This window comes from Leptinotarsa decemlineata, unplaced genomic scaffold (genome assembly GCF_025532065.1).
Source record: "Leptinotarsa decemlineata unplaced genomic scaffold, Ldec_3_MD MMD2_tig00000035_RagTag_RagTag, whole genome shotgun sequence".
NCBI lineage: Eukaryota > Metazoa > Arthropoda > Insecta > Coleoptera > Chrysomelidae > Leptinotarsa > Leptinotarsa decemlineata.
In genome coordinates this window covers 8,591,027-8,735,205 of record NW_027412540.1, presented here as the reverse complement: position 1 = coordinate 8,735,205, position 144,179 = coordinate 8,591,027, and the positions used below count along the sequence as shown (strand labels likewise).

Sequence of the window (144,179 nt, the reverse complement as noted above, 5' to 3'; positions counted from 1 at the left end):
ACACTTGATCCACCGTAGTCGTGTAATGGGTATTGAGGTCTACCGCGAGATTCCAGGAAGGCTAATGCACGTTGTTGTTTGCATGTCCAGCATATGCGGTCTCAGGCTACATCCATCGACATATAACGCGGTCCTTCTACCCACGGCCCTTCTATGGTATTAAAGAGACACTGGTGTTTCCTTATGCTCCAGGAATTTTGAATCCGTGATGGGAATGAGAAGTGTCGAATTTATTAAAACTATTCATTCTCCATCCTCAGACCGATTCAAGTGAATATGCCTGATATAGTCCTCTTCAACTATTGGTGTAGGACGATATTTGTCGTGGAGTTTTCAACTCCGAATGTTGAAAAGTGAACGGATGAAGTATCAAGATTTTCTCTTTGAATTCCACAGACTATCCAAACCACACTATTATTATGCTTATGCTAACTATTAGATTCCTTGGTGGAATGATGCCCTCTCTAATGTGGTATCTCAAGTCCATTCTGGCTTGTTGCACCTCAAAATCATACTGGATTGTCACAAAAGTCCTCACCGGACAAATGATTCATTGAGTCTACTCAAGGCATATGATTCTCTGAAACAATGATGAGTTACCACATGGAAAAATCTACGCTTAACAGTAGGACAACAAGGAAACACCTCTTCAATATGGGGCTAGTGGACACATCTCTATGCAGGATGTGTTAACAGGAAGATGAAACTGACAGGCATGTCCTATGCAAGTGTCCGGAGTTATCGTCAATAAGAGAGTGTATGTTCGGTGAGTTTTGGCCTACACCTACCTATATAAAGAAGATGTCTCCCAGTAACCTGTTCACCTTCCTGGAAAGGACAGGATGGACGATGAACTAGGAGGACAATTCCTCGAGAGGAAGTACAATGGGTCACATGTGGCCTAAGTGCTGCTGTCTTACACTCACCCTCCCTACTCTACAGATACAGATATACGCAGAAAAGTAGAGTTTCTGATTTATTTTTTTGTATAAAGAAAAGAGAAATGAAACGTTCTATGTTTTTTACCACTTTTATTTGTAACTAAGGTTACTGCAGTTTCGTCCTATATGGACATTTTCAATTCACTTACAGATCAATATACCCTCAGGTCAAACAACCAGAAATCAAGAAATGGATAACGCTAACATATTTTGGCAAAATAACAGAGATAACTGCGGGTTTCTTCAGAAAAAACAATGTGGAAGTGGCATTCAGACCACATGCTAGGTTATCTCATTTCCTTTTCAATGCCAAAGATAAGGTGGACAAGTTGGAGAAATCTAGAGTTTATAAGCTTAATTGTCCGGAGTGTAATAGTGTTTATGTGGGACAATGTGGCCGAAATTTCCGAAAACGGTATGCTGAACATGAAAGGTCCTTCAGACCAGAAAAAAATGATTCGACGTTTTCAAATCATTCCGTGGCATGCAACCACAAGTTTCCGAATCTAAACGATACAGAAATTTTGCATTATGCAAGGAAGGATTCCAAACTCAATTATTTAGAATCCTTGGAAATTCACAAGCATAAACATCGCGGGTGCAACCTGTTAAATGATCAAATCGATTTAGTTTACTCGCCGATTTTTGAATTGGCAGATCCGCATTGTAACTGTAAATTAAGGTACTCAATCAAGCAATTACCTCTATTAGTACCTACAGGGCTGGTATATAATGGCCAATGTAATGAATCATTGTTAGTTTATTGTATAAGTTTGAAAATCTCCATACCCATAGGACGAAACTGCAGTAACGTTAGTTACAGATAAAAGTGGTAAAAAACATTTAAAGTTTCATTTTTCTTTTCTTCATTATGATTTCCTACCACGTAGTAACGGCTACATCCATCAATTTATTTTATTTGTATATTTTCTTATATATGTATCTTTAGTGTCTCCACCCAAACTCCAGAACGGGAAGAAACAAAACTATTATTACAATTATCGATATACTTTGAAAATCATATTATCTGTCTGGAGAAGAGGATGCCCTATTTTGAAAAACGTACAGTATAATTCATATTTCGATAACAAAATTCGGTAGCTTCGCAAAGAATATTATCTCACTCTGTATGTAGTAGATAAATTTCAGAGCAGGACCCATCAGGCGCACTTGACCTCAGCCATTTATTCCGGAAAATATTGATTGATATAGTGTCGAGCGTTGACAGTTTCGGAATCAAACGTCACAATATATTAATGGCGAACAATAACTGTCAAGCCAACGTTAGTGCCATTGTAGCCCTATTATCGAGGGGAAACTTGGTTGAATAGTTGATCAATTACGTAACATGATTGAATTGATCATTCGACGATTGTAACATGAAGCACTCTCGCTGCTCGAGTTGTTGGAGATACTAAACAATGATAACCAAAAAAATTGAATTTATTCTTATTTGATACGGATTCAATTGAGGAAGTATAGGGTTGAAGTTCTGCGAGATAATGGTGTCAATTTGTATTAATTACATTTTTATTACATTATTCCTTTTATTTCGTCTCTGACTTATCGTTTATTCAAATCAATCATTCGTTTATTATTAACAATAGGTAAACTGGGCATATGCCTATCTAGAGATATTCAACGTACGTGGAGATTTCATGATACATTTTTGTCTCAAAACATGTCTTAAATTTACTATCATATTCCGTTCCCCACAAATTTTCTCTGCCATAGCCCTATTACATTCTTTATCATATCATATCCATAATCTCAATCACCCAATTACACTTTCAATAAGGTCAGCCATTCAAATATTAGCCGCACCCTCGCTCAGCGCCAATTCAATAAATATTTGAAGAACCAAGAAAGTTTCAACTGATAAATTAACATTTCATTCCGTTATTATATTATCAGCCGAATTTTTGAAATTTACCACCAATCTAGGCAATGACGATTTTTCCGTATAATTTCGTCAAACAACACAGATATTCATAGAAATATGGATTGAAGTTGTATTGAGTCGGAAAATGTGTAGACTGAATATTTCTAAGTAACTTTTTCGATCAATTTTTTCCTGAAAGTGGATACTTCTCGAATTATTTGCCAGTGAAAGTGTCAATTTTCCAACCAATAAACTCACGTTTTTCGTTTTTCACGTATACCTAAAATAGTAAATATTTTATCGAGTAAATCAGTCTTACCTTATCAAAAAATATAGGATCAACATATCTTGTTCGTCATAACTCGTTTTCATGGTGGTGACTTTTTTCAAAAGTGATTTTTTTTCTGGCTTCAAGAAATGTTCAATAAATTTCCCTTGGAAAATGCATTATTTTCTATTACGCTGAAACATTTAATTTCGGTGTTTGACGAATAGAAATCAACTATTACTCCGTTTGAATAAGGTCTACGAATACCATAAACACATCATTGTTTTCTGGATTTTTTATAACCTACATTTTTACTGCAAACCATTTTTCAATAAAATGCTTATTTTTTCAGTTATTAGCCTAAAACCGTCTGAAAAAGTGAAAATTGATACTTTCACTCGCGATGTGTTAATTTTCAGAAAAAAACTAGATAAAAAATATTTGTTTTGGTTGGTTTTCGGGTTTTGCCATGGCCTTCTCTGGTTACAATCTTCAAACGATTAAACTTCAACTGCGGCAGTCATCTTCAGTGACGTAAGTTCACCGAAATCAAAATAAACGCTACTCAAAAACAGAGGCATTTCACGTTTTCCCACTATTTTCTTCATTGAGGTGTTGAGTGTCAAGGTATCTGTCAGCTTTGATTTCGTATATATACAAGAAGTCATAAAATAAATTACTGAGGTTGGAATAGACATAAATCATAGATAATGACGAAGGCGAAGGTTGTAAAAATGATCTATTGACATCAAATATATTCAATGAATCATTGCCATGTTTGTTCAAATACGCTGAATTATTTCCCAGCAATGGATATTCACCATGGAGTATCATTCTTTCACTAATTCCTTAACGAATCTCAAACATATTGCAACAAATTATCCACAGTTAAATTACAGATCTGATTCATTCCTTCCAAAAAACTCGATACGGTTGATTCTTGTGGACTAATATCATATTGCTTCTGAAGTTGCCGATAGATTGTACCATCAGTCAATATTTCTATCTAATTTTGTTATCAATTGACCCTTGATCCCTTGATGAATGATTTTGGCAATTATGATATATTTTTCTCAGAAAAATATACCAATACTGCAAAAATATATGAACGATTCGGCTGGTACTTGATGGAAATCCATAAATTGATGGATGTAGCCGTTACTACGTGGTAGGAAATCATAATGAAAAAAAGAGAAATTGAAATTTCTATGTTTTAACCACTTTTATTTGTAACTAACGTTACTGCAGTTTCGTCCTATACAGACATTTTCAAACTTATACAATAAGCTTATTACGGACCTATACGGACATTTTCAAACTTATACAATACACAATAAATTTATTGTTTAAGTTTGGAAATTGCCTTATAGGACGAAACTGCAGTGACGTTAGTTACAAATAAAAGTGGTAGAAAACATAGAAAGAAAATCCATAACGTATTCAAAAATAATTCATTGTGAGAGTTTCACTAAACAGTTCACAAAAACGCAACACGTGTTTCGGCTCACAACACAATAATGAAGTTTTTCATCGATCTTTTTTGGGTATTTGTTAACTTCCACAATCTGAAAAATATAAAAATTATAATAACTCCTTTGACATCTGTCGAAGAAGTTAAGAAATAAATAATCAAAAGGAATAACTGCAAATATCTTAGAATTTTTTCGGCCTCCGAAACGTAAAGATAAGTATTGACTTATTTCTTACCAATTTTTTTCGTAGGCGAAATCGTTAAATTCGACAAGTTACAAATAAATAGAACATTTTTCTTTGTGAAAAATACTTTGATTTTACGCAGTAACTTATCGGGGTAAACTGAAAATTTTGCCTTATCTTATCTCGAAACACGATATTACCAGTATGACGCAATTGAAAAAACTTATCGTCAAATGAAATGATTTTATCCACATCAGCCACAGTAGTTATGCACTTCACCCCACATAAGTATAATTATTCGGGGTTCAGAAACATCAAAATATATCTAAGGAGCAGTTGTACCTAGTAGCTAGAAAGTAAATGAAAAACTAATACTGCACGAATATTAGATTGTGAAAAATCCGATTTCGCTGAAGCAAGTATTCATAAAACATAACGTAGTCTCTAGAATAATTTGATTTCATGCAGAAAATATCCGAAATCACAAATATCCTTGACTACAGCTGGTGCCCATCGCTTTATTGTTCAACTCAATATTCATTTTTTCAGGAATTCTTTCCCATTTTAACTTGTTCGATTGATGACCTATTTATTTCTTAGAAATTCATATTGGATATAGGATAATGAAAATAACTTTCTTTTTTATTACGACCGGTTTGTTGAACCATTCTCAAGTGAACTTGACTTCAATTGAGGATGGTTTAACAAATTGAAACCGGTCGTAAGAAACAAAAAACTTAGTAGAAATCAGTCAAAAGTTATTTTCTTCATCTTATATTCAATTCTTTTCCATAATGAATTGAAGTGAAGCACCACTTTAAATACCACTCTCGAACCATTTTCGTGTAAAAAATACTTCCACTGAGATCACAGAAAAATTAAGATTTGTTAGGAAAAACATAAAAATTAACAGTTTTCAGTGGTTCTAACTATGAAATTGAAGGGTGAGTGAGGAGGCATATGCCCTCTTTTATGAACATTAGGGAACAAAGTAGCACTTTTGAGGTGTTTTTCTCTTTTTCTCATTCAATAAGCTGAATTCTATTAATTGATTTGTATTTTATGGTTCTTCTAAACGAGGTGACCACAATTCTGTTACCGAGTTGAAACCCGTTCAGCAAAAAGCTCATATAAAAGACGCAGAGATCACCTCACTACTGCGGAAACACAATGATAAGCCAATGCATGAGGTCTTCTTCAATAACATAAGACCTTGGCTTATCAAAGCGCCTGACTTTCGCTTTCTTCAGGTCGAGTGGGCTGAAGTCGGAAACTGAGGGGTTCATCATAGCTGGCCAGGATGGTTTCAACACCTTAGTCTACCGCAGTTGCGTGATGGGTATAGAGGTTCCTGACACAAGGTGCAGGGCCTGCCGCGAGGCGCCCGAGACCCTAATGCACTCGCTATCAGCATGTCCAGCATATGCAGTCTCGGCCTATATTCATCGACACAACGCGGCCCTAAGAGTGATATATTACCATCTACGGCACTCTTACGGTATTGACGGGACACCGGTGTTGCCCTACCCTCCAAGGGATATTGAATCCGTTGTGGGGAACAAGAAGTGCCGAATTTATTGGAACTATTCGTTTCCCACCCCCAGGCTTATACAATCTAATAAGCCTGATGTAGTCCTTTTCATCCACCAAGAGCAAGACGATATTTGTCGTGGAGTTTTCAGTTCCTGGCGAGACGAATTTCGTCAGAAAAGAGGAGGAAAAACGGATATCATATCGAGATTTTATCTTCGAACTCCGCAGACTCTAACCAGACCACTTTATCAAGATGGTTGTTCTGATCATTGGTGGAATGATGCCCTCTCTGCTCTCGAATCTTAAAATCATTCCAGCTCTACCAGCTCCGTCACGCTGGAACCCGCTTTGAAAAAATCTACCTTTTTTTAGCTACTTCACCTACAAACGATACAAATAAATGTAGTAATGTTCATTTTTTTTGTAGTCTTATCGGTTACTGAGAAAGCAGTTTTGATATTATCTAACTACGAAGGACGAGTAATAATGTGCCAAAAAGTTTTTAAATAGGTTCTGAATTGATTGTAGTTTATTGTAGTAACCACACAATATAGAATATAAAATATAGTAATATTTTGTTGTTACTACAATAAACCACAATACATTTAGAACCTATTACAGAACTTTTTGGCACATTATTATTCGTCCTTTGTAATAGAATAATATCAATAGTGCTTCCTCAGTAACCGATAAGACTACAAAAAAATGAACATTACTACATTTATTAGTATCGTTTGTAGGTGAAGTAGGCTAAAAAAAAGTTGATTATTTTCAAAGCGGGTTCTAGCGTGATGGAGCTCGGCCAGCTGCACTAAGGCAGAAATCTTAGCCGGACAGATGCAGAAGGCTGTCATTCTTGGCTCACTGCGCTTGCTCATGGCACATGATTCTCGGACCCAATGATAACTTAGCCCATGGTGTGGTGAGTGGTCGTTGGTTGATAATGCTGGCGCACCCTCCCGAATGTATCGGGGCTTCGGAGGATAGGGCCTGACCAGCGCATACTTCGGCAAAAAAAATATTTATTCAGTTGGATTATCTATGGATGACATTGAGTATGTCAAAACGTGAACAAATACAAAATTAAAAATACAAACTCCGTACACTTAGAGGCACAATATGCAATTTACATATTATATAATATATCATAGTCAAAACCTAAAATAATCTGCTATTTATGGAACAGTATCGTTATTAAAATCGGCCTAAAGTGTTGGACATGTACATAATATATAATAGTTAAAACCAAAAATAATCTGCTAATAATGTAACAACATCGTTATTAAAATCTTCCTGAAATGTTACACATGTACAGGGTCATAGGTTATGACCCTGTACATGTTACACATGTACAGTTATCATCCATATATTCTTTGAGATAATAATACGATTTATCCAGGAGCAACTCTTTGATTTGATAGTTATACTGGACCAGAGCCAGATTTTTTATTGTACTTGGAAATTTATTGTACATTTTGATGGTCATTTGCCTGGAACATGATTCAGATACAACTAATCTGTGTGTTGGCACTTCCAACTGTAGGGAATTTCTAGTATTATAATTTTTATTACCATTAAGAGTAGAAAAACTGGTTATGTGCGATTTTATATATTTTAATATATCATAAATGTATATACTTGTAAGAGTCAATATTCTGAGATTTTGAAAGATTTGTCCTTCTAGTAACTCCTACTATATACCTGAGATACCAAAAATGAAATCCACTCTGACATTGCTTTCTACAGTATTTTCATTTCCGTAGAGAAATAAGAAATATCAAAGTTGAAGAGACATATTTTGATATAGCTCACAGTCAATCCCGAATATCTCAAAATTCCAAAGAAGAACGTCGCGCTCCATATGTAACACATATCAATTTTCACCTCGCAGAAGATATCTTCAACGGAGAACTGTAAATCTCATCTGATCAAGTGTAGACTGAAGGCGGCGAATCCCTGTTAAATTATGCAAATTCCAAAATTGAATTCGACTTTCAAATTGCTTACAGGAATTGAATTTACTCATATAAATTCAGACCCCTTTGCAACGGAAATAAAAATGAGGGCCGTAATATTTCATTGATAATTTTGAAAGTTTCTCACGAGTAAATAAATTGAAGGAAATCGATATCATCATAACAAACTCACAATTAGGAATCTTCGGGAAAATTGTAATCTATGTCATTCATTTGATCGCATAAATGAAATGTTAGATAAATAAAAAAGTATTGTATTAAACATTAATTGGTGATAAAACACCACTAACATTCGATCAATCCATATATTGAATATTTGGTAAATTTTATCCACATACTTTAGCATTATCATTGGCGCATTTCTTCAAAATTTCTTCATTTGTACAATATCAAAGAGAAAGATAAACGACTGTGATTTTTTCTCATATAAAAACCAGTATATCTGTACTATCTTAAGCTATTAGAGCAGTTCTCGATTTGAATAACGTACTATAATATTTCTCGCTACAGCGAATTAAAAAGCGTGCGAAAGCTTACTGTACTCTTAACTAAATTATGAGGAATGTACTGAACTTCAATAAGTTTATTAAAAACCCTTTTCCTCACAAGAACAAAAATGCTGTGTCTCTAGGAGCGTTTCGCTAACTGAATTAGCATCATCAGGAAATCATTGAAACTACTTACAGTTATAATAATGTTTTAATATACATCTAGAGTCTAGATCAAGGGTGCTCAACCCCAGGCCCGCGGATCACAATGTGGCCACGAAAGAAATTCAAATGGCCCGCGCAAGTGAGTTTTGAAATACGCACAAAATTGAAAAATCCCGCCAAATTGCCTGCCGCAGTTGGAACTCGTTGAACTGCAAAATCACGATACGTTAAAAAACCTTTTTGCCAACAAATCGTCTTCGAAAGCACAAAATTCTTTAGAAGATTTTGCAGATTTCTGAAAATTGGTACCAAAAGCAGAATTTCCAGCAATAACTGACCTGGCGTTATAGTTTTTTAAGTAGTTTTGGATCAATATATGTGTGTGAAAAGGTATTTTCAAACCTTAATTATGTAAAAAATAAATACCGCACGTCCTCAACTGAGCAACATGTTTGTGAGTTGTTACTTTCAACATCGGATTTGACACCTAACATAAGTAAATTATTAAAAGATAAACAATGGCAGAAATCACATTGGTTATAACAACGACCTTCCCTAGATTTAAATTTGAGAAGATACATAATTAAGTTCAACTTTCTTTTTTTATTTAGCTACTAAAGTTTAGCATAAAATAATCTCCGTTTGTTCATAATATTACATAATAAACAAAAATTTTATTTTATTTTATAATATTGGGTTTTTATTAAGCATTTCTTGAGAGTAACTGAAATAAGAATTGTCAGTGGCCCGTCGTGAAGTCTGAATCCACCGTTTAGCCCGACTGTTAAAAAGGTTGATCAGCCTTGGTCTAGACGAATCATTATTTAGCATAATGAGGACATAATATGTCAAATTGAAAAACTTCAAAATTCATAGAAAATTCAACAATTTATTTTATTGATTTCTCATGAAATGAAACTATTCTCATCATACCAATAGTTTCTCAATGTTCTCGTTTTACTTTATACTCTATCCAACTAAGCAACAGAGTGCTCCAAAACACTATCATGCCTAGTGCACGTGACCTCCCAGACAAGGCTGCTAAGGAACTAAGGAACGACCGTTGGGGTACAAATTAGCAGTTTCTTCAGTTTTATCAGTACTTGAAATTTCAAAAATTTTAAACTCTAAAATGCCGTATATGTGCACACCACAAGCGTTAAAAAGTAACTGACCACTCGGATACTGTAACAATAAATTCTGCCAGCCGATTGCAGTTCAATCTGATTATCCAGGGTAAAAAAGCTTGTTATATATTTTACACTTGTTTTGATCATGTTTTTTTGTTGGATGGTTATAGTTTGAGTCAAATATGTGTTGAACAAAAGCTCCTAACATTATTTGGCTTCGTGTATTCTTCATAACAGCACAGTCAAAAAAAGCTTCACATTTGTATTCATTAGGAGCCCTATTCTTCAAAGACTTTTGTCCACTTTTTTTCATCTGGTTTCTAGTACATCACACTACTGAAAATATAGTTAAATTCTGAATCCAATGAAGTGTATAATTCAATTTTGAGTTTTACTTTTCATATATATGAAAGAAGTTCATCAACGTGAAGAAATGATGTGATATGAACAGGAAATCGGTGGTTCAAATGCATTTTCATTTTACCTTGTATAAAAAATAATCAATCTCAATTTCAATTCAATTCTGGACCATTTCGTATTATACGATCTAGGATGTATAACTATATACTCATTATATCTCTCCTGTATATCACCATCACTATAAGAGGAACTTTTGAGGTGTTAGACATCTGCTGCAAAATATTCATAATATATCCGATCGATATAGACTCGGATTCAATTTTTTTAATTATCTGATCCCAAAAATATACCATTGTAACAGAATCACTTTTGTATTCGGGTAATGTATTGGCTTGAGCTGTTCATAGTCCTTTCGTTAGTATTATAATTAAGTCAATAAACTGACCCGTTGACATTGAATTACATTTGACATTTGTCGAAGTATTGAGTCTCAATTAGAGTTGGGATTTTATTGAACTAACTATAACCAACATACTATATGTTGCTTGGGGAACCTAGGGGAATGAGTTCCAATTTTAAGATGTAATTATGAATGTTGCTGAGGTTGTTAAGCTCAGTATTTTTGTTCATGTTATTGGTATTCTTTTTGATAAAGAACATTTCTTCAAACAACCGTTTTTGTAAGTTGTTTTCAGTACACAAAACTCTAACTTCGGTGTAGTTCATTGTGTGCTTTGTGTTGATGACATGCTCTGCAAGTGCACAGGTGGTTTTATTTGTATTACAATCACTTTTATGTGAGGTTATGCATTCTGATAAAATTCTAGATGTTTGACCAACATATGTCTTGTCACATGTATGACAAGGAATTTCATATACTACATTTGACTTTTCTAAAATTTTCAACGGAGTTTTAATTTTGGAAAAAAGACTATTCGTAGTGGTGACAATGCATTGAGCAAATTTAATATATTCACTCTTTTATATTTTATAATTTAAGTGTACATTTATCTGTGCAATTATATAGCCTGCGTATATTTGTTATGTCTCAAGGGTCAGTAAATGTAAAATCTACTCTCTTGGTAGATTAAAATTTACACAATTTTCATAGCATATTTTTAAAATAATAATAAATAATTTCAATTCCATTCTTATGAAAAATAACTCTCTGAAACAATTGCTTGAAGAATACATTCCATAAAGACTGACCAAATTGTATTTCAAAATCAGGTGATAACGAGTAGCGCGCGAATGTTTTTTTATTTGTTATCAACAGAAATATCAAAGAATTAATGAATTAATCAATTTTCCAATGATGGTGTAATTTATATTGAAACATTTACCACTGACACTAACAATTTAAGATCTTTAGTAATATATTGCAATAACTAGCTCGCTAAGATTCTTGAGTTCACTACTGTATTAAAGCCACATTAAATTTTTTTTTTCATATATCCTTCAATTACATATTTTTTTAAATATTTCAGAACAGGGATCACAAAATATTATTATTGATGTTTCACATCTGCCAGGTGTTCCATGACGTCTCTTGTTTTTTTCGATTCTTCTTCAAATCCTAAATAACTTTCGTTAAGCTTGTCTGTTCCGGAAAGTCGTATGTGAGTTTCATTTTCCTAGCTATGAAAACTGTCGAAAAAAATTGCAGGGATCGACGCAAAGAATAAAATCACTTCAGTGAATCATACCGCCGAGAATCCCGACTCGCAATATTCATGCTCTTTTACCAGCAATCGATTATGCTGGATCATTATTTCCCTTGTGTCGGCTACATATATTTTTTCACACAAACTTCTATGCGTGTTATCAGTGAAAAGACTCATAACTCTGGGATATATCATTTTGATGGTTTCTTCCTTCTTGGATGAGCTGAAAAAACCCTCACCGTTCAAGAGAAAAAGCCCTTGTCGGCGTTGAAGTTGAACCAGTGGTATTTTGTTCCTGCAAGTGTTGTAACGATCCTAACATATACGTATACATTTAGCAATCCTATAACAACAATGTTCTATACCTATTTGTCACTGTTTTTCAGATATTAATAATTTGATGAAGTTGAAGGTTCTCATTTCCGAGAAAACTATGATGTCATTCTATATAGACTATTCTAAAAATACGTCTCCGTTCATATTACACAGAGTTAATTGTATCTTTGTAGAGATTGATATACGAAAAGCCGTAGATCCACGGATAATCATATCGATCTATCAATGTTTACATGTGAATAATAATAATATAATTAGAAAGTTTTCACACAAAATAATAATAATAGTTGAACAAAGAAAAATGCTTCGTATAACAGTAACAATACAATTTCAAGAATTTATTAAAACACAGATATAATATATACATATAATATTAAACCTATAGCATCAAGGATAGTAAAAACGATATATGAGAGTTCAAGATATAACTATCGTTAGTGGCAATTTCAGTAACACAACGTAAAATACAATGTTAATAAAATGATGTAGTGTGTAGTTTCCTAATTGAAATGATAGTACATTATGTACATTGAATTCAAGTGAGTATAAGAGTGTTGGATGATTGATTTTTGTGTCTGGGGAATAACAGGATCATTTTTTCAGCGGGTGTTGTGCAAGTGAGTCGGTAGAGCGAAATTTCTGTTCTTATGGTAATGGATAATGATTTTATAATAAAAGAGCTGGCGAATATCAAAAACTTTTGCTTCGTTAAACAGAGTTTCAGTTGAATAATAAGACGGTTTGGACAATATTAATTTCAGAAACCTGTTTTAGAGCAGCTCAAGAGGGCGAAGGTGCGTATGGTAGGTTCCACCCCAACAAGCAATTCTGTAGCTCAGGTGACTCTCTACAAGTGCATGGTACGAAATTTTGGGGTTAGAGTTCGTTAATATTTTTACCAAAAATGTTTATTCAAAAAGTATGCAACGCAATTTATTACAAATATACTGAATATGAGCATCCCATTTAAGATGTGAATCTATTATTACTCCTCAGTATTTCACGTTAGCTTCATGAAGTATTACAAATTGATCAATTTTCAGTTGTGAAAAACAAGGTTTACTGAAATTATTGCAACTGAAAGGTATATACTGAGTTTTCTCTAGATGTTGGCCAACATTTCAAGTATTTCATCTATTGAACAAAATTAAATATAATATAATTGTGAAATAAATATGATAATGCATAAAAAATGCATTAAAACTCAGTATCCACCTGCCAATAGTAAGTAAACATGCATCCCCCCAACCCATAGGTCACATACGAATATGAAAACGGGGGCAGAGCTTTTTTGTGTCATGTGAAAGACAGTTATAACATAACAAACCCTTCTAGTCTATCAGGTATATTTATCCAATAATCTTGTAAAAAGTTCATTATACATTTCACAAAAACCATACAGTCTAAAGTCCACATATTAACCAACATTTGACCCACCGAACCAATGTGAAAAGAACCCATCAGTGGTTAAATTGAACTTTGATCGAGAAAGAAAACAATAAATTTGACAAGTTGTACAGTGGGTTACCGCAGCCGAGAACGCAAGATTTAGCACAGGTCACTCTATAATTTAACTGGGCCATTGAATTGAACAAATCAGAAGGGTGAGCTTTTTATTCAAAGGTGGATGTGAGTGGGTCTATTCGACCCTCCACCGCAACCCTTAAGGGTTTATTGTAGCTCACACCTATTCCCACTCGACCAAATAAACCCAGCTTCTCAACTAAGCTGATCAGTTTGTTGGGTGAGTGGTCTTTCAGGTCAGATGGTAAGACTACGGCTCTGCCGAACTCTAAAAACCTAATTCGGTTTCCAGCAGGCAGGCACAGAGTATGTGATCTGCTGCTTCATCATTTTCCAAATCAAAGTGACACACACTGTCTTCCAATAGTCTCTGCACATGATGATTCAAATGACAGTGACCTGTAAGAAGACATCGTAGTTCAACAACTCCAACAACTGTTTGGTATCAAGTTTCAAAGGGTGAATAAACGTCTTGGACTGAGCCATTCCGGGAAGATTCTGCCAGAAGTCCATGAATCTTCTTGCCATCCAGGTGTTCAATTTTTATTCTGATTAAGCTGCTTGCAACACCCTTCTTTGCAAGGAAGTCAGCAGCCTCATTGCCTTCCAGGCCAGTATGGCCATAAATCTAGACCAGAGAGAACCTGTTAAGTCTTCCTCTCGAGAAGAGTCGTTTTTGGCAATTTGCTCGGTAGGAGCCAAGAGCTTCCAACGCCGCTTGACTGTCCGAGAATATTTTTATTGACTTGTATATGAGTTTGGATTCTTCCAATCTCTCCGCACACAATTCAGTAGCGTAACTTTCCGCTTGAAATACAGTCGCATAGGTTCCTAGGCAGGTTGATATTTTTGTCCTGGGTCTGCGACTGAAAGCACCTGCACCAGAAGCGAAAGGTGTTTTTTAATATTTCCTTCTCCCCGAGGATCCAGTCTTCTCTACTTGGGAATAGTATTTTATAAGGCAGTTAGTAATTGACAGTTGAAGGCATAAAATCAGAGGTCATTTTCAGAATGCTGTGAGTTCCACTGAGTCAGGAGATGACTAAGAACTAGAAATATTTTCGAATCAGGGCAAGTATTTGATGTATTAGGAGTGGACTACGGTGATGGCTTTTGAATAAAAGATAAAACAGGTAGGGGATATAGACTGTCGAAACGTTATTTGAAAGTATGTGTTTTCAACTTTCAAAGCCCGCTCTAAAGGCGTCTTAAGGATTTTTCTGTAGTGCTTGTGTTTTGCCCTCAAAAAAAATAATTGCACATAGAGGTTCGCCTCGATATTCGGACAATGGTACATGTTTCGTAGGAGCCATTAGAAAGTTAAGGAGTTAGGTAATTATTTATCACAAAATAAATATGTTCATATAACAAAAATATTGAAAAATATTGGTTAAAAAAATTATCTGAGAAAATCTAATGCTTCACCCTTGAAGAAACGTTTCAGCGAAATGAGCTCACCGTCACCAGTTATACAAAATGCGGAGCCGGCTAGAAATCCCCGTTAGTTTCGAACGTTCCTGTATTATAGGTGTAAAAGTTCAAAAAAGTATTGTATATATACTACATAGATGTACCACGTCTATAACATGGATGTACGCGAAATGAAAATAGATTGTTTGTAACTATTACCAACAATTAAAAAGTTAACGAAGCCTCGCAAATGACTATGCAAAAAAGAAGGTATTTCAATGAACTCATTTTTAATGCGAGCATCATTTTAATGTAAATAGCTGACATTCATTCCATATTCATAATAAAATGAATGCATTTTCCCTTATTAATGAACAGTGTGGAACACACTCAAATATTTGGGAAAGACAGTTTTTGGCTTTCTACTACTCCATCAACACTCAAATATGTTAGTGAACTTTCATTTCTTATTGCTCCACCTGAGGTAAATGACGTGTGTCTGCGATAATAACTAATTCTCCATGTATTGTGTTTGCTGGTGATAAAAGTACTAATTGAATCTGGAATCACAGCCTCTTACGCATGTGTCAGGAGAGCCTTGATGATGATAGCACGACTAGTTGTCGAAAGCGCTCGCATAGAATTAAATCTGTTTGAAATCTGTTTCTCAGAAGTAGAGAAACTTGTGATAGCTAGGGACTAACAAGGTCTTACCTTTTAACGTGTGATTCCTAACACGGTTTCAGAATCATCCCAGCTGCAACCAGATAAATTCTCTTGAGAAAAATATCTGGTATATATATTGGTATATATATATATATATATATATATATATATATATATATATATATATATATATATATATATATATATATATATATATATATATATATATATATGATGAGCTGTTTTCTCGGGTTTCGCTCTGTGTTCTGTGTATTTTCTCCCCATAAGGATTATTTTCACAACGTTTCGGCAAAGTCTCATTTGCCATCTTCTGGTGATGTCTGGTTTTTTTTCAACTACTACTAGTTATATATATATTCGCTTTCGACAGCTGGTCGTGCTGTCATCATCAAGCTCTACTAAAACTGAACCTGTTGTTTGTCCTTTTATGCGGTCCGAATGCCTCAGTGCAGGTATTTCAGGTAAATTTGCTGTATTTGGATCTTCTCTAGGTTTACTGTTTCTAGGAGTGTGTATTGTTTTCTGTAATATATTGAATGTTAGGTCTTGCTGTGTTTTAATTTGTATTTGTTTCTTGATAGGTGAATTATGACTATTAAATTTATGGCTGTTTAAGTTTTCTCAGATGTCCATACGGTTGATATTGCATTCCTCCACGACTCTATTCTAAATATGACTCAAGTAAGCAACTATTCAATTTTTTTTAAATTCAAATGACTTTCTGTAATATAATTACATTTTCTGTAGGGACTTCACTTTTATTCGGAAAGTTCACTATTCTGGTAATGATCGTTATATTTTCAGATTTACTTCCATACTGTTATTCACAAAAACACGAAAAGTTCTTAGAGTCAGTCTGAGAAGATTTGTTTTGCTCCCTGAAAATAAAAACCCCCGGATTAAAAAGAAACATGTTTATGCGTTGACTGAAGTTTCAAAAAAAACTCATCTCAATAAAATTACAACGCAAAGGTCCCAGATGTTCGATGAGATTACTTTGATTTCAAGATAAATTGGAAAGAATGCCACGATATTGAGAAACTTCCGAAACAAGATGGTGTCTTCTAAAGTTCGAATGTTAAGGATCGTACCCAGGAATGATCTTATTTCATTAAAATACTCGCAGACATATTTTTTACCTCCGTAAGACGTTTGGGAATAATGCAGAAAGGTTTTTGTTTTTACTACTGATGAAAAATTGATTTGAAAAACGAGAAACACTAATTCGTATTTCTCACTGATATGGAATCGAAAGGTTAAGAGGAATGAAAACAATATATTTTTAGAGCGGTCTTAGGGTTTAAATTATGTATATATGGAATGCACATAAGACATATTGCCCGATTTAGGCTAAACGAGTTGCTTCAAAAAAAGAATTTCAAAGAAACTGCATGATCTTGTCTAAAATAAATATTTGTGCACATCCCGTTGTTGAAAAGTATTTAAATGAAAAATGGTGAGCAAGAAAGTATCTCAGAATACGTGGACTATTCAAAAAATGAGATGAATGAGCAAATTTCGCAACAACTGAATCTAAAAAAAAAGTTTGGTGGTGCAGCCAGGAAATGACTTGAGTCATCTCCTCAAGAGCGAGGTACCTTATGAAACCGCCTTGCACCAAATTCTTGAGCGGCGTACGCAGAAACGAACTCCTCATGAGCAGGTTAGCAAACGTTTGCGCTCAAGTGATGATTCACCAAAACCAGAGGCTAAAAAGCCCTACACAGTTGAATCTAAGGCTTCGTCAGGTCTAGCTGACGTGCAAAAACCCTCATATAGGAAGGTTGTCATCGCGCGCAGCAGAGCATATACTTTATGCCTGCCCCGCTGGGGAACAAATCAGGTTTTCAGTGTTCGGCAGAGACGTACTCTTACCTAACCTAACCTAAGCAACTGTTGTTGAGTTCGCAGTCCGCAAATTAAGAAAAGAAAGTACTGAAATAATTAGAGTTTTCAGTTTTTCGATTTAGATAATTTATAAAAAATTAGGTGAAATTAAACAAAACTGTGATTGAATTATAAAAATATTTCTACAAAAGTGAATATTATGGGCAGTTGAAGTTGCGCCTGCAAAAATAATTTCGTCCTGTGCGTGACGTCATCTGACCCAGACAACGATCTTCATATTCGCTTAGTTTTTTTTTCGAGGACGAAACACAAGCACTGCAGAAAAATTCTTAAGGCGCTCTAAGAACGGTGCCTGTGCGAAAGTAGCGATTCACGTTGGATTTGAATCGCTGGAGATTAAATGCATTTGAAAAAACGTTCTCGGGAAATGTATTCCACATAAACACAGTTCTCCAAATGAAAGAGTTCATAAACAGTTACTTGCTTCGCTCGTGTCGTATTTCATTCATTACGATGGCTGAAACTAAAAAAATATTTTCTAGCGACGATCACGGCTAGGTCGGATGATGTCTGCTGCCAGTCGTTCTTAACTAAAACAGTATATGAATATTGAACTTGAAATATAGAACAGTGAATGAATTTCCAAAACTATTTCATTGTTTCATATTTCAAATTCAGTTGGAATAATCAGACAATAACAATATTGTTACGTTTTTTCCCGTGGCTTCACCAATAATTGACTACACTGAATATTAACTTTGTTGTATTTGAAGTGAAATAAACACTTCAACTATTATTTGAATGTATGTCGCCTTACTAGATCACTTCGCGTACCGCTTTGTAACGTCCACCTGACTGTTCTGATATCCTCGTGGCTAGCCTTTGAATATCGGAATCGAATGTAGTCGAAATTCTCCGAAATTCTGCCGAAGTTGGTAGCATTTTTCTCGCTGCTTCTCGATTGGCGGGGAATCATCATGAACTCGCGCGTTCTTAGCCACGTCTCGCCTGGTTTATGACTACCAGCGGCGGCCCGCGTTATTTTCTTTCGGGCATAATTTACAACAATATCATAAAACTTCTCCATTGTTTTGTGTTCAAATGAAGTAATAATAAAAAATAACTCCTCAGGTCGCTAGTGATATCGTTGAGATAAGTAAGCGAACGCAACCTGTAAAGTGATTAAATCAGTTGAATCCAAAGTCTGATACAATCATTGTAAGGATCAAAAATGAGAAGGAAGGAAAGACTCATCGATTCCGTCTGAATTTTCTACCGATCAGATTATTGTTTGAGGAAAAATTGTTTGACTTTGATTGAATTTGAAAAGATTGTTCGTTCGCCAAACAATATCAAGCGATCTGAAAACTGTTATATTGTCATCTGTTTTAAAATCTGTTCTTTCGTTAATCAGCTGTCGTCCCCATACGAACGACAACTCTCAGGAGTTAAGAAACTTTTGCGAGCTAAGGACTAACGAGGTCTTACCTTTTAACGTGTGATTCCTAACACGGTCATTTTCTATAATAATGGATGTATTCTTCAGTACCAATATTTTTATTGATTTTTTTTATTTCACTGATTGCATGACTCAATGTCTACAGCCTATATATGCCCGAAAGATTATTTGGGCTGTATAAATTAGCAGTTTGTTCAGTGAATGGTAATTTATGACTCTTTGTAATGTTTCTGAAATAATTTAGAAAAGCTCATACCCAAAAAGAAATTGAATAATATTATTCCACAAAAGTACCTGATTAGAAATATGTGATCTACAAATACTTTATCGAAATACCGACTCTATAAAATATATCAGTGACAAATACTTCAGTCAAAACCTTTGGGTTAAATGGTTTAAAAAATATTGGTAACACCTGTTTCATGAACAGCGTAATTCAATTCAATTCAAAATACGAGATGGTTATTGGAATATTTGAAAAAGGATGAATTCATGAAAGATATCAATACTAGTATCTCTAGCATGAAGGGTGCTTTGATAAAATCGTTTGCAGAAGTCATCAAGGAGTTGTGGTCAGAAGATTCATTTGATAAAGTAGTAAATACAGCCTCCTTAAAAAATCAGATTCAAAGTTTGGCTCCTCGATTTATGGGTAATTCCCATCAAGACGCCCAGGAATTTCTCCGTTATCTTTTAGAAGGATTACATGAAGAGGTTAATATAATTAATGAGAAACCTAAACCAATCTTAACGGAGATTGACGAAAAATTGAGCGAGAGCGGAAATGCACAAGAGTCATGGCTCACATATTTGAGGATGCATAACTCTAAGATTGTAGATAATTTTGTTGGCCAATTGAAATCCACGATGAAATGCACACACTGTGGATACTCTTCAGTAACATTTGATCCTTCCTGGGATTTGTCTCTCTCCATATCACAAAGAACCGACCAATTGAGTTTGTGGCAATGCTTAGATCATTTTACAAGAGAAGAAACTTTAGATGGAATTGAAAAACCGACGTGTTCGAAATGCAAGGAAAGGAGAAAATGCATAAAGTCCCTATTAATCCACAAGTTTCCCTATATTTTAGTAATACATTTAAAAAGATTCTCTCCAACGGAAAGTAGAGGCAAATTGAATGATGTCATCGAATTTCCTCTAGAAGGATTGGATATGGACAATTTTGCAGGAGAAAATGTGGCTACTTGTTATAATCTATATGCACTTTTAAATCACAGTGGGACTACTAACAGAGGACATTATACAGCATACTGCAGACACCCGTATACTAGCGCGTGGCACAAATACAACGATTCACAAAACAAAATCGCGCCTTTAAGATAACCGAGGGAAAGTTTTACTCTTAGTTTCTTCAATTTTGTAATTTTTTTCAACTTCTCATTTTTGTAATTTCTTATTCAATAAATAATTTACTCACATCAAGGAGACTTTTTTTAACTTGATCATCAGATCTTTATCGATAAGTTTTTGATCTTGCCTATTCAATCACAGCTATATCATATGTTGATAGATTCATATCTTTTCTAGTTTGTGTTATGAATATATAAGAAAATAATCCAAAATTCATTGTCAATTGTTTTGGAGTCGTTATACACTGATGCAATATTTTCGGCATATAATCAAAATACTTTTATTCCTGATCATAAACACTGAAGACACATAAATCAAAAATCGAACTGACGATCACGTTCATGAATTTGTGAAATCATTGCCACCTTCATCATTTCAGAAAAAATCTGATTTGAATGACCTGTCAAGCAAATAACTCAAAAATGGAATAATTTGAGGCTCGATTTCTTTGGCAACTCCGAGCATAATATGCGCTGGATTTTCTTGAATTTAGTTCATGAATCATATAGTCTATTTCTAGAACAATTGGGTGTTTTAGAAACTACAAAAATTGATCGATATATTTTATAGTTTCTTCTAGACATTTCCTGAATTTCTACGCTGGTTCAGGTCCAGCAGTTACGGAATTTTCGTCTCATAATAGTGAACTTTTGATAAACAATACAAAAGCACTGAGATTACATGAGAATTATATTCATCTTGGTATTAATATTTTTCAAGTAAAAATATGAAAAAGAGAGACCCAAAACTTTAGGTATAAGTTTTGTGAAATATTTAAGTTTCACATACAAATAATGCATAAAAGATATCAAGAATGTATTACCGCATTCTATAATGCACATTAAATAATTTCGAAACTGGAAAAAGGAATATTTTTAGTTATTGATCCGCCTACTTTCTTTCTTCCATTTATTGTTTCATATTTTTATTTGACTGTACAACTTGTATCCACATATGCATTATCGGAAATCTCTCATTCATGTCATCATCAAGCCAAAACAATGACGCAGTTTCCAATTGTCAGGAACATCATCACTACAACCCCTTCACTCAGACCTCCGTTCAACATTACGTGGTCCGTTTAAAAAACCGAGCACGACATCTCATAAACACAATCAGACTGCGTTCAACGAGAGGGGATCAGGAATAATTCCAATTGTATATTACCGTTGAACACTGAAGAGATCATTATTTATTGAGGGTTGAGAAACAACTGAGGTGGAAGCGACATCTGGAAATTATTTGAATTGAAATGATAGCAAACAATAGGTTGACGGGATTCTAGTAGGATGAAAAGTTTTTATTATGCTTCAGGATACTAATACTTTCAGAGTTGATGAGATTTTCAATAATTAAAATCGGAGTTCTCAAGATGAAAGATTCATGACAGAAATCCTAATTAGCCAATCAGCAAAAAAAATATTAACGCGACAAAAACCATCACAACGAAATCAATCTGGATTAGAAAGAGCCGATCTATAACAGTACTCCTGAAGTAGTTTGTCATTGGCGTTGAAAAAACCTACTTTAATACTTGAAGACCAATAATTCCGAAGGAATCAATAATATATTGATGGATGTAGACTACGAGGTAGAAGATCATCATGAAAAATGATAAATGGAAATTTCTTATGTTTTTATCATTTTTATTTGTAACTAAAGTTACTGCAGTTTCGTCCTATAAGGATATTTTCAAACGTATACATTAATGTTTAATGTATAATGTATAATCATGTGGTTAGCAAAATTCCATGAAGTATACTCAAAAACTTTAATGTAATGCAAAACGTAATGAACAGTAGAATACGAAAAAGAACTATGGATGTTAACGAAGTAGATGTTCAAAATATCCACCGCGAACGTCTTGGCAACATCCTAATCTCAAATAAAACTGATCGACCTAATCGCGAGCGTTATTCGTTTTTTTATGCCATTCAGATCTGAAGATTTAGTTTTGTATACAATGCTCTTCACATATCTCCATAAAAAGAGATCTAATTATGAAAGACCAGGTGATCGCGCTGGCCATATTCACTGGAACTTGAGGTTTCCTGGATCAGGACATAAATTTGCTAAACTTGGAATGACATCATTTTGAAGTAGTGCCAAATAATTATCGCCATTCCAGTTGCCCTCAATGAAAAAGAGACAAATGATATGGTTTCCTACAATCCCTGCCCAAACATTAACCTTTTGAGGGTACTGCGTGTGTTCTTCTCTTCCGTTGACCAGTAGCGGCAATTTTGCCGATTAGCATGACCATTAAAAGACAAAGTACACTCATCAGAAAACATAACGTCTTCTAATTGGATGATATTGTTATCCAACATGTCCATCATTTGCTCACAAAAATAAGTTCTTCTATCAAAATCGTCTTTCATGAGCTCCTGAGTAGGTATTAATTTATAGGGATGCATTTTATTCTCTTTTAATATTTTTACTATCGACGTATGGCTAACATTGAATGTAATGGATGCCTGTCTACTCGATGTATGTGGGTTTTTCTCAAACTCAAGCATCACATCTAATTTGAGTTCATCACTCATTGCATCTAACCATTTGTCAGACTTGAAGTTAACGAAATTTAAATCCAAATCAAAATACTGACAACATGCAAAACAAGTTGACAAGGCGTTGCAAACTAACGTTGTCACGGAAATGATTTACAGTTTTTACCATATAAAAAGAACATTGCTATGGTTTTTGCTTACTTTCTTATTATCAATACCTCAACATGAAAAAAGTCTTAAGCATATTTCAGTAAATTTTGGGTGTATTTTATCAAATTTTGGGAACCACATGATGTTAATTTATTTCATCCCAATTGTTGCAATAAACTTGAAAGCGATAACATTTTTGAATGAAAAGATCTTTCAAACGATATATCACAAGCCTATACATCCTATTTAAAAAATTGGGGATTCTACCTGTCATTCGACGGGGGTTGAAGATAGGGGTAGTATTTTTCCGTTGAAGTATGTCAATTATAATTTAAATTTGTTTCGGGATTTTGTTAAAACATGTACCGTAATCGAAATAATGAATTTATTCCATTTGGCTTTTACACACTGCATACATTATGTAAATATAAACATTAAATATTTGTAACTTAAGTTACTGCAGTTCCGCCCAATAAAGAGATTTTCAAACTTATGCAATAATGTTCAATATACCTATTCATTATACATTAATGTTTAATGTATACATTAATGTTTAATGTACCTACAAGTTTGAAAATGTCCTTCTAGAACGAAACTGCAGTAACTTCAGTTACAAATAAGAGTGGTAAAAAACATAGAAATTTTCATTTCTCATTTTTTATAATCAATAATACAATGGCCCATCATCGCGAAAATCTTGATAACTCAGATATTTAAAACAAGAATAACGGCGAAATAAAGTTTTGCAGATAAGTAGGGAAGAAAAATCTGAATAATACCACCCTCACTACATATTCGTAAAACAAAGTTTTATGTACGTTGCTTGGAATTTGACGATGTTTTCTTGCGAAGCCTGGGAGTTATTTTGCGAAAATATACAATATATGATGACAAAATCCGGTATACTAAATATTTTCTCACTGAAGAAGTGAATAATTTGTAGTACACACTTCTTGTATGTGATTGTCCATTTTTTACAATCAGTAATTTAATACGCCGAGGTTATTGCCATGTCCAGGTTGAGTCATATTTAGCAAGTAGTAACATTCCAAATATAATCTAATAGTAGTCTAGAAATTTATTTACATTTCTAACTTATTATTTGATATTTATTATTCACATTATTTCTTTTTTTATGATTTTGCAGAAGATATTTTTATCCGTTTTGTATAACAGCTTTTTCATTCACATATGATTTCAATAATTCTTGTAGATTTTGAGGAAAACTATTATTGCACTTCTAGTGAACATATAATTGTTTTTTGAGTATATCTGGATGACTTGTGATATACTGTTTGGAACCTTTGGTGTAGTAATGAATATTACCGGAGTTTTTTCCCAACACCAAATCGTGAGATATAAGGAACACATAGCACACTTAAAATATGGAAGACCTGAAAAATCAGCAGTCGCCCATCATATTTTGCAACAAAACCATTCCATAGACTTCAGTTCTTTAAGATTAGTTAGACAAATTAATAACAACAGGCAACTAGATGCCTATGAGAGTGTTGAAATAAGTAAACATAATAATATTATGAATAACGATAACGGACCAATACCAAATAGCATACTATATAGCTTGTTGAAATAATATTGTTGGGTTTACTGATTACTACAAAAAGACACATTGTAAATATATTTAGATAGGCAATATTGTGAAACTAATTTTATATAGCCGAAAATTGTTCTATATATAGCGGTAACATTTAAACATACATAAGGACATATTGTAAATAATAGAAAGGCCAATTGTAAAATTAATTTAGGGTGGTACACTTGTATGGGTGGTATTACTGATTACCTACCTGTATGATGTACCTGATTAGTATAAGTAGCTTTAGTTTTGAGTAGTTATTAGTTTTATCTTCATCTTGAAGATGATCACTTGGTGATCGAAACACGTGTCGAGGTGTAAAAATAACGATTTGGTGTTGGGAAAAAACTCCGGTAATATTTATATCTAGATGAGTCGTTTTCATTTATATAACTGACTTATATAATAAACGTGACTTATCTCGTGAAGTTCATCAGTAGATATTTTTCATTCATATTCCTTATATCTACTTTCGTGAAAAATTGAGTTTCTCTAAATGTGATTTTTTACTCCTCCCCATCCAAGAATACCATACGTTAGGAGAGATTGGACTCAATTTGTTCGAATATACTTATAAATGCGAAAGTCATTCAGTTAACACTCAATCATCTCTGTTCCTCCGTATAGATATATAGGTGCTTCTTAGGTCTTAGATGCGGAATAAGAAAGGATTTTCAAATATTCCAACTGTGGCGCCACCTGTGGGGGTAAAAGGGGCGCATTTACATGAAAATTGTTTTTCATCACTGTTTCTCCGTACCGTTATATTTACGGATGTTGAAATTTTGTATGTAAGTTTGTTTTGTGTTGGAGATGTGCGATAAGAAAATATTTTTTTAATATTCGAAATGAAGCGTCCCCCTAGGGATGGAAGGGACGCATATGAAAATTACATTTTTTTCACTGTTCCTCTGCACCAGGCTGAAATGTTGTATTTAGGTTCGTTTTATGTTACGAATTTTGGAATATTCCAACTGGTGCGCCGAAAAGTTTTGGATACATGGAATATTAATAATAATTTTAATTTCAGTAGCATACAACATATTTGCAAAATCATCATTCTTATCTAAAGATGCCAATCACGACAAATATATTGTTTTCTATATAATACAATATTGAGTTAAGAAAATGGTTATTAACCAATATAACAGTCCTTTTAGCTACACTCAATGAAAAAATATACAACATAATTTCAACATTCATAATTAAATCTGAAATATCAATATAAAACGTTGTAACTCAATTGATTTGGAAATTCTATGGAAAAATAAACTCCGATTTGATGCCAGGGGGAGGGGTTAAAATGGCATGTGTGGGTGATTTACATATTTAACTATGTTGAAACTGACATTTTGAAAGATGTTTTTTTTTCAATTCGGTAAGATATAGAAATATTAATCTATTTCATCAACTCTTTTATACCCCCACATATTTTATTTTATTTTATGGTGTTTTTGAAGTACTATACTTCCATTCAGGAAAGAAACTAATACAGCACAAAAATATTAAGATCTTGTAATTAAATTAGTATATGATGATATCAAACTGATATGATATGAATTTGAAGGGCAAAGAAAGTAGTTCCTTAATAATTTCATTAGATTTTTGAATGAATATATGTTTGTACCATTTCTATTCACCATTTATGCATGCTGAGAAAAATATGCATAAATGGTGGCATTTTTTGATATAGTTATGATTCACAAACACCTACTTGAAAACAGTAAATAAACTACAAATTGAAACGCCAGTTTATTGAAAACATGCAGAAGGACTACTTTCTATTAGATCAACAAGAGTTGGTAAACTCAATTTTGAAAAGCTGACCAACTAAAAGTTTACACAGTTTCGCAGTTGATTCCAGAAGTCTTTGTAATCTTCAGCCAACATAATATGAGAAACACAACAAATATATGTATATTTTTGCCGTTAATTTTTTTTTATTTCAACAACTTCAATATCTATAGAAGTATCGTTTCTGTACATGGGGATCTCGTAAACGATAAGAGATAGAGTGTGTATTCAATGATGTAAAAAAATCGAATAAAGCTCTTTTGGTTCTGGAGATGTACAGGAAAAACAAAAAAATCCCAAATAATTTGTTTGCCTATATCTTCTTTATTCGCAGACATATTGAAAATCTGTCCGCATGTTGGTATTGGCACTTGATGTGGGCTATCAGAATATGTCATGGAATCTTTTATACAGGGTGTCATCTGACTTGGGCCACCCCCATCTTTGAATTTTTAAATACCTGTATTTTTTTTGTAGTTTTTGTATTGCCGACATTCACTTCATACTGAGAAATTAAATTTAATTTTATATTTTAGGATGTTTCGGTAATATTTGATTATAATTGTGTGAATTATTTCTTTTTAAATTAAGGCCCTGGAAATTGGTTGGCCTGGTTGAATAAAAACACAATAGCAACTTTTACGTCTCCCTATGTACCGTAGAGTTTTTCAAGAGTTTTTTTTTCAATCTTAGGTACTTATTCATATTTTTTCCATTGCTCCTTGCTTTTTCTACAATGAACTTAGAATAAGAAAACCTTTTATTATTATCTGAAACATATCTATGACAAAAATATATTATATGTGTTTTGATGAGCATAAAAAGAAATGATAGCAATAATAACATCTGAAACGAACACTATAATTGTGATGAAAATTGAAATGAAGCAATTTATACACACAAAAAAATCAATGTCGTAATAAATGTTTGAATTGGAGTCCTTCCATTTCGAAACAAATAATGGGCCAATAAGATGGCCTGCAAGATCACCAGATCTTACTATTTTGGACTATTTCCTATGGGGGATAGTGAAAAATAGGATTTACGCTGGCAGAAAGATAGAAAATGTGGAAGACTCGAAATTGTGGATTTTGAATGATTTCGCAACAATGCATCAAATAAGTGTATTAACGACAATAAATAATATGAAAAACCAAGTTCAAAAATTAGCTCCAATTCGAACATTTATTGCGCCATTAATGTTTTTGTATATATAAATTACTTTATTTCAATTTTCATTACAATTATAGTGTTCGTTTCAGATGTTATTATTGCTATCATTTTTTTTTCTGCTCATCAAAACACATGTAATATATTTTTGTTATAGATATGTTTCAGATATTCATAAAAGGTTTTCTTATTCGAAGTTCATTGTAGAAAACGCTCAGAGCAATGGAAAACATATGAATAGGTACCTAAAAATGACAAAAAAACTGTTGGAAAACTTTACGGTACATAGGGAGACGTGAAAGTTGCTATTTTGTTTTTATTCAACTTAGTCAACCAATTTCCAGGGCCGTAATTTAAAAGGGAATAATTCACACAATTATAATCGAATATTACCTAAAAATCAGTGAATATAAAATTGAATTTCATTTCTTAGTATGAAGTGAACGTCTACGATCCAAAAACTACAATAAAAATACAGGTCCGTATTTAAAAATTCAAAGACGGGGGTGGCCCAAGTCAGATGACACCCTGTATAAAAGATTCCATGACATATTCTGATAACCCACATCAAGTGCCAATAGCAATATGCGGGCAGATTTTCAATATGTCTGCGAATAAAGAAGATATAGGCAAAAAAATTATTTGAGATTTTTTTGTTTTTCCTGTATATCTCCAAAACCAAAAGAGCTTTATTCGATTATTTCACATCATTGAATAGGTCTCTAAAATACGCACCTTTGCCACAATTTAACCGACACTCTATCTCTTATCGTTTACGAGTTGCCATGTACAGAAACGACGAGCATTATCGTGCATTAGGTGGAAGTTTTCACCAACAGCACCAGCAAACGGACGGACGATAGGTAGAAGAATGGTGTCGAGGTACTGTCGAGCTGTGAGGAAGCGATTTGGAAAAACGAGATCGGTTCTGCCGCCGATCATGATTCCGCCCCATAGCATTACTGTACCACCTCTGTATGTGTGGACTTCCTGGACGTGTATCAAACGTTCATTATTTCCAGGTTGTCTCCACAGTCTTACTCGACGAGAATCTGGATGAAATCCAAATCTGGATTCGTCTGTAAACAAAACTGTGGCCCAATCATTTGCATCCCAGTTTTGATGTTCTTGACACCACTCTAATCTTCTACCGCGATTGCCTCTCGACAAAGGTGGACATCTAAGTGGCCTTCTGTTGTGGAGATCTACTTCATGCAGTCGATTTCTGACAGTATCACGACCAATGGTTACCTGGTGCGTCTACTGCAACACGTTAACCAACTCAGGTGCTGTGATTGTCGGTTGTCTTCTTGCGGTTAAGACCAAAAATCGGTCTTGAACTGCAGTTGTAGCGCGTCCTCGCCCTGGATGTTGTTTGGCTGGACTGCCAGTTTCACGGAAACGCCGCCACAGTCGACTGATAACACTTTGGGAGACCCCCAAACGAAGAGCTACATCATTTTGTTGCATGCCACCTTGAAGAAGCCCTACAGCTCTATTCATCTCAGCCAATAGTAAGTGATGGCGTTCCATGTTAAAGCACAATATTTCCAGTTTAATTGCTGAGCAAGAATTGCATAGAATGTATAAACTCGACACTTTCAGATTATTCATTTTAGCCGAAAACCTACAGTTTGTAAAAAACTTGATAAAAGATTGGTTACCGTTTTTGCAGGCTTTGTTCAACTCATAGAAATCTACAGGGTGGTCGAGTGTACCAATTTAATCGAAATTAAACGACCTCATGCATTTATTTTTATGATATTTAGTATGTTATAAAAATATCCCTAGACTTTTCCGATGTGTGTATATGATAAATAAATGTAGAAATAGGAAACAAGAATATTCTCCATGTAATGGCAGGTCATTAATTCACAATGGTAAATGATATTGGAAAAAAGAAAACGTAAAATGACCCTTTCAGTCCATCAAGAGGTAAAACATTAAATTTCAATTTGGGGTATTATTTTATCAGAGGAAAACTTGGTTCTTAGGGTACGTCAAACGTCGAACATTCTTCTCAAGTTCATTGTAGTGTATGTACTTACTAAATCATTGCGAGGCTGACTTTCGATTCTCGTTCAGGAACACAAGTTTACTGCCCCGATAAAATCTCACAACAAAGGGTTAATTCGAGCAGATATTCAAACTCCACTCCACGGATGACGAGTCTTATTATATTACTCTCTCACTCCACTTCATGAAAGTTAATAAGCTGGGGGGTTTGAGTAATTCAATCAGCAAGAAAATAATGCACGTTATAATACCGGTTACATTTTTCGAGTTTTCTTCGATTGTGCCAAGTCCCGTCGAATCAACTATGGCAAATGCACTGTTCAGTGGTTCATAATAATTGAACGTTTGTTGTTACATTGTAATGGTGTACATATTGGTCTAGTGATTTCCATTTATAAATAAAAACTTTCAATAAATAGAAGAGTTTCATGTAAAAAATTGAAGGTTTTGGGTCTGCAGCTACGTACATCAGCAACGAATGAATAATAAATGTTTATATATTCGCGCAACTAATTCAATTGAGCGCATTGAAATTGCACTGAATAATATCAAAAAAATATCTAGAATATTATCCACTAGTTTAATTATTACAACATCTAATTTTGTATACATCTGATTCGTTTTATTTCAATTAGGAGTGATACGATTTCTACAATATAAGAAAATAAACTTTCACGGCTTTCAGGCCATGGTCGAATGGAACCTGTAATATCAAACGTTTCGACTGCTACTGTGGCGGATATCATCAGTGGTATTTACGTAGACTTCGAGATATCATTAATGATGGCTGGTAAAGTAGCAGACGAAACGTTTGGATTTTGTTAACTTGTCAACGACTCAATTCAGTCAACTTTTTTAAACTTGTATAATTTCCAAGGCATGAGAATAAAATATACAAAAACTATTTCTATATGTTCTACGAAATAGATGTCTTTGGCCCAAGTAAATCAGTTGCTGATTTTCTTTGGAGAACACAAAAAACAATCCTTTGAAATCTATAAGACAGAGGTAGTGCAACTGACAAAAAAAGTCAAACTCTTTTTTTTCAAGGAACACATATCCCAAACCATGAAACTTTGGTTTACTATATCTGTTTAAAATCTGTTTTTCCATTAACCAGCTGTCGCACCTCTACGAACGACAACCCTCGGAAGTCGAAACTTGTGCGAGCTAAGGATGAACGAGGTCTTACCGTTTAACGTGTGATTCCTAACACGGGTTGGACGATAGCAAGTAAAAACCGATCGTTCAGACTGGGGCTTGAACCAACGACCAACACGGCAGTCAATTCGAGTGAGTGAACAAAGCACCCACGTCGAACCGACCGGCCACCAACCGACTTATATGAATATTAAAAAAAATATTTTGAGTGAAAAATATTTGAGAACTTTCTACTGTTAGAAAATTGGAGAGAACCCAAAAACTGAAGTCAACCTGAATAAAGTCGCTGGCAACAGTTAGTATCTAGATATATCAATAATCCTCGTTATAGGTTTCCCCCAACAATAAATAAACTTTATCTGATCGAGGTTTCGATTCTCATCGATAAATCCGTCTAAGTAGATAAATAAAAATAGGCAAAATTTTAAAAAATCAGTAATTCTTTCATTGGATGTAAGGATGACGGTGTTCCATCTAAGTGAAATTTTACCTCTTTCATTTACTATATTGCGTAGCAATCCTGTGAAAGATATCTGATTCAATTCAATAATAAATGTTTGAAATACAAACTGAATAGAGAAAAGTGTTTTTCGGATATTTCATTTTTATATAAAATTAGTTGTTTCTTTCGTGTAATTCAATGTTCACATAAAGGCTTTTCGAAAGGGCTGTTTCGAGAGACCTTTTTTTCCAGTTTGTGTCTAAAACTTACTCCTCTGCATGATCTACACTTCTTCGTTTGGAGTTTTTGAAATTGATTGCTTTCTTCCTTTCTTTGGAAGTTCTTCACATTTTTTTGTATAAAGATGAAGAAGTATGACGCTAATATCTTTCTTTCCCAAAAATAAATCTCTCCTAAACCTTTTCAATTTAAATTTTCACAAACAATAATTGAAACATATTATTTTTTGGAGAATTAGTTATTGATTTTTTACTAGAAAATATTCATTCAATATGAACCAAAACGTTACTTGGAAATCGAAAACAAATTCCTCAGTTGATTGTCTAGAATGATTGAAGCACAAAAAGAATCCTTAGTAAGAGAGTATCGATATCCTTTAATCCAATAAACACAATTTGTCTCAACTGGTAATCTGAAAACTAATTATATTAACAGTGTGTCCCTTAATAACCGACCAAAACTGAACAGAGAAGTTCACTAATTCCGTTTGATATAGGAACTTTCTGTTCCGTGTTACGAAAGTTTCCAACGAAGATTCCAAAACAATGAAATAAAGAATATTGCAACTAGAATAAAAAACCAACTATATCTTACGCTGCTCTTTTCACAATTCGTATATTTTCTCCTGATTTATTCGATAGATGTCGAAATGAATTTAAAATTCAAATGTGTAATATATCAAAGTTTTTGTGAAAACGAATTTTTCATTTCCTACTTCCCCATCTTAAAACATTCGATGCAGTGGAAATTTATATTAATTTGTTGCCATTCCGCCATTCCGTCAGATAGGCAGATTTTGGTGTTTTTTGTTAAAAGCTTTTATTTAACTTGACTTTTATGTATGTTAACAAATCTTGTAAGTTTAACCTTAAATTTTTCATGTTGGTCCAGAAACGATGACAATGCATGTTGAACGTGACCTGATGCTGCTGCCAGGATCGACTCCGTACGAGATCTCCTCAGCGGTAAATTGCAGGGACACGAAATTTTGTATACGCATTGGTTCATAATAGGCAGTTGGTAGGCCCACCATGAAATAGATGCCACATCCAGGGTTGGCTTCAATGAAAAAATATATTTCTAGAAAAAAATTAAATCAAGCTTTTACCTTTAAATACCTACTTCACGACTCTAAAAAAAAGACAATAAATGGTGTAGTAGGTTGCAAGAACCCATATTTATTTGCATTGTGAAAAAATATTTATTATCTACCACCCTCTAAGTTCCCAGAGTAAGAGGGTCCATCACGCAATGTGAGCAACAGGCACAAGAGGCATACCATGACTTGTGTAATTTGGTGAGATGGGCGTCATTAGCCTTGGTCTGCAACCGGTCTAGGAGAAGGAAAACTCTAAAATCAAACCCGTAACGGTGTTTCGTCAGGCACGAGTAAGCTCTAAGCTGAAAAAAGTGGCGCATCTTTCACCAAATTACCACCCAAGTCAAGGTGAGGCCGTGCCGAGGGCTGAGTGGCATCAGGGTGTAAAATGATGTCGTGAACGTACCACCTCAGGGCACCGAAACGCACCCTGTTGTATATTACCTCTTACCCTGCTAAACGAAGCTCTGGGAGGGTTGTCAAATATTTCTTCGGTACTCGTGGGAAAACTATGGGAAATAAATAAATATCAACACAAAGGAAAAGAAGGTTAGAGAAAGAGAAATTGAATCGAAATGAAAAACTTGCCAATGAAAGAATTAACTTGAAACGCCAAAGGCCTCCTGATAGAAGAATTAGACTGTTCGAAATATAACTGGGAATCGGCCATGTAAAAATGACGCCATCAATGAAATGAATAGACTAAGAAATATAACAAGCTAATTCTTCTATAAGGTATGCTGGAAGATGAGGTACCTACCTACTTCTATAGAATATAGTTTATCCTAATAATAGTTTTCCCCCTTCCTTAAGTTGTTCTGTTGAAAGACTCTCCGTTTTATAGATGGACTTTCGTATTGATCGATAACTATCGATTGAAACTAAAAAATATAAAATAAAATAATGATAAAAAAACATTAAAACAAGATTTTATTTGAGTGCCCTAAAAAGATCAAAATAAAATTTTAAATCACTTTAACAACCTTCATTTATGACTTTACAGAATTGAAATTATAATAAAAGCTTGTCGCGATAATTTCAATTTGTAAATGAAATTTTGTAATTAGGTAGGCAACTACTAAACTTGTAAGCAATTCATAATATTTGTAATTAAATAAAAGTGCCGTGAATGTTTAAAATGTGGAACTAAAGTTCCACAACAACCTTGAATAACTTTTTTGCACACATAGGATTTATCGGGTTTGAAATTTATTGCAGTACCTAGCTGATCTGTCAGAATGTTTCTTAATTTAAATTTCTTCTGACTGAATATGTAGAGATTTCTTCTAGGCATCGCGACGAGCTTTCATTATAATTTCAATTCTGTAAAGTCATAAATGAATATGGTTAATGTGATTTAAAATTTTATTTTGATCTTTTTAGGGCACTTAAATAAAAGCTTGCTTTAAAAGTTTTTTATCATTATTTTTATTTATTTATAAATATCGTTGCATCCACCACAAGGGTTACTAGCAACATAGAAAAATATATATAAACATATATTCACATACATAACATTATCATTTACAATAGTATTTTTACAAATTTAAATAACATTGGAATAAGGGAGGTTGTCTGGTATTTGGGATTTCACAATTTGTTGAGTAAATCAATTTCAGAAAGGAATCAGAGGATATTTATATATATATATATATATATATATATATATATATATATATATATATATATGTTAAAATGTAAAACCTCAATGATCTTCAGCTCGCATGAGTTTGTACTTTTTATGGTTGTCATTTGTAGGGGGTGACGGCTGGTTATTGAGAAAACAGATTTTATTATATTTTTTACAACTGTTGTTTGTGGAAAAAATCATAAAAAGCAATGAAAATTCTGATTGTTCTGTTTGCTTCATTATTTCAGAAGCTTTGGCGACTTATGGTTGACCAGTGCTTGGAGCCATCATTATTTTTGGAATATTTCAACAGATTTGTTATTTTTCAAGTTTTTAAAACTTCCTGAAAATTGACACATTTATCACAAGGTAAACTGCTTTGATTTTCAAAAAAAAGGAACTCCACACATGAATAATGATGTTGCCACGTAGTCATAGATCCAGTAAATTGATGGCAATCTAGATTACAAGAAGAAAAATGGCGTAATAATTGTGGCTCGCAGGTCACATTACTACTGCCTTCACCATCGCAAATTGTAATTGATGATTGTGGTCTAACGAGCACACGCGTTCAAATTGGGTAAATTATGAAATCCTTTGAACTAATTGAGTTTCAGATGCTCCATGAGCCATATGTTTCCGGTGAACTCTGCCATCGAATGCATTGCATTTTGATAAATTAACATCAGCCGGTGAACTGACCCATATATTTGAAAATGACAAACGAGCAGTAGGTTGAGAGAAGAGTTATACCTAGTAACATAATCTTTTCAACAATGTTTTTGAGCTAAGTGATAATTTTCAAATGTATTGTTATACCTCCTAAAACATGTTCTTACACACGTCTACTGTTTCTATATAGCAGTAGAACAAGTAGAATTTGAAATAATTTTTTTCATTTTTCCCAAAATTATATCTGTTTACCGGATGACAACGAAATCATTGTAGACGGAGTCATTCAATTCGATATTTTTATTGATAAAACAGTTGGAAATTTATACATAGTTACCAGAAGATACCCAAGTCAACAATCCACTAATCCACGTACTTTTTCCTATTTTCAAATGATATTTTTTACTTCATTCATCTCGAAAATCTTGATAGGAAATTATATTTCTTGAACATTGACATCGAAGAGTACTTCTCTTCCTAGAAAAAAATGTCTGAGAAACAGCTTGTCGAAACTAGGAAGATAATTCTATCTTTCTCTCTACCTCCCTCCCTCACACAGTCTCCTAACCGGGCATCTTAGAGGAGGTCCTAAGCCGAGACTTTGAAGTCACTTCCTAGAAATAACAATTTGTACTATGCTTCATCTTTTCTGCGCTAGTAGAAGTGTTGAAGCTGCTCTATATCAATGTGAGTTGATAAGTACAACTTGTCAAATCTAGGAAGCGACTTCAAAGTCTCGGCTCAGGACCTCCCTTAAGATGCGCTTTCGTTAGGAGACTGTGTGAGAGAGAGAGGGATAGAATTCTCAAGTGTCTTCCTAGTTTTGACAAGCTGTACTTACTCACAAGATGCTGTACAATCAAAGAGGAATTTTTGCAGAAGATGGTTCTCAGGGGCTTGAGATGTGGTGAACATACCACAAGTTAGTATAATCAGGGGATAACAAGACTAATTTCTACGCTATGTAAATATTTTTGCATGTATTTAGATTCTTGACAAATCATTACCTTACACTGTATCAATTCTTAGTATTTTGTTATTGTTATTCTATTATTGACCTGTTTTCTACCTGTAATTACTTAGGAATGTGACGAAAGGGCTTTCAGAAATACTAGGAATTGATTTATTGTCCCTCTTTATATGAGGTTATGATTTGTTTAGATGTCAATAAGAGCAAAAGCATAGCATAGAAATTAGTATTAGTCATATCCAAATGATGCTAACTTGGTTAGCGAAACGCGAATCATCGACGAACAGTATTTTTGTTCTAGTGTTAAAAATGTAATATCGTGGTTAATAATTTTCTGGAAGATCAAAGAATATTAGAATATACATTGAAAATTTCAAAACTGTGTTTCTAGAGAAGCCAGAAGTGACCAGTAGGTGAAAAATGTGCGAAAACTCTCCTCTCCACATACTATTCATGTTTACCAGATCTCATTTTGATATGCTTATAGACTCGTTGATACTTGATACATTGAATTTTAATATTAATATAAGTTACAAAAAGAATTTGAAGCTTTATAACTTCTATTTAATAATATGCGAGCGCTTTCGACAGCTGGTCGTGCTGTCATCATCAAGGCTCTACTCAATCTGAACGTGTCAACCTCTTGTTTGTCCTTTTATGCGGTCCGAACGCCTTAGTGCAGGTACTTCAGGTACTTTCGGTAAATTTGCCTGTACTTGGGTTATACCAGGTAATATTCTTTGTGTTGGATCTTCTCTAGGTTTACTGTTCCTAGGATTGTGTATTGTTTTATGCAATATACAGGGTGTAACTGAATAAGTGTAAAACATTTTAGGAGGTGATTCCTCATCGAAAAAAAGATAGGATCTTTCATATAAAGAAACTTCATTGGAGCGTCCCTTGTTGAGATACAGCCCCTTAAAGGAGGTACATAAAATTTGTATAACAATTTTTTTCACTGAAAAGCACTGAAAAAATTACAATATTGAAATTAACCTGGCGTTTTGTACTACCAAAAAGACAATTAGCCAGATATTTATTTGGTTTACCCCATGGTTGTAAGGGGTGGAAAACGCAACCCCTAAAATGTATTACCAATGTAACTTTTTGTCTTATTATTTGCTTACCATTTAAAAATTTATTTCCGATAGCCTGTTTCATTCTAAACAATACAGTAAAAAATAATTTCACGAACAACTACAGAGATACATCGTCATAAATGCGAACTGGATTTATTGTTATTTGGTAGTTAGTACCTGCATTAAACGACTAAAGGATGGATGTTTAAGTTTTCCCAGATGTCCATTCGGTTTCCCTTATTGACTTGTTTTATGAATTTTATGTTCTCTGGTGGGGGGGAAATTATGTTTGTTTTGTATGGCCCCACCAGAGAATATAAAACTCATAAAACAAGTCAATAAGGGAAACCGTATGGACATCTGGGAAAACTTAAACATCCACAAATTTAACAGTCATAATTCACTCATCGAGGAACAAATACAAATCAAAACACAACAAGACCTAACATTCAATATATTACACAATCCTAGGAACAGTAAACCTAGAGAAGATCCAACAGAAAGAATACTACCTGGTGTAACCCAAATACAGGCAAATTTACCTGAATCACCTGCACTGAGGCGTTCGGACCGCATAAAAGGACAAACAAGAGGTTGACACGTTCCGTTTGAGTAGAGCCTTGATGATGACAGCACGACCAGCTGTCGAAAACGCTCGCATATAATCAATTAGGAGTTATAAAGCTTCAAATCCTTTTTGTAACTTATATTAATATTAAAATACTGAAAATAAAGGAAAATTAGTTGCATCATTCAAAATGAAATATTGAAGTAAAAAAAAATATAACTTGAGAAAACAACTCAGTCGTTGCTAAGGCTTTGAGATATAACCTTCAACCTCGCAGTCAACGCACATACTGATGATGCCTACCGCAGTAACCGACGAAACGTTTTGTATTCACCATACCACGGCCTGGTAGCCCGGATTTTGTTCCCTATAATCGCGACTTCGGTCATGAATCTTATTAAAAAATCCAAATTCAAAATATTTTTCCGTTGTATTTTGTGCACGGGTATAACTTCACACCCATAATTTTCATTTGTGATATAACAAAATCCTCTGAAATAAAAAAAGGCTTCCTCACAAGTGAAGAAGTGTATTTTCTCTAAGAGTCGCTACATCGCCAAGGGATTCCAGCAGCCCCTAGCGTGGGCTTATTCAATCAGAAATTCTTTTGGAATTCGAAAGAATTAACAACATGTGCCCCACGGTCACTTGCCTCTGGTCTGACACACATTTTATTTCAGGATATGAAACGAAGCTACGTGAATTACCGAATCTAAAATTAAATGTCTAATTTTAACTCAGATTTTTGAAGAACAAACAACACACTGGCGTCTTATTTATTAAATGAATATTTGATCCGTTATGATTATTAGTTTATTCCTGCACTTCTTAAAATAGGTTTGCACAATTGTTTCAAAATAAATTTCTCATAATTATAGTTAATTTTGTTGATTCCCAACACCTCTAAAAGTTGAACGGAAGGTACCTACAATCATAGATGATTTTTAATCTGAGTGAAAAAACTGTCTGCAATACTCTTTCAAACATGAGTGATGTACGGGTTCATGAACGAATCTATGACCATGAGTTTGTTTTTTGATTGTTGTAGCACATATTGTGTCAATATAGTTGATGAAATGTACATCAAACATCAGATATGGTCATTCATTATCAATTAGAATACACAGCAAATATTGCCAAAAATACATATTCATTTAACATCCATTGATTCTCAGAAGTGCGTTTTTAACTTGTCAATCAAAAATTGAAATGAAGTTTGCTCTGCTTTTCGGGTTGTTCCAAAAAAACTAATGATTCGATGTCTTTCATCCAAGCAATATATTTTATGGAGACTACATTCCAAGCAAAAATCGTTAGGTTAACACCTGGTCGACCTGATAATGAAAAATTGTTTCCCTTTGATTTGGATGGAGATCGTTGAATCCAAAAGACATGTAGATGACATAAAAATACTAACGTCTCAGTGCAGCTATTGACTCTATGTTGGCGCCAATTTTTAAGGAAATATCACCATCAATGATTATGCAATCTCAGATTTAGACCAAGGCACCTATGAAAAGTTAATACTTCGAAACCATTTGTCGAAGATCCTTGCTTCCTATCAATAACCATTCACTAAATATATGACGTAGCAAATCTGTGTTTCTCGGATGATTGTAAGTGGAATTCTAAGCATCTCTCCGTATATGCATTTGGAAAATTTGGTGGGTTGTTCTAGGTTTCACTAACAGAAAGTATCTAACATATCAAATCCCATATTTAATTATTCAAAGGAAACTATTTTGTCGAGTCATAGTTCATGATTGTATGACGACTATACTTTTAAATATATAAGGTAGTTTTTGGAAAAAAAAATTGCCTTTTTACATCGAATAGGCTTTTTCTTCTACTTTGTATCTTAAATAAACTTCTGTAGAGAGTTTATTTTGAACTTAAGTGCTTTCTTCTCTCCATCGGAAGACTCCCACATTTTTCATAAATATAGAGAATTATAAACCCAAAAAGCTTCACCTAAAAAAAAATCAATGGAAGAACTACATAATAAAGTAGATGTCCGTACTTGCCGTAAAACTACATTATTCCAGCTTTGTCACTGCAAGGCAGTGTAGTGTAGTTAGGATGTTTCTCTTACATAAGTTTTTTATACATCATTAGGAGCGATAAGTTCATAGGAAATCAAATACAAAATGGAAGATACCTACATTTCTCAAATATTAAATCTGATAATTCACTAAAAGTGTCCACTATATTGGTTGTATAACAACAATATCAATTGTTTACACACAAGTAACCCTATATGGAATAACTAGATTCTGAAAAATGTATTTTCAATAAAAAAAATATCGGAAATTCTTGTTATCGAATTTTGAATTCGAAACGACGATCTCTGCTTCAAGAAAATAAACGGGAGTAACGGAAAAGAAGCAGGATAGGTATAGAATGACAGGAGAATGACTGTACTTTTGAGCCTAAGAAGACAAAAGACAGGCCACCACACAGTTCCACGATTGGACAGTGAAAGCCGCCCCTGCTGATGTTGGCGAGTGACTCTCCACTCAACAGTTTCTATGCAAGCAAATGTCTAATTTGTCGGGAACCTCCTGAAAAAAGTTCATGAGAAAAACACGTTAGAGTAATTCTTGGCGTGAATTATCTTATCCAATTTTTCCATGAGCTGAGCACCAATGGAAGATATCCAATAAATAATAGAATAACCCTTACATCATAGCTGGTCTTATTATTTGTTTGTAAATAAGCAACTTGTCAACACTGAGCTTGCAGTTCCGTGCAATGAGCGGATGATATGTGCTTTTTATCGCCGCAGCCGTTCGTTGGATCGCCAGGCTCAGATTCTCCTGAAAATGCAGGCGTATATCCAGGATGACTTCCAGATATCGCGCGCTTCCCTGCTCATCAACGCTTTTGCCTTTGATTCGCGACTACCAAAGGATCTTCACGTCGGTAAATTCCTTCGTGAAGTTGACGAACTCAGTTTTCGATGTGGTCATCTCAATTCTGTTCCTGTCAAAGTACGGCACGATCATCCTATCGAGGTGGATCTTCAGTTCCTGTTAGCCACTTCGCTCGTAATGTGCGTAATGAACGTAAATTGCCGTATCGTCCACATAGATACCCACATTCGTTCGCGAGAACATGGGAAAGTTGTGCGTGTACAATGAGTACACATGCGGTGATAGGCAGGATCCCTGTAGGACACCTGCTTTCATTGGGTAATGTGCAGATATGGTTAAGTCCACTATTATATGAAAAGTTCGGTTGTTCAGGTAGGATTCAAAAATCATCACGATTGAAGGTATGCCTGCCGACCACATTTTGGCGACAAATCCTCCCGTCTATACTGCGTCAAAGGCTGTCTGAATGTCCAGCAGGACCATAACTGTATTCTTCCCTTGATGGAAAGATTCCTTTATCCCTTGAACAACTCGGATCAATTGCGAGGTCGTGTTCCGTCCTCGCCGGAACACGAATGCTCCTCCGGGATAAGTTTCATCTTCTCCGGCAGGCGAATCTCAGCAAAACTTTATGGACGCCCTTCGCGACCGTACTGTGCAGCGAGTTCTAGCTATAACTATCAATCAGATATCTAGCTTTACCGGCTTGTAGATGGGCACCATCTTCATACGCTTCTAAGTGATTATCCAGCCTTTTACTCATCATCCACAACCTCTGCTTCGAGTGCCATTTGCTCGTCATATTACGCTACAAAAGTATGTAAGAGGCAGTTACAGTTGATGTCGCATTATTTGAACTGATTTTTTGCAAATATATGCTTCTTGTTAACGAAATAACCGCAAACCCCAGATTCTGAATTTACTACTTCGATATATATTTTTCATTTCAACTTCTCTGAATAGTCCGGTCAAATTAGACTAAAAAATAAGAGTGAAAGTACATAAATTTACAACAAGCTGCAAATGCGTGTAATTGTTCAAAACATAGCTGAGAATAAGATTTCAAAATTCCGAATGGAATAGGCCTACTGGGAAAACCACGTTAAAAAAACGCGCTAAGTACACAACCTCATAGGTGGCGTGGAAACGTGTGCATATAATGACGATAACAACTTTTACAACTTTTTGACTCGTCGTATCTCAGAAAGTGTAGCTCTAAGTAAAAAAAGTATTGATACATTTTTGGTAGAGAATTTTATGATCTACAATTTTTATCTGTGGTTATTTTATGATTAAACTTACCGTTTTCCTGAAAATCGCGAAAAAACAATTTTTTTTCGAGATTTCTGACCTTTGACCTCGAATAAATTTTTTTCCAGGCATCGCAATCATTCGGATTTTTTAAATCTCATTTTCAACTATGTTTTGAACAATTACACGCGTTTGCAGCTTGTTGTAAATTTATGTACCTTCCAATGTCTAGATTGAGCGGATTAGAAATGCCTTCTTCAGATTCGTCGTTATCTATCAAGTGTAATTGTTTCAATTGTTTCAAATGTCTTGTTTCGAAGGAAGATAGTGCACAATTTTGTTTAATTTTACAGATCTGAATTCGAAGAATATGTCTAATAACACTTTATGTATTTGAGCCGCTAGATAAAAAGTATGCTTTAGAATACGTTATTGAATTTCCAGAAATTGTAATTTTTATAAGAAAACCTCAAATTAACTGTGCTCTTGATACATCTATTTATCTATCTATCAACTGTCTATACTACAAAATTTTAATTGGCGCTCCGGGGCGACTTTGATTCCAGTGGCGCATTTGCTTTTTCAGCTGCAGGAAAACCCGGAAAAACCTGCAGCACCACATCATCTGAAGATCTTGATCTACCAATGTCCTCTCTCTTATAAAACAAAATGTAGGGTGTCTCCAAAGACTCCAATAGATTCAATGCATCGCCAGAACACTTCGTGACACGACTATCGTCAAACTTAAACCAGTCCGTTTCGTCTTTGACCAAGGCGTACCTAATAATAACCAAATTCAACGCCAGAACCACAGTGTACAATGACTGCATGAATATTATAATAGTGGTCTGCTAGATTGAAATGTTCATCTATTTCGAACCTTCCAAAGAGTTTCTTGCTTCTGTCAGAGGTTGACTCTTGTTTGAAGATCATCATATTTTAAATATGAAAGTTTATGAGGATGTATGTTTGTGGTTCTCTCACAACTAAACGACTGAACGGATTTAGATGAAACTTCATATAAATACAGCTTTCACATCAGAATAACATATAGACAACAAACAAAGGTTTTGTGTAATTTTGGTCACAATATAACGATATGTATTAATTAGTTCGGAAAAATTCGTCCGCGATAGCATATATCTATATCTACCTCTTATGTGATGGCCACTATATGCAAAATATTGAATTGCGCGTCGCGTCTACTGTAAGACGACGGGGGACATTGGATGGGAGTAGAGGGGCGGTGTAAGTAATGAAGCGCCATCGCCGAGAACACGACCCGAACGCGACAGACGCGTTGTAACTATTTGTTTAAAATGGTCTGTCACGAAACTTAATGTGACAAACCAAATTCTACGCGGACGAAGCCGTGGGTAACAACTAGTTCTCCCGTATCTCACAAAAATGTCGCCCGTTACTAAGTTCCATGCTTCTTGTCACTCGCACTAGCGAAGCATCGCACCCTGACACGGCATACGAGTGGTAAGAATATTTTATTCGGATTTCAAAGAACGTCCGGAATCTCGCCTCCGCATAAAACCATTTCCTCGCAGAGGAAAACTCCTACAACTTAAAGAATAACATTTGCATTCGAGTGGGGCACATACGTACACACTGTAAACAAACACGAAGCTTGCTCACGTACACCATTACCTGAATATGTGACGACACCCGCTGAAATCAGAATCAGGAGAGAGCTGGTAAAATTACTTTTTCCGGAAGTTTTTCCGTTTCACTGTACCTACAGCATATTTCATTTGAAGAAAATAGTTTATATTGTGTCAACTTTTAAGTAAGGATTGCTGCATTGATTTAGATCACTAATAATTCAGTAATTGATGATGCCAGAGATTCCTTTTATGGACTTGATGCTGTAAGTTATTGAGAAAATTATCTGGAAACTTTCTAGAAAATTTACCCCGGTTCTAATTTAGATATCAACAGATCGAACACCGTGAATTGAAAGTACTTGTGTACGCTGTTTCGACTCGCCAAGGTCTCATCGGTGGTGCTAGACTGAAAAGCCCTGTTCCAAAAAGTACAAACCTGAATGTGAAGGTGGTTCTGCCATCAAGCAGGCAGAATTAAATAGAAGTCATCCAGTTTTTAGAAATTCCGAACTCACAATGATTTTCGGTTTAGTTCAAGTTTTTTCGTCGTCTTCTTGAACAATTTTTTGACCCCCGTTTGATTTGATTATTTGGGCGACTACTTCAGATGCACACGGTGGAAGCTCAAATAATTTTTTGGTATTATTCTTCAATTGTGGAAGAAATAAAAATTCAATAAGAATATTTGACTTCGATTCCCCTTATACTCGATTCTTGATTTTTTATTCAAATATGTAACCGTTTGAAAACCAACACAGCAGATCGAAGAGGTGTGGGAAACTGAGACCAAAAAGAATCTAAAATTTAGTTTTAGATTTATCCCATACTCAAAGAGTATTTCTTGAAAATCTGTTTTGATTTCACCGTGAGCCACTAAGGTACTCATAGAATATTCACTTAAAAAGACGAGCAAAAATTATTGAATGGGGTAATGAAGGAGTCTAAAATGAACCTAAAAGTAGGTATTGTATATTCCAAATTTACAAAAATGAAATGATTTTGGTTCAGTTTTGGTATGAAAAATATTTTCTCCCATTCCACGTGTGCCTGAGGTAGTCCCCATATATGCAAATTCAGAATTTCCAAATCAAGTATTTCGATTTTGTGTTTCCCAGTTTGGATACACAAATTAAATACATAACAAGTAGCAAATCGGAGGGCAAACAAATACACAACTCAATTAATTATAGGCCCTGAAGAAGCTTCCCATTAGAAGCGAAAGCTTGGCAAAGTAGAGCAGAGTTTTGATTTTTGATATTTGAATTCATAAAGGGTTTTCATTGATAAATCAACAATTTTGAATCGGTTTTTTATTTTCATTATCGGATGCATAAGTAATTACTGTGTACTTGTGATGCACTGTTTAGAACCTTTGGTGTAGTAATGAATATTACTGAAGATGATTACTTGGTAATCGAAACACGTGTCGAGGTGTTAAAATAGCGGTTTGGTGTTGGGAAAAAACTTCACTAATATTCAGTTATTACTGTGGTTGATTGTTAGAACTAGACAATAAGTTTATGATATGAGAAATAGTATGCATACGTTTACGAATGAAAATTAGAAAGATATCTAGAGAAAACTACATCGATTCTTGTTCCATGTCTTGTGATAGGCTCATTTCGGTTATTATTGATTTGTAGTTCTAATTTATCTTGTAGAAAGTTTACAAGAGATGTCCACCTTCGGACGCGAAATTAACATTAGTGGCAACGTACGATAGTTTTCTCCTAATTCTTCAGAGCCTACTCGACAGTAAATGTGTGCTCGCACCTTTCTCTCTCTCTTGCCCCTACAGTAATATACGGAACATAACTCTCTCTCTTTTTATCTTCACTAACTTATACCTCCCTCTCAACTTCCGTTCGCCTCGCCCGATCACACTTTTCGTAATGATATCGTCACGCAATCGCCAGCTTACTCTCCAAGTCAAGCGCGCGTAGTTTTACTTTATTAAAATATTAGAGGATTATTTTGCCCTATAGTGTCATTACTATTACTGATTACTAATTTCTACTCATTATCTTGAACAAAGTTACAAAAAATTCAATTCTACAATATTTTATGGAATAGGTCGGTTTTTATATCAGGAGTGCTCATACCGCCATATTTTCCACAAGTAACTAAATTCGGAGCGTCATCAGTACTCAACAAAACGATTCAATTTCGGTTATTTATTTTGACATGTATTATAAACAATGATTTCATGCCGATTTGCTATGACGATTTTCGGATTCTTTCAAATCAAAAAATATTTCGGTAGTTTCCTAGTAAACCAAACTACTACAGGTACTGGAAAGTGTTCCAAAATGTTTTTTTTAGAAGAAGATGAAATATTCATTTGGGAAATAAAGTTTTTGGCTTTCTACTACTCCATCTCGATACAAAAAATGTGGGAATCTTCCTAAGAAAGGAAGGAAGTAATCAATTTCAAAATAAGTGACTCTATACATGGATGTGTAGATCATGCAAAGAAGTTACTTTCAGGTGGAGTAGTAGAAAGCCAAAAACTTTATATCCCAAAAAAATAAGTCACTCCTAAAAATATAAAGGTCTCTATATCTAAAGAAATATTCATATTCAACGAAAAATGTTCGTTTTGTTTATTTCACGAATAAAACGGAAACAGTTTACCAACCGAAAATAATAAGTATGTTTAAAAAATTTCAATTTCAAGTTAAATTCTTTCGTTGGTATGCTAAGTTAATCTAAGGTTTGGCGTAGTCGGTCATTTATCATTTCAAGTATAGACAATTTCATTAAAATTCACAGTGTTTTCTGAAATTCAACTTGTTTCGGTTACAACTTCAGCACTTGAAAAACAAATGTTTGTTCATTTTTCAAATATCAGAAGATGACTAGTTGGTGTACAAATTATTTGTGGTTCATTTTCTTCTATTAAGAAATCATGGAAAATATATATCGTTCCATAAATCATTTCCGCAGTTAATCATTACCTGAAAATATGAAGGAGCCGGCTGAAATGAAGATGAAAACCAGACTTCTGAAAACTTCCATCTCGAAAGTTTTTAGGGATCAACTACACTCTTGCTGCGATTTATATCGAGTCGAAATTTTTCCACATTTAACCCACGTGATCCCAACTCCGGTCCCATTCACATTATTGTTTTATGTGCGAAACTTGTTTTAACGGCGTCTACTTCCTTGGTTTTGCTACGAATGTCTGTATTTTACTTTTATTCGAAAAGTTTCGACTTGCCGAGATTCTATTTTAAAACTATTTCGTATTCGAAGTTCCTGGTATATTTAGAAGTTCGTAACGGCTATAAGCTTCGATGATCTAACTGAAAATCCAAAATTAATGTCAATCTCCGAAAGAAGGATATCGCTCGAGGATAGTCGAAAAGGGACACGACGAATTATTTAAGGGATCACTCTGGCTCTGATCTAGCGCGAAAACGTGGCTCACTGCGATCTCTGGCGAGAGAAAATACGGCGTCGCTTCGGCGTCTGACTCGGCGTCGGTTGCAGGACTGAACGAATCGCAGTCGATTGCCCGAACTCCCGCATAAAAGGACTCCCAAACTAACCTGCACAATTTACACATGCGCTTCGAATTAACAGGTGCCTGGTTCTGAGTTCGCATATACATACAGGAGTACGTTTTTATCGGCGGGACCTTCGGTAGGATATGATTAGGGATGATAAAAGAGTTATTAAAACATAAAATCTGTAATTTGGGTTGCTACGAGGGGCATTCTAGATTATTAATTTTACAAGAAATGCCAGTACTTGGTTCTCGAAAAAAACCTGTAGCTTAGAAGGTCTAGGGTTAATTTATTATTTAGTCATTAGAGTACTGGCAAAATTGGATAGATAGATATATATATAGATGTCCAATAGATGTCCAAGAGAATACTATCTTATTGACAAAGCTTATTGAAAAATCTAGTTTTTCAACAATAGATTAGAGAGCGGGCAAATTAAGTTGCAGGTAGTGGTTCCACTAGTTAATTACCGAAAAATCAATTAGGATAATAATCATTTAACAAACAAAGTCCACATCGGACAAAAAAACTTTAGGTATATAAACAGCTAACCCTTGTCTTTAGATTCAGTATCAATTTGCTTCTCCTGAAGATGCTAACCTTGTTAGCGAAACGCGCGTCGAGTGCAAAAATATCAGTTTAGTGTTAGGGTAATTGATCTCTAGAGGAAGTTTTCAACTTTCACACCAAAGGGTCCAATCTCATCGTTTAAAACCGATTTTTGTGAAAATTTTAGTGTTTTTGGGTACTTTCATCAATATGGCTTCCTGGAGACCTTTTGAAACAAATGATAATATTACGTGTGAGGAATCTGTGTCAATCGACAGGGATCCGGAATTGGAAAATAAAGACTTACATGTTCAAGTTCAGCGAGTAATTTTAAATATTCATGAATGTTGAAGAAGGAAAACTGTCACACTTCACAGAATGCTATTGTGAATAGAATATGCGAGTTAATGAAACTATCTCTTTCGACAGTTCTTCGAGTCATTAAAATAGGGGATGTCATTCACCATGCAATGAAACGAAAACAAAGGAATGAAAAATTCGCAAACGTTGATGGTGCTACAAAAGATGTGATTCCAACCTTGGAAATGATTTGGTATAAATTACTCGACTATCCCGACATCCCGACATCCCGACATCCCGACAAATCTTTAGAAACTCTACGAGGTGTCTTATTGTCTTGTAGTTTCAAATATAAAAAATTGAACAATCGGATGGTCATAATGGAATCGACACGCATTGTTCAACTCCGACAAGAATATTTGAGGCGAATGAAAAGCTACCGAGAATCCATCAGACATATAATCTACCTCGACGAAACTTGGTTTGACACCCATGATGTTGTCAAATATGGCTGGGTAGACGAAACCAAGTATTGTGCTTTAAACACACCTTCAAGGGGAAAACGTGTTATGATTTTGCATGCCGGGAATGAAAGTGGTTTCGTACCTAACGCTTTGCTTCTGTCTGCCAAAAATATAAAAGATTCGTCTGCTGATTACCACGAAGAGATGACTGCGGCTTTAATCGAAACCTGGTTCAGTGAGCAGCTTCTCCCGAATATTCCTCCAAACTCGGTTATTGTTATGGATGACGATTCGTATCATTCTCGGTTATTGGCTACAATACCAAACAATAACACAATAAAAGCAGATATTGTTCATTTCATGCGAAATAATGACATGGAAATACCCGAAAAGATTCCAACGAAAAAGGTATTACTGGCGACCATAAAACAACGTAATTTCAAAAAAGAGTATATTATTGATTCGATATGTGAAACACGTGGTCATATTCACTTACGTTTGCCTCCATACTATTGTGTGTTGAATCCAATTGAAATGCTTTGGGCCACAATGAAAGAAAGCTTGCGGATTTGTAATCAGTCACCGACTTTTAATGCTGTGGTGCTTGACAATATAAGGCGAGTGGTGAATGAAGTAGGTGATAGTGATGTGTGGAAGAACTGTGTGGAAGAAGAGAACAAATATTATGTGCAAAGTACCATAAATCCGATCGTTATTCAACCCAATGATGATTCCACCTCATCTGAATATAGCGAAGAAGAATTCTGATTTTTCTAGCAATTTTGTTGGCCTCTATTATTTTGTAAATATATGTTTGACGAGAATTCGGTGTGATTATTTGTTTTTTCATTGTATTTTATAGTTTTCGACTCGGAAATCAACTACCTTAAATTTCAAAGTTTTTCATAATTACCCATGGTGGAAAAATTCAGTTGAATTTTTCATGGGGTGATCAATTGCTATGATTGTAAGAATAAGTAACTGAAAAACTATGACTGAAAAATAATATGCCGACGCCTATGTCGAGGCGGGAATTCCTTCTCTGTGCTGTTCCAATTGGTATTGGAAATACTATAACAGATGTATTATCGAAGTGGTTGAAACGTTTGATGATGTCACCATGAATAAGATAAGAAGCTTTGTTACTGCACTATTTGCTTATTTATATTTTTTAGTAGATTCAGATTGAGTTCTACAATACTTGCCACATATTTAAAAAATTATTTTGACAATTTTCTAATTGACTCAGTCGTTACTTGATGGAGATCTATAGTAATTTCACAAACGACAGCTAACGATTTGATCTTCACAAACCATATTTTCAAAAATATCACATGTTTCGCTATCACAGTAGCTCTCGCTTTAATGAATAAAATACTAAACATTTTGCGAAATATGTAAATACTTATGAAGATCAAAGCGTTGGGTGTAGTTTGTGAAATTTTTACAATGACTAACTGTTAATAATTCATTAGCTTGTAATTCTGTCTGTGAAAAAGAATTCATTACATGAACCTTCGAGAATAGATATCAAATAATTGGAGATTCAGTTACATTCAGAGAAAGGAGAGACCACCAAAAGCATTCCACCGCAGCGATAAGGAGACAAAAGCACTGGGCTCCACCAGACTGCGAGGATCGGCAAAGGAGATACCCCAATCACGTAAGTAATACATTGTGGTACATTTCTCATGGAAAAGGCCACTCAAAAATGACTTAAAGTTTCCGGAAGTGACTTCTAGAAACTGAGCTTCACGCGGAAAGAAAATTGAAGACATCCGCAGGAAAAATTTGGAATCAGAAGATGAGGTTGAATCAATTAAGGAAAATGAAGGAAAGTCCCTTATTGAAAAGGTTGATAAGTCGGAAGTATTTGAAAAATATATTCAAATGTTTAAACTCTAGAACGTTAGAATAAAATAATCATAGGAGAATATTGTAATGAATCTGAAGCCGGCCCTGACCGATATCTCAGCCAGCAAACATGACTCACCGCGAAAGGAATGCTATCGACGAACAGCCACGAAAATTATAGATGAGTGCCGAAACGACTAGAGAGATCTGCAGTGATCGTTGCCGATATATAAAGCCGGCCTCCCGTCCCGAGGGGGAGTATGTATCTAGAAAGTGAATCGAACGGTTAATAAAGAAATCTAACTGTGAAGATAAATTAAGCGTTAGTTGCTAAGTGTTGTATATAAATTAGTTGTGATAGTGAAATATTGTTAAAAATAAATTTGTTTAAGACAGTTAATTCTTTAATTCGTTACAATTGGTGTCAGAAGTGGTATTTTTAAAATAAATTTGTAAGCGCTTGGTGGACACTTTGTATTACGGTGAAATTGACTATAAGACTTACTTGTTCGCGTAGAGACTGGTGATTCATTGTGTTTCATGAATTGGACAGTACCGGACTACGGAAACATAAACTGATAGACCTTTCCCGCGAAAAATAGACTTGTGAAAATAAATAAGTGTTTCGGACTCGATTGAAATAAGTGGACGTATTCAGTTTTGTGGAAAATAGACAATAAGAGACAAAATGTGTTCGAGGAAAGTGCACCTAGTGGACTTGAAAGTCACCGAATTGAAGCAAGAATTGGAGGAGAGAGAGAGCTAGATTATTCCGGAAAGAAATCAGTACTCCAGAAGAGACTATGGGATAACTTGATTGAATCAGGAGAAGATCCCGAAGCATATTTATTCGAAGTTTCTGGGGGTGATTTGAGTTCAATAATGAGCAAACTAGATGAACTTCAACAAAGTTCGGTGAGTTTAAAAGATGAACTTCAACAAAACTCGAAGAGTTTGGAAGATAAATTTCTAGAGAATTCGAATAGCTTGAAGGACGAACTTCTAGAAAATGCGGAAGGCTTGAAGAAAGAGCTTTGTAGTGTGGCGAGTCTACTCGAAGAAAGGATGGGAACCATCGAGACAGAGATAGACAAAATCAGAGAGGAAATCAAAGGGGAGATCAAAGATGAAATCGGAGCAGAAATGAAGAAAATAAAAAAAAGTTAGGCAATGAAATCAAAGGCGGATTTGAGGCAGAAATCAGCAAGATGAAGGAAACAATTAACAAATCGTTAATTTTGCCCACACCGCAGAATCGGTTACCGGAACTGAAAGATGTCAAAGTCAGTTCTGAACCAGGAAAACTCTCCATGAAGCCACCCCAGTTCGACGGAAAAATTCCTTGGGCAAATTACCGCCAACAATTTGGAGCTGCGGCCAGAGCAAATGGATGGAATACAGGTGAAAAGGCGGTAGCATCAACACTGGCGTTGCGTGGAGAAGCAACGAATATTTTGCAAACCCTCACGATCCAAGAACAAGAAGACTATGACCAACTCAAAAAGCATCTTGAGCTACGGTATGGACAGGCACACCTAGAACACTTTTACCATTCACAGCTGAAAAACCGCTGCCAGAAATCAGGGGAATCCCTACAGGAGTTTGAAGCCGACATAGCTCGATTGGTCCGTCTGGCATATCCTGCTACACCGGAAAATGTAATGGAGCGGTTAGCAGTTCAGGCATTCTTGGATGGACTTCGCGACCAAGAAACGAGTCAGGCCTTGATGCTAGCTCGTCCCAAACATCTCGTGGATGCACTGGCAAGAGCTCTGGAGTTTGAGGCTGTAAAACAATCCTGCAAGGGTCAGAGCAAAGTTCAAACTATGGAGGAAGATGGATAGGGTTCTGCTGATATTGAGGCCACTTTTAGAAAGGTGATAAAAGGAGTTTTGTCTGAAAGAAAACAAATAAGATACTGGAACCGTGGGAAAATTGGGCATGTACGTAGCAAATGTCCAAGAATTCAAAGAACCAACACCAAATCAAGAAAACTAGAGAGATTCCATGAGAAGAGGCAATCGTCAGCCTGTATCCAGCAAGCCCCCGTAAAAAACGCAGATGCCCTGTCACGGAGACGACCATGTCCCGATGGCTGCTCACACTACCGACGAGTAGAAGAGAAGGAAGCAGCTATTTATAGAACTACAGCTGTAGACGACAACTGGAAGGACAATAAGATCAAGGAAGACCAGGAGGAAGACTCAGATCTTAGTTTAATCATCACATGAAAGAAAAGTAAGCAAAGACCATCGTGGCAGGAGGTTGCAGGTTATTCGCCAGCGGTTAAGTCCTACTGGGCACAATGGAATTCCCTTACCTTGGAGAACGGGGTTCTGAAGCGGGTGTTGGAGTCTGAAGACGGTGGAGAAGAAAGGCGCCAGACAGTGGTACCCAGGAGCAGACGACGAGAGGTGCTCAAAGAAATCCATGATGGAGTCACTGGAGGACATCTGGGAGTAACGAAGGCCCTCCAGAAAGTAAGAAAACGATTTTACTGGGTTAATTGTCAAGCCAACGTCAAGGACTGGTGCAGAAAGTGTGCTGTATGCGCTGTCAGTAACGGACCTAGGATACGACCGAAAGCTCCAATGCACCAGTATAACGTTGGTAGTCCTTTCGAAAGAATCGCCATCGACATCGCCGGCCCGTTTCCAGAGTCCGACCATGGGAACAAATACATCCTAGTAGCCATGGACTACTTCAGCAAGTGGGCCTATGCTCTGCCCAACCAGGAAGCCTTTACCGTGGCTGACGTCCTGGTAAAGAAATGAATATGTCGATTTGGTGTCCCATTGGAGTTGCATTCGGACCAGGGCAGAAATTTTGAGTCCAACCTGTTCCAAGAAATATGTAAACTGTTGGACATTCGAAAGACCAGAACCACAGCATTACATCCACAGTCCGATAGAATGGTGAAACGAATAAATAAGACCATAAACCGCCACTTGTCCAAGGTAGTCTCTGACCATCGAAGAGACTGGGACCAATATCTCCACTTGTTCCTGCTGGCTTATCGTTCGGCAGTGCACGAGTCAACCGGCCAAACCCCTACCAGTATTATAATGGGCCGAGAGCTGCGGCTTCCTTACGACCTAAAATTTGGGACGCCGCCAGAACAAGACACTGCGGGAGAAGACTATGTCAGCAAGCTTCGGCAGAGAATGGACGACATCCATGAACGAGTCCGTCTGAACATCCGGAGTGCCAGCGATAGGATGAATAAGGCCTATAACATCAAGGCGAATGCTGGAGGATTCGAAATCGGTGGCCTAGTTTGGCAGTACAATCCTAAGCGACGCTGTGGTTTATCACCGAAGTTGAGGAACTCGTGGGAGGGTCCATACAAAATCAATGAAAAAATGAAAGACTTCGTCTACCAAATCCATAAGCCACCTCGAACAAAGCCTAGGGTCGTCCATTTCAATAGATTGGCTCCTTATGCTGGAAATCACGACCAAGTTCGCGCCCTCAGACCACCAGAGGATGAAATGACGTTCCAGCAATTCATGTCCTTATACTCGAACGGACAGAAGAGCGTACATGGGGTAACTCGAGAAGAGCCACGAGACCTTTTCAAGGTTCCAGTTGATTACGCACTAGCTCACTGCGCGGCAGAGGATCTCCAAATGTCCAAGGGTACCGCTGTGGAATTCAACAAGAAATTTGGTCGGCTCCAAACATTACGAGAACTTAATCCTGAAGTCGGAGGAGTGCTACAGTTGAAGAAGGGTCAGAGAAACATTTTCTACTTGGTGACCAAAAAGCATTATCAAGACAAACCGTCCTATGAAGATGTCTGGAGGACTCTTACTAGACTGAAGGACACGATGCTCGATCAGAATCTCGTAGACTTGGCAATCCTGAAATTAGCCTCTGGGTTCGACAGGCTGGACTGGAGAATTGTGAGGAGCATGTTGGAAACGATCTTCAGACTTCAGATCCAGCGGCATCAAGATTTTGGTGTGTGGTAACCATCTTCCACGACCGATCATAAAGACTGTGGAGTATTACTTCCACCGAACTTCACAGTGCAGATATGGAGAGTCCTGCAGGTATCGACACACGCCAAGGATGACATTTCGGGGCGAAACGTCTTTATGAAGGGAGCAATGTAATGAATCTGAAGCCGGCCCTGACCGATATCTCAGCCAGCAAACATATGACTCACCGCGAAAGGAATGCGATCGACGAACCGCCACGAAAATTATAGATGAGTGCCGAAACGACTAGAGAGATCTGCAGTGATCGTTGCCGATATATAAAGCCGGCCTCCCGTCCCGCACGGGAGTCTGTATCTAGAAAGTGAATCGAACGGTTAATAAAGAAATCTAACCGTGAAGATAAGTTAAGCGTTAGTTGCTAAGTGTTGTATATAAATTAGTTGTAATAGTGAAATATTGTTAAAAATAAATTTGTTTAGGACAGTTAATTCTTTAATTCGTTACAATATCAAAAGCTTAACCTACCTATTTTTTATGGAAATCTATTTCACCCCGTGGAGGGGCATTTCCGCTCGAATATTCAAAAACGAAGTGTTGAATGGAACTGACCAACACTGAAAATCCACCAATAAGTTTTATTTTGATTTTTACTATGAATTATTCACGAAATCGCGACACGCGTTTCACTATACAATACGTTTTCAGAACAAGATTTGATCGAATAGTTATAATTACAAAAGAAATTAAGAGCATAAGGATGTATGATTTTTGGGAAAGAAAGTTTTTGACTTTCTACTACTCCATCTGATACAAAAAAATGGATGAGAGAATCTTCCAAAGAAAGAAAGGAAGTAATCAATTTGAAAATAAGTAACTCTATACATGGATGTGTAGATCATGCAAAGAAGTAACTTTCAGACACAAACTGAAAGAAAGTCCTCCTGAAACAGCTACTTTCATATAAACATTGAATTACACGAAAGAAAAAATTCTTTCGAAACAAATACTTCTATATGAACACAGAATTATACAGAAGATACTTTTCTCTATTCAGTTTGTATATCGAACATTTGTTGAGGAATAAGAATCAGATATCATTCTCATGAGTTCTACTTTGAATGAATGGTAATAAATTGTACTCACATGGAACACTGTCACCCTAACTGGTATACACGTGTTTCGCCTTAAGACACTTGCCCTAAGGCTCTTCAGTACCAAATTGGATAACATTAAAGAAAATACACACACTTCATTCATGAATTACGATTTTGAATGTCACGGAATAAGCTTGATTACTTATTTTCAAATTGATTACTTCATTCCTTTCTTTGGAAGATTCTCTCATCCAATTTTTTGTATCAGATGGAGTAGTAGAAAGCCAAAAACTTTCTTTCCCAAAAATTAATCACTCCTAAAAATATATCCCTTTCAGATGTATAATTTATATCGAACAGGAAAAGTGACACATTGAAAACTTTTTGAGGTCAAATAGACCTTTTATTAAATCTAGCCTGAGAAACCTATTGTGTAGTGAAACACGTGTTACGATTTTGTAAAGCTTTTATAGAGAAAAAAAGTTATACACAGTTTATTTTTGAAACGAAGTGGTTAAGTCTCAGGAATTCTGGGTCTTTGCTATTGACTAATGCATGGTTTCGAAAAATTTCGTTTCAGATGAAATATTCTCCACTAGCGGGCGTCCCCGGCTCCGAAGGGTGCAATGCTGATACTAAATATAAATTTACCCACCGGCAAAAACGCATAATTTGTATAAACAAACTGAACATGTAACTGAATAATCCGTGTCTCTGTAGCCAATAATATCATGTAAGACTTGATGTAAACCAAAATTTGGTCAGATTTCAAAAAACATAACTATGTAACATAACATAACAAAATTATGAATAATCGCTGTACATAGGAATGATTCGAGAACCCCTACGGGTGCTCTATCTCTGGATTTCCGCATTACACTCATTTTTCAATTATATATTCTGTATGATGCCAATATAATTGAAATTTACAGATCTATAAAATAATTTTTGAATATAAAAATAAATACAAATGTAGCTTCGAATTTATAAAATTTTGCATATGAAAATGAATATGTAACATCTGGTGACGTTTTAAAAACTATCATATCATAAAGATATGGAATGAATATACATACATATACATTCACATACAATCTGGGAAAAATCCATTTCTAAACAACTACTTTCATATAAGATATCAAGACACTTTTTTTATCCCGAAACTTCGAAGTACACCATTGATCATAATATTGTTCTATTCAAGTAACTATCAATACTCATTCATATATCACATTATGTAGCACCTGGTATTCAACGTTTTGTTTGAAGATGGTTGAAATGCACCACGAAACATTGTCAACCACATTATGTAGCGTTTCTACAAATTGTATGGAAAAAAGTGATTTTCGTGTAATCCAATGTTTGTATGAAAGTAATTAACTCAAAAGGTTGTGTATTTCCAACATATAGTAAGAAGATATATAGAAACGATTTATTTTCCCAAGAAACATACAATGTTTATGAAGAGTTTTTATTCAACTGATTACAACTGATTTAATTGTTACAGTACCTACCTTTACAAGTAATAAACAAAAACTCGTTTAGGTGTACCTTCCTACTATAATAAAATTATCCTTTTTTTTTTTGGAAGTTCCCCACATTTTTTGTTCAAAGATGAAGAAGTAAAAAGCTTTTGACCCAAAAAAAATAATCCATTTTCAATTCAACAGATTATTACTTACCACTTCACCTGTATCGTCAAAAATTTTGAATAAAAAACCAGAGATGTCACATACTTATCATGTAAACTTAGCTTTATTTGAATACATTGTCCGTTTGACATCAATAACAACTGTTGTAGGAGATGCTGTACTGACAAGAAGTAATCAGTAGGTAGTATTGAAGTAGACCTTGTGAGTATCAATAATTGTTTATAAACATAACTAATATCAAACTTAGTGTCAAATTTCAAGAGTCGAAATTTATACACGATATTTTTCACAAATTCAATCAAATCATTCGTGTCTAGTCAACACTGAAAAACAAAAAAGATGATACGCTTCTTCAAGTCATATGCATTGAACAGAGAAGGAAAAAGGAACACTGCAGAAACTAAAATAATGGAATATTCTCTACCTTAAAGAACTACCCAACACCCTTTTGGATCAAAACTGATTTATTTGTTACAGTACCTACCTTTAGAAGTAATAAACAAAACCCACATTGAATACATTCCTGAAATTTTAAAGCTGTTATAGCTAAGAGTACATCAGAGAATATTCTGGACTCTACACTATGAGTTGAACCTGGGAAGTTGATAGGGATTAATGTTTTTTGAAATGATTTAAAAATATGTTATCTGCTGAATCAAAGAATCACAAATATGGAAATACTAAAAAGCTTACCTTAACTTTATACATCGCCATGTTGAATATGCCCGACTTTCAGGTCACCAATCTCCAGATCATTTCCTTTTTTAAGTTTTTTACGGTAACGAAACGGTTTAAAGAAACGAAAAACTTTTCACACATCACACTGGACAGTACTATGCATTTTCACATTTTCACCATTCATTTAATTAACTATCACATTCCCGCGTCAACCGGCTTTAAAACTAGAAAATTTTGAGAATTGAAAAATGAATAAATGAAGAATTGTTAAGCAGCCACGGCCTACCCCCCGAAAAGAACGTGATTATGTTGTTTGTCGTATTTATTATGTATACAAACGCGCTCACTATTCTGTGGCGCAGTTGACTAGATTGTGATTAATAGAAATCTAGACCATCGTTGCCAAATCAAGTGGTAATAGATGGTAATATTATATTCATGGACTTGACAAAAAATGTATGAAACTGGTGATGATCAATTCTTGTGCAATGACAAATTCTGTAAAAACTGACTATCGCGCCAGAAAAGTTTTTGCATCGTATGATTTGGGGACACATGATTCATAGTGTTATTTATTGTATAAAAGAAGTGTGGGTTTTTCAGTCGTTATTATATTTGGGAAAAGTTAGTAATGGGCAGATGGTTGTTGGGAACATCGATTGTTAGTTTTGTTTAATAAATTTGGTGAATATATTTGGATAGAAACTCGCTGTTTTATTTTTGAAAAGATAGTTTACCGTATAGTGTTTACAATTCTTCTCATTAATGAGAAGAAGACAGGGTCCGCTCTAAAAAAATCTGGATTTATATATTTATATATGTAACACAAGTAAACGCAAGCATTAAACATGTTGCAAGAATTTCACATGTTGATAATAATACATAAATTCTTAAAATACATAAAGCAAATGTTCATTCAATAGTGATTAAACTACTTATGTAAACTAACCATAATTCCGCTTCGACGATTCCCTTTGTTTTTATATTGTTGGATTCCTTTTCCAGTTACTACTTTTCATTCCATTTCAATGGATGGAATATTTGGAATGGAGTAATGGGGATAGCGAACTTAAAGATATTATTGTTGTTTGTTGGTATGCTCAACAAAATTGTTAATATTTCCAATGTTATTCTGGTTACTTTGGTGTAAGTATTTCTGGTTATTCTATAGATTTCGGTTAGAGATGAAAAAAATATCTCTATGGAATGTCAATTGTTGAAAACAGGGATTCCGTGCTCTGATTGGTTTTGCGTAAGAAAAGTTGCGCAAGATATGAAACATAACCATAACTATCTCTTACGTTAAAAATACGATGTTGCTTTCACGGCGTGTTATTAATGAGTGAATAGGACCCCATTACAACTCATACAAATGATTTAGAAATAATTCCAATGTCCATGATTCGAAATAACATTTTATATTCGTTTCAAATATAAATTCAGCTACTCAATAAAAATGTAAACTCAACTTTTATTGTAACAAAATAAATAAAAATTCATATTCTCACCAACTTCCAAGAATAGTTGATGAAATTATTAATGCAAAAAATCACAAGAAAATCGATTTGGTCGAAGATTCCAGTGGAAACTTGTTAACAGATAACTTTAACAACAATAGGAAGACGTTAGCAAATGATGTTAACCAGGATTTCTGGTTCTACACTCACCTACCGACGCACCTAAAATGAAAAATAACGTACTGTGACAGTTTCTGTAACTTTTATGAAAAAGTATGAACAGATTCTCTAATTTGTAATTTCTCTGTGTGCATAAGTATAAATCAGATCGTTTTGATTTTTCGTATATCTCCAAATAAAGAGTCAGAAGTTCCATAAAATATAGAACTCCGTTGAAATTTTACCGATTTTTTTGAAGTTTGCCATTCACGAGATCCCCTCAAATAGTGTCTCGAATTTTAACCGACCGTCATGGATATCTATGTCCCTAAATTGTGACCTGCGATAGAAGTTTTTAATAAAAAGCACGGTAAAAGTTTTTGTGACACTTAAAGTTCAACCACTTTCTGAAATAAATATGAAATATAAGTTGATCCAAAATATGTATGGAATTGGAAATTACGAACTTCAAGAAAATAAGATTCATTTTTCCAAAAAATTCATTCATTTGGGGTATTATCACAGACGCACCCGTCAATTATTGGATAGAATTATGGTTAGTCCAATGAGGGCGATTTTGGCACTTGATATGACCAAAGAAACTATGGTGATTCACAAAATGTTACTGTACTTTTTGAAATCTCCTGAATTGCCAAGTAGGTAAAACTGAACTCGTCGATAGAAGTCCTTTTCTGGTTTTTCAAACGATAAAAGTCAGTTTTTTTACAGAACACTCTCTTGAGGTGGTATTTTGACTGTTCTTGTGTGAATTCTCCAATACATATCTTTGAAGTTATTTAAAAAATTCAAAAATTTGATAAATGGCTGGGAGATAATGTACTCTAAAAAATAAAGGCATCTTCATCACCAGCAATAGGCTGAAACTTGATTCTACGGATATTTTTATGTTTTATATGCAACCAAATGAATTATTACCTTACATAATGAGAGTCAATAAATAAATTCCTATTATTTTACTGTTGTTCACAATGTTAACTTCTCATGATTGATTTCTAATCTTTACCCGTTTTCTACCTGATAGGAATGAGTATTTTGTAGTCACTCATAGATCTCTTTCCATATTTTTCGATTTATAAACTCCGTCTTCATGTAACGGTCTTAACAAAACATACTTTTTACAACGCAATTTTTTCCATCGTCTGAACTTTCGGATCGCTCAGAAATTGTTGAAGTGTTCGAGCAGTTTTCTAAGTTTTCATCTTTCTGAAAAGGTGAGGATTTACGAACATAATCTCTAAATTTACGTCTTCTAATCAACTTATTCACTGTGTTTTAAGAATACCCGTTACTTTCAACTATCTTCTTGATAATTTTTTTTTCGAAATAATATATTTTTTTGCTCTTGGGAAATGTTACTATTCTGTGGATAAGAAAATGTAGTCCCACCATCTTGTGTTGTGGATAATGGTGGGATCTGCTAGAAATATATCTGAAAGTGCTTTTTATCAAATTCTAAATTCCCATTGGCGTATTTTATAAATAGAACATCCATGAATGGTAACTCTTCCTTATTTTCAATTCCATACCTGTGTGGAGAATAATCTAATTCTTTTATTGCTCCCATTCCAAATTTACTCATCAACAGATTATCCATGAAGAAGACAATGGATTGCTCATTGCCATATTCTCATTTTGCTTGTAAAAACAGTCAGCAAACTGTTTGATAACTACACGCCTTCATCTCCAACTTCCAATTTGAGCTCAATGTGACATACATTTTATATTATTAAAGCTTTTCATCAATATCTTATATGCAGAAAGAAAACGTCGTCTGCACACCACCACATTACACATTACCAATGATTTATATAGATAAATTAACTTTAACATATATCTGATAATATCTCTGACATCTTCATGTAGGTATTCAACAATTGTATCGTAGAATTTTTTTTTCTTTGTATTTAAGCAAATTCGCATCAACCTAGTGGTTATTAGCGAGTAGTACATGTTTATAATTTTGTTATAATATCGATACATTTAAGAAATTTCAGAAATTTGATAATATTTGGAATATTACAGTTTCTGCCAATAGTGTTGTAGATATCTAGGGGAAAGTTAAAATTGTTTCGCTGCACCCAGTATTTTGGACAATCGGTGAAAATGTGCTCAACACTGTTTTGTTTCACATATGTCACACATTGGCTCTTCGGTGTGATTTAACAGATAACTGTGCGTGAGTTTGGTATGACCCAAGCGTAGCCGATTGATGAGCACTTGATGTTTTCGGTTGTTTGTTTCATCAGGCCAAGGTTTCACATCATATTTGATTGTACGTAGTTTTGCCCCGGACACTTGCCACTGATTTTGCCATTTCTGGATTATCGCTGTTTTCATCATTGTTTTAATGTCTGTAGATACTACTTTCGACACTATTTCCGATTCGGTAGAGGTAATTGCGCCACAAGCACATTCATCGGCTTTTTCATTGCCCTGAATTCCAATATGTGATGGGATCCAAATGAAACTAATATTTTTTCCAAGTTGCTGGATCAGATGTAGTTCTCTTTTTATTTTTTGTGCAATTGGATATTTAGGATATAAACGCTTAAATTCGTATATAGAGCTAAGTGAATCCGTTAAAATGATATAATTATCTCCACCTGTCGCATTGACATAGACCAGCGCACGGTAAATGGCATATAGTTCTGCACTGAATATGCTGATAGTTGAGGGAAATTTATATGAGAACGATTCAGATGTTGTAACTATGGCAGCTCCTACTCCTTCGTTGGTTTTTGAGGCATCCGTGTAGATTTCCATATGATTAGGGTGTTTACAAATAATTTGGTTGAGTCCGTTTTTGATGATCTGGCTATTAGTACTGTGTTTGTCGTATTTAGTTAGGCTCGTGTCACAGTTCGGCCGTTTAACAGTCCAAGAAAAAGGTGGATTGAATTTGATAAGAAACGTTTCCGGTAGGGATAGATCGAGGGTAAACAAATGGTCGCGGATCCTCTGGTATATACTCTTGTACGATTTGTGAACAGATTTCTATATTTATCGCAGAATGTGTTATGAGTGGGATTTGTTGGATTTGCACTTATTGTTGCTGCATATACCAAACTGAGATAGGTACGTCTGTTGTGGAGAGATGACTCTCCTGTTGCACAGTAGATGCTTTCAACTGGTGTTGTACAGAAAGCACCTAAAGATATTCGTAAGGCTTTGTTGTGGATAGTGTCGAGTAACTTGAGTGTTGTCTTGTTCGCCGAGTTGTATGCAATACATCCAAAGTCCATTTTAGATCTGATGAGTGTTCTGTAAATATGCAGTATTGTTTGACCATCAGATCCTCACTCTTTATGTGCCAACGTTTTCAACATATTCAGTCTTCTGTCACACGACTCGGCTAGGCTTTTAATGTGTGCATTCCAATTCAGTTTGTCATCAAATATCATACCCAAGAACTTTATGGTTTTGACATATTTAAGATTTTGCCCATATAGGTAGAGGGGTGGTATATTGGCAGTTTTTTTTTTGGAGAAGAGAATACATTGTGATTTTTCTGTTGAGAAGATGAATCCAGTTTCATTGGACCAATGCTCTAGGTTCGAGAGTGCTTCCTAAGACAATGATAATAAACTGTCTGAATTTTTGTTTTTGCAGAAGAATACCAGGTCATCAGCATAAAGACGTGCTTTCATTAGTGATTTATTTTCTTTTAGAATGTCATTCATGGCGATAAGGAACAGTGTTGGGCTAATGACAGATCCTTGTGGGGTACCATTTTCCAGTGTGTGACTGCTCGAGTAAGTTTCATTTGTTCTGACTCGAAAAGTTTTTACTTTCAGAAAGTTCTGGATGAAAGCGAAGCAGTGCCCGTTAATTTTCCATGAGTCTAGTATTTTCATTATACGGTATCGCCTGCAGTATCAAATGTTCTTTTTATGTCAAAAAAGATGGCAAACATTTCTGTTTTACTGCTAGTGCTTCATGAATATCGCTTTCTAAATCTAGAATATTGTCATTGGCGGATCGATGTTGTCTAAAACCGCTTTGCTCGGGGGTCAATAAAACTTTATAGCCATACAGTAAAAAAGGTGAACAACATACCGAACAAAACTCTGTCTTCTGATAACGAATTTGAAGTAAAAACTGGTGGAAATCCCAGTAGGTATTCCCCACATAAAAACAATGTAAATAAATACAAACCTATACTTGGTAGCAATAAATCCGCAAATTTTAAAAAAATCCCAAAATTGGGACATTTGCACGTTTCTCGTATTGGTGCTGATGTAAAGTCTGAAGATTTACTGAATTTATTAAAAGATTCGGCACCTCAAATACCATTTGAGTGTGTAGAATGGAATAGGAATGAGCGATATTCCACTTACAAAGTAACTTTTCCTTTAGACAAGGTCCAGGAAGTATACGAACCAACCATCTGGCCAGAGGGATCCTTAATCAGGAGGTTTAAGTTTAGAGAAAATTTTCATCCATCCAAACAAACTGCAACTACAACTTAGTACCAGTTATATCAATTGATAACCAAGGAGTTCTCAGTTGTCAGGATTTTTCGAAGCCCAATAGCAGTCAAGTAGTTAACAAGAGTATATGTCAACTTGAAATCTGTGCTGAATTGTGTGTGATGCACTTCAATGTACAGGGTTGTAACAATAAGTCACTTGATTTGGAGATGATTTTAGACAAACATTCTCCAGATATTCTATGTATTAGTGAGAGCTGGCTTAAATCACAAGAGTGTTCATCTTTTCAAATAACTGACTATAATTTAATCTCTTTTTTCTGTAGGGAGAAACGTATCAGGGGAGGGGTATGCATTTTTGCTAAAAAATCCTTGCAAGTAAATAACATTCTTATAGAAATTAGTATAGAGCAAGATATTGAGGTATGTGCATTAGCGTTAAACGGTAAGAATAAAACTATAATAATTTTATCGGTATATAGATCACCTCTTGGTAATACTTTAACTTTTTTTTATTCATTTGATCGATTACTTGTGATGTTGTATAGTAAGTATAAAAACTTAGAATTAATAGCTTGTGGTGACTTTAACATAGATATGTTAAGGTTTACTAATGAGAGAACTGACTTCATAAATATACTTGAGCAACATAACATTAGTGCTATTATAAGTGAACCTACTCGTATATGGGGTGATTCAGCAACGTGTATTGATAATATTTTGTCTACTTCTAATCCTATTAGTTACTCCATTAATCATTCCTATATATCTGATCACACTTTCCAGCTGGCAACTTTCTGCTATGATCAGGTTGACCATAACCAAGAAACTCACAAGAGATGTTTTAATGACTACAATATTGAGAAGTTTTCTAGTTTACTGCTGGAGACTGATTGGTCTTCAGTGTATGACTCAGTTGAAGCAAATTCTAAGTTTGATAGTTTTTATAATGAATTTTTCTATTATTTTGATACTTCATTTCCAAAAAAGGTAGTCAAGATAAAAAAATCTGGTGACTCCAGGTGGATAACTACTGAGTTGAGAGAAATCAGTAGAAGGTTAACCGAGTTATCTGAGCTGAACAAAGTATATAAAAATGGTTTATATCAGAGGGAATATCAGGAACTTAAAATAATATATCAGGATAAATTGAAACATGCTAAGAAAACTAGCAATGATGATAGAATCTCTTCTGCTGATAATAAAGTGAAAGAATCCTGGAAAATCATCAAGGAATCCCAGACTGGTTATTCTGGCAATGCAATACCTTGTCTAGAAAGTGCTGAAGATGGGGTCCTTCTTTCTGATGATTTTGCTATATGCAACCTTTTTAGTGAGTATTTTTCAACTGTTAGCAGTAGCATATCCAAACTTGATACTAAAAATATTAATTATATGTCATCTTCACATCAAAGTATTTTTTTATATCCAGCAACTAAGATGGAAATTGAACAAGTTATCAAAAAAGTTTGTAAGAAAAAATCGTCCGGTATTGATGAAATTCCTGGTCTTGTTATAAAAAACGTTGCCAATGTAATTTCTGAGCCTTTGACTCATATAGTTAACTCCACTTTCATAGAGGGGAGGTTTCCTGATATACTGAAAATGTCAAAGGTTTTGCCAATATATAAAAATAAGGGCTCGAGATCTGACTGTGCATCTTACAGGCCTATTTCGCTACTTAGTCAGTTTTCTAAGATTATTGAATACTGTTTCTATCAAAGATTATATGATTACTTTGAATCATTTAGATTATTTTCTTCTAGTCAGAATGCTTATAGAAGAAATAAATCCACTGTTGGCGCAATTGATCAACTCATTAAACATGTGTTGGAAATCTTGGAAAACAAACAGCAAACTCTGGGGTTATTTTTTGATTTGAGCAAAGCTTTTGACCTCGTTGACCATGACATACTGCTACACAAATTGCAGTTTTATGGTATACGTGGTCCTGCATTGAATTGGGTTAGATCTTACCTGACTGGCCGTAGTCAGCTGGTCTGTGTGAATGGAATTAACTCTGTAAGTAAATGTATAGTAAGAGGGGTACCTCAAGGTTCTGTTTTAGGACCTCTTTTATTTTTGGTTTTTATTAACGATCTTCCGAAATTTTCTTCGAAAGCTTCCATTATTATAATTTTTGCGGATGACACTAATATCTTGGTATCAGCGGAAACTATGTCCGAAGTAATTGTCAAAGCTAATGAAGTAACTGATCAAATTGAGGAGTGGTGTTCTACAAATGGTCTGCTGCTAAATTCTGCCAAATCTCAAATGCTCAACTTTGTTACTAAAAATATAACTATTGATAAAAGCTATTTAGTAAGATTAAATAATGAAACTTTACATCAAGTTAATTGTACTAAATTCTTGGGTGTTGATATTGATAATAAACTTACCTGGAGTTTCCATGTTGATAGTGTCAAACTGAAGCTCAGTAAACATATATATTTACTTCGTAGGTTGAAACAAACAGTCTCTTTTGATGTTCTCATGCTTTTATACCACAGTTTAATTCAGTCAGTGATTTCCTATGGTCTTGAACAGTGGGGCTTATCAGCTAAAGCTGATGAAGTGTTTGTTATTCAGAAAAAGGTAATCAGAATTATGGCTGGGGCATCTTCAAGTGCAAACTGCAGGCCATTATTCATTCGTTATAGTGTATTAACAATGCCTAGTTTGTATATCTACCAAACTCTGATATATATATAAGAAAAAATATTTCAATTATTCCTAGAAATGAGCAAATCCATGAACATTTCACCAGAAATAACCTTCAACTTTATCAGCCTTATAGTAGATTGACAGTATCGAAGAATCACCCCATGTGCTGTGGGATTAAACTATATAATAAGCTTAGTAATGACATTAAGTCCTCAAACATCAATGTCTTTAAAAGGAAGCTTAAGGTTTTTCTATTGCAAAAAGCATACTACTCTGTGGATGAGTTTCTCCTTGAGTCATAATCATAATTTGATAGTAGCTTAGTGATTTTATTTTTATTTAAGTTATGCTTTGTATTTGTTTTTCTATAATAGTTTGACCTGTTGTATCAGCCAGTATTTTATGATGATGTTTGCCTAATGTGATTGTAAATGAACACTGATTCAATAAATGTTTGATCGATTGATTGATTGAATAGATTATGGTGTTCAAGGGTCCATAGCAGTCTTCTGTTAATGATCTTCTCTAGGATTTTGCACATCACACATGTGAGAGAGATCGGTCTATATGAGTTACGGTCGGTTTTTGATTTACGTGCTTTGAGGATGGGAACAATTATCGCCTCTGACCATGCTGATGGAAATTTGTGTTCTATTCATATTATGTTGTATATGCGTAAAAGAAGTTCATGTGCATTATGTGGGAGATTCTTCATGAAAATTACTGGGATCTCATCGGGGCCGTGACTTGTATTATTGAACGTTGAGGGGGCATCTTCGTATTCTTCTTTACTTATAGGCATGTTCAAGGGGTCCTCATAGTCTATGACGATGGGTATTTCAACTTCCTCTTCATCACGTTTTTTTGCCAAGAATGATTCGTCATAATGGGAGGAAGATGAGTTTTCTCTATACGTTTCTGACAGAGTCTCCGCAATCTCTTGTTTATCTGATACAGTTCGGTTATCCACTTTCAAGATATTGATTCCTTGGTAAGTATTAGCTCCCGATATACTCCTCGCCTTTTTCCATACTTCGGTCATAGGTGTTGAGCTATTGATACTCGAAATATACTATCTCCGTGAAGTCCTCTTAGCATTCTTGATTGTTACTCTTGAACTCAATTATATTTTCTGTAGTTTTGTATCGTTGACATTTGTTGAATGCTCTTTTACTATCGCGTATTGCCTGTTTGCATTAATTGCTCCACCAGGGAACCGGAATATGTTTAGGGTTAAAAGAAGTTTTTCCAATAGCAATCACAGCTCCTTGCAGAACGACTCTGTTGAAGTTGGCTAGAGTTTCGTCTATATTGTCAGTGATTTCACAAGTTGCTATATCTTTCTCTATTGTGGCAGAAAACGGTTTCCAGTCAGCTGATTTGATATTCCATTTTGGAATCGGGTTATCCGGCTGTTGACTTCTCAGGTTGTTGGATATTACTATAGGATTGTGATCACTGTTATAGTTGAAAGGTAGAGCTTCCCATGTTAGTAGAGGAGTAAGAGTGGGGTCACACATCGTGAGGTCCAGGACGGAGGATTATCCTGTGTGCGCATTGAATCTGGTTTTGCTTCCATCGTTTAACAGAGAAAGATTAAAGTGGTTGATTAATTTTTTGATCGTCCGACCTCTACTATTGGTGACAATAGAACTCCATATGATATTATGGCCGTTGAAATCACCGACCATAATACGTGGTTGAGGAATTTGTTCTATCAAGCTGAAAAGATCCAAGATATCAATTATTTCATTTGGAGGAAGATATATATTGCAGATAGAAATTTTGCTCCCTTCTAATGTGACAGCAATAGCTTCTAATTTAGTATCTATGTCGATAAGATTTGCCTGAATTTTTTCTTGGACAAATATAGCTACACCACCACTTGCCTTTCCCTGTTTTAAGAAAAGGTTGGAAATTTCTCAAACTCGGAGTTTTATCATTTCTGAGATGGGTTTCTTGTAAACAGATTACATTAGATTTTTGTTCCGAAATCAATACTTGTAACATTGGTAAAACCATTTATATTCCACTGCAGAATAGAGTTGAATCCTAAGAGATGAATATAAAAATTTGAATTAGTAAGTGGTTTCTTGAGAGGAGTCACTTTCAATATCTGTAACTGAATCGTCAATGGTTTCTCCTCCAAGATGTTTCAATAATTTTTCCTTCAGTTTAGTGCACCTCGATTTGATATTCCTTTCAGTGAAGTGTGGATATATTTCTGTGAGCATATTTATCAATGGTAATAGATCATTGGTGTAATTTTTAACCACACTGACTTGATCAGCGGATCCCCAAACATTGTCGAAAAAGTCCTCAATTTGACTATAATTTAATACAAATGCAGGAGGGTGTGTTTTTATGAAGTTTTCCGTAGGTTTGAATAAATCTTCTATTTGCTTGGTAATTTTTGGTTTTTTGGCTCGAGAGGTTTCCGAGGGTTTGATAAAAGGATCAGCTGTGGTATCTTGTTTGTCCGTTTGAGTACTTTCCTCGGTTGGTGTTAATATATCATCTACAGTACGTTTACCCGACACGGGTGGTTGTTCACTTGACGAGGTTTTGCATTGAGACGAAATATGTTTCATCAAAAGTTATCAATATTGATTCCGGGATCGTCTCTTCTGGAGTGCTGATATAGACCTGTCGTCTGAAACTCAGGATATGGCTATATTCGGAGACGGATGCGCTAATTCGCAGGAAGGTTATTGGAGAAACTGGGGAAAGACCAATTTTTTGTAATTCATGGTTAAATAGGTCATGAGGAATTGGACAAAACAAACCGCTCAGCAGGAGTTATCAGTCGCCTGGCTCTTAGGGATTCGCCGTTTATTTCAATCATTCCATTTTCGTTCATAAATTTGTCGACTATCTCTTTCCTCGAAAGATACATGCATATTCTGTTGTTTGTGATCTTGATGCAAACATTATGTTTATAGGGTTTATTACAGATCCCACTCCAATAAAGTAGTCTTGAAGTCGAATTCCGTCTATAGCGTTCAATATGATGGCTTATTCTTTGGTGGGAAATTGTTGTTGAGTAAGTGCAGCAGAGTAGCTTTCATTAGTTGGGTTTCCATTTTGGGATCCCCTGTAGTCAGAAGTCCCAGGTGTAGAGTTCAACTGATCCATTTTAGATCAGCGAGTAGAAATAATTTTCAAGTACGATCCTGGCTACGCAGGTGTACTGAACATACCGTCACCAAAATAGGATTTCTCTTATTTGTATATCAGTATGCAAGGTTAGGTATACGGAATTATTTCAAACTGTACTTACAGTTCAATACTGGATAGATCACTTATAATTTACAATTTACCTAATTCTTCAATTTTCAACTTTGAATCACAAGTATATTTGAGTATGAATATGGATCTGATATTAGATACGGTTGAACCTTGTCAGTCCGTGTCGTAGAATTGAAGAAAGAGTTTTTGTACTCATAGGGCTGGACTGCTGCTTTGTAATATGGAAGTAGATATCACAAGGTGTTGGAGCATAATGTTTAGTTCAATTCCTAACATCTCTTCTATTGTATGTATATATGAATTTTTCCAGTTTTTGATACCATTTAGGATTAATAATTTTAAGTTGGTTACATTAAAGCTAGTCGGTTAAGAGAATATCAATCTAAGTTAGCATTAAGTAGTATAGATAATTTCAACACTAACTACTCCTTATAAACGTTGGGAAATTGCAGATGTTAAAGTTTATCAGGTCCATCCAGGTATGTTTGTTGTTTAGTAAATCCAAAATCATTTCACTTATCTGATGAAAATTCTGATCAGCAGCCAATAAATCACCGTAGGTCAGTAGACAAGTTTGAGAAAACCAATACACAAATCTTTCTGTGTCAATACAGATAAATCTAACATAACAAGTTCAAAATCTTACATTTGATTTGTGAATTTACTTGGTTGTACATCTAGAATGCTTGTAATCGGAGAAGTCAATTAAGATTGCTAAATCTCATCAACCCTTCTTAGTCGCAACAGAGTCATGAATGATGATAGACTTTCAGAAGAACCTTGGAGGACATGAAAAAGTATGTCAGAGATTTCTATAAAACATATAGAGCCCCTATTTGTAACAAATTAGGCACCACATCTCTTCGTAAAAAATATAAATACGGTAATTGATCTCATATTTCATTTTAAATATTTGAGAAAATCTACTAGGACTTTTGCATAGCGAAAGAAATGTTAGTTTGGTTGGAAAGAAGGGCCTAGAAATTTTGGAGAGTATCAATTCCTTCTTTCTCTTTCACCTTCTCAGCTCAAAAATATTATACAATCATTATCGTGGCACACCGGAGATTATGCGTGATAATAACGCTTGACATTAGGAATGCCCTCAACACCACAAAACTCCTGGTGGATTGGAGAAGTAGACGTGTTGAGGTCATATTTGACAGAGAGAGAGAGATCATCATGGAGGTAGATAATATTCTGAGAACAAAACAAATCAGTAGATAGCAGTGTACGTCAAGGATCCGTTCTACGACCAATGCTCTGGAACATTTTTGTGATGGTCTTCTAAGACTGAAACAACAAGTTGGAGTCACGCTAATTGGATTCGCTGAATACATTGCTATCTATGGTCGTGATAGCCAAAGGCAAAGAGAGTCTAATAAAAACTGCAAACACTGCTCTTCAGAGGGTATCAGACTGTAAATTATGCACAAACTCAAAAGATGCCAGTTCATGCACTTTTTAGGGCAGAGTTTGAAACGCACATTTTCATATATTTAAATGACATTATTGTCTATTGTCTATTGTCCTAATGAAAATCAAAAACATCGTAGAGGAAGTATCGGTTAAAAAAAAGTGTAACTTTTTTCAGTCAAGTATTTAGTTTCAGTCGTTGATCGAGTGGCACTGCGAACTGGTACAGACAAAGTTTTTTCATGATCAATTAGCTGCGTTCAACCCATTAGTTCCGAAATTACAATATTAATTAACACGTAGTTTTTTCCACATATTTTTTTGATTCTTTGCTCAACCATCATTGAAATATTATCGATGATAATGATAATAATAATATGTATTTACATGACATGAACAAATTACAATACATTCACCATTGAGTCAATAAGTTTTGTAATCTCATGAAAGGTGGAACTTCAAAGATATTGCTTCTGGTTTCTTTGGTTTCTCATTTGAATCCTCAATTTTGGAATAACATGAAAACAATATTTTGGAAGAACCTGAATAATACATTGAAAGAGATCAAAACAAGTCTGAAGACGTTATCAAATATAGATACATACGTATAAGATAATAAATATTTCGAAATAAAATCTCGAAATATTCATCTCTCCCAACTTATCTACGCAATAGTTTCAGATAAATACCTTACAGAAAACATTTACTTCAATTAGATATTGAAGCTTCTGGTCATAGCACAGTGACCTTTCAACAATGGTTTCTGGTTCAGCAGTCCAAATCTCATCCTCATTAGCCGTAGGGGGCAGCTGTGGAACTGAAGAACCACTAACATTTACTTCCCCGGTTAATGCCACGCTGGACATTGAATTATATCCGTCAGACTTTTACGCAAGATACCTACAGACGTTAGTTATGGAGATGTTTCTCGTTCATCCAGCAGCAGGATCATCGAGTAGGTCACCTACAGATCAGTTCTATAGTATTACCTCGCATCAGTGCAGGAAAGATCCGACCCAAACAGCAATGTACCTGGTACCCGATTAATTTCATGGCCGGTTAGTCGACCGCATGTATGGAACATAAGAGAACAATTGTTAGTCTGTTTCACGTTTGGTGATCCCAAAGACAAAGTTATTTGTTATTGTTGAATTTTTATTTGAATTTATGAAAAAGTGTACCTTCAGCAAGGAAAGGGTGAATATATGCTGATATCACGGATTCGCTTTTTAAATATTTTTGTCGAACTAGTACTTTATTCGTTTACCTTCTGGTACTATTTTCCAAAGGTTGTGGCAGCACTGAGCACTGGTCATTCTGTCATTGAAATCCGAAAATGCGGGAATGTATTTTTATAGGTTAAAATATGAAACTTCTATATAGAATGGTAGTATTGGTGAGGTGATATCAAAGAGTTTTTTTGTGAAATGTACCAAACCTAAACAAATAAAAATACTCTATTAGCATTTGTTTGATCTTAAATCTGGTTGGTTTCTTATTTGGAAAAAATGGTTAGAACATCCTCAGCTGGCATCAAAAGTAAGCCTTCAAAGGATTAAAACATGAATACTGATGACAATCATAAGTTTTCATCAACCAATAAGAGATGGAAAAAACTTTCATCAAAGTTTCTCTATTATTCAAGATGAATTCTGTTTTGGATATCTTTCATAATAGTTAATTTCAAACAAGAATTGAACTGATGTGTCAATGAAGTCATTTTTTGGGAGATCCTAGTGTGTTTAAAGAATCAACATATTGTTATGTATCATGTATTTTTATTCATTGTTGGAAGTTAATTACTTAATAACTTTATTGAAACTTCAATATGTAATTTATTTTAAAAGGTCCTTTATAGTTTGTATCTGCTGCCACTTGTATAATATTTTCTGTGAAGTCACTGTTTGATTTTCATTTTAGTCAGTTCTGGAAAGTCATCTAAAAAAGGAGGAGGTGGTGGTGGAAGCAGCAGTAATAGCAGCAAACCATCTACGTCCAGCAGATCATCATCTAGTAAGTTCAAGTTTAGAAACATTATTCTAAGAATTCCATAAAATTAGAAAGATTATCTCCAAGACTTCCCTAGTTCAAAATAATAGTTTAGATTTCTGACTCAAAGACATGTTGCAGAGAAAATTCTGGTTATTGTTTTGCTAAAAAATATAAATATTTTTTGCTAAAAAATCACACCAGAATTATCTTTACTACTTCAATTCAGTACAAGTTAGAAAACGTGATATTTTACCTTCTTATGTGCAATACTAAAATATGATTAAATGGACCAGCCTCTGTAGCTTCAGAAATGGATAGACCTCAACCTATATAAATTTGGAGAAGAGCGTTATGTACACTGATAGATTAAATAATCTAATACATTCGTTATATCCAAGATAATAATTAAACAATTTTCACAAATATTTTGATTTATAGACGTGTTTTGCTAACACCGTATCTTCCTCAGTAGATATTTTTGTTTTCAAAATGGTAGATTTTCAACATATTGTGGAATCAAATTTCTCATTAGGAAAAGTGACCCATTTGTCAAGTATATCCATGAATTAACAAAAAAATATATTTGTTTTTACTTATGATATGCTTGCAAATCGTAGAAAGAATAAAGTAGAAATAATAAGTAGTAAGGACTGATATGCTATTTAGTTATGCAAAATCAAATAAAAATCCTCTTCTGGTAAGGAATATATATGTTGAGCTATACCCGAATTGTCGTATTCCGAACATCCAAATGTGTGGTTACTGGAAGTGTGAGGAATCAAATAAATGTTATGGGTAAGCAAATATTACCACTTAAAAATTTACACAGTGAAAACATCTTTTTTTTTATTCAAGATTGGCCGTTACAAAAATTATGATAATCAAGTTTGTTCTTTATGAGAAATTGCTCACTGAATGGGGATTTCAGTAAAATCCACCAGAACTATTTTGAAAAAGAACAAATATAAATGCTACAGGATACACAAAGTTCATCACCTCAATGAAACAGATTAAGGAAGGAGAGTACGATTTGTGAAGTGGTTAAGACATAGAAATAGGGAAGTTGGAAATATTAGTAAAAAAATAATATGGACAGATGAATCAAAATTCACCAACACTACAAATGGAATAAAATGAACATTTACATAGGGACACCAATTTCCAAGAAAAGTTTGGAATAAATGTTTGGTTGGGAATTGTGGGAACAAACATCCTTGGCCCTTTCTTTTAGGATGATCATTTGAATAGTGAAATGTATCTTCATTTTCTATTCAATGAATTCGATAGCTACTTAAAATACAATATTTTCAACAGGACGGTGCTCCTCCCCATAATGCAGCAGTAGTAAGGGAACATTCAGATGCAATATTCCCAAGAAAATGGATTGGAAACAATGGACCAATTAACTGGCCAGCTCGATCCCCATATCTCACTCCTTTGGATTTTTTGTGTAGAGATACATAAAGGATAAAGTTTTTCCAACACCAAGTACAGATATAGACCATCTCAAACAAAAAATCAAAGATGCGTGTATTAGTATTACACCTATTATGCTAGAATATTGCCACAGATATTGTCTGGACCAACAACTTATGTGCATTTAATAAAAAGGTCGTCAATTCGAGCATTAAATGTAGTTTGCTATGTAGCTATGATTTTCCATATTGGTTTCATTTTTCCTTTTCCATTTTTTGATATTCTCCGAGATAACAATTCCATTTGAAAAAAATGAAAAACAGCATTTTTCGTTTTCCCCGTATAACTGGAGAATGGACAAGAGTTCCTGTAAATTTTCTTCGACCATTATATTGTTCCCGATGACAGATACCTTTTTTCTCATTTAATCGTCTTCGTATCTGTTATTGTTTAGAATATAGCAATGTTATCACGGATGGTAGCCGGACGGTTCGACGTGGGTGCTTTATTCACTCACTCAAATCGACCGCTGTGTTGGTCGCTGCTTCAAGCCCCAGGCTGAACGATCTATTTTCACTTGCTATCGTCCAACCCGTGTTAGGAATCACACGTTGAAAGGTAAGACCTTGTTAGTCCTTAGCTCGCATAAGTTTCGACTTCTGAGGGTTGTCATTCGTAGGGGTGCGACAGCTAGTTAACGGAAAGAACAGATTTTTTTTAAAGAAATGGCCTGAATATGAAATAAGAAGAAGAAGAAGAAACGGAATATCTCACAAGCTCCAGGAAGTTGAATGGCTAAATATAGAGAATATGAGAAAACTGCATGCTGCCTATCTCTGTCATATAATAAAGTCCCTTTGTACCTACATAGAAGAGTGACGCTTCGAACCGATGTTCATAATATTAACATCAGGTTCAAAACGCTCCTTCAGTTACCAGATAGCAAAAGTATTCAATACTATTCCTGAACTTTAAAAAAAAATGCCAATCAAGTTGAAATTATGTCTTTTTTCAAAATCAATGACAAAATGAACTTTTCACCATTTCGTTTTTCTATCTTTTTTTTATCTTCTTCTATTATTTTCCTGATTGGTTCGGCCGTTACTTGATGAAGATCCATAGTAATTTCATAAACTACACCTCACCATTTGATCTTCACAAACTTTATTAGAAAATATATATCACAACATGTTTCGCTAACACAGTAGCTTTATCAAGTAATTTGAAAACTTCAAGTTGCTTCTTACACTAATATTTATATACTACAGGTAACCATAATTGAGACTACCCCAAAAAATTACCTAAACCTCTACCTAAGGTACCTCTTCAATTATGATCACCTGAAGCATATTACCTCACATCTCCATTAGTAATAATTCTTTCTGGGTTTTAAAGAAAACAAGTTCAATAATAATGATCTATTCAAATTCAGTTGGTCATTCATTAGAATGTTTGAATTTTCAAGTTTATTAATTCCCATTGCTTCCAAATGATTCAGTTTCATACCTTTATATACTCCTGATTTCTCGAATTTGGATGTTTTTATTATTTTAAACTAACTTTCCCAGCGTATCACTTGTTCTATATGCAATTTTAATATCTCGTTTCCTCAAAACTAAAGCCACTTTTTCCGTTGTTTGTCCAAAACACGTTATATCTCTATAATTTTGATTATCTACCTTATCAATAGGAAAAACTTCTCGAATCGCAAAAGCGAGGTAGTCTCAACTATGGTTACCTGTAATACATAAATATTAGTGTAAAAAGCAACTTGAAGTTTTCAAATCACTTGATAAAAAAGCTACTGTGTTAGCGAAACATGTTGTGATATATATATTTTTCAAATAAAGTTTGTGGAGATCAAATCGTGAGGTGTAGTTAATGAAATTCTATTATTTTGTTTCCTCTTTGAGTGATTCATGACCAATGGTATTTTGCGTAGTTTTGTTCATAATATTTTAGCTAATATATAAGTATATATATTTATAAGTATTTCGACAGCTGGTCATGCTGTCGTGCACGACCAGCTGTCGAGAGCGCTCGCATATAATTAAATAGGAGTTATAAAGCTTCAAATCCTTTTCGTGACTTATATTAATATTAAAATACTGAAAATAGAGGAAAATTAGTTGCATAATTTAAAAAAATTGTATATATATATATATATATATATATATATATATATATATATATATATATATATATATATATATATATATATACTATTTATATATATATATATATATTCTATATAAATATATATATATATATTCTATATAAATATATATATATATATATATTCTATATATATATAAATATATATATATATATATATATATATATATATATATATATATATACTATATATATATTCTATATATATAAATATATATATATACTATTTATATATATATATATATTCTATATATATATATATATATATAAATATATATATATATATATATATATATATATATATATATATATATATATAATATATAAAATTATCAGTGATGAATTATCAATAAATGTTGGTAACACAGAAGTTCACAACTCAGAATCAACGAGATTCCTAGGCCTCGAACTAGACCAAAAACTTTCTTTCAATAGACAAGTTGATGCTCTGTGTAAAAAACTCAACAAGCTGTACTTTGCATTTATTACTCTGAAATCGAGTTTTCATAGGCACCACCTAGTAAACCTATATTATTCTTTAATATACAGTATCATTAGTAGTAACATCATTGTGTGGGGAAGAGCTACAGACACATACAGAATTTTCATATCACAAAAAAAATTCATAAGGTTAATATATGATTTGGACTATAGAGAAACGTGCAGAAACACGTTCATTGAAAACAATATCCTAACATTAACATCTATCTATCTCTACAAATTATTAATATATACCCATCAAAATGCTAAAAAAATGAATAGAAATAGTGACTACCATGAATATGATACCAGACAGAAGAATGACTTCCATTTGCACCACTTGCAAAGAAAGCAACATATAAAGAGCCCTCTATATTCTGGAGCACATTTGTTCAATTTTTTGCCTGAAGACTTGAAACTCATCACCAATATGAAACATTTCAAACAATCTTCGAAAAAGTTTCTCATCCGCCATGTCTTTTATTCATTAGAAGAGTATAAAAAATGTAGCGACTAGGCAGTTTTGTTTCAATGTATTTTAACATGTGTTTATATTTAAATATTTTTCATTTTCTTTTATTCTTATTATTCTTAATCAATTTGTAACGACTAGAATGTTTGTGAAGTTTTTTTTCTTAATGTTTATATAATGAGAATTTTTCCCTCTTCATATACTGTGACTTATCTCATATTGTAAAGCAATCATGAGAGATTAAATAAATGTCTATCTATCTATATATATATGTATATATATATATATATATATATATATATATATATATATATATATATATATATATATATGTTAACTCGAAGATTCTCACGGATAAAGTATGATGAGCTGTTTTCTCGGGTTTCGCTCCGTGTTCTGTGTATTTTCTCCCCATAAGGATTATTTTCACAACGTTTCGGCAAAGTCTCATTTGCCATCTTCTGGTGATGTCTGGTTTTTTCAACTACACTGTCTAGTTGAAAAAACCAGACATCACCAGAAGATGGCAAATGAGACTCTGCCGAAACGTTGTGAAAATAATCCTTATGGGGAGAAAATACACAGAACACGGAGCGAAACCCGAGAAAACAGCTCATCATGTGTATATATATATATATATATATATATATATATATATATATATATATATATATATATATATATATATATATATATATATATATATATATATATATATATATATATATATATATATATATATATATATATATATATATATATATCAACAATAAAACAACTTCACAAAAAAGGTTTTGTTGTACACATATTTGATGGTTTTGATAAAATCATAAACATGTTGGAAGTGTCAACTTGAAAAAAATCCTATTAGCACTCTGTGTGAATCTATTTTCTATTTTTTTATAGATTTGTGAAAAGATAATAGAAAAAATGTTTCAGGTAGCACACGACTTCCCCCTATTCCCCACCAAGAAACTCCATCTTGGCAGAAACCAATAACAAATTTTTTCCAATCTAATGCCAATTCTTCTAAGCATTCAGACACTGGAGATTGCAGTAAAAATGAAAATGGTTCACATACTGAAGATTTGTCCAAAGATGTGGTATTGAGAGATACAAATAATCCATCAATAAAAACACAAAAGATTTCAACTGAGGAAGATGTAGTAAATGAGAAACGTGAACTAATTGAAGATGAAAAAAATTCAATAGAGGATCCACTGGATAACAGTAAAAATAATGATAATTCAGAAAATGAAACATCTTCAGCCAAATCTCCACTCCAAAATATTTCTCTTAATGAAACAAACAATTGTGAGGCAGAAAAATCTGATGGAAATGATCAACCTAAAAATAAAAAGCAAAAACTTGACTCAGCTGTGGAAACAGGGTGAGAAGGGATCACAACTATATTCAGCATTATAAATTTACCTTTCAGTATCATTTCAATATATTTTTCAACATATTAAAGGTTTTTTTTGCTACAAAATTACCTATATAAGTTAGTTACAAATACAAATAAGTTAGGTACAAATACAAAAATTGCTGAAAGTTCACATTACTGAGCAGGATGTTGTGGATTGTGAAATATGATGTAGTTTTATTTCCAAAAGTTTGAATCTTAATTGTTTGTATGGCGAAACTGAGAAAGTTGAACAATTGATATATATTCCAGTGTCATTCTGATTCAGATTAATACTTGTTAAAGGGTAATACCAACCAAGTTGCCGCCTTCACAAAATAAACTATACTCATTTCTGAATTCTAATTCAATCTATTTTCATCGAACAGATCATACTTTCATTTTTGTTCATATATCAAAAATTTGCTCAAGTTCAAATTAACGTGAAATTTCCCGAGGTAGAATACATGTTATTTAGAATGTAACATTTTGCCTTTACCAGACTTTCAAAAGCATAAAGTCAAGTCTCATATAACAGTATTAACAATGTCAAGTAATGTTTATTCTCGCTGTCCTCTGAAGTGTCTTAAATGAAATTGAGGCTTATTTGGTCAAATTCAATATGGCCATGACTTTCAATAGCTCATTTAGTCTGACCAATATACAACGCCTTCGCATCACTTCATTTTTAAGATAACTCAATATTCAACACTTGTGTTAAAGTGAACAAGCAGTTCTGAAATTATTATTTTCGTTGTGGTTTTTCAATTTATTTCGGCTCACATGGATTAGTCATGAAGTTTGACTCATCAACTTTTCAAAATAATTATGATTTACAAAACACTCCTTGGTTATACCTTTTTTTAATCAACTTATTGACTATGTTTGAGATTGCTCTTAGCTATGCCCTTTATGGATAAGAACATCTCTATTCTGTTTTTCTTTCAATTTCTTGTTCCAACTTTATTTGAATAAATTTAATTGTATTAGTTTCAATTGTACTTTCAGTGGAATTTATTATTGTACATTGAATGAAAGTCATTTTATGTCAGATGTTTCGTTTTCACCTTCCACGTGTTTGAAAATTTAAAAATTGTAAATGGAAAATTTTATCCATATGTAGGGAGGGCAAATTTTTCAGTACACCCTGATAAGTCGTAAATAGTCATATGCTTTTCTGATAGGAAAATATCCGTTCATCAGTAACTTGCCACATTTAATTTTGTCTATAAAAAAGAAAGCCAAAAACCTTTTTTCCCAAAAAAACTAATATCTCCTAAAATATTTCTCTTTTCAATTTCAATAATATTCATATTGTGGAAAGTAAAAATAGCCAAAAAATGTTCAACAAAATCCTATAGATGTTCCTAAAAAATTGCAGTCATTCATATCTTCAGTGTACTATATTACTTCTGTGCCAAAATGATGAATTTAAGGAAAATTAGAGAGGAAATCGTTATACAAAGCGTTTTCGGCGGAAAACAATCTTCTCCTGAATTCCATACTCTATATAATGTCACTATTGGGGATTTGAATAATTCTTTTCAATTAGAACTATCAGCTTTGGAACGAAATAAAATATGCAGTTTTGTCCCACGGTTAGGAAATGTTCGAATAATTAATTTGTTGAAAGAGACAAATATAATCATATCTGATACTCAAACAAAAATTGAAGAAATCAGTTTACTTCTCGGAGCAGATATTCATGGTCAACTCTTAACAGGTAGAATAGAGAAAGTTGATGATATGGTAGCAGTTGAAACTCATTTTGGGTGGACAGTAATGGGATCATATCACCAGAAAAACATAATAGAAGCTCTTTGTTGCTTTAATGATAGTACACTTTTTTATTTGTGGAGTTTAGATGTTTTGGGGATAAGGGATCCAGTTTATATAAAGAAAAAGGAAATTTTAGAAAAAAACAACCAAATGAATTAATTATTTAGATGATGAAGGTGAAGAATGATGCAAACTTCCATTTTCTAAGTTGACTATTGAAAAATATTTTTCCTTACATCACTGAATCGTTTTTTTCATGCCTACTTAAATGAACCTGGATCAAATTGATATAAATTTTTGAAGGTTTTATTTTGCTATAGGATTAATGATGGACAAATTTCTGTAGCAGTATGTGTTTTGACATTTCTACTGAAAAATTTGACAGAGTTTCCGATATGACAAAGCTGAAGTTTGACAATCACAACAGATATCATTTCATTCAATATTTTTGTGTAGATATTCATAAAACTAGACTGATATTTTCAATTTTATTTAATATATTTCATAACTTTACAATAAAATTAAATTAACTCAAATATAAATATATCTAATTGAGCATGATAATGGATTATGCCTTGCAGACACAACAATTTAGGACAGAAAGTTTTTCGTTATCAAATGTAAAATTTTCATCACTTTTCGAGATGAATATTCAGGAAGTGATGATGTGGGTGTATAATTCTTCAATTTTTACCAAGTACTTGTTAGACAAGGAGTTGAGCCCATCATACCACTGTTCATCATTGTTTTCTTGTAGTATTTGAAATCTGTCCTTGCTGAAAAACAAAATTCACAAGTAAATAAACTGAGTTAAGGAAGATTTATAACATGGGAATGACTTTTTTATATACCTAAAACATACTCATTGCTTTTGGTAGAGATCCGATTTCAATTCAATGTTAAAAATAATTCAAAATTTGAAACAAATGAAAAGTTATAAAAAGTATTCAAATCATCTGTAAGGATTATACTTCATTGGACTAGTTAAGGATTACAAAATGATATTTGAATGCCATTTCAAAAATCCATCATAAAAATGATTTACTAGCATATGAGTATGTTAATTATATTTTGTTGGTTTTAATGGAATTATTATAACTAAAAACAGCAAAAAACCTATGATCTCCAGTAAAGAAATTCAGATACAGTAATTCGCAGGGTTTAATAAACCTACATATAATCAAGATTATGGGTAAAGATATATCCTGTAGAAAATGTGAATTTCTTGATGGTTAAAGAAAACTAAATATACGTAAGTAATGAAGTAGTGCACGCCACTTTTTGAAACCTTTTTAAAACCCAACCATCGTTGCCAACGTAAAACATATGACTTGTTTGCAAATCTGTCATATACGCTGTGAGAAAGTTGCATATTTATTACCAATATTTAGCTACTCAATTCCTATATGGGTACATGTGGACATACATTATTCAAAAAAAAAAAAACATTTCAAAACAAAGTCGTGAAAATGTTATTTAGGCTTTCAAAAACTACACCTGACGATTTGATCTCCACAAACTTTATTTGAAAAATATAACATGTTTCGCTAAAACATTAGCTTTTTCGAGTGATTTATACTTCAAGTTGTTGTTAACATTAATATTTATATACTACAGGTAACCATAATTGAGACTACCTACAAAAAATTACCTGAACTTAACGTACCTGTTCAATTATGATCACCTGAAGCATATTACCTCACATCTACATTAATAATAATTCTTTCTCGGTTTTTAAGAAAAAAAGTTCAATAATGGTGATCTACTCGAATATAGTTGGTCATTCATTAGAATGTTTGAATTTTTAAGTTTATTAATTTCCATTGCTTCCAAATGATTCAATATTTAGGATTGACTGCAGAACCTCAACCGATACTTTGTACAATGTAACCATGATACTGCCTATTCAGGATATTCTAGAAATCGAACAAGGTAAATTTGCATACAAGACTATACATGAACAAGTCAAATGTAATACTTCACAAATGTAAAACTTCACATTCGTTAATGAGCTCCACAAATACAATACTTGTACCCACGATAATGTCTTTTTATTTCTCACATTATCGATCACTATAAGATTTTATTTTGTTTAAATTTGTATTATGGATTCTTAATTGATAATTGATAGTAATAGTAGTAGTAGTAATTTATTGATGCAATAGACACTACAGCAGTGTTTCTAAAGTGTGCGCCGCGGCGCCCTGGAACCTTTACTGGGGCGCCGTGGGCCACGGTTGAGTCTCAAGGTACAACGTTTTACAACGTAGATAACTGAGAGTAAAGGTAATACGTCGGTACCTATTAATAAAAATCCTCTGATAATATGATAATATCGGTAATAGCAAAATGCAATCCGTTCAGACAGCCACCTACCTACTTTTATTAATTGAATATGTAGTGTAGTCTTTACGTTCGGGGTGCCGCGATACCCTTAAAAAAACATAAGGGAGCCGTGAATTCGAAAAGTTTGAGAAATACTGCACTACAGTGTATAGCATAAGGCTATAAGGCATAAAAAAGGTACAACATAGTATTTCTCAAGTAAAATTCATGAATGAAATCTGATACATGAGTACATGCCTCATATCAGTAGACCTTCATCATTCGCTCGAGAATCTCAGAAATTTTTTTTTTTTACCGACTAGGTATTCCCTGAAAACAGAAATTGAACCATTGAACACAAGGTGGCATGAATATTACTAGAGTTTTATCCCAGCACTAAACCGTTATTTTAACATATTGACACGTGTTTCGATCACCAAGTGATCATCTTCAAAAAGAAGAATAAACTCAATCATTTCTTCCTTTTGAAGATGATCACTTGATAATCGAAACACGTGTCGAGATGTTTGAACAGCGGTTTGGTGTTGGGATAAAACTTCAGTTATATACAGTGTGTCAATTTGAAAACTTCCCACCCTCAATATCTCCCTTCCAGTACATAATATGAAAAAATGGTCAGACAGGTCAACTTTATTTGCAAGGGGGACACTCTGAATGAATATTTTCAACCCTCGGGGTTCAACCCCCTAGGAGGGGTGGATGTTACCCTCAGAATTTCAAATGGAAAGGGGGGTCAAGTGGCACATCATTTTGAAGGGCATTCAATTCTCTTGCCAATGATACCTTTTTCATTAGTTTTTGATGAGCAGTTTTTGAAAAATAACGTTCCGAACGAACGGTGATTAGAAGTGAATAAGAATAAATGATTAAAACTCGCCCGCACTAGATGTTTGGTATTCAGGTTGGTATTCAAAACAAATGATTGTAATGGACTATTGGAAAAGGTGAGCATCGTACTAGGTAGCATCGTTCCAACCCTTGAGTAATATTCGAATTCGTGGATGTGAGAGGAATGTAGAACTACTTAGTTAACGAAATACGCATCGAGTGCAAACAAAAAATACTAAATTGCAAAAAACAAATTTCAACCATCTTGTTACGCTTTATCTGATAATATGTTCAAAATGTTGTCCATTTTGCTCTAAACAGTAATACAGTCTGTTTTCGAACTCCTCTCGAACATTTTGGAAAACTTCACCACTAACTGACCGGCATGCTGCTGTAATTCGTCCTTTGAGGTCATCCATATCAGTGGGCTGTGTTTTATAAACGACAGATTTGAGATATCCCCAAAGAAAAAAATCTAATGGAGTCAAATCCGGTGATCTCGGTGGCCACTCAATTGATCCCCTTCTGCCAATCCATCTCTCCCGGAATCGCTCGTTCAACCATTGTCGGACGGGGCGAAAATAATGAGGTGGCGCACCGTCCTGTTGGAAATGTAACAAATCTTCCTGCAACAGTAAATTACCGTGTGCATCAATTTGAGTTTCGAGCTCGTGAGTTATAAGTGGATCGATAGGTGCTTGAAGCATATCTAGGTACAGATCACCATTCAAGTTTTCTTCAAAAAATAAAGGTCCGATAATGGCATTTCCAAGAATACCAGCCCAAACATTAACTTTTTGTGGGTGTTGTGTATGTCCTTCTCGAAAATTGTGAGGGTTTTCGTCACTCCAATAGCGACAATTTTGCCTATTAACATTGCCATTCAGGAAAAATGAACATTCATCACTGAAACAGATATTGAACAGAAGATTAGGTAAAGCATTGATTCGAAGAGTCATGATTTCACAGAATTCTATTCTTCTGTCATAATCATCCTCATGGAGCTCGTGGAGAATCTGCATTTTATATGGATGAAATTTGTGCATTTTCAGTGCTTTCCTTACAGTCTCGTGTGACATTCCCGTCTGTTCTGCTACTGATCGTAAGGAGCTAGTCGGCTCTGCAGCAAATGTTCCCAACACCTCAATTTGAGCATCCTCATTCAGTACTCTAGGGTTATTCCTTTTTTTATTCTTCACCGAACCAGTTTCGGAAAACTTTGTCACCAAATCAAGCACATACCGGTGACTTATATTAAGATTTGGATTTCTTTCATTAAAAAGAGATGCCGCCCTTCATGCGCACTTGCCCACCTCTCCATAAATAAAAATTATTTCAATTCGGTCTTGGATAGTGTAAACCATTCTTACAATTTATACACTTTCTAAGGTATCGCTGATCAGCTCAACAAATGAAACTGAAATGATAGTACTACCAAATGGCTTGAATGCGATGAACACCTTTTTTGCTCAAAAAACGATACTTTTTATAGCAGAAGTAACAAAAAAGGGATAAGAGTTTTAAATCCGATAATAAACCCAAATGAAAGTCACCGAAATCAGATAACTAATTAATGTAAATTTTTTGAGGCTTGTCTAATTTTACCCCTGATGGAAAGTTGAAAAGCTGACCCGTCATCACAAGTTTTACTTATAAGAGAGTCAATAAATTGTATTTCTTTGCATACTAACTTGATAACCAGGCATTTTAGTATAGGCCAATTCTAATTACTTCTATTAGTTTAGAACTACATTTTCGGATACTGCTGATCGGAAAATAATAAATGAGGGCACCGTCGGCAAGCGAATTGAATGCCCTTCAAAATGATGTGCCACTTGACCCCCCTTTCCATTTGAAATTCTGAGGGTAACATCCACCCCTCCTAGGGGGTTGAACCCCGAGGGTTGAAAATATTCATTCAGAGTGTCCCCCTTGCAAATAAAGTTGACCTGTCTGACCATTTTTTCATATTATGTACTGGAAGGGAGATATTGAGGGTGGGAAGTTTTCAAATTGACACACTGTATATCCATTACTACACCAAAGGTTACAAACAGTGCAACACAAGTACAAGGCGACATATTTAATAATCCCATATATGGGTCACGTCAACCAAGCCAACCAGAGATCTCCTAGCTCACATCAGACGTGTGATTCTAGCAGAGAATTTGAATATAGCATTTCTAAAATTAGGAATACGAAAGGCTCAAATAACTTCAGACAAAATGAGCAAAATAACTAAACTTCTATAGATGAAACTTCCAATATTTAAAATCCGTGACAAACTTGCTTCAATCAAGAATTTTTCTTATAAAATATAAATTAGATTTATTCGTTTCACTATTTTTTACCCGCCAATGTGGAGGTACAAATAGAGGGGGGAAAAGGTAGATAGTCATCCCCTCAGACTACGTGAAAAAAAACACATCAGCACATCCTCAACTGGAGAAATTTCAAGGCCTCAACAGATTAGTGGGCTATAATGTCAATGTTCATATCTATTTATTCAAGAGCTGAGGCCCCTTTTTTAAAATAAATATGATTACTAAAATGTTGTATAACTCAATATGGACGACATTCCAAACTTTTCTCTTTACGAAAATTTTCGACAGTAGTAGCTAATAAACTGCGTAGAAGTCATGTGGATTTGGTCGGTACAAAACATTATTGCTAGTTTGTTAGTTTTTTTAGAAAAATCTTGAGGAAATTTGGAAATGGCGTTTTTTTTTTGATAAACCTCGAAATACCGCAAACGCACGTGAGAAATTAAACTGGGGGTGTTATGTCTGTGGTTTTTAAAACACCAGCTCTTGGGGGTGACTGATAACAATTCAAATTAAATAGCCCCATAATTGGGTGAACACAGTCCTTGCTAACTATATTCGCATAGGAAACAATAAAAGTGTTAGGTTGTCTTCAAGGTGTTTTATCTCATGTACTAAGGTAGCAGGTTATCGACAACCTAATAACAAGGTTAGTGAGTGAGTATAGGTTCACAACACAATATATTATTTCCAAGACTTCAGTAGCAACCTGGATATGCCCTACAGATTTTGGAAAGATGTGGGGATTTAAATGAAATATAATCTACTAGTCCTCGGTTATCCCTCATATCTAATGTTAAGATGCAGACGTTGCAATGACTTTCTGTTCGGGACACGCTGGGCCAATTATTACATGACTGTGTTAGCAAGAAATAGCAATCAATACATCAATGACACATACGAGTCGAACCAGTTTGAAAACTCATTGATTATAATAATGAATTCATGAATGTATGAGTGAGCGTGGTATAGAAATATGACCTCAAGGAACTAGTTCTTTGTCCTATCACTTTGAGGTTCGAATGGTTTTGGGTTAACTTAGGTCAAAAAACTGAAGCTATAATGCATTTCAACTTATTTCAGCCTATGTATTACTATATGTATGTTTTGCGCCAGACTTTCTGGGATGATATATTTTTTATAAATAAATAATATAAATGTATTTCACATTGTTTTGATTTCAATTGGAGGTACTCATCAAATATAAAAAAAGTCTACTAACAGCTTCATTGACCCCTTTTCTATTGAAAAAATTGATATATTCACTTTAGTTCAACACTTATTGATGAAATCAACATTACAATACATTACCTAACCTGTCCTCACTTCTATTACTTCATAACTCAAATACAAGACATTCTTAATTAAGTCATATTTACTTTTTTTTTTTCAGTCACCAAAGTTGCTTTTGAGGAAAATAAATAGATTTCCCATTTAATTTTCATCAAAATAGCGGGTACTTACCTAGCCTTCTCCTTTTTATGAGGCAGCATTACATATTTGCTAACTTGGGGTGAGAATCTACATGGATCCAAATTACTATTTACCAAACGCCTTAAAATAATGAAATAGTTAGTTGTCATTCTACTTTTATGAAATTTTTCAAGTCACATTCTACAATCTGAAGGAATTGTTTGAGTAAAGATCATCCAATTCAGTTTTGTAAAAAAAATTGAAGTGCCACTCGTATCATGAGTAGATTTGCCTCTTTTGATGAAATACAGTCGTAATGTTATTGAAGAAATGAGTGATTCGTCTTGCAATGTTATCCATAACTATGCTGCAGAGTTAACAGGACCAGTGTTTCATTCTGAATCTTTGAAGTATGCCATTGAGGATAATAGTGTTCTATGTAAGTGAAATTTTATATTGTAACTCTGTTATATATTAAATTGTATTGCATTCATATAAATGATATTTGTTTCAATTCCATAACGAATGTTTGAAGTACAAACTGAATAGTAAATGTTTCAGGAGGGCTTTTTTTCAGTTTGTATCTGAAAGTAACCACTATGCATGTGCTACACATCTTTAAATGCTACACATCTTTACAAAGATTGTAAATAGTTTATTTTGAACTGTATTGCTTTTTTCCTTTGTTTGGAAGTTCCCTACATTTTTTGTAGAAAGCCTAAGTTATTTACAGTAGACAACTATTAATAAATAGTCTTGAGTTTACTGTGGCCGGTCCGGTTCAACTCTTTTTCCAGAAACATGATTCAAACCATGAACTAATGTTTCAAGGTAGGGCCAAGACTATCTTGTGAAAAATTATTCCCACACCCTAAAATTTTTACCCTTCCATCTGTTTTCATCTTGGAAATGGTAAACCAGTACATAAAAATGAAGGTCAATATAACTTGGTTATCAATCTTACCCGCCCAATAGAGTGCCTTTTCCTTGATATAATTTAAATAAGAAGTAGTTGGTTTAGGCCGATTTCGAAACCTCCTCCCACCACTTTTAACCTTGAAACGACTTTGAACACGCCGTCGCCAAGGTGACTTTGAGAAAGTGCTCAAATGAACTCGAACCATGTCATGTAATCATTTCGACGTGCGTGGCCGAGGTGGCTTCTAGACTTTTTGCTTCAACTTTGAAGCATTGTGATTTTGATTTGATTTTGTGGTTTTAACACAGACCGCTATGCCAAAGAGATTCGATCTTTCAAAGCACGAGGTTGAAAACCAGAGCCTAAACATAACACCAGGCTGCGCTGTTTCGACCCGTCATAGGTCTCATTAGTGGTGCTAGGCTGAATCCCAAATGCATTGCTGGACTCGGCTATCCTTAAAGGGCGGACCTATATAAAGGCCGATGACATATCCCTTACGAAGACGCCATCTATGTGATCGACAGAGAAGTCAATTCTCAAATATCAAATATATACGAGGCTGCTAATAGCAGTCTATTGAAAAAACTTTTCCCTCATCAAAATCAAAATAAATGAGGATGGCCGAGTCATCTGGTGATGCTAACTTGGAGTGAAACGCGCATCGAGAGACAGCAATTTTTGTTTTAGTGAGGGAAAAATGTTTTCTAGATTCACTTTTCGGCAGAGGTTCCAAATTCTACTTAACAAACGCATATCAAATTCAAAGAGGACATTTACTTTTTCGAGCTATGATCAACATCACCGATGATTTAATGATTTCATTTTTGAGTTCAAAATATTTGATCATCAGTAAAAAAATATCGTACATATTCTATAGTATATGCAGACCTGTAAAAATCATCATCTTCTCCTCCCCATCCATAAAATCTATTGGACATGCCATTGACTTTCTGAAATTGTTCAGATGAAATTGCAACTGCTCCTCCGAAGAGAGTCAAGTATGGAAGGTTATATCTGCAAAAAGGGTTGAAGAGATTCAGCGGTTAGGTTAGTAGGTAGGTTGAAAGTGAGTTGGTCTGTTTGATCCACAATTTCAACCCGCGAGGGTTTATTGTGGCTCACATTTTTTCAAATTTGACCAAATAAATCCAGCTTCTTATTGAAGCCGATTACTTTATTTCGTATCTGTTGTTTCGGGTTAGTTGGCAAGAGTGAAAATCCTAATCAGGTACGTGGCGATGCAGGCCCAGTATGTGTTCTGTTACCAAAGCCTGAACATTCTTTTAAAGAAAAATCTACTTCAAGGTTGATAAACTATGTTACATTTTTTTCATACTAGTGAGTACCTGATTATGGTTGAAGGACACTAACTGCATCCTCCTCTTTGCCAACCATAATGGCATACTGAAGAGATTCGAGTTAGTTGATCATATTAGGGTTGTCGTATGTTCAAGGTGCAAGATTCCTACCTCAATCACCGCAGTTACACCTAATGATACGTTATATTCAGCCTTGCAGAGCCTTTTAGTCTCTGGTTTGGGTGAATCACCGTTTGATTGTAAACGTTTGCTGACCTGCTTGAAAGCAGTTTTTTTCTCTCTTCTGATGCAGACTCTGCTTCCATAGCAATTTAGAGCAAGATAGAGTCATAAGATATTCTGCTCTTTTTACCAGGATCAAGAGTTAAATAACTGAGAAACTCTTGGTCTTGATCCCATGTTATATAGAAGACAGTTGGGGTAGTTTAGTGGAAGTCTGTAGACCTAAGGTCGGATTTTTGGATAATTCATGGTCCGTAGCACTAGAAGTGCTACGGAAGTCAGGAACATCATGGCACAGCCCTCCATTACTGTGACAAAGTTTTCTAAGAGGAGGGCGCCCAGTATCTCGAAGTTTACGTGATACTAAGTGAGCTAAGAGTCATACATTTGTTCAGCACGGATACACACACCTTAGAATGATGCATCATTCAAGATGACTCTCACCTCTACTGGTGGCATTCCACTCGGCAGGGTTGAATATATAATAATATAGGCTAAAATACACTTGGCTATGAATTTACAAAATTTAGAAATCACTTTTCTCATTGCTAAAATACTCAGAAACAACTCGAATAATTATCTTATGCCTACAGTTATTGTGTTGACACGAGAATAATTTTGTATAAGGTGTTCTACTATAACCTCCAAAAATCCTGATAATGACTAGTGTGTTGGTGATAGAAATAATCTAAATCTAGAAAGTGAAGACTATTATACTGAACTAATTTAGAGATTGGCAGTTACGTTACCTGAATGTATCCAAGCTACTTGACATATGCCTAGGCGATTTGGTGCATCCATATATATTTGCAGTATTCATTGGAATAAGATCTACATCATGAAGTATGAGGCAGTGATACTGGAATTTCATAGCCACCTTAGCTCCATAATTCATCATTTTTGCTCTATTGAATGCCAGGGTGTCATTTTGTTCAACAATGAAAATTCGGTAATGTATACTTTGATTTTGTAAAAATGAGTGCATGTACTTCAAAAAAAATTCCAGCTGTTTTTGCCGTTGTCTGTAAGGAATAATAAGTGCTGATTTGACAAGTGGTGCACAATCGATTGGTTTATATTCACCACCTAAAATTTTTTTTTTTCCATTAACAATGTACAACGTAAAATATAGACGAATTTTCAAAATCACTAAAAACAAAACACAAAAATAAAAAGTTTTTCAATACGTTGTTCACCTGGTAGAGGTTTTCGAAATCGAATTTGTTCTGGCAGTGCGATTACATCTTCATTTTTCATTATCATATCTCTGTAGGAGCAGTTTTGAAGTTTGAAATCTACGTTTTCAGTTTTTCGAAAATCCAGTTCGTTTAATATGTTTTTTAGGACAATATAGTCATAACGCCTAGCATGTCTAGATGGAAAATACACAGCAATGAATAAAATAATAATAGTGATTACTCCTATGCAATTTTTTAACATTATTTATTTTCTCTCATATTTTGCCATTTCCTCCCTTTAGACACATTTGAATAGCTCATTTTTGGAGATTAGCGCCTAATCTGCTCAATAATCTTACTACAATTCATATTATTCAGCCTGAACTTGTGTTATTTCTTCTCTCTGCCTTTCTGTCTCTTCTCGTTTCTCTGAATTTTGTTAGTATTAAAAGATTGTTAGTTCCAGAACAATACAGCACAAGTCATAGATGAGGATGGAACATGAATAACTGAAAAAACATAATTTATATAAAGGTTTTCATGTGGTAAAGATGCATGTTGGTTGATAGTTTGCTTTTCATTTTATTTCAACACTTCATTTCACTAGTGCCTCCAATATGAATTGAATAATGGATATCACCTGGTCTAAAATAAATAATAATAATAATCTGACCATCTGGCAAATTAACACCATCGTGTACACAGCCATTCAATTTTCCTAATCGGGTGGACGGAATCCCGGTCTAGTGGTTCGACAGATTAAACGGAGGGTATACAAGATTACCAAGATCAAGCTGGCGAGACAACACACATCTCGTATCAAATTAATGTTGTTTCACTAAAGCACACTGTATAGTATAACTAGCAAGTCATTAGAATCTGTGTTTATCCAGTGTTGTGGAAGAAATAAAAAAATTCACTTCCAATATATATAGATCTCTAGCAGAATATTCAAAATACTGGGCTTTTTATTGTACTTTACTTTGTTAAGATCAGTGAGGGTATTGTACTTTTGTGGTCACCAACAAATCAAATTCATGAATATAGCATAGAAACAATAGTTTAGAATTAAATTAACTGGAGACTGAAACTCAACATATGTATAACACATACAACTGTTCAACTCGTTTCGTAATTTAGTTTTCACATTCCTCTAATACCACACAAAATAGGCACCCAAAGTCCAGTCAAAAGAGACTTTGAAAGTGGAAACTTCAAGATAATTTTATGAAACAATTTCAACTTTAACGAATTGGAAAGTATCGTAAATCTTTGACAAGGTTGAAAGTCACAGAGAGGAGACGAAAGAAGTCACGCAGTCATCAATCCAGCTCAACGACAAGAATTCGCCCTTTTTTATACACGTAGTAACTCACTGAATGACTGTGATCCTAATTTTTTAGAAATAATTCCTTCACTTTTACTCAAATTCCGTATCAGATTACTTGGGGTTATTTTCGATATTGAAATGGTTTTTCTCCAGATAAGATGAAAGAAAAAGATTTTTTAAGATTCTTCTGGTGGGCAGATTATTCTCAAAAGAAAATTAAAAACTTGTAGAGTCGTGTTTGGAGTGAAAACTAGTCATTTTCTATTATCTGAAATAATTTCCTATCACTTGTATAGAGCTGCATTACAATCAAAAAGTTCTGCAGAAAAACTCAAAGTCCTGGAAATTACATATCAAGTGTTAAAAACGAAAAAAAATCGCATAAGTTTACTACAGATTCCATATCACAAATCTCTTCTGCAAATTTCAATATTAGATGATGGGGACATAATTCTTTGCAGTCAAAAATACAATACACTTCAGTTAAATTTAAAGTAAATATAGTTGGAGTATTAGGCTTACTTTGGGACACTGTTCTTCTTGTGAAGTTTAGTTATGAGGTAATAGAACAAAATTTTAAATCTTTTGGATTGCACACTTGTTATCGCCTTATCTTATCACAAACTACCTAGAGTAAGTGGTTTGTGTATGCAACTTCTATCATGAATCATAAATATTGTATTTCTTCTGTAGTCCCATACACATGATAAATTGATTGGCCTGACCATTAGAAGGAGACCACAGACTAAAAAGAGGTAGGTGCCGTGTGTGAAAAATATGGCTAATATGTCGGCAACGTTTCATTTCTAATTTCTGATAGAAAATATAAATGTATAATCAAACATTAAACAAGTTGTAGGTTTTCAATGAATAATGAAGTACATGTATCTTTTTGTTTCATTCGGTGTTGAATTTGCGTGACTCTTGATTTTTTATTTAAAATTGCTTTTGATTAATGAGTTTATTTGATCAACTCGATTAAGTATTTGGTAAAATTTCGGATAGGCTGCATCAACTGATTTTGAAAAAGAAGGAGGTGAAATAATATGTGAAAGTTACGTAATGAATAAATACTCGTGTTTCTATAGTTTGTTTCGTGAAAAAAGAAGGTTGTAAAATTTTGGAGGGCTGTAACAACACCGACTTTTTGTTTTGGATTCGTAATCTACACGTCGAAATACGTAAGTTACACATACTTTCTTTTCAAAATAGGCTGGTGCAGTCTATTCGAAATCAAACAGAGTTATTTGTTTTCTAAGTTTGATTTATTTTTATTTGCTATTCTAACAATATGGTTCAATCCTGTGCAGTTCATTTTATACAGTCAGGTACAAGAAAATAGATATCACATTGAAACTTCTGAGGTGATTTTTTTAAGGACAAAACACAAGCACTATAGGAAAATCCCTGATGCACTCTAAAAGCGGTGCCTGTGCTGAAGTAGTAATTCACGTTGTATTTCAATCGCTGGAGATTAAATCCATTTGGTAAAACGTTCTCAGGAAGTTTATTCCACGTAAACGCAGTTCTATGAATGAAAGAGTTCTTGAACAGGGAAGTTCGAGATGTACTGAGTTGAACCTGAAAACGGTGAGCAGTCACAGTCCATCGCATATTTCTGATATATATATCGCTCTTGGTGGAATAAATTTTATGTTCATTTACATATTTCTGAATTGCATACCACGAGTTCACGTTTCTGAAAGATCATTTGACAATTTTTTTTATTTTTCCATGAAGGCACTATTATGTCGTCATTATGGTTCGTTGAACCAGTTATAAAAGAATCAGTTCTGACTCTATTAATGGAAACTTAAATGGAGCAACCAAATATTGGTAAAAGGATACCTTCTTCTGAAGTTTCAGAAAAGAAAATTAATTTCTTTTTCCAAGAGAACCTATAGTTCATCCACATCCGGGAACAATATCATAAGAGGTGGACATTTATATACGTTGATAAGTATGATTGCGTTAAATATAGAAAAAAAAACTGTGTCTATGTATCCACCAAAAAAAAGTATATAAAAAATGAATGCCCTTCTTGACGATTTGGAAAAGAAAAATTTCTTCAACAAAAATCAAGTTATTTTGTTAAAATTTATTCAGTTCCGTCTAGAAATGTATTCCAAACGTTAAAAAACGAACTCGCAAGTTTCTTCCGAAGTTAAGACGTTCAGCAGTATTTTGAATTTGATTCCTCTTCAGCTCAACTCAAAGTTTGAGTAGAGCCTAGATGATGATAGCACGACCAACTTTCGAAAGCGCTCGCAGATAATTAAATGGAAGTTATAAAGCTTCAAATCCTTTTTGTGACTTACATATATATATATATATATATAATATATATATATAATATATGTATATTAATAATATATGTATATTTATATATATATATATATATATATATATATATATATATATATATATATTAATATACATATATATTATATATATATATATATAATATATATATATATATATATACTTATTATTCTGATATATATATATATATATATATATATATATATATATATATATATATATATATATCAGAATAATTAGTGAGTGACATATAACAAAGAGTTTTCTTTGTAACAGCCCAGCTACTTGGTTGCAGAAACAACACAAATGCACGGAGTCATCAACAGAAGACAGTCGCACTTACCTTAACCTTTCTGTGTCTCCATTCCGATTGTGTACTATTCTGTGCCCAATGGCACAGCTGTCAGTTTCTGTTGTAGTTTTGACATGGGGGAAATAATTTAACAGTTTTCTGGTGAACTTAACGTGGAAGTAACTAGGACATGCGTACTTTGGACTTACGTGGCAGACGTAAAAGTGTATTTGTGGGATGTTCTTTATTTACAGATTTTTATAAATTTCACTGTTGAAATAACGCAAGTGAGTATTCTCGAATGGTATTTATTTTTATGATGAAAATAAAGCACATAATTTGTCTAGGTGGTGTCTAACCAATTGCTAGTTTCTTATCATGAAACTTCCAAATCATTATATTTTCAAAATTTTGCCCCAGTTTCCAAAAAAAAAGTACTATGGTTTGACAACTTTCATATTAGATTATTTCAATTATCTTCAGAATGAACAAAAAAATAGTCATTATTGAGGTTTAATTCTTTCAACAGATTCATGTATAATCATTTCAAAAACAAAAATTTTATGAATTATTTCATTCACAGCATCATTTTGATATGGAACCACAATATATGCCTCCACAACAGTTTGGAGGCCCACAACAAGGATTTCCTCCCAACCTATCTTCACAAGGATTAGGACAACAGCAACCCTTTCAAAATGTTCCCCTGGAATCACCAAGACCTGGGCAACTACCTCCTCAGGGAGGGATTCCTTCTAATAAGTGCACACTTCCTTCAGGAGTTCCAGTATCTGGATCATCTCCGAGTTATCTAACATCGCCAGGTCAGCTACCACCATCAAGTCAGTTACCACCTACAAATCAACTACCACCCTCCACTAGAGGTCAAATTCCACCCAGTCAATTACCCCCTTCTATTGGTCAAAACACTCAGAGTACGAATTCACAACTTCCAAGTGCATTCAGTCCTCCGCTATCAAAACATGAAGTTCAACCTGGAAATGTTCAAAACGGTTCCCAACAGTTTCAAAATGGACAAATGCCAGGTAAAAAATTGATTCTGTTATTTTTATATGATAACCATTACTAAAAATTCAGTCTGCTATCAAAACAAAAATGTCTTTCAAATAATGACACGATAATGTATCTGCAGTACTCTGTGGTATGAATGATGGGTAATAATTATTCATTCAAAGTTAACAGGCTAATTCGATACACAATTTATAAAATCTCAATACAGTACTGAGTACAAGTTATACTGTCAAAATATCAAATACCCAACACATTCCATCAAGAAATACAGTAATGTATGGCAGTCATCTTGTGATAGTTCAAATGGTATAGGTAATTGAAGAATTGATTATTTTTAATTTGATTTGATGATCTCAACGTTCGAGAATAATATGAGTTTATATGAGCATAAAAAATTATGACACCATACTTTTGCTTTTCCATTATTATCGAAATATCAGTGCTGTGTTGTTCAACTTTTCCAAAAGATGCACTACGCAATCTGTTCAGGGACCTGATATCAAGGGATTGAAAAAAACGGAAATTATTCCCTTCTATCTGAAATAATTGGTGGTGAATTCTGTGAATGGGATAGTACCTTATTATGCTTTTGAAACATATTTTTGTTATGGAAAAGAACTTATGGTACATTTCATATAGCTTGTAAGGCCTCAGATGTGGGTTGGTAGGGGGTAGTTAGTTAAAATAATCAATTTTTACAATAAGAAGAAACCTCAATGATACATTCCATATACTTTGTAAGGCCTTCGGCGGGGTTGGTGGGGCATAATTACTATAAATAATCAATATACTCTTTTCTATGAAATATGATGACATTCTAATGTTAATATGTTCTTCACAAAAGGGAACCTCAATGATAGTCTGAGTCTAAGTAGTGCATTCAGTTCCTTAGTAGCTCGGTGTGATGGAAAGGGATGAGATTTGGTCTGCTGAACCAGACACCTTTGTGAAGAATCGTCATGAAACACTTCCCATAGTTTGTAAGGCCTAAGAAGGGATTTGGTAAGGAATGGCTATTTTATATAATTGAATAATTCGTTTCATTGAACAGACTTTTACAGCAAAACGAACCCTCATATTTCATCCTATGATAAAAGCACTTTAAATTACATATCAATATTTATTATGAAAAGATGTGCTACTACATAAATTTAGTTTTCTACTACTTGGGAGTCATCCCACTTGTCCAATTCTCCCAAGTCTCAGGAAAATACTGCAGCTTCATGATAAACTATTGGATGAATAACTATTGTGTTCTTTATTGAGATACATCAACAGATTTTTTAATTGCACCCCTCACCAATCTCCACCTGAGGCCTTATGAGGAATGTATTATCAGAGTTCTTTCTTGCTATGAAAACATATATTGAAAAGAGAATGGGATGCTATTCAACTGAAACGAATTCTTTGATTATTTAAAGTGACTACTCGTCACCAACCCTTACCCAAGGCCTTACAAATAATATGTTGTTTCATCAAGGCTCTTTTTTGTGATGAAACATGAATCAAAATAAGAATGCTGTATTATTTCATTGAAATCCATTATTCTGTTAGCTAGAGTAACTTTCTCCAACAATCACCTTCTGAGTGAGGCCTGACAATCTATGGGTAAGGTGTCATCATGGTTTTTTGTGGTAAAACATAATATATCAAAATTGGAATGCCGTACTATTTCATTGAAACAAGTTTTACGATTATTTATAGAAACAACCCCCCACCTGATGCTTTACAAACTATATGGAATAACTACCATTAGGGTTTTTTGTTGTGGTAGAAACATAAAATAAAATTAGAATACAGTACTATTTTAGAAACTAGTAAATCAATTATGTAGAATAACTACCCTCATCAGCTCCTACCGGAGGCCTTACAAACAATTTGGAATGTATCATATCAGTGTGAAAGCAGCCACGAGTTCTAGCCATGGATTTGTAGAAGCGTCGCGCGAAACTCCATTATCAGCGGCTCCCAAAATGAGTATCCATTTCGTGGCCAGCAATGACTTTACTCAATGACCGCAAATCCATAATTCCTTCACATCATACGTGAGTGGGGATTTTTTTCTTCGAATATATTCATTAAAGCATACAGAACAAAACCCCTATGTTGAAATATTTTGTCGCGGATAAAATCAACCACCACTCCCTATATAATAATTTTTAAAGAAAAATCCATAATTTCTTCAAATATTTTATAGATGAGGATTCTTTTCTTGAAATGTATTCAATTTGGCATACAGAATGAGTCCCGTATGTTGAAATATTTTGTCGGGCAGAAACGAAACCCCCACACACCCTTCAATTTTTTCAACGTTAAATTCAATAACTCCATGGAAATATTCGTGAATGAGGATTTTTTTTGCATAATTACATACTATGAGAGGTACTGAATGAGACTTATGTCTCAAAATATTTTGTAGGGCAGAAAAACTACCCCCATACACCCTTTTATGTTTTCAAAATTAAATTCAATAACTCCATCAAAATATTCGTGGATGGAGATTTTTTTTTCATAATTATATACTATGAGAGGTACTGAATGAGACCTATTTTTTTAAATATTTTGCCGGGCAGAAAAACTACCCCCACACCCCCTTATATGTTTTCTATATTAAATTCAATAACTCCATAAAAATATTCGTGAATGGGGATTTTTTGAGATGATTACATTACTATGAAAGGTGCTGAATGAGACCTAAATCTTAAAATATTTTGCCGGGCAGAAAAACGACCCCCACGCACCCTTATTTGTTTTCAAAATTAAATTCAATAACTCCATCAAATTATTCGTGGATAGGAATTTTTATTGCATAATTACATACTATGAGAGGTACTGAATAAAACCTATATCTCAAAATATTTTGCCGGGCAGAAACGCAACCCCCACGCATCCTTATTTGTTTTCAAAACTAAATTCAATAACTACATTAAAATATTCGTGAATGGGGATTTTTTGGCATGATTACATCACTATGAAAGGTGCTGAATGAAACGTATATCTCAAAATATTTTGCCGGGAAGAAAAACTTCCCCCACACACCCTTATATGTTTTCAAGATTAAATTCAATAACTTCATTAAAATATTCGTGGATGGGGATTTTTTTGCTAAACTACATACTATGAGAGGTGTTGAATGAGACCTATATCTCAAAATATTTTGCCGGGCAGAAACGCAACCCCCACGCACCCTTATTTGTTTTCAAAACTAAATTCAATAACTCCATCAAAATATTAGAGGAAGGTTTTTATTTTGCATAATAACATACTATGAGAGGTGCTGAATAAGACCTATGTCTCAAAATATTTTGTCGGGCAGAAAAACTACCCCCACGCACCCTTATATGTTTTCAAAATTAAATTCAATGACTCCATTGAAATATTCGTAGATGGGGATTTTTTGGTTACTGAATGGGAATTGTTTTCGCATAATCACATAGTATGAGAGGTGCTGAATGAGACCTATATCTCAAAATATTTTGCCGGGCAGAAAAACGACCCCCACGCACCCTTACTTATTTTCAAAATTAAATTCAATAACTCCATCAAAGTATTCGTGGATGGGAATTTTTTTTTGCATAATTACATACTTTAAGAGGTTCTGAATGAGACCTACGTCTCAAAATATTTTGCCGGGCAGAAACGCAACCCCCACGCACCCTTATTTGTTTTCAGAACTAAATTCAATAACTCCATTAAAATATTCGTGGATGGGGATTTTTTTTGCATAATAACATACTATGAGAGGTGCTGAATGAGACCTATATCTCAAAATATTTTGCCGGGCAGAAAAACTACCCCCACACACCCTTTTATGTTTTCTAAATTAAATTCAATAACTCCATTAAAATATTCGTGGATGGGGATTTTTTTGCATGACTACATACTATGTGAGGTATTGAATGAGACCTATATCTCAAAATATTTTGCCGGGCAGAAAAACTACCCCCACACACCCTTTTATGTTTTCTAAATTAAATTCAATAACTCCATTAAAATATTCGTGGATGGGAATTTTTTTGCATGACTACATACTATGAGAGGTATTGAATGAGACCTATATCTCAAAATATTTTGCCGGGCAGAAAAACTACCCCCACACACCCTTTTATGTTTTCTAAATTAAATTCAACAACTCCATTAAAATATTCGTGGATGGGGATTTTTTTGCATAACTACATACTATGAGAGGTGTTGAATGAGACCTATATCTCAAAATATTTTGCTGGGCAGAAAAACTACCCCCACACACCCTTTTATGTTTTCTAAATTAAATTCGATAACTCCATTAAAATATTCGTGGATGGGGATTTTTTTGCATAACTACATACTATGAGAGGTGTTGAATGAGACCTATATCTCAAAATATTTTGTCGGGCAGAAAAACTACCCCCTCACACCCTTCAATATTTTCAAAATTAAATTCAATAACTCCATCAAATTATTCGTGGAAGGAGATTATTTGAGAAAGTAAACACAGTCTAAATCGCTTGACTACCAAGCGACCGGGCTGCGAGATCGTCGAGCTTTGTCCATCGGTCGCGCGACTAGGTTGTCTGATTCGGTCAATTCTTCATTAAAATACATACACTGCAGTTGGGTGGCGGTTTCGCCACTTTTTTCAATCTCTCAGAATATAAATCTTTCTTGGGAAAGAAAGTTTTTGGCTTTCTACTACTCCATCTTGTATCAAGATGGAGTAGTAGAAAGCCAAAAACTTTCTTTCCCAAAAATTAGTCACTCCTAAAAATATAACCCCTTCAATTCAAATAAATCTTTCTCTTTTGAATAGTTATTCATTATTCATTACTAACTTTCAGGACACATTTGACATTCGCAGACAAAATATTCCATAATATTCCATTATGTAAACTTTAGAGAGTACGAAATCAATGAAATTATTGAAAATAACCAGAAAGTGAATGCTGTTCTAGACTTTTCTGAAAATGGTCCCGTAAAAAACTCAAAATATTATAATAAATGCGGTGAATACAGAAATTATGTCGTAGCTAAGTTCAAGGAAAATTTTTCAGCAGAGTTACGATTTAACGATTTCAAAACTTTATATGGAAGGCAATGGTTAACAAATTTCGCAATGAATTATTGCTTATCGGCTTTGTATAAACAACCCCCTCTTGAATCAATTTTATTATTTACAACGAATGAAACTTACGCCATAATGCATTGCGGCAATGAATTAGAATCTACTTTTTATGAAGAACTACCTGAAATAAAAGATAATTCAAAAATTATTCTTCCAATAATAATTGGTACTCTTCTAAATCGCGACCATTGGGTCTTAGCTCTAGCCGATTTGAAAACTAAACAGTTTATATATACATTGATCCCAGATATAATAATATTTCGAATGAGGCCGACCTTTATAGAGAAAAATTCCAAATTTTCATTCAAAATTATGTAAAAATCACGAACAAATGTTTACCACTTGAAATGTGTACGTTAAAAACGGAAAGTATAGCTCATATCAGACAAAGAGATGGATATAACTGCGGGGTATATGTATTGTATTTTTTCAGTCAAGTATTGAAAAATGATTCTTTGATGAAGCCAAACAATATGGATTTATTCAGGAATGACCTGATGGGAATAGTTTTATAAAAATGCAGACTTGAATCAAAAAGATTTTTGTCTAATATGTGGATTTACCATTGCACAAACTCTGAACACCAATTGCAAAATATGTCACAGATATTTTCACAACTCTTGTGTCAGTTTTAAAAACCATAAATGTTTACTGTTCCATATTTTTCTTATTGCCACATAATCAATCAAGTTCAAGTGAATCTATAACAATAATACTCGTAGAACGATACACACTTTGAATTTATTTTGATACTGAGATGCTTTTCATTTTCTATTGTTTACACAAGTTTATACAGGGTGTTCCTTAAACACATGCTAATATTTAAGGAGGTAATTCTTAGACCAATTTTAAGAAAAAACTTTCTATGAACGTATGTCCTAAACTTTTGAGATACATGGTGGCAAAGTTTTCAAAAATAATCAGTTTTTTAATAATAACTGAGATAATTTTGTAGACATCTCTGGCATATTTGGTACATATGTTCCATGCCTCAAGGCGCATTTTCAGATGTACACAAATTTGTATTTTTTCAAACAGTGGCATCCCTACGGGTTTCGCATTGAATATTTTTAGGGAAAAAGTACTACGCCAATGCTTTCTTTTCAAAATAAAATCATTTTTCAAATCCTCATTTATTTTTGAGGAAATTTGATCTCCTGGTATTTCTATGTCCGACGCATGATTTTCACTCAAAAAAATAAAAATCGACAGAAAGCAAATTAAGAAATTAGATCAATTCTAAAATGAATGAGAATCTGAAAATTGCTTCATAACGCATTACCAATTCCCTAATAATATTTGAAAACATAATTTGCAAAATTAATAAATTTTTCACAAAAACGAGTTTTATTTTATTTTGTGACAGTAAGTCTAAAAGAATAGCACAAATTTGTTAATTAGTAATAATACCAAAACTGATTATAAAAATTGTTGGAAGTGGCCACCTGCACTTAGTATGCATGCTTCCGCCCTTCTACGCATGGAATTACGCACCCGTTCAAATATTCCCGGCGTATTTCGTATAGTTTCACACGAGGCAACTATTCGCTCTCTTAAATCTTCTAAAGTATTAACGGGAGTTTTATACACAAGAGTTTTAAGGTGACCCCATAAAAAAAATCTAAACTGTTGAGATCGGGGGATCTTGCTGGCCATTGCTGAAGTCCTCCGCGACCTATCCAACGATTAGGATAAACTGTATTTAAATGGTTTCGGACAATTACACTGAAATGAGCAGGGGCGCCATCGTGCATGTACCATATTCGATTCCTTAACGCAAGTGGCACATCTTCCAATAACCCAGGTAAGTCTTCTTCGAGAAAGCGTAAATAAGAACGACCATCAAGGCGTCCTGGTAGAAAAAATGGGCCTATTAGATGATCACCCATAATTCCTGCCCATACATTAACCGAAAATTGGTGTTGGAAATGGGTTTCGGTTATTGCATGGGGATTTTCTTTAGCCCACACATGATTGTTATGGAAATTTTGAATGGAATTCCGAGAAAAATTTGCTTCGTCTGTGAACAAAATTTGTGTCTCAAACTGCGAATTTAGTGCAATACTTTGTAGATACCACTGACTGAAGTTCACACGCTGTGGAAAATCTCTAGGGAGTAATGCCTGCACTCTTGAAATATGGTATGGGTATAACAAAAAATCAACCAAAATACGCCAAACAATTTGATGACAAATATCCAGAGTTCTAGCGATCTTCCTCGTACTCGTCTCAGGATGTTCCTCAATTTCTTGCAGCACCGCTTCCTCAATTTCAGGAGTTCTTACTACACGAGGTCTACCTTCCGGAGTCCCTTTCTTGAAACTACCAGTTTCTCCAAGTCGACGATAAATATTTGAAAAGGTTCGGCTATCTGGTAAGGCACGATTAGGATATCTTTCCTGATAAATGCGCCTGGCTTCTGTTGCATTACCATCGGCAAGGCCATATACGTAATGCATTTGCGCCATTTCCGCATTCGTATAATTTACCATATTTACTGATATTCAGAAAAACAGCGGACTACCAAAATAGCTTCAATAACACTTCAAAATCAATCAAAACGCGCTGTGACAGTTTTTAACACCAACACCTTACTTTAAACCAACATCAATATTAGCTACTGACGTTTGTACATACAGAGAATTCGTTTTTATTGCTATGGTGGGTACGCTGTTTTTTCTGCTTTTAATCTTTAAAAGAAATCACATATCGACAAACTCCATATTTCCAAGAGGTGCAGTAAATAAATTCTGCTACACGTCATTTATTCCAGGATAACTAAATTTATGTTTTCAAAAATTATTAAGCGGTGCTGCGTTATGATGTAATTTTAATTGAGAACAGTGCATCTGACAACAAACAAATACCTTTTAGAACCTCAATTATTTTGCAACAAATCTGATCTCTTAGTTTGCTTTCAGTCGATGCACGATACCGCATCAGATTTTTAAGGAATTTATCCTTAAGTAAAGCGATTTTTAATTTTTTGAGCGAAAACCATGCGTCGGACAAAGAAAACCCAGCAAATCAAATGTGCTCAAAAATGTATGGAGATTTTAAAAATAATTTTTAATTCAAGATGAAGCAGTGACGTAGTATTTTTTTCGCCAAAAATATACATTTCAAAACTCGTACGTACGCCACTGGCAGAGAAAATTAAGAAAATTGTACATCAGAAAATGCGCCTTGAGGCATGGAATATATGTACCAAACATGCCAAAGATGTCTACAAAATTATCTCAGTTATTATTAAAAAACTGATTATTTATGAAAACTTTGCCACCCTGTGTCTCAAAAGTTAAGGCGTTTAGGACATACGTCCATAGGACGTTTTTTTCTTAAAATGGGTCTAAGAATTTCCTCCTTAAATGTTAGCACGTGTTTAAGGAACACCCTGTGTAAGTCTTGGCATTTCTAATTGTTACTTTATGATTTCACCATACATTACAGTCTATACTTTTAACGAAGAAGCTAAAAGTTAATTTTGTTGAATAGTATAATATATAATATTATTTATGCGTTGAGTTATATATATATATATATAAGAGTTTCATTTAATTTATTATCTGAAGTTACGTTATTTTTATATTTCATTTTTGTTATATTTATTGTGGAATAGGCCTACTGGAGAAACCACAAAAAAATTTTTTTCACCATTCATTACAGTCTATAATTTTAACGAAGAAGCTTAAAGTTACTTTTGTAACTTCAAGCTTTTGTAACGGCAAAATATTTTGAGATATAGGTCTCATTCAACACCTCTCATAGTATGTAGTTAAGCAAAAAAATCCCCATCCACGAATATTTTAATGGAGTTATTGAATTTAATTTAGAGAACATAAAAGGGTGTGTGGGGGTCATTTTTCTGCCTGACAAAATATTTTGAGATATAAGTCTCGTTCGGCACCTCTCATAGTATGTAATCATGCAAAAAAATCCCCATCCACGAATATTTTAATGGAGTTATAGAATTTAATTTAGAATACATAAAAGGGTGTGTGGGGGTAATTTTTCTGCCCGGCAAAATATTTGGATATATAGGTCTCATTCAACACCTCTCATAGTATGTAGTTATGCAAAAAAATCCCTATCCACCAATATTTTAATGGAGTTATTGAATTTAATTTAGAAAACATAAAAGGGTGTGTGGGGGTAGTTTTTCTGCCCAGCAAAATATTTTGAGATATAGGTCTCATTCAACACCTCTCATAGTATGTAGTTATGCAAAAAAATCCCCATTCACGAATATTTTAATGGAGTTATTGAATTTAATTTAGAAAACATAAAAGGGTGTGTGGGGGTAGTTTTTCTGCCCGGCAAAATATTTTGAGATATAGGTCTGATTCAATACCTCTCATAGTATGTAGTTATGCAAAAAAATCCCCATCCACGAATATTTTAATGGAGTTATTGAATTTAATTTAGAAAACATAAAAGGGTGTGTGGGGGTAGTTTTTCTGCTCGGCAAAATATTTTGAGATATAGGTCTCATTCAACACCTCTCATAGTATGTAGTTATGCAAAAAAATCCCCATCCACGAATATTTTAATGGAGTTATTGAATTTAATTCAGAAAACATAAAAGGGTGTGTGGGGGTAGTTTTTCTACCCGGCAAAATATTTCGAGATATAGGTCTCATTCAATACCTCTCATAGTATATAGTCATGCAAAAAAATCCCCATCCACGAATATTTTAATGGAGTTATTGAATTTAATTTAGAAAACATAAAAGGGTGTGTGGGGGTAGTTTTTCTGCTCGGCAAAATATTTTGAGATATAGGTCTCATTCAACACCTCTCATAGTATGTAGTTATGCAAAAAAATCCCTATCCACGAATATTTTAATGGAGTTATTGAATTTAATTTAGAAAACATAAAAGGGTGTGTGGGGGTAGTTTTTCTGCTCGGCAAAATATTTTGTGATATAGGTCTCATTCAACACCTCTCATAGTATGTAGTTATGCAAAAAAATCCCCATCCACGAATATTTTAATGGAGTTATTGAATTTAATTTAGAAAACATAAAAGGGTGTTTGGAGGTAGTTTTTCTGCTCGGCAAAATATTTTGAGATATAGGTCTCATTCAACACCTCTCATAGTATGTAGTTATGCAAAAAAATCCCCATCCACGAATATTTTAATGGAGTTATTGAATTTAATTTAGAAAACATAAAAGGGTGTGTGGGGGTAGTTTTTCTGCCCAGCAAAATATTTTGAGATATAGGTCTCATTCAACACCTCTCATAGTATGTAGTTATGCAAAAAAATCCCCATTCACGAATATTTTAATGGAGTTGTTGAATTTAATTTAGAAAACATAAAAGGGTGTGTGGGGGTAGTTTTTCTGCCCGGCAAAATATTTTGAGATATAGGTCTCATTCAATACCTCTCATAGTATGTAGTCATGCAAAAAAATCCCCATCCACGAATATTTTAATGGAGTTATTGAATTTAATTTAGAAAACATAAAAGGGTGTGTGGGGGTAGTTTTTCTGCCCGGCAAAATATTTTGAGATATAGGTCTCATTCAACACCTCTCATAGTATGTAGTTATGCAAAAAAATCCCCATTCACGAATATTTTAATGGAGTTATTGAATTTAATTTAGAAAACATAAAAGGGTGTGTGGGGGTAGTTTTTCTGCCCGGCAAAATATTTTGAGATATAGGTCTGATTCAATACCTCTCATAGTATGTAGTTATGCAAAAAAATCCCCATCCACGAATATTTTAATGGAGTTATTGTATTTAATTTAGAAAACATAAAAGGGTGTGTGGGGGTAGTTTTTCTGCCCGGCAAAATATTTTGAGATATAGGTCTCATTCAACACCTCTCATAGTATGTAATTATGGAAAAAAAAACCCATCCACGAATATTGTGATGGAGTTATTGAATTTAATTTTGAAAACATAAAAGGGTGTGTGGGGGTAGTTTTTCTGCTCGGCAAAATATTTTGAGATATAGGTCTCTTTCAACACCTCTCATAGTATGTAGTTATGCAAAAAAATCCCTATCCACGAATATTTCAATGGAGTTATTGAATTTAATTTAGAAAACATAAAAGGGTGTGTGGGGGTAGTTTTTCCGCTCGGCAAAATATTTTGTGATATAGGTCTCATTCAACACCTCTCATAGTATGTAGTTATGCAAAAAAATCCCCATCCACGAATATTTTAATGGAGTTATTGAATTTAATTTAGAAAACATAAAAGGGTGTTTGGAGGTAGTTTTTCTGCTCGGCAAAATATTTTGAGATATAGGTCTCATTCAACACCTCTCATAGTATGTAGTTATGCAAAAAAATCCCCATCCACGAATATTTTAATGGAGTTATTGAATTTAATTTAGAAAACATAAAAGGGTGTGTGGGGGTAGTTTTTCTGCGCGGCAAAATATTTTGAGATATAGGTCTCATTCAACACCTCTCATAGTATGTAGTTATGCAAAAAAATCCCCATCCACGAATATTTTAATGGAGTTGTTGAATTTAATTTAGAAAACATAAAAGGGTGTGTGGGGGTAGTTTTTCTGCCCGGCAAAATATTTTGAGATATAGGTCTCATTCAATACCTCTCATAGTATGTAGTCATGCAAAAAAATCCCCATCCACGAATATTTTAATGGAGTTATTGAATTTAATTTAGAAAACATAAAAGGGTGTGTGGGGGTAGTTTTTCTGCGCGGCAAAATATTTTGAGATATAGGTCTCATTCAACACCTCTCATAGTATGTAGTTATGCAAAAAAATCCCCATCCACGAATATTTTAATGGAGTTGTTGAGTTTAATTTAGAAAACATAAAAGGGTGTGTGGGAGTAGTTTTTCTGCCCGGCAAAATATTTTTAGATATAGGTCTCATTCAATACCTCTCATAGTATGTAGTCATGCAAAAAAATCCCCATCCACGAATATTTTAATGGAGTTATTAAATTTAATTTAGAAAACATAAAAGGGTGTGTGGGGGTAGTTTTTCTGCCCGGCAAAATATTTTGAGATATAGGTCTCATTCAACACCTCTCATAGTATGTAATTATGGAAAAAAAAACCCATCCACGAATATTGTGATGGAGTTATTGAATTTAATTTTGAAAACATAAAAGGGTGTATGGGGGTACTTTTTCTGCCCGGCAAAATATTCTGAGATATAGGTCTCATTCAGCACCTTTCATAGTATGTAATCATGCAAAAAAATCCCCATCCACGAATATTCTGATGGATTTATTGAAGTTTATTTTCAAAGCATGTACGGTTGTGTGAAGATAGGTTTTTTGCCTGGCAAAATATTGTGAGATACAGGTCAGATCCTCTCATCAATATAATGAATCAATATTCATTTGTCGAAGAACATTCTGCAGTAAATTTTCATTAATTATTGGAAATAGTCGTAGCTGTTCTCCAATTTACAACACATTTTGGATGCCGCTGATGCCGTGTGCAGTAGGCTCACGCTACAAACTCATGGCTAGAAATCCGTGGCTGCCTTCACACTCGTATGTATCATCTGGGTTCTTTTTTTGCGATGAAAACATATACAAAAATAAGATAGCGGTACCATTTTACTGAAAAGAGTTTGTCTCTTGTTTAAAGTAACTTCCTGAAACAGCCCCTTCCTAGGGCCTCTCAAACAATGGGAAATGTGTTATCATGGTTCTTTGTTGCAGTTAGAACATATATGAAAATAATAATGCAGTACTATTTCATTGAAACTAGTTATTTAATTATTTAGAGTAACTACTCCTCACTATAACCACCCAAGGCCCTTTAAACTATATGGAACATATCATCAGGGTTATTTGTTATGGCAAAACATTATTAAAATTAGATTGTGTTTCTATTTCATTCAAACAAGTAAATCAATTTAATATTTAGTTTAAGTTTCACAAACTATATGGAATGTATCTATCATCAGAGTTTTCTGCCGTAAAGACATTAAAATACGAATGTGCTACTATGTCATTGAAATGAGTTGTTCAATTATTAAGAGTAATTTCCTTTCCTCTCACCTCCTCTTGGAGCTCAAAAAACTATGAGGAACATATCATCAGGGTTCTTTTTCATTACAAAAATAAGTTTCAAAAGCAGAAAGCAGCGCTATTGCATATAGAGAATTAACCACCAATTCTTTTCCATAAAAGGGTTAATTTCAGTTTCATTTTCAATCATGTGATATCAAGTTCTGGATTGTGCAGTTTCATCTTTTCATGGAGTTGAAAAACATAGCATTGATTTACATAACTTTACTTTCGTATCTTACTGATTAGTTCTAGACAGTGTAGGTGATGGTTCAAAATTTTGAACGATGTCCTGAAGTATTTGGATTGAAGCCTGAATGTTAAATGTTATACAGATAACAGACTTTTTTTTTCAGTGCCAAAGAGTATTTGAAGTTTAATTGTAATAATAGTGATCATCTACATTGAAAATACAGTTGAAAAATAGGAATAAAAAATAATTGTGTGAACTTAAATCACACATGTGATTAGTTATATTCGTGCCACGTGCTGGTGTATTGGTGTTTACAGTCTGCTGTATAATGTCTACTGTAAGTGGTCCCCCTGTGATATGATAATGTATAAAAATTATTATGACAAGTGATCAGATTGTTTATTACATAATAACCTACATCTAAACCTTGGTTTGGGATATTTCAGTTTAAGCGGTGTGAAAATTCAATTTCTTTTTAGTTGTTTGTGTTCTCACCTGAATATTGTGTGTATTGAGGAGGAAACATTTCTAAAAATGATATTTTATAGTTTCTTGTTGTACTACTCAACCTGAATACATCAAACAAATTGTTTGTAACTGTTCCCAAAAATGATAATATGAAAAAGCCTAGCAAATAGGAAAAAAGGAGGTTTTTGATTTGAACTTTTTTTTTTGTTGCGCAGTTGTTTTAATATTACGTTACAATAGTTGAATTTATACCAGGGTGAACAATTTCATTAAAATTTTTAACATACCTATACTCTCAAATATATCACTTCACTTTTATTTTTCATTTCTGCAAAAAGAAAATTGAATCATTGAACTCCAGAGAAGCTTTAAATTATTTGATTTGCACAAAAACTATATAGTTTTTTTTTTAGTATAATATTGTAAAATGAGCTATGAAATTTCAAAGCAATTTTCTTATACTGGCAGAAGGATTTCGGTCGATAGCCAGTTGAGCAAAATTGTAATTTTGTTCAATAAACTACAATTATTATTATTATTATTTATATCAGAAATAGTTTGAAATTGACCCCGGAACAACACTGCGAATGTCTGCATTCTAAATTCTTCATGAAGGTTGTTTGAATCAGTTATTATCTCATTAAGCACGAGGTCTGTTATACATTGCATGTTCCAATTTCAAAACTAGTTTCCTTTAAATGTACATATATTCATTTGAATTAATTGATAATTGCACTTACAGACCAATTTCCAATGAATCAGGACAAAAGATCTCCTTCAGGGATGACTGTTCCACCAAACGTTCCATCAAATACTCAGAATCAGTTTGGTCCCATTCCAACATCAAATCAAAACTTTCCACCTAAACCATTGTCAAACCAGCTTGGTCAGACCCCATTGTCAGGAGTTCCAACATTCCAATCGGCTGGAGCTCCGGGTTTGCCATCATCTACCCAGAATCAGTTTGGACAACCTCCTGCTCAATTACAAAGTCAACACAATCAACTACCAACAGCTCAGGGAATGAGTGCTGGTCCTCCAAAACAAACCCAACCCATACAGCAATCTCTGCCAAGTCAAAATATTCCTACTCAACTACAAAGACCTGGACAGCCGCTCTTGCCTGGACAAGGGACATATCCTAACCAAGGTCCCCCCATGGGTCAAGGATCTTTTTCTGCACAGGGACCCCAGCTAGATCTGGGATCTTCTGGTCAAGGTTTTCCACAAAATCAAAGATCTCCAGTTGGTTTTACTCAAGGTCCACCACTTGGTCACGCCTCTCCTCATCTTAGTCAAGGACCTCCTCTGTCTAGTCAAATGTCATCTTTGTCTGGACAAAGACCTCCTTTACCTGGACAAAGGCCCATGGATAATGCTAATCCAGCACTAGGTTTGTAAAATAATACCAAATAGTAATTAATTGTACTGACTGGTGATATTTACATTAAGGACAAAATAAGTTTTTGTAGAGAAAGGAAACTGAAGGTGAAAGTAACTAGATATGGTAAAAAATAAACTTGACCAAATAGTAGTATATTATTCAATGAGAAATTCTATAAGTTACATAAGGTTATATTTCAAGATTCATTTGTAAAGGATATTCTACCCCTCTGCGTTCTATCGCCGCATCACCGTCTAGCAGTCTAACTTCAAAACTTATTCACGTGCATACGTATTCACTTAATGTTTTGAAGTCAGAATAGTGTGTAGTTGAAAATGTCGAGTAAAAGGAAACACAAGACACCATTTTATTTGGGAAAGAAAGTTTTTGGCTTTCCACTACTCCATCTTGATACAAAAAAAAGGATGAGGGAATTTTCCAAAGAAAGGAAAGAAGTAATCAATTTGAAATGTGTAGATCATGCAAAGAAGTAACTTTCAGACACACACTGAAAGTTACTTCTTTGCATGATCTACACATTCATGTATAGAGTTTCAAATTGATTACTTCCTTCCTTTCTTTGGAAAATTCCCTCATCCCTTTTTTTTGTATCAAGATGGAGTAGTAGAAAGCCAAAAACTTTCTTTCCCAAAAAATTAATCACTCCTAAAAATATAACCCCTTCAATTCAAACCATTTTATTTATTATGATTTTTCCCCTATCTTTCTATAATCCAGTAATCCGAACATTCCAATACTCTGGCACCCTCTGGTTTTTAATAGTGCCGGATTAGTGAGATTCTACTACATTTTAAAATGAACTACCAGTTCAATGATATTTTGCGAATGAAAATAATTCTGACCCCTAGTTTATAAAAACGCAAAGTAACGAGGTAAGGTAAGGTAAGAAAGTTGAAGCATTGAGAAAACACACTTGCGTTCTAGATAAAAAGTAAGGTAAGGTAACGTCGGAAAGGCAAGGTAACACAAGGTAACAAGTTGGCTACTTTCAACTTTCTGCGTTGCGTTCTTACCTCCTACCAATCAAAAAGCGACATACTACGAACTTTGATGGATATATCCGAATGGTGTAAAGGTAATGTCACCAGATAAACTTGAACGTCACATTGTGAAATTTGGGTATTGTTCTATTAATGATATAAAATATGCGTCTTCCATAATATTATAAATGAAAATTATTATTTATTTCATATGAATGATTGCTGCTGTCAAGATTATGAAAAGTCAATATTTGTTTATGCTGCATTCCTGCCAACTCAAAGATTACCAAAAGCTATAATCACTACGGCAATTCTTCATACTTTACTTTTTCGTAAACGTTAAAAAATGGATACCTTACCTTACCTCTCTGCATTACCTTACCTTACCTTACCTTGCATTATTATAAACTAGGGGTGACACTTGCCCAACAAGAAGTGTTGGGTAAGTTGGCTTTTAATAATAGTCATTAAAATTCTTTCTCAATATCATTTATGAATATAAGCATTGTTGCATGATAGTTTTCCAGAAATTCATTTTCTCGGAGTTGCAAAGTTTTTACAAGTGTTTTTCTGACAGAGCAGTATATTTTAATTCATATATGTTTGTGAATTATTTTCAAGAACTGCCTTTTCATGTATTCTTTTGTTTTCGGTGTAAATGAATTTACAATATTAATTGGATTATAATAAAAAAATAAATAAAACGGTACCAGCAAATTTCTTTGTTGCTAGTAATAATTTTTATTATTGAGTCAGTTTGTACCTCAAAATTATACATTTTCATTTATTATTTCAGTAGGACAAAATCCTTATCAATTTGCATCAGGACCCTATCCACCAGGGGTGGCGTATCCGCCACAAGGTCCCCAAATGCCTGCACAAAGCAGTCAATCACAGTTGGTTTCCAATCAGATAACAAACCAAATGCATGGGATGAGTTTAACAGGACCTAGGCAATATCCTGGAGCATCAGTGAAAAGCACCATCAATGGAGATAGCGGTCCCCACATGCCACCACCACTCGGTCAGTCTGGTTTCATGAATGGTCAGCAAACGAGAGGTCCCCAACAATTAGCAAGATATCCACCAATGCCTGGTCAAGGGTCCATGCCTGGACAAGGATCTATTCCTGGGCAAGGATCTATGCCTGGAACAGGACCTATGCCTGGTTCAGGGCCTATGCCTGGACCTCTATCCGGAATAGGTTCTATGCCTGGACAAGGCCCTATGCCGGGACAAGGACTAGTAGGATCTGGTTATCCTCAACAAAACTACCAACAACCGCAACAGAATCGAAAATTAGATCCAGATCAAATGCCTAGTCCTGTAAGTTTTTTTTATATCTCTGACATTCTTGAGGAAATATTTGTTCATCATTGCTGAATCGAAAGTGGTCAAATCACTAGTCATTATTTATTTATAGATTCAAGTAACACAGGATGATCAGCAAAATAGATCTGGTGTATTCGTCACCAATCAAAAAGGACTCGTTCCTCCACTAGTTACCACCAGTTTTGTTGTTCAAGATCAAGGAAATGCTAGTCCAAGGTTCATTAGATCTACAATGTATAATGTACCAATTTCACAGGTAAACATTACTTTTTTAATATGAACTAAACAGTTTGAAAACATTCGTAGCCATTTGATTGCTTATTGTTGATAGTGTTGACAATTTGGAAAAACTTCAAAACCAGAAATGAATCTGATAACTTTCTCAGATAGCTAAAGCTGTCTCTTGGTGATTTCAGTGAAATCTCTAACCCGAGATGACCTGACCGAGACCACAAAGTGCGGCTGGTTTCTTTTGAAGAAATCGTGCCTTTGTGTTAATTCTGCAAGAGAGAAGAGAACTTTATTTATTTAGTAGGACATATCCTAATATAAAATAGGGATACAAACATGTTTCTAGACTAATAGTAATATGAAGAAAAGAAAAAAAAGAATACTAAAAATAAAATAATGTAAAGTATATAAATTCGTGTGAATGGGATTGAGTATGTTGAAATACATTCTGGAGATTTATAGTGACTGGATATGACAGTACCATGCTGATCATTGCCTGAAATTAACAGTAACGTGTCATATAGATTGAGAAAATCACAATCATGATAGTACTGTATATCGTTGATATAGTATAGGGATAATGAAGAACCCAAGACACTTCCCTGTGGTACACCGAAGTTATTGGTGATGGAGCCCTAGAATACATTTTCCACTTTGGTGATCTGTTTGCGATCTGTTTGGTAGTTCCTGATCCATTTCAATACAGTACCTTGTATACCAATTGCTTTTAACTTATCAATCATTTTTTGACAATCAATAGTTTCAAAAGCTCTCAAGTCCAAGAAAACTGCAACTACATGATCACCATCATCAATTGATTTTTTTCCATTTTTTTATGGGTAACTGCAGTGATGCTTCGCATGAATGATTCTGTCTAAAGCCTAATTCTTCGCATGAATAATTCTGTCTGAAGCCTGATTGACAAGTCATTAACAAATTATTTTGTTCAGATAATCAAGTAATTGTTGGTAAACAGCTATCTCCAGCACTTTTTCAATACCAGGTAATTTATTGATTGATCTGAACTCCCATGCTTTGCTAGTGTTTGCCACCTTCTGAATAGAAGGTTAAAATACTTGTTTTCAGCTGATTTGGAAATGTGCCATAAAATAGTGAGATATTGATAAAGTGTAATAATATATTATCAATAACCTCAAAAGTCTGTTTTATGCATTTAATGTCATTGATTTCACTAGCAATGTTGTAGTAGTTCATGTTTAATTGTAGAAAGCTCGGATAATTTAATTTGTTTGACTGTTAACAGTAGTGAGGCTATTTCATCTTGGGGAATTTTCAATTGATTTCAATATTTTTTCAATACTTTCAACGAAATACGTATTGAATAACTCAGCAAGGAACGGAGGAACTTTCAAAACTGTTTCAACACTGAAAGTTTTCTTGTCTTTTTTTATATCATTTGAAATGGGGGCAGTAGAGCCAAAAAACGAAATTCGACTATTCTAGTTTTTGACAAATATTTCAAAAACAATTACTGATATTCTCGATCTGAAATGAAATTATTCTGTCTGTCTGTTTCTGTTTGAAATCTGTTTTTCCGTTAACCAGCTGCCGCCCCCATACGAACGACAACTCTCAGAAGTTGAGAAACTTGTGCGAGCTAAGGACTAACGAGGTCTTACCTTTCAACGTGTGATTCCTAACACTGTTGCAGAATCATTCCAGCTTTAACCAGATAAATTCTCTCTCGAGAAAAATATCTGGTCGAGGCGGGATTCGAACACACGACCTTCCGATCGTGAGTCGGACGCACTATCACCGCGGCCAATTCCACAACTAATTCCCCAAAATAGTAAACATTTGACTCATTTAACTGACCTTGTAGGTCTTACTATTTCTGAGATAGCAATAGTGGGGTCAGCTAAAAAAATGGCCTGTATATTATAAATGAAAACTGTCTCAATTCAGGAAATCAACAGGAAAAATGTAACAATGTGATTGAATATTTTTGAATATTTTCAAATTGGCAACATAAGAATATAACAATTATGTATTGTTTTATTATTGACCTACTAAATTAGAATTGATTTTAGGATATTCTCAAACAAACATCAGTTCCCTTTAGCGTAGTGTTGAGTCCTATGGCTAGGCACATGGATCAGGAGTATTCCCCACCAATAGTGAATTTTGGTGAATTAGGGCCTGTTAGGTGTATACGGTGCAAAGCCTACATGTGTCCATTTATGCAATTCATTGATTCAGGAAGAAGATTTCAGTGTCTTTTCTGTATGGCTACAACTGATGGTGAGTTTGACAAATCAAGATTAGTTCATGTCTTGTTTTTTTTTGAAAAATGTTTCAAATTGTATCATAGTTTACAGGTTTAACTCAGTACACCTCGAACTTCACTGTTTAAGAACTCTTTCATTTGGAGAACTGCATTTATGTGGAGTAAACTTTCTCAAAACGTTTTTCAAAATGAATTTAAATTCCAGCAATTCGCTACTTTCGCACAGGCACCACTGTTAGAGCGCCTTAATGATTTTCCTGTAGTGCTTGTGTTCTGTCATCTTGAAAAAAAAACAACTCAATGAGGTACTAAGCTATCAAAAGTTTGCTGTTTTTCTTATCTCAATCATGTAATGCAGTTGTTACTAGAAGCTGAAAACCATACTTTCGAAATATCAACTTTACAGTAGAAAAACTGTAAATATTTTTCTTATTATTGATGATCTTTAATTCAGGTTGAATTAACTTCTAAATATCTTATCATTTTATTATATTCAAATTACAACATTATTTAGAAGAACAGTCATCAATATTTATATATTTATTTCAGGAATTTGTCAAGCGTCCAATAATTAAGTGAAAACACTTCCTGCAACAGAACAAGTTAGCATCTGATACTAATTAAAACTTTTAGCCATCTTCTGACGATGCTAACTCATATTCAATATATTCATTTGTTGCCAATCCAGAAAAATTAATCAAGGGGGTAAATTTTTCTGTAGGGGTTAACAACATATATTTTAATGTAGTGACAGGCGGCACCTTCATCATCAATAAAGTTTTGTATGATTCATCTGTATACTGGATGTTCCATGAAAACAATGATGATTAAGTTTTCCACATAAAAATGAATCACTATGTGAGAAAAGAATTTGAAAAATTATCTCAGTGGACCACTACGTAATAGACAGAAAAAAATGTTGGCTCAGCCTTTATATAGAAAAATCTACAAAATACAATAACTACAATAACTGAAAGAGTATCAGAAACCTTTTGGAACTAAAACAGGATATTGGGCTTAGGTGAAAACACCTGCTTTAGTGTCCGACCGAAACTGGTTTTTACGACCGAAACCGAAAACGAATTTCGGCGACGGTCTCAGTTTCGGCCGAAACCGAAACTTCCTTACAAGGATTATGTTTTGAGGGAAAAATAAAGAAAACGTTATAACAATCAGTCAGTCTTTATTTTTTTATCTTTAAATCAGAATGTTATGCAGTCTTCGACATTTTTACTTATTGATAATCAACATAACAAACCCTTATTAAAAAAAAAAACATTATTTGCACCTTGAAAATACTTAAAATAGAGGAGGGGTTTATTTGAGTAGGTGAAGATACTTCTTTTGAATATTGACGGTTTTTCAAAAATATTAAACATAAAATTACTTATTTAAGTTGTTACCTAATATCACAATAGGTACTTAATATTTATGTAACAAACAAAGTAAGTCACAAGTCATGACATTATTAGGCATGTGGACTCGGCAAAATGTCTTTGTCTCTTGTATGAAATTCAACGCGCCGAACATGACCGATCACAGCGCGGGATCTCCTGAATGCAGTTTCGATTTCTGTCGTAGTTTCGGCAGGTTTGCCACCGAAACCCGTTTTTTTGCCGAAACTCAACCGAAACCGAACTTTTGGTCGGACACTAATCTGCTTCACTGAAATTTTTCAGTTAACTTCTGCAGGTGATCTTTAATGTATGATTCCACTTCCGAAATATTTTCAGAACGTAACATTAACTTCATAAACAGATACAATTTACTGATTCAACAATGAAATCACTCTTGAACAATAGTTCTTTGGAGCTCTCTGAATTGTTTCACTTGAAATCAGTGTGGAAACACTTGTGTGAGTGTACCTGGAAAGTACACTCACACACATCAATAGATTTGCTGATTCAGCTGCAGAGATACATGGAAAACGTACAACAAAGGCTTGATAGATTCTGCTGTTCATTTGAAAAAATGTAGTATGTTTCTAAGTTTGTTATTCTATCCAAGCATATTTCTTCACTTTTCATAAAACATAAAACATTCAGAATTTTATTCAACTTGTGGAAAGTATACTTTGTGAAATATCCTGTTATTAGTTCTCAATTTGTTTAGGTTTTCATTATTTTCCCTCACGATCTTCAATAATTTTTCAGAAAAATATTTGCAAGTAATGTCAAAAAATCACTTATGTTCCATGGCAAATACTCAATTTAGAACTTTAAAACTATTTTCAGTTCCAACGGAGTACTTTCAACATCTGGACCATACTGGTCAACGAATGGATCGCTATGAAAGACCCGAATTGGTCCTCGGTACCTACGAATTCGTTGCAACAGCAGATTATTGTAGGAATAATACTTTGCCAAATCCGCCAGCCATTATTTTTCTTATAGATGTTTCTTATAACAATATCAAATCTGGCATGGTGAACCTTTTATGTTCCCAGATGAAAAACATCATTCAGAATCTACCTGTGGATCAAGGACAAGAAAAAAGCAATATGAAAGTTGGATTCATTACTTACAATAGTTCGGTTCATTTCTATAATATAAAGGTGAGTGACATAATTTTAAGTACAAATTTAAAAGAAAAGACATACAGCTACTTATATATCAAATTTTAACCACAGGATAGGGGCATATAAATTGAAAAATTTCTGCTCCGATCTGTTATATTTGACAAATCATGATGAATTTATATTCCAATGTATACAATTTCTGAAACATTGTGAACCATTGTGAATTACACAATAAAAAAGAAAATAAACAAGCAGAGTATACAAATAATTCATTCTGTTAGAAAAAATCACAAACATTCGAATTTGAATTTCAATTACATAAATACCATCCATGAGTCAAGTAAAAAAACTACTAGTTAAATCACATCACTCAAAAATTGGGAAAAATCAATATTTCATTCAAGAGTTGAAATATATAATAATCTTCCATTGAAACTAAAAATAAATTAAAAAATAAAATTCAAATCAGAATTGAAAAAATTTCTGTTTTCTTTCTACAGTATGTGCCGTACATATAATTATTAACTTAGTCTTCAAATAACTTATTCAATTAGTACTTTGAATGTATCCCTGTTGAAAACATTCTTGTTTCTTGGGGTTAATAAATATCATTATTATGATTATTATATAAATGAAATTAAATACATTTAAGTACATGCATAGAACTACAATTTTTATCTATACTAATATATGGAAGCTGAAGAGTTTTTTGTTCGTTTATTCGAACACACTAATCTCTGGATTTATCATTCTGATTTTAAAAATTCCTTTCATGTATGATACTCACATGCACCGGAAAGGTAATAGGCTAAAGTAACTAAAATATTATTTAATGTAAGCTTAAGCTACATATCTGACCAGGATGCAATATATTGCACTTTGATACTGAAAAAAAAATCAACAAAAAATTTGTTTAATATGTAGCACACACGCACACCTGAATATGCATTCACCTAACAAGAAGAATTCATTAAGGCTTTTGCGGCCAAGATTTTCAGTATTACGATCTTCATTGTTAAAACATCAACCAACCCTTCTATATTAATTTAAAGGTTATAGTACTCCAAGGGTTGATTTTGGGATACTCTTTGGTGAGATGACAGTTTTTTTGGTCTTCAATACCAAAAAAACCAAAGTACTCACTTTCAAATGTACCTACTGTATCAAAGGTGTTTTTTGGGGAGGCTACTATTGAATATACATAGCTCTTTCACAAAATTCTCAGGGATAAAGGTAGGTGGGATGCTAAAATTTGAGAAAAACGTAACAACTATCTGAAATGTGTTATCACCATCATCTGTTGCATTTACTATAACTTGTGTGAATAGCTGTGGTACCTCAAAAGACCAGGATTATACACATGCTACAAGTATGGCCCTCTGATTTGAGAAATTTTGCAATTTGCAAGTTTTTTGGCAAGATATTGGATATTATTTACAGAATATTTTACTAAAAACACATTTTTTATATATTTTAACAGCTTGCTACTATTACTACTATTGCTACTATTTTCTCTCAACAACATTCTTTTACAATAAAGTAATCCGTGCCAGTAATCTATGCCTCTTGAGTTGTTGCTTGCATATAACAATTTACATTTAATATTGTTTATTATATTGTACAATTATCAGTAAGCTGAAGTTTCTCCTATTTCATTGGATTTTTAAAATAATTTTCTTTTGAAGTTTTTTTTTTACTTTTCCTATGTAGCCAGATTCTTACAGAAAAATTCATTTCATTTCAGGGTACATTGGCAGCTCCTCAAATGTTAGTAGTGGGAGACGTACAAGAGATGTTCATGCCCCTTTTAGATGGATTCTTGTCTACTCCAGAAGAATCTGGTCCAGTAATTGATGCTCTTATGGAACAGATTCCATCCATGTTTGCCGATTCTAGAGAAACAGAAACCGTATTGTATCCAGCAATTCAAGCAGGATTGGAAGCACTTAAGGTAAATTTATTAATCACTCTTGTCAAACAAGCTAAGTAGAGAATAGAAAAGAACATTTTTTATCATAATTGTCCAATAGAATTTCAAATGAAATTTGTATTCTCATAGTTTCGAAAAAAAAATTGAGTTTCAATTGTTGAATGTCTATTCATTAGAATAAATTTTATTTATACTGAATGAAATAGAGGAGATAAAATAACGATCCAGGAGTTGTCCTGATACTTTTCAATATAGGTAATTGAATTCATAATAATTGTTATTTGTTTTGAGTCAGAAAAATAAAAAATTACCAAATAGTTGATACAGACTACACAATTTTATTCGAACATAACTTTTTCAACTATTATTTATCAACATTGATGTTACAGGCTTCAGAATGTGCAGGCAAACTTTTGGTTTTCCATTCCACATTACCATCTGCAGAAGCACCTGGCAAACTTAAAAATCGTGATGACCGCAAAGTACTAGGAACTGATAAAGAAAAGACAGTTTTAACCCCTCAAAGTCAGGTTTACAATCAGTTGGGTCAGGATTGTGTTGGAGCTGGGTGTTCTGTAGACTTGTTCATATTCAACAATTCATACATTGACATAGCTACAATCAGTCAGGTTTCGAGATTGACAGGTGGAGAAGTCTTTAAGTATACATATTTCCAAGTAAGTGGATCTTGTTATTTGTTAATATCACAGCTAAACTGAAAGAAACGTAGCTGACAGGATTTCAATCAAATTATTCAAGTTGCTATTTGAATCATTTGATTTCTTTCAATTTAATAATTGATGAAAATCAGAACATTAAAAGTTTATTAATTATGAGAGGTGAAGCATATAATATTTTGATATATTGTGTAGCAGTTCCGTGAATGATATCTGATTCAATTTCATAATGAATGTTTGGAGTACCAACTGAATAAAAAATAGTGTTTTTTGTATAATTCAATGTTCATATAAAAGTAGTTTTTTCGAGGGGTCTTTTTCTTCCAGTTTGTGTCTGAAAGTTACTTATTTACATGAATTAAGCATCTTTGTATAGAGTTTATAAAGATGGAGAAGTAGAAAACCAAAAACTTTTTTTCCCAAGTACATACTATAAAATAAAATATTTGAAACATCTATAAATTATGACCAAAATATGTCGGGAAAAATAATCCATTATTGTAAAATAACCACCACTCCAAAATTAGAAAATTAGGAGATATGTTATCAATTATTATAAAGTCTACAAAAAGAAACTTAATTTTGTAGTGTTTGGGTTTCTAATCGATTCCTTAATTTAAAATGAACTAAACCAAATGTGGAGAATACTTTTTTAAATTTTGTGTTACATTTCACTGTATCTAGTATTTTTAAATTGTATTGTTCATGTTTATTTGTATTAGGCACTATTTTTTGTATTATGTATTCACATTCTGTGAATAAATATAAAATAAATGAATATGCCACTCAAAATGTGACAATTTTTAGCTCAGAGGGACTCAAATCTATACGAAATGTATTACAGAAGTTACATTGGGCAAAGTTACCCCCAATTGTTAGGAAACATTATTTGTTTAATTACAGAACTATAAAAATTATTTGTGTTTTTTGTCACTATTGAAAAAAGATGTAGTGTAAGGAAAATGAGATCTTCAAGCATTTACGAGTACTTTAATTTTGTCTATTCGACACAGCTTAGTAGCAGTAGTAGTTGATTGTTATAAATATTCATGGATGTATTTCTCTGCTCATTGAAAAATTTGTTCACATATCACCATCCCATTGAAGGCTAAGACGCAAATGACAATCATCTCATCAGCGTTGTTTTCACTATAGCGTAAATTTCATAATAATTTCTCAGGATAGATATAACGTAATTTTTTTTTGTTAAATGAGGCCCTGCAGGCAAAGTTACCCCAACTTACTTTACTTACCTTACAAAACCATTTTGTTGAAAGAAACCGAGATTTGGAATAAAAAGTGTTTAAAATATCACAAAGTTCATTTATTTCAGGTACTGAGCATACTCGGTTGATGCTATAGTACTAATGCTAAGCACCTGAAACATATTCATCAATTATTAATACTATCCAAAAACTTGTACAAAAACCTTTTTTTAGGCTGATATCGATGGCGAACGACTCATCAATGATATAATCACAGATGTCAGTCGACCAATAGCTTTTGATGGTATCATGAGGGTTCGGACATCTACTGGAGTTCGTCCTACTGATTTTTATGGTCATTTCTTTATGTCTAATACGACAGATATAGAATTGGCATCCATTGGTGAGTGCAATATTATATAATACATTTTTCAATTTTAATTTTTTTACTTGAACTCTTCAATCTACCAATCTCTTAATCTACCAAAAATGTTTAAGAGAAAGTATTTTATGTACAAGTACAATTCAACTATCTGGATTAATTCTTTGATTTTCATTGAAACAATCTTGAGAGATCAAATCGTGAGGTGTAGTTTTTGAAATTACTGTGGATCTTCATCAAGTAACGGCCTAATCAATCCGGAAAAAAAACAATTGAATGGATGAATATTTAAATTTTTTTACACTGGTACATGAAAGTCAACCTCTATTGAAATATGACAATAGTTATTCAACTTATCCAAATTCAATCAAAGAAAATGTTCATCTTTTTTAAATTTCAACTAAAATTGTGAAATAAATCAATATATGTTTGAAAAAGTAGTAAGGAGTCGAAAAATTTTAAATATTTTTATCCAATTCATTTTGCAGCAGTTTATATGAGAACTAATAATTTACGTTGAATTTTGTAATAATTCTTTCATGAGAATCTATGAGATTATCAGTTTGTGAGAATCACTTCACTTTAGCAATTATATTATTACTATTGAAGTACATGGGAAAAATGTGTTGATATAAAAATGAAAGAATTTAAATACCTCTCTTTTTGCAAGTTTCAATCTATATTTCTACTTTCTAGATTGTGATAAGGCAGTAGCAATAGAAATAAAGCATGATGATAAACTATCTGAAGAAGCAGGAGTTTACCTGCAAGCCGCCTTACTCTATACTTCATGTTCCGGTCAAAGAAGACTGAGAATAATAAATCTTTCCCTGAAAACTTGCTCACAAATGGCTGACCTTTATCGTAGCTGCGACCTGGACACATTAGTAAATTACCTGAGCAAGCAGGCAGTATATAAATTACTGGACAACAACCCCAAATTGGTAAAAGATTCTATTGTGAGCAGGGCAGCACAGATATTAGCGACTTATAGGAAGAACTGTGCAAGTCCCAGCAGTGCTGGCCAACTGATTTTGCCGGAGTGCATGAAGTTGCTTCCTCTATATGTCAACTGCCTCTTGAAAAGTGATGCTTTATCTGGTGGATCTGAAATGACGATTGATGACAGATCTTTTGTCATGCAGGCAGTAATGACTATGGACATCCCTACTTCTATGAATCACTTTTATCCTAGGCTTATTCCAGTTCACGATATTGATCCTACAAAGGAACCAGTTACTATTCCACCACCTGTTCGTTGTAGTATTGAGAAGATGAACGAACAAGGAGTTTATATATTAGGTGAGTTCATTTCATTTAAAACTTCATTATTAGTAACACAAAGGCGTGTGGAATGATAATTTTTCCTAGTAACGTCTTGTATTAACAAATGTAAAAGTGTTTTCACTTTTCAGTGAATGAAATTCATTGCAATTCAACATAAAATATTTTTTGTCCCAACTCATTTCATTCGATGGTTATTTTTCAAAAACTTTGTTTCATTTTCGAGAAGAGACATTTTTTTGACAATTAAAGATATTGTTTCTTGGATCATTTACTGCAATGATCTTTTTGGATTGGTTTTTGAAACACTAGTTCTGAAATTTTGGTTGTGAGATCAAGCAATATTTTTGATTTGTTCTCTATTTTTTTAATCAGATTTCTGAGACGACACATTCTTTTAGTGTTTGTTCAATATATTTTACTGATGCAATATTCATTTTATGGTCACCAATATCAATATTTTTTTGACTTGATATTAATTGAATCAGAATAATTGTTGATATACTTTGAATTTCTTTGGAATAAAGTTCAGCAAAAATGATGGAACACTTTTTAGAATCTGCTTTATACTTTTTATTTATCTTCTTCAAAATTTCAACACAAACTTTGCTCCCACTGCTTCTCGAGAAGAGAAGAGTGTTCTATATGCAGTGTTTGTGTTGGATTAGATACGATAATCAAATTTTTTTTCTCAATTATTTTCTGTGAACACTTCAACTTTGATTTCTTTACCATCTGGAAATTTACCCTTCTCATTTCGGATTCAGGTATATGTTGTGAATATTGTCGGAATCTTTCATTTTTGGAACTAGTCTGCTGAATAGTTACATGTAAATTTCTGTGATATTGTCATGAAAATGTCAGAAAATGAATAAATACCAAACTTTTCACAGAACTTTTCATATCTCTGATGATGTTTGTAGATATTCAAATATTTCGTTTCATTTCAGATAATATATATTGATGAACATAATGAAATACATTAACACTAAATTATTTGTTTCAGAAAATGGAATTCACATGTTCCTTTGGTTTGGCTTAGGCGTAAATCCTGAATTTATTCAAAAAGTATTTGGGGCTCCATCAGCCATACAAGTTGACATCGATAGGGTTGGATTACCGGAACTAGATAATCCCCTTTCCATAGCTGTTAGGACTATCATTGATGAAATACGAATAGAAAGGCATCGTTGTATGAGAGTGAGTATAAAATATGATTTATATAAGTTGAAGCTTAGTTTTGATCTCATTTTTCAATCTCATATTTTTCGAAATACATTTTTCAAATTTACAAACAATACCTCACCAATAATGAAACTTTATATCAGACAAAAAATTCAGCTTGTTGCAATTTATACAATTTTTTTCATGTAATGCTGATGATGGCAAATATAAAAAAGGGGACATGATGAACAATGAAATAAAATAACGAAACTCCACTTAACATATGCAATATATTTAAGTAAATAATGAAATATTTTCTATTTGGTGGTAGATGTTGAAATTAATAATGTGTTGAATAGTTATGTCGACATTTAGAGGTTGTCCTCGGAATAGAGCACCCCATACAGTTCAATTTTACCTAGGATTGTACTTTCAGAAGAGATAAGTACATGGAGTGTACCCGGGATCCAACCCAATATCACTGATTTATACGTCATATTAGTAAGCTTAGGATAATTCTTTCGCGACAACCTGTTTTACATTCAAAAATGTTTTACATTTACTTTTAAAGCCAGTTGAAGTTTCAAGTTGAGTATTTCTCCTTAGAAAATGATCTTATTATAATAATACATAATATTGACAACACTATTCGTTTGTCCATATAATTAATCTTTTTTCAACATTTCCTTTGTGTTGAAGATGAGTTGGATCTATTTTATTTACTCATTTATTAAAATGGAAAAATCGCAATTGTAGTGTAGCATATGATAGCAGAGATGTAAAACACCAAACTTATCAGGGAATCCTTAATTATTTCTTTTTGTTGAGGTGTTTAGTGAGAATCAAGATTACCCTTACGAAAACTTCATTTATGGAATTGACCGAAAACTCGACTCATGAGTATCAAAAGTTCAATGAGGGCCACAACATATGTCTGTTGAAGAGCTAACCTTCGAAATCGATCGCCGATAGAGAAATCGCTTCCTTATCTCTCTGCTGCTTTCACTTTGAGCAGGCAACTAAATGGTACTAAAGCCGAAATGAGTTGCATCAATGACCAATGCTATGCAGCACCGTTTTGATTTGTCATAGGTCTCAACAGAGGTAGCATTCAGGTTGTGGATGCAAGATTTCTGTCTTAAAAAGAACAATCCTGTGTTAAGTAGTGGCGAGTAAGTAGTTTGTCACTACTGCTAAACTCATTCTATTCTAAGAACAACTTTGAGATTCTCAAAGTAAGAAAGTAGTTGTGAACAACTACTAATGCAGGTTGATACACAGATACACAATGCTCTTGGGCGTTATATCAATGAGTATTATATTGAGTTGACTATACTACAGAAGCATATGACATATCGTGCTTTAAATAAATTTATGATCATATTCTTGTCAATTGGAAAAGTGAATAAGATCTGTTTTTTCATGAATTGAAAAATGAATTGTGATCATTGAAAAAATTTGATATCTGTCTAACTGCAGAAGTACGTTTATCTTTCAATATTTTTTCATTTGGTGCATAGAAATGTCACCGGCATAGGCCGTATAATGAACTCTAGAAATAAGGAATCTATATTGTTCGTGTACAAAATGAACATAATTGGGTCCAGATTAGTTTCTTGCGGCACACCTAAACCTAAGTTCAAAGGTCCAGAATTTATTATACGGATTTCCTTATTCATGTTAGCCTAGTGTGAAACATATCTGTTTCTGAATTTCATTAGTTCGGGCTTTCATTGTCTGTTATTGAATAAAATGATTTGAAATCCCTCAAAGAACCAATAAAAAAGAAAAATTAAAAAAGAATAGCTGAAAATAACAATTATTTCAAGCAAAAAAACCTGAAATGAAATAAGAGTGAAATAAAATACAAGAACAAATAGAACAATTGAACAAAAATTGAAAATAAAAAGTTGAGAGATTCCAAGCAAAGTTACTTCACGATGTTAGAACACTATCCACAGTCGACAATCGTCTTCGGGTGATGGCTGGTCATCAGCCAAAGACGATTGTGGATACTAACAATCAAAATGTCGTGAAGTAACTTGGCTTGGAATCTCTTAACTTTTTAATAAATTGATGGATGTAGCCGTTACTATGTGATAGAAAATCATAATGAAGAAAGAGAATTGAAACTTTCTATGTTTTTTACCACTTTTATTTGTAACTGACTAACTGTATAAGTTTGAAAATGTCCTTTTAGGACAAAACTGCAGTAACACGTTAGTTACAAATGAAAGTGGTAAAAAACATAGAAAGTTTCTACTTAACTTTTTATTTTTTGTTTGATTGTTCAATTTTTACTTGTATTTTATTTCACTGTGATTTCATTTCAGGTATTTTTGATTAATATAATTGTTATTTTCAGCTTTTTTTTAATTCTTCTATTTTATTAGTTCTTTCAGGGATTTCAAAATTTTATATATCAGACAATAGAAGTCCGAATTAATGAAATTTATCATGAAACATTGTCAATCACCTACCTTCAAACAGATATCTGTTTCTGTTGAAATCTGTTTTTTTGCTAACAAGCTGTGGCCGCTCCTACATACGACAACTCTCAAAAGTCAAAACTTGTGCGAGCTAAGGACTAACAGGGTCTTACCTTTTTAATGAAGATATCCAGCTTACCCCATATCATATTGCCGTATTCAAATCACAGAAGATCGCCTCGAGGCACTCATCTGCCTCATTACATCTGATTATGTATAATGAAAAAATAGCAGTATTTGTTGACTTTTCTGCATGAAACCTATATTGCATTTTAGTCAATATATTGTGTGTATTCAAAAATTAAGTGAGTCGGACTAAGACTGTATATCAGAATATTTTTCATAGCCATACAGGACTGTTACTGAATGACAGTTTTCCATTATAGTTGTTTATTTTCTTACGATGATCATCTCTCATGGGAAGGCACTTTTTACAAATGATGGAATAATCAGATATATTAAGGGTTTTATTATTATTATTGTTAAAATTATTTTCAGTATGTGCATAGGAATGTCATCTGCTTCAGATTATTTCATATTGTTCAGTTTATTCTTCAATAAGGATGATAATTCAGTTTCTGTGAATGGTTTCAATAACGTACGTTGTATACACTTTGAAATCATTTTTATCGATATTGATATGTGCAGCTTTACTAACTGATGTTTAACTGACCAAATTGAGCAGTCTCAATGAAAAAATTATTGAACTTAATTTACTGCATGAACTGGAGATAAGATGAGTTTATTCGTGAAATTTCATAATATATACAAACAATATTAATCAAACTTCTGAATAAACTGACAAATGCATAGAAATTCGAGTTTTTTTTATGATGTATGAAAAAACACTTCTAATAAGGAGTTCGGGAGACTTGCTAAACACTTGTTGGGATAGGTTATGTAACCTAACCTAACTTATCCTAACAGTCATTAGGCAGGTCTATATATCAAGAGCGTAAAGGTTCTTGGTGATGTACTCATGAACTGAACTGGTGTTGGATAGAACAAATCTCCGAAGAGTACCACCCTCGGAGGTATCTTCTAAAAATAGAAAAAAATTTCAACCTCCAAAGTCGTTAGTTATAGACAGTGATAATTTTTTCTAACCCAAAGTTTATCATCGAGTAAAAGCCAAATTTTCATAATCTAATTTTCATATTCAAAACTAAATTATAAATAATATGAATTCAAGACTGAATAGTCATAATTTCAATTTTTTCTTTTTCAGCTAACATTGGTTAGGCAACGAGAAAAATTGGAACCTGTTTTCAAACATTTTCTTGTCGAAGATAGAGGCACAGATGGTTCTCCTAGCTATGTTGATTTTCTGTGTCATATGCACAAAGAAATTAGGACGTTGCTGAGCTAGCAGAGGTGATCTTTAGGTTACGGATAAGAGATTTTAAGAAGCTGTGGGAATGTAATCGAAAGTTTGTTTTTGATGGATTTTATAACATACTTCAATTACAATCATCCATTTCCAGACGTGCTGAACAGAATATATTTTATTTTTATTTGTTATATGATGTATATTAGAATGATAAAGCAAGCTTGCCCCAAAGATCATTTTCATGAAGGTAATTAAGTATTATATTTCGACGATTTTGACTTCTTTCTTTACTTCACTACTGAGTATAAAATTCAAGAGAAGTTTTCATTGCTTCTTGAAGGCAGTAAAATGGACATAAAAGAACTGGATATGTTTTTAAAAACTATCAAGTAGCGATGTTTAAATGAAAATTGAACGTTTTACAGTTGCTTTGTTTTGACTTTTATTAATGAATCAAAATTTTATTTACTTTGGGTGCGAGTTAGCTCTAGGAGAGAAATTATTGCTAGATTTATATTTAAGGATTTTGTAACTATATTTTATTTGTACTCTATGGTTATGTAATATAGATACTAATAAATTACATTTGTTTCTGTTATCTACTGTAACTACCAAACCTGAGGTAACAACATTATGGCATGCTAGGGGTGTCCTTTTCTTGCAGTGTTAATTTTGATTTTCAAGAAATCCATAAAAGTGAACGTTCTACTAATAATAAGCTAAATAAAATTAATCAGTGTTTTATTATGGCCGAATTGAGGAAAATTGAATTCAGATCACATTTGAAAAAAACAAAAATGATATCAGAAAATCAAGCAAAAATGTACATAATTACCCGAATTCCAGTAGAATGCTATAGACCCAGTACTCCACTAACCCCACTTCTGGGGGGATGATGGAATCATAGAGGGAAGTTTTGGATGTGCCGTGAATTTTCTCGATAATCGACGTCAATTTTCATGGAATTTACCGCTTTTGGCCTATCAGACTGTCGACGTTTCGCTTGTTAAATCATGATAAAGAGAAGTTTTGTTCTGGCTGATATTACCACTTCGCCAGAAAGATTCCAAGTTTTGATTTATTTCATATCGTATTCATATTTTGAAAGACATGAAAACAATGTTTAGAGAAAAAGGAAACAAGAAGATGTTACCAATAGGTCAAAATTTGCAAAACGATGGCAAATAACGATTTCAGCACTCCTTAGTTTATGGCAAATTTTAAAAGATAAGGGATTGATTAAGTTGAAAATGTAATATTTTGTACTTTTATTTTTATATGTATTCAAGAGTTGTATTCGTATCAGGGCTTAATGAATGAATAAATGAATAATTCCATTAAATTGTTTTGTTCTTATTTATAGCACATTTTCTGGATGTCATCAACTGAACAAAAAATATGCCAACTCATTTCCCATTTCCGTTAATAAAATAATACAATAGTCATTGCATTATTTTATTAACGCAATTAAAGATTCATTAAAAACCATATATCGAATATTCTTGCATTAAATACTATAAAAAATAAAATAATTTCACCTAGTGACGTATACAGTTTTAAATCGATGCAATAAGAAGTGATCAAGTGCTATCGTTGAGAAAACTGACAACAGTTCATATATCATTTGTAGTACAATACAATAGTTACAGAAGATTCCTAACTCTATTACACTCATCCCAATTTTCTAAGAAGTATTTTATTGTATGGTATATTCTTATCATCAAAAAATTTTTATTATTATTATATTCATACACTGGCACCACTGTTGCCACAGCTACCCCGTACGGGGTTTTTCTATCCCTCTTGAACTTAATTTCACCCTCTCGCTCCCCTCAAGTAAATCTAACCCGCTAAGCCTGCTGCCAGTCTGGCACCAGGCTTAGAGAAATCGTTTAGAAACAAAAGTTGTTGCCGATTGATGTTTCACCCATTTCTACTCCCTATATAGGATGTTATGCAAACATCTGTCTGATCAAATACTCTCCTTTCTAGTGCCATGATGGATATTAATTTATATTGTAACGAATCTGAAGCCACCACTAACCGATATGTCGGCCAGCGAACAAACACATGACATCACCGCAAAAGGAATGCAGTCGGCAACCGCCGATAAAACTCTAGTTGAGTACCGAAACAATTACAGGATTCTAGAACGATCGTTACCGATTTATAAGGCCGGCTTCTCGTCCCAAGAGGGCAGTTGAGTTCAAAAAGTGAATCGAGCGGTTAAACAAAGAATTCAAATAGTGGAAATAAATGAGGTGCTAAGTGTTGTAAACAAATTGTTTGAAATAAATTTGTTTAAGACAGTTAATTCTTTAATTTGTTACGATATCAAACAAATTCTTGTACAATGTTCCTCAGAGAACAGCAATCAAGTTACAAAGCATCCTAGCTAAAACCAATGAGCAGCGCATTTTGTTTCGATACGGACAAGATGACCACCTGCAGGCAAATCTGGCATCTATTTGTGCAATGTTATTCAAGGAGAATAATTTTGCAGTGGTACTTCCGTACTTGTAAAAAAACAATGGGTATTATTCTTTATATAGTTGAGAATAACCACCTGCGTACATGTATGTTTCATGGTTGTCGCATCTCAAGAAGACAGGCTGTGTTGACAAGCAAATCAATTCTTTTCATATGTTAGAAACACTCCGCTTTCCGAACTTTGTTCGATTTTATACGTTTTATATTATTTATACACTATACAGTCCAATTAGCTCCTCATCCATAACTTTCAAATCGACTGCAAAATTCGAACCAAACAGATAATAAGCGAGTAAAAACGAGGAACAATTTGAATAAATAATTCGAAATAATGTTTCATAGTATTATACAATACATTAAATTTGTTTTACTGTCGAGCAGTTTATATTTATTATTCACTTGTTGAGCAGTGTATGACATGTCGCACGCTGACAAATCCACTCGTGGAGGGTACTGATACTTATAATTTTGAAAATAATTCGTTTATTGAGGATTCTTTCGATTTTCCCAATTCATAAATGAACAATCATTACCACCAAAATATACTCTGATTAGCCTTGATGTAATTTAACTTTTCAGCAAAATAACTATAAATTTAGTAGTGAAAAGTATTATCAAAAGACGGAATAATAAAAATATAAAATGTTCGATTAATCGAAAAAAAATTATTGAAATAATTAATCTCATCTTCAACTCAATTTATTGCTCTTTTGAATGAATACTATAAACAAATAATGGACGATCTTTTTGAAAATTCACAACTTGCTTAGGTATAAGATATGTTTTGAAATTCTGTTTTTGAAGCAACATGTTGACAATGCCATTTATGCAATATCGTATGACAAATCTCATGAAATTCTTGATGTTGTCAATAGATATGATCAAAAATTACAATTTACTATCGAAATAGAGACAAATAACACCCTTCCTTTTCCTAATACAAGAGTTATTCATAGAACTGATGATTCCTTGATCACTGATTTGTATATCAAACCTACCAATTCAAGAAGATATATCAATTACTATCCTTTTCATGAAAATCAATGAGATATGGAATGGACATTGGGTTTTCTCATTGATAGGCTTATATAACAGCAGATGATTCTGTTCACACTTTCGCAAAAAATGTTATTTATTGTTCCATAGTTTCAACATTGACAAACAAACACACCTTTTCCAAACTTAATCACATGACATCTGTCAGTGTCAATCATTCTTTGTCTCTCTCACTTTGTCTTCAACCACATGGCTTTTACCGGTAAATTATACTTTTAAAACATAAATGATTTTCATTAAGTAGATTCAACGAATCTTCTTTATATCAGTAAGGAGTCAACCTCTTTTAATGTAGTGACTTGTTTTATTGTATTGACATATTTTTCCATTGTTTAAATGTAGCATTCTTTTCGACACAGCTATTCTCACCGACATAAGTCGAGCCTTTTGTAATTTTATAATATTGTACAACTTTTGTAATTTTTCCTTGAAGGTGATACCTTTTATCGAAATACTGGAATAACTTGTATTATAAAAATACACTCCCGTTCTGCTGATCACCGCACATTTGTGATTCTGAGGTGTTTTCTGGCGCTCATGTATTCAAAACGTATTCGTCTGTGATTCAAATACATTCATTCTGGCGTTGAAATGATGACAACTATAATTTGATACGTATTCATGAAGATTCAAAACTTAGAGTGAGGTTGGTTTTGAAACGCAATTAGACAATATTACGTCAGTTGTCGGTTTCTGCTTTATTTTGATCGTTATCTAATATATAAAAATGGATATTTGTTGGTTGGTTGGTAAGTGATAAACTTCTACATCGCTCAACCGATCGTGATGAAACTTGACATGTATATTATTGTATATGTAATTTTTCATTGAGAAGGTTTTTAGGCTATCAATTTTTCTGTAACTCGCCACTAGATGGCGCTGTAGAACAATTTTTTGAAAGCACTGTTCTATAACGCTGCACACGCCTAAGTACGTTGATTTTGATTCTGTCAAAACATTGGAACAGCAGCAATACAGCAACATAGTACTAATTAGTACTACAACTACCAAGTTCTACGCGGGCGAAGCCGCGGGCAACAACTAGTAGTTTATAAAGTGCTGAAATTTCTTTATCGAATATTTTTTAAGGATGTACAAAATAAAGCAGCAAAATTATTACTTGCACAAATCCGATTCCGATTGAGATTAGAGGAAATTGAAAAAGTTTGTTTTCGGTATTGAATTTGATGTATGACACAAACTGAATCATTCCATTCTGACGAATCTTGTTATTAATGACGTCACTACGAATCGTTTTTTAATACACGCTCGAATACGATGAAACGCTAGAAAACACCTCTAGTTAGGAGACCTAGAATTTCTAGAATATCTTAGCATTACCACGGAGGCAGCTACAGAGCTACCTGCGTGACTTCCAGGTCCAGTATGAAAATTTCCACAAATATACCTATATCTTCATATATATAATTTCGCGAATTGTGAAAATGGAAAAACAGCACAAACGAAAGGAGTAAACAACAAGAGCCTATGGCACATTTGCGATTCCAGTTAGGAGACCTCTAGAATTTCTAGGATATCTTACCACGTAGGCAGATACATCTACCTGCGTGACTTCTGGGTCCAGTATATAAATATAAGAAGAAGTGGTTATTGAGTGTCTATGATCAAATTCAAAAGGAAAAGATTAGTTGGAACAGTAAGAATGAAGAAATCACTTTGCCAGCGATTTTGTTTACTTTTTCAGCACTGAAAGCTCACAATAGCCTACCTTAACGAAATTAAAGGAAATTCCTATAAATTGTTAAAAAGAAATAATAAAAAAAATTCTTGATTATTCGAGATCACTGTTAAGAATATAATTGAAGGAAGATAATGAAAGTAACAGTATCATAATTGAATTTCATTAGTTCGGACTTCTATTGTCTAATATTATAGAAAATGATTTGAAATCCCTGAAAGAACCAATGAAAAAGAAAAATTAAAAGAAGAATAGCTGAAAATAACAATTATATTGAGTAAAAAAACCTCTGAAATGAAATTACAGCGAAATAAAATACAAGTAAAAATAGAACAATTAAACAAAAAATATATTAAAGGAGTGAGTAATACAAATCATGAAATTCTGAAACAACAACAAAAATTAATTAGCGCTCCGGGGCGACTTCATTGATTGCAGTGGCGCATTTGCTTTTTCAGCTGCAGGAAAATCCGGAAAAACCTGCAGCACCACATCATCTGAAGATCTTGATCTGCCAATAAAAAATTAAGAGATTCCAAACCAAGTTACTTCACGACGTTTCGATTGTTAGTATATACGGGTGATGACTGGACTAATTCCTCCGAGAGATGACTATTTATGGGTCATTCGAGTACTTTCACTTATCTCCGCTTTCCTCTTTCCGCTTCACCGGTTCATCGGAAGATGACCGTTTGGCGTGAATTGGCAATTTTTTGCTTGATTATGGGTTTCTATATGTTGCGTATCCCTACGCTAGCTTGGTTGAAAACATTGTTGGACAACATGTATGCGGCTTCTTTGAATTTCCCCCTGAACCAATGTTCCTTCCTGTGTATGATCTCAGCTTGGGACCACTCGATGTTATGTTGATGGGTCCAAACATGCTCTACTATTCCTGATTTGCTGGTTTTCCCTCGCTGTCTGTGTTTCTTGTGTTCGGTAATGTGAACTTTCATTGGCCTCTTAGTTTTACCGATATAGGATTTTCCGCACTCATAGGGTATCCGGTAAATACTATTCTTGTAATCACAGTCCGCGTTTGGTGGCCTGGTTTTCGTGGGGCTGCTACGAAAACCGTTTCCGGATCTGAAGCTGGTTCTGATGTTGTACTTGGACCCAATTCTTCTTATCCTTTCCAATAATCCTCTGATGTAGGGAAGTGCAAGCACTGGTTGCGAGGCTCCTGCTGAGTATTACAGAGCCCGAAAGCACGGTCTAATAGAGTCTTGATGATTCCCCTTTTAGTCGATTGATTGAATAATTGAAGATTAATCATCAAGACTCTATTAGACTGTGCTTACATGAACTGTTATATGAAGGAAAGTCTCGAGAAGGAACTAGACATCATCAAAAATGATGCCTACTCCAAAGAGGTGGTGGAACAGACTTTGGCTGAAAGACAACAGCAGGAACCTCGCAAGAAAGAGAATTCGTCACAACCAAAGCTTGCACTTTCCTGCATCAGAGGATTATCGGAAAGGATAAGAATTGAGTCTAAGTACAAGAGAACCGGCTTCAGATCCGGAAACACTATCTGTAGCAGCCTCACGAAAATCAGGCCACCAAACGCAGACTGCGATTCCAAGGATGGCATTCACCGGATACCCTGTGAGTGCGGAAAATCCTATATCGGTAAAACTAAGAGGCCATTGAAAGTTCGCATTGCCGAGCACAAGAAACACACATAGCGAGATCATATCACAGGGAGGAACATTGAAGGGGAAATTCAAAGAAGCCGCATATATGTTGTCCAACAATATTTTCAGCCAAGCTACCGTAGGGATTCGCAACATATGGAAACCCATAATCAAGCAAATAATGGCCAACTCCCGCCAAACGGTCATCTCCCGCTAAACCGGAAAACGGAGATAAGTGAAAGTACTCCAATGACCCATAAATAGTTATCTCTCGGAGAAATTACTCCAGTCATCACCCGAAGACGATTGTGGATCTCTTAATTTTTAATTTTTTGTTCAATTGTTCCATTTGTATTTGTATTTTATTTCACTGTAATTCAATTTCAGTTTTTTTCTGCTAAATATAATTGTTATTTCCAGCTATTTTTAAATTTTTCTTTTTTATTGGTTTTTTCAGGAATTTCAAATCATTTTATATACTATGGAAGTCCGAACTAATGAAATTCATCATGAAACATTGTCAATCACTTTCAAATAAAAGTATCATAAATGTAATGATCTTATGTAACATTGAAGCTGGCATAAGCGATATATTTCTAGAAGTAATCCATTTTAATTTTGTTGTTCTTTGCAGCCACTCATGGCTCACTTGCAATGAGGTTTCTACTTCGAACTTATTTCAACACTTCTATACTGGAAATTGAATTATATTAATGTTACATTGTATTTCATTTTTATTTTTCTCCCGCGTGTTTTACCCATCCCGAGACAAGTGTTGACTCACTTATCGAGTAAAATCATTTATATTCTGTTTTGTTGAATAAGTCGAACTAATGATGTGCATGATTATTGCAGGCATAGACTCGAGTCTAATATCAAAATTCCTGACATTCTTTCCATAATGTCGCTCTAAAACTGTTTAGCGTTCACATGCTCAATTTTGCTTTGAAGTTGGAGCATATCGCATGCATTATATAAATTTAGTGTACATTGTCGCAGAATGGAATGGGAGGCGGATATGCGCTTTTCATTTACCGCTACGAAATGTTTGAGAATAATAAACCCGGGACGTGTTTTTAATATAAAACAAGGATGCTAATTAAATAATGCGGTTGACCACAGCAGTTTGTGAATATTTTTTACGGATCCGTTTTTCAAGTGGCATATTTCTGCGGGAGAGTCGGTATACTAGGGGTACTATTTATATTTTGGGAATAGCGAATAACAATAATTTTATATTCGTCTTTTGAAGCACCACGGTCGAACTTTATAATAATTTCCTGAATCAAGAGTTACCAAGGATGTAGAAGATTTCGAAATACAAATCAATAACTATAGTGCAGTCCGCTGTGACAGTGATAGTCGACATACAGGAGGAATTCTAATTTTTATAAGAAAGGGAGTGGACTACAGAATTCGAAAGAGCAGTATTATTCCTGGAAATTATTGGATGAGATGTATTGAAGTAAACATATCAAATAAGAGGTGGTTAATTGGAGGTCTGTATCACTCGCCCAGTTCAAGTGATGCTATATTTATTGATTGTTTGGAGGAACTATTTGAAAACTATTTTCTTAAAAATAATTTCATACTGTTGGGTGATTTCAATATTAATTATGCAGATAACAATGCTTTTTATAGTAGAAAAATCAAAAATTTGTTAAATATGTATGGTTTTGCTCAAATAGTGACGCAGTGTACTAGAATTACAATAAACGCAAAAACCTTGATAGATTATGTGGTAACTAACTGTTGCGATGTTCAAGCATCTGTCTTTCATACGCCTAAGATAACTGATCATTCAATGATATCTGTCAGTTGTTTCAAATCTAATATAAATATTCCTGAAAAAAGCTGATTGTTAGAAATATTACTTCCGAGACATATTTAAACATAAATATTGAACTAATTGATCAAACATGGCTATTGAATTCAATCCATGTTAACGGAATCTTGAATGAAATATTTGATAAAACTAAAATAATTATAGATAATCTTGCACCTGAACACACTATCTCAATAAAAAATAACAAGTTACCTTACTATGATTTGGAATTGAAAAATAAAGCTAAGGAACGAAATACAATATATAAAACATTTAAAAATAATTACAGCTCACCTCAGCGTGAACAATTCTGGGAAAACTATAAAATTGTTAGAAATCAGTATGTTAATATGTTAAAAAAGAAAAGGATACTTTTTTATGAACAACAAATTGACGCAAATCGTAATAATCCAAGAAAGATGTGGAAACATCTCAAATCAATAATAAATCCGGTTAACAATAGTAAAATGAATAAAATCATCTTTCGTGAAAACAATTCAATAACAATTAGTGAAAATGAACATGAGATAGCTGAGAATTTCAATAATTACTTTGTTAATAGTATTTCAAATATCTCTAAGAGTATCCCTCAATCTGATGAATGGTCATCCACAAATTATTCAGTTATAAACAGTTCTTTTTCCAAATTTAAACTATTAACGATGACTCAACTGCGGAAGATTATTCATTCCTTAGACAATAAAAACAACTCTGAAGTACTGAATAGCAAATTTTTAAAAGAAACATTCGAGGTATTTGGGTATGTGATATTAAACCTGGTGAATACATCTCTGGATAAAGGAATATTTCCCGATCAACTGAAGATAACTTCTGTTATTCCTATACCAAAGGTTAGTAATACAATTGAAGCAAGCGATTTTCGCCCAATTAATACACTACCAATTTTGGAGAAAGTCATTGAACTAGCAGTTTACGAACAATTAGTTGCATACTTGGATGACAATGAATTATTCTTAGGTAAACAGTCAGGATTCAGAAAAAATCATTCCTGTGAATCAGCTATTCAGTATACTTTCTCTAGATGGAAAAATGCGTATGATGAAAATAAATATACTGTAGCTGTCTTTCTTGACTTCAAGCGCGCATTTGAAACAATTGACAGAAACATTTTGATAAAAAAATTAAATTATTATGGGTTAACAGGCTCTGTGCTGGCATGGTTTCTCAGTTATCTTAGTGAAAGAAAACAGAAAACAAAAATTGGTTCAAAAATATCTGATGAGATAGATATCAACATTGGTGTTCCCCAGGGAAGTGTACTTGGTCCACTTTTATTTATTATATACCTAAATGATATTTATTATGTTCCTGGGCTACATGAACTTAATCTGTTTGCAGACGATACGTTAGTTTATACTTCGAATACAGAACTCAATGATGCTGTAGATACTCTCAAAGGTTCAATGAAGAACATCGAAAAATATTTACATATGAATAAATTAAAATTAAATGCAGATAAAACAAAAGCTATGGTGATAACAACTAAATATAAACTGAACTATATTGATTATAATGAAATAAAAATTGAAATTGGTAACACTACCTTGGAATATGTGTCTGAAATAAAGTATCTGGGAGTTATTGTAGATAACACTTTGAGTTTGAACAGTCATGCTGAATACGTTATAAAAAAAATTTCAAAAAAATTATATTTTTTTTCTAGGATAGCAAATAATTTGACTATTAACTCCAGAATATTAACATATAATTGTTATACAATTATATGTTAAACCTCATTTTGAGTACTGTCCAACTTTAATGCATTTAATAAACCAAAATAGGCTTTCCCAATTTCAAAAACTCCAAAATAGGAGCATGAGAATTATATTAAGATGCAGTCGTTATACTTCCATTGATCACATGTTAAATATACTACAATGGCTGTCGATTTCAAATCGATTATTCTTTTTAACAATGGTTTTTATATTTGAAATAACCAAAAGTCTCCAACCAACATATTTTAATGAATTTTTGGTTTTTAATAATCAAATACATGAACATGAGACAAGATCTTATAATAATTTTCATATATATAGAACCAACACTGGTGGCGGAACTAAAAACTTATTCTACAAGGGACTACGGGAATTTAACAATTTACCAAATGCCATTAAAGAGGAAAATACTGTAAGAGGGTTTAAAAGTAAATTATTGGAATACCTAGAGCGTTAGTTAGTTGGAAAATATGTATATTATATATAGTTACTATATCAATATTGGTTTTCAACATTGTGTATTATAAATTGTATATTTTTTATTATTATCTTCTTATTTAGTTTATCTTCATTATTGTTATTATGTTAATATACATATTTGAATTTTATTAATATTTTTGGCACTGTGGAAATTTAAATTATTAATTAGTTATTATGTCTTGTGAGATTAGGATGTATCCTATAATAATAAAGATTACATTACATTACACTACTTCACGCGAGCCTTTTTTTGAGCGATTAATACATTATGGGGTATCCAACGAGAACAATTTTTTTTTAACTGAGTGTTCATGCAAAATCGAATGTATTGAAGTGGAACTAATATGCAAGTGTGCCTCTATCTCAGTGGTCGCCAACCTCTTCAATGTGTTGAGCTACTTTGTTAATTTTGGAATAAACAGCGAGCTACCCACACCGAAGCCACGTAACGCAACGTAAATGAAATAATCCACAGTTAATTTATCATTATATGTATTTATTTTACTATTTGACTGGTAATACATAATACATAGGTACTAATAATAAACTAATAACAAAATAACTGATATTACTAGTTTGTACTTGTTCATAGCTACATTCCTACCTATCAAACGAAGGTGTTTGAAAAATAAACACAAACTTTTATCCAGCCACAACGGCATGTCACGTATGATTTAAAAATAGTTAATAATAACAAGAAAAAAGTAACGCACTATCATGAACATAAACATTGAAAAATAAAAAAGTACGTTCAATGAGAAGGCTGACACTCAGACTCATCGATAATTTTTTTAATGTTTGCAGTATAATTTGATGCAGCCATTCGAATACAATTATCCAAATATTCATCTGTAAGTCGATTGCGATATTTGTTCTTAATAAACTTCATATTGGAAAAAAAGATTCACACAAATAGGTTGAACTGAATAATGCTTTCACTTTCAAGGCAACACGGCATAGAACTGAATATTTGTCTTATACTTACAATAGGCCAGATACATTCAGTACTTGAGACTAACGATTTTAAGGCTAAATCATTTTGAAACTCAATGACTTCCATTTCTGTTGCAGCGATGTCTTCGCCAAAGTTCTGCATAACAAAAGTTGCAAACTATTGGATATCAATTTCCATAAAGGGTGAAACAACAAACTGCGCTATTAAAGCCATTTCATTGAAATTCTTAAAACGATTTTTGAAGATATTCTTCAGGGGAGAAATTATTTCTATATGATATTTGTTGTCATTGGGTTCTAATGGATTCTGAGATATTTTTTCTAAAAGAATAGGAAAATGCTTGGCATCGCTGTTAATTAGGTTTTGTTCCCAAAACTCCAGCTTTTTGATAAATGCTTTTATATCAGAAATCATTTCCGCTAGTTCTTTGTCTCTCCCCTGAAGCTGCAAATTGAGTTCGATTAATTTCTCTGTAATGTCCACGAGAAAACCAAAATCTCCAAGCCAGATTGAATTTTCTAGTTCCGGAGTCGGTTCATCGCGTTGTTTGAAAAATTGAAGTATGCCAGATAGGACATCATTAAAACGTTTCAGCACCCCTCCTCTACTTAACCATCGGACTTCAGAGTGAAGGAGTAGGTCCCCGTATTGACAGTCAACTTCATCGGCCAAGGTTCTGAATAATCTTCCAGTTTCATAACGTTGTTTAGTTTCAGGAAATTTCCACATAGTGCTTGCTGATGGATAATGCAGTGGTAACAGAGAAATTGCGGAAAAGTTTCATCTTTACGACATAACGCCACCAGACCCTTATCACAACCCACCATAGCTGGAGCGCCATCGGTTGTCAAGCCTACCATTTTCGATATTGGAATTTTCTCGGAAGAAATAATATTTTTTAAATGAGAAAACAACTCATGTCCAGTAGTGTGTCCTTTCAGTGGAATGAACTTCAAAAGATCTTTTTTAATCGTAAAATCACTAAAAACCATCCTGACGAACACGGCCATCTGGGCAGTGTCAACGACATCTGTTGATTCATCCAGTTGAAGTGAAAAATAAACACAGTTATCTTAGTCAGTTCTTAACTGTAAAAAAATATCATTACTCATTACTTCTACACGTCTCATCACTGTATTAGCAGAAAGTTGCATAGATTTTATAGCTGAAACTATCTCGTCTTTATATCTAAAGTTGGCAAATAACGAATCAGCAGCTTCTAAAAACGCCTGTTTTATCATTTCCCCGTCTTCATGAGGTTTCTTTTTTTGTGCAATTATCTGGGACACACGGAACGATGCTTCAGTTGCAGCCTTATTTTTGTCGACTGTTCTTAAAAATATTGATTGTTGTCCAATTAACTGCTTTTTTAACTGTTTAACTGTTTCTCCTTTGTGGCTGCAGAATGTAGTGGGAATGATTTTTCAAAATTAGAATGTACAGTTTTATGATGTCTCTCAATATTTCCTTTTTTAGCAACGGAGACCGAAGTATTACATAACAAACACATTTTTATCTTTAACTTCTGTAAAAAAGTATTGTTCTTCCCATTCCGAATGAAAGTGGTATGTCTTTACCTTCTTACAACTGCTTGCCATAATATTATTTTTGTTGTTCTCTACTAACCCAACCGCTGGACGTTGGTTACGCGTGCAGTTTTAAACTAAGCGCAATGTCGCCGCCCCGTGCGTATTTATCCCGTTCAAAGCAATCCAGATCATTCTCGAACACTAACGCGCTGGTCCGGCTGGTCGGTTCTAGCCGATTCTAGCTTGATGGCGTCAGCGGCAGATCGCTCACCGCAACTTTGCCGCTGTTTATGTTTAATATTATGACAATTAGATTTTTTTGTGGAATTTTCGGAAGCTTTTCTGATTTTTGCAGTTTGTATTTTTTAAATTAAAATCGTTGTGAGAGCTACCAGAATTGCTTCCGCGAGCTACCGGTAGCTCGCAATAGACAGGTTGGCGACCACTGCTCTATCTCATAATATGTAACGTGACGATCTTGCATTATGAGTTTGCGCACTGCAATGATGTATTGTGGCACAACAACCAATTTTGGATGACCTTCACGGAATTCGTCGGCGACGAATTCCGTGAAGTATATTGCTATACCAGCAATATACTGTAGTTTTCAATGGTGCTTTATAGCTATACAAAGAACTAGGTTCATCAACACATTCTTGTTGAGACAATCCATGTCGAAAGTTGTGACAAATAATTCGACGAAAACCTTCCCTTGAGATTTCAATTTTTTGGTCAAATTGATTTTCTTAACTCACTGTGAACGAAAAAAAATAGCACTTATACATCAAAACGTTGTGAGTAGGTTTATCCTAAAAAATGTCAAACTTTATTATTGTGTTTCCACATTTTATCTATTGAAATTAGTATGCCATTACCCGAAACATAAATAGTCCCTCATCGAATAATTCCTCTCGAACGATAACCTTGGGGTGCATTTACTTGAATATTATTTCAAGTCGTTTTTTGGTAGTAATGACATTCTGATAATTAAATATTTTGAAGTTTTTTCGTTGAAATAGGTCTAGAACTGCCATAGTCATAATGTTCATGATGACAACCTAAACATGTTGAACAATCTTTGTATATTTGTATACACATATCGAGTGGTCCAACGAAAAGTATGCACCTTGCTTTTCTCCTTTTTTTGTAACTTAACGCAAAAATGCTCAGACAGGTCAATTTTGTTTTCGAGGGGGACACATTTTAGATGTATTTTTCTACCTGTGCCTTCAACCCCCTAGTGAGGGTGAGTAACAACCTTAAAATTTTAAATAGAAAGTGGGGTCAAGTGATATATCATTTGAAAGGGCACGAAATTCTCTTTCCAATGATACCTAATTTATTGTATTTACTTGAATAGTTATAAAAAAAGCAAGAACATCTACTCGATATTTTTGGTGTTAATGAAAATGCGGAAAAAACGGCATTTTTATCACTACTACATTCCTCAATTTCTCTCGTGCGTTTTTTGGTTCAAATAACAACAGCAGATAAGTGTACAAAAAGAATTTAGGCAAACGTTCATTGATTCAGTTCGGTTGCTTTTTAAATTATTTCAACTTTAACGTAAAAATGGTTTATTCCATTCCCGAATGAGTTGAAA

General features: G+C 33.9%; 4 protein-coding genes across 18 annotated transcripts in view; 2 read left to right on the top strand and 2 right to left on the bottom strand.

Moving 5' to 3' along the window:
- nrm (neuromusculin) overlaps window positions 1-47,053 on the bottom strand; it is a 1,033,009-nt gene extending 985,956 nt beyond the window's left edge. For 4 of the 11 annotated variants that reach the window (XM_074171841.1, XM_074171842.1, XM_074171844.1 and 1 more), the window contains exon 1: window positions 46,494-47,052. In XM_074171841.1, the coding sequence (XP_074027942.1) occupies window positions 46,494-46,554 (61 nt within the window). In that variant the 5' untranslated portion in view covers window positions 46,555-47,052. Of the gene's footprint in view, window positions 1-46,493 lie in introns of all 11 variants that reach the window. The other 7 variants (XM_074171837.1, XM_074171836.1, XM_074171839.1 and 4 more) reach the window with 4 other exon arrangements.
- A 25,230-nt stretch (window positions 47,054-72,283) lies between these two features.
- LOC111516001 (uncharacterized) lies at window positions 72,284-78,980 on the top strand. 2 transcript variants are annotated; one of them, XM_074171832.1, is made up of 3 exons: window positions 72,284-72,514; window positions 72,896-72,992; window positions 78,454-78,980. In XM_074171832.1, the coding sequence occupies exons 1-3, from the start codon at window positions 72,484-72,486 to the stop codon at window positions 78,902-78,904; spliced, it is 579 nt and encodes a 192-aa protein (XP_074027933.1). In that variant the 5' UTR covers window positions 72,284-72,483; the 3' UTR covers window positions 78,905-78,980. The 2 variants fall into 2 exon arrangements, with proteins under 2 accessions (XP_074027933.1, XP_023027959.2); XM_023172191.2 differs by having other exon boundaries at window positions 72,285-72,514; window positions 72,896-72,988; window positions 78,450-78,980.
- A 2,185-nt stretch (window positions 78,981-81,165) lies between these two features.
- beta4GalNAcTB (beta1,4-N-acetylgalactosaminyltransferase B) lies at window positions 81,166-93,307 on the bottom strand. 3 transcript variants are annotated; one of them, XM_074171829.1, is made up of 6 exons: window positions 93,096-93,302; window positions 91,262-91,752; window positions 90,815-91,151; window positions 89,413-89,538; window positions 87,654-87,743; window positions 81,166-81,467 (listed from the first exon to the last, which is right to left on the bottom strand). In XM_074171829.1, exons 2-6 carry the CDS (start codon window positions 91,503-91,505, stop codon window positions 81,344-81,346), a joined length of 921 nt encoding a protein of 306 aa, XP_074027930.1. In that variant the 5' UTR covers window positions 91,506-91,752; window positions 93,096-93,302; the 3' UTR covers window positions 81,166-81,343. The 3 variants fall into 3 exon arrangements, with proteins under 3 accessions (XP_074027930.1, XP_074027932.1, XP_074027931.1); XM_074171831.1 differs by lacking the exon at window positions 89,413-89,538 and having other exon boundaries at window positions 93,096-93,307; XM_074171830.1 differs by lacking the exon at window positions 87,654-87,743 and having other exon boundaries at window positions 93,096-93,306.
- Window positions 93,308-95,317: 2,010 nt separating this feature from the next.
- Window positions 95,318-129,752, top strand: Sec24CD (COPII coat complex component secretory 24CD). Of its 2 annotated transcripts, none has more exons than XM_074171828.1 (13): window positions 95,318-95,474; window positions 95,771-96,233; window positions 110,737-111,387; window positions 113,179-113,705; window positions 113,803-113,967; window positions 115,994-116,204; window positions 118,425-118,744; window positions 120,453-120,659; window positions 121,028-121,315; window positions 122,755-122,923; window positions 123,599-124,204; window positions 125,193-125,386; window positions 129,068-129,752. In XM_074171828.1, the coding sequence occupies exons 2-13, from the start codon at window positions 95,783-95,785 to the stop codon at window positions 129,206-129,208; spliced, it is 3,930 nt and encodes a 1,309-aa protein (XP_074027929.1). In that variant the 5' UTR covers window positions 95,318-95,474; window positions 95,771-95,782; the 3' UTR covers window positions 129,209-129,752. The 2 variants fall into 2 exon arrangements, with proteins under 2 accessions (XP_074027929.1, XP_074027928.1); XM_074171827.1 differs by having other exon boundaries at window positions 113,176-113,705.
- Window positions 129,753-144,179: the final 14,427 nt, after the last annotated feature.

Excerpts from the sequence above, each read along its gene's own strand:
- LOC111516001 (XM_074171832.1), top strand. The coding sequence starts at position 72,484 with ATGGTTAGAACATCCTCAGCTGGCATCAAAA. Across the intron at positions 72,515-72,895 it reads ATCCTCAGCTGGCATCAAAA|TCAGTTCTGGAAAGTCATCT; the intron begins GTAAGCCTTCAA and ends TTTTCATTTTAG. Across the intron at positions 72,993-78,453 it reads AGCAGATCATCATCTAGTAA|CACACGACTTCCCCCTATTC; the intron begins GTTCAAGTTTAG and ends TGTTTCAGGTAG.
- beta4GalNAcTB (XM_074171829.1), bottom strand. The coding sequence starts at position 91,505 with ATGTTAAAAAATTGCATAGGAGTAATCACTATTATTATTTTATTCATT. Across the intron at positions 91,152-91,261 it reads ATTTCGAAAACCTCTACCAG|GTGGTGAATATAAACCAATC; the intron begins GTGAACAACGTA and ends AAAAAATTTTAG. Across the intron at positions 81,468-87,653 it reads CATAAAAAGGAGAAGGCTAG|CAAGGACAGATTTCAAATAC; the intron begins GTAAGTACCCGC and ends TTTGTTTTTCAG.
- Sec24CD (XM_074171827.1), top strand. The coding sequence starts at position 95,783 with ATGGAACCACAATATATGCCTCCACAACAGTTTGGAGGCCCACAACAA. Across the intron at positions 113,706-113,802 it reads CAGATCAAATGCCTAGTCCT|ATTCAAGTAACACAGGATGA; the intron begins GTAAGTTTTTTT and ends ATTTATTTATAG. Across the intron at positions 120,660-121,027 it reads CAGGATTGGAAGCACTTAAG|GCTTCAGAATGTGCAGGCAA; the intron begins GTAAATTTATTA and ends TTGATGTTACAG.